The sequence below is a fragment of the Pocillopora damicornis genome, chromosome 7, assembly GCF_964200805.1.
Source record: "Pocillopora damicornis chromosome 7, jaPocDami1.2, whole genome shotgun sequence".
In the NCBI taxonomy this organism is placed as follows: Eukaryota; Metazoa; Cnidaria; class Anthozoa; order Scleractinia; family Pocilloporidae; genus Pocillopora; species Pocillopora damicornis.
The window spans coordinates 5,095-126,990 of record NC_142676.1 but is presented as its reverse complement, the minus strand read 5'-3'; the positions used below and the strand labels follow the sequence as shown (position 1 = coordinate 126,990).

The 121,896-nt window shown below is 37.5% G+C and overlaps 9 protein-coding genes, 3 long non-coding RNA genes and 1 pseudogene across 23 annotated transcripts in view; 5 read left to right on the top strand and 8 right to left on the bottom strand.

Moving 5' to 3' along the window:
- The first annotated feature begins 4,695 nt into the window (after positions 1-4,695).
- LOC113672361 (phosphofurin acidic cluster sorting protein 2) lies at positions 4,696-19,891 on the top strand. Its single transcript, XM_027188641.2, has 25 exons — positions 4,696-4,918; positions 7,011-7,098; positions 7,245-7,334; positions 8,775-8,900; positions 9,437-9,528; positions 10,021-10,070; positions 10,281-10,363; positions 10,616-10,684; positions 11,891-11,953; positions 12,048-12,220; positions 12,313-12,364; positions 12,668-12,745; positions 13,310-13,495; positions 13,605-13,709; positions 14,197-14,303; positions 14,678-14,832; positions 15,091-15,198; positions 15,565-15,667; positions 15,866-15,908; positions 16,596-16,629; positions 16,703-16,841; positions 17,307-17,406; positions 17,489-17,597; positions 18,096-18,224; positions 18,598-19,891. The coding sequence occupies exons 1-25, from the start codon at positions 4,797-4,799 to the stop codon at positions 18,714-18,716; spliced, it is 2,523 nt and encodes an 840-aa protein (XP_027044442.2). The 5' UTR covers positions 4,696-4,796; the 3' UTR covers positions 18,717-19,891.
- Positions 19,579-22,216, bottom strand: LOC113672362 (uncharacterized). The gene has a single exon (XM_027188642.2). The coding sequence runs from the start codon at positions 21,904-21,906 to the stop codon at positions 21,112-21,114; it is 795 nt and encodes a 264-aa protein (XP_027044443.2). The 5' UTR covers positions 21,907-22,216; the 3' UTR covers positions 19,579-21,111.
- A 697-nt stretch (positions 22,217-22,913) lies between these two features.
- Positions 22,914-27,294, bottom strand: LOC113672367 (synaptotagmin-16). 2 transcript variants are annotated; one of them, XM_027188648.2, is made up of 2 exons: positions 26,981-27,294; positions 22,914-23,957 (listed from the first exon to the last, which is right to left on the bottom strand). In XM_027188648.2, the coding sequence occupies exons 1-2, from the start codon at positions 26,985-26,987 to the stop codon at positions 23,206-23,208; spliced, it is 759 nt and encodes a 252-aa protein (XP_027044449.1). In that variant the 5' UTR covers positions 26,988-27,294; the 3' UTR covers positions 22,914-23,205. The 2 variants fall into 2 exon arrangements, with proteins under 2 accessions (XP_027044449.1, XP_089067773.1); XM_089211647.1 differs by lacking the exon at positions 26,981-27,294 and adding an exon at positions 24,770-24,989.
- Positions 27,295-28,330: 1,036 nt separating this feature from the next.
- LOC113672359 (uncharacterized) lies at positions 28,331-34,630 on the bottom strand. 5 transcript variants are annotated; one of them, XM_089211652.1, is made up of 6 exons: positions 34,199-34,630; positions 33,977-34,090; positions 33,741-33,839; positions 33,298-33,339; positions 32,910-33,030; positions 28,331-28,562 (listed from the first exon to the last, which is right to left on the bottom strand). In XM_089211652.1, exons 1-6 carry the CDS (start codon positions 34,265-34,267, stop codon positions 28,429-28,431), a joined length of 579 nt encoding a protein of 192 aa, XP_089067778.1. In that variant the 5' UTR covers positions 34,268-34,630; the 3' UTR covers positions 28,331-28,428. The 5 variants fall into 5 exon arrangements, with proteins under 5 accessions (XP_089067778.1, XP_089067774.1, XP_089067775.1 ...); XM_089211648.1 differs by lacking the exon at positions 28,331-28,562 and having other exon boundaries at positions 32,807-33,133; XM_089211649.1 differs by lacking the exon at positions 28,331-28,562 and having other exon boundaries at positions 32,807-33,133; positions 33,977-34,087.
- LOC113672366 (uncharacterized) lies at positions 28,596-32,361 on the top strand. Its single transcript, XM_027188647.2, has 4 exons — positions 28,596-28,809; positions 29,369-29,694; positions 30,732-31,077; positions 31,463-32,361. The coding sequence occupies exons 1-4, from the start codon at positions 28,711-28,713 to the stop codon at positions 31,661-31,663; spliced, it is 972 nt and encodes a 323-aa protein (XP_027044448.2). The 5' UTR covers positions 28,596-28,710; the 3' UTR covers positions 31,664-32,361.
- Positions 34,631-37,747: 3,117 nt separating the features above from the next.
- LOC113672355 (AT-rich interactive domain-containing protein 4B) lies at positions 37,748-52,498 on the bottom strand. 3 transcript variants are annotated; one of them, XR_016188223.1, is made up of 22 exons: positions 52,321-52,498; positions 51,098-51,214; positions 50,906-50,971; positions 50,690-50,780; positions 50,501-50,580; positions 50,334-50,390; positions 48,674-48,717; positions 47,899-47,986; positions 47,764-47,817; positions 47,440-47,522; positions 46,560-46,654; positions 46,183-46,383; positions 45,205-45,299; positions 44,808-44,908; positions 43,697-44,162; positions 43,143-43,213; positions 41,852-42,225; positions 40,677-40,736; positions 39,478-40,311; positions 39,240-39,383; positions 38,127-38,346; positions 37,748-37,887 (listed from the first exon to the last, which is right to left on the bottom strand). XR_016188223.1 is itself a non-coding variant. In XM_027188633.2 (21 exons), the coding sequence occupies exons 1-21, from the start codon at positions 52,321-52,323 to the stop codon at positions 38,240-38,242; spliced, it is 3,231 nt and encodes a 1,076-aa protein (XP_027044434.2). In that variant the 5' UTR covers positions 52,324-52,498; the 3' UTR covers positions 38,028-38,239. The 3 variants fall into 3 exon arrangements, 2 of the variants coding, with proteins under 2 accessions (XP_027044434.2, XP_027044436.2); XM_027188633.2 differs by lacking the exon at positions 37,748-37,887 and having other exon boundaries at positions 38,028-38,346; XM_027188635.2 differs by lacking the exon at positions 37,748-37,887 and having other exon boundaries at positions 38,101-38,343.
- A 726-nt stretch (positions 52,499-53,224) lies between these two features.
- LOC113672363 (RNA-binding protein 34-like) lies at positions 53,225-69,781 on the bottom strand. The gene is made up of 12 exons (XM_027188643.2): positions 69,464-69,781; positions 68,885-68,966; positions 63,674-63,713; positions 63,233-63,362; positions 62,368-62,427; positions 58,419-58,462; positions 57,615-57,698; positions 57,370-57,430; positions 57,044-57,086; positions 55,626-55,744; positions 55,368-55,464; positions 53,225-55,036 (listed from the first exon to the last, which is right to left on the bottom strand). The coding sequence occupies exons 1-12, from the start codon at positions 69,632-69,634 to the stop codon at positions 54,768-54,770; spliced, it is 1,200 nt and encodes a 399-aa protein (XP_027044444.2). The 5' UTR covers positions 69,635-69,781; the 3' UTR covers positions 53,225-54,767.
- Positions 58,968-62,279, bottom strand: LOC113672364 (leucine-rich repeat-containing protein 27). The gene has a single exon (XM_027188645.2). The coding sequence runs from the start codon at positions 60,902-60,904 to the stop codon at positions 60,101-60,103; it is 804 nt and encodes a 267-aa protein (XP_027044446.2). The 5' UTR covers positions 60,905-62,279; the 3' UTR covers positions 58,968-60,100.
- Positions 63,815-66,071, bottom strand: LOC149041916 (uncharacterized). Its single transcript, XM_089211191.1, has 2 exons — positions 64,803-66,071; positions 63,815-63,832 (listed from the first exon to the last, which is right to left on the bottom strand). Exons 1-2 carry the CDS (start codon positions 65,883-65,885, stop codon positions 63,815-63,817), a joined length of 1,101 nt encoding a protein of 366 aa, XP_089067317.1. The 5' UTR covers positions 65,886-66,071.
- Positions 69,782-70,972: 1,191 nt separating the features above from the next.
- LOC149041915 (uncharacterized) lies at positions 70,973-73,644 on the bottom strand (annotated as a pseudogene).
- Positions 73,645-85,094: 11,450 nt separating this feature from the next.
- On the top strand, positions 85,095-88,275 carry LOC149041914 (uncharacterized). The gene is made up of 4 exons (XR_016188088.1): positions 85,095-85,624; positions 86,014-86,923; positions 87,145-87,231; positions 87,410-88,275. It is a non-coding gene; the product is annotated as an uncharacterized LOC149041914 (long non-coding RNA).
- Positions 88,276-104,703: 16,428 nt separating this feature from the next.
- On the top strand, positions 104,704-107,269 carry LOC149041913 (uncharacterized). The gene is made up of 2 exons (XR_016188144.1): positions 104,704-105,749; positions 105,914-107,269. It is a non-coding gene; the product is annotated as an uncharacterized LOC149041913 (long non-coding RNA).
- An 8,134-nt stretch (positions 107,270-115,403) lies between these two features.
- Positions 115,404-121,896, top strand: part of LOC149041912 (uncharacterized) — an 8,442-nt gene continuing 1,949 nt past the window's right edge. Inside the window, exons 1-8 of one of the 5 annotated variants that reach the window (XR_016188142.1) lie at positions 115,404-116,239; positions 116,859-116,920; positions 117,100-118,439; positions 118,796-119,109; positions 119,260-119,364; positions 119,592-119,916; positions 120,395-121,253; positions 121,834-121,896. The exon at positions 121,834-121,896 is cut by the window's right edge and continues 1,949 nt beyond it. This is a non-coding gene — a long non-coding RNA (uncharacterized LOC149041912). Of the gene's footprint in view, positions 116,240-116,858; positions 116,921-117,099; positions 118,440-118,478; positions 119,365-119,591; positions 119,917-120,394; positions 121,254-121,833 lie in introns of those variants that run through there. The other 4 variants (XR_016188140.1, XR_016188143.1, XR_016188139.1 and 1 more) reach the window with 4 other exon arrangements.

Genomic DNA, 121,896 nt, shown 5'->3' with positions numbered 1-121,896 from the left:
CTCAATTTGCTCTCTTTGTTTGAAATGAAATGGAAGGTTGTTGATGTTTAAAGATAATACTGACGCAGCATTGCCTCCGACTGTTCGTTTCATTTAACTCTTTAGCAGCAGGTAAACCTACACGAATTCTAAAATATTAAGTCTTCACTAAAATATTATTAGAATGGACTGGACTTTCTTTGTCTTCATCCTGCGCTACTCATCAAGGCTACTTAACTACAATGTTAGCCTAGAGTAACAACAATTGTCTATTTCGTCGGAAACATTATTCACTTTAAAAAATTGCAATCTTTTTGCATATTTTTTTTAATACGATACTCTCTGCAACAATCTGCAAAAAATTGAATAAATGATTGAACTCAGAGTATACATCCTAAAATCGAGACTAAAACTAGTGATGAAACTCTCAACGGTGCTGAAAGCTCTACTCCAAATCTGCTTTAATTTTTTTGTTCACAGGAAAATATGTCTCGTCCTTTTATAATCTCTCAAAACTTTCCAAGTCATCTCAACTCTTAAGATGCACAGTCGAAAGCATGGGCTAATAGCGCAGCTGAAAGGAAATTTAAAAAAATTTCATCCGACAACACGAATCTGTTGTTTTTATTTTTCGATTCTGTCTCCTGTAGCTGTAACATAACTCTTGCCAGACTGGATTTGTAGGTCAAGTTCATTTTTACTAAACACATCATGTAATCCATTGATCAATAAACGTTCACCAAAACTTCCTAAAATGTGTGCTGTTGCTCCAAGTGAGCGAAATCTCGGTAATCCGGGCGTGAAATTTCACTTAAATGAAAGCTCCAACGTGGTTCCAATGGAGATGAAATTTGACAGGTCTTTTATAGAATAGATCTGCACAGCAGCTAGGCTGAAAGGTCAGCTTGTTAACATGTGCTGAATGAATAGGAAGATTCAGTGATGATGTTTAGCTGATGAGTGTCTAATAATTATTCACGTATGGTTAAAAACTCTGTTTCTTATGCGTTTTGAAAAGGTCGCTTGGCGAACTATATTCAGGAGTTTAAAAAAACGACGGAAACTTCAGATGAGTACGACGATCGGGACAAATTCTGCCTTCAGTTGATAGGGAAATATTATCGTTACAGGGTTGATAATTCAGCCCGATTATTTTTCATGTGGATGGCTGCGAGCAAGCTATCAGTTGCGGTGCGGCAGGGGCGGCAAAGCCCCATGAATTGCGTGGGCGAACCAAATTCGATTTGCAATATGCGTAAATTCACAGTTGTACTGGCCTCGCTTACGGCTGTGGAAAACTGGTACATTCCTCTCTCAAGATCTCAGTAACTTGGTCAGGCAATCTTTATACATTGGCATAGAGCTTCTACCGAACAAAATAGCAATCGATAACCGAACCAGGCTCATATGTCTGCCTCACATGAGGACTAAACACACCATTTACATCCACACATAATATTGTTACCTGATAATTTAATAGAGCAGATATGCAAACTTTATTTTTTTCTACACATATAAATACACTTAACGAGTATCTTGAATGAAATACATTGTATCGTTCGTGTTTAGCAAGATTATAACCTCAAATCCGAATAAGAACATATCTTTGTTAATACCTACTGTTGTAAATGATTGACAGAGTCCTCTAAAGAGTTGTTGCGCTTGTTTGTCTCTCCTTTTCGTATTTCTATAGTTTGTTCGTACAGACCCCATTTTTGGCTGAAGCGCGTGGGTAACTGATCTCGCCTGTGGCAGATTATGTTAGCTCGTAATGAGGCGGTTTATGCAGGAAACCACACAAAGTCTACGAAGTTGATGATAGACGTAAAATGGGAGCAAAAGGCGTTGAGGTCTTCATTTCCCATCGGATGTCAAGAGATCTGGAATCAATATTCACAAATCCTAAATTTCTAAAGGCCCTTAAGACATGTTTACATAAGTTTTAAGAAAATGCTCATATGGCCACTATTCCAGAAGTTGCTAATTTATTTATTTGTGTCAAATTTTGATAGCATTCGACTCCTGATGTCTTAGTTGTTCTGGAACATTTCCGGTCATGCAAATCACGCTATCCATACCTTAAGTCTTGCTGTCTTAAGCTTGAATTTGTTTTTGTTCATGAAGGGTAGTGAACTCAGTTTATCCCCCTATGGCTCAAATTCTCAAATGTCCACGAGGATATGATTTGTCTAGCTACGGAAAGTCTTTTCGCTTCATTTAAACATAATGATCCGATATTTTCAGAAATCAGAACAAAGGGTTCCACGCATCTTTTTTATTTTCTTTCAAGAAGTTTACTTTTGTGCAGTGAGTGGATTGGGCATGGCGCACACTCGAAATATCAATATTGGCCTTGCTGTGAAAACTATACAGTAGCGGTTACGTTACATTTCACAGTATCTCACACGTTGACCATATCATATTGTATCCTCATTGTACACCTGACCTAACACGACTTATTCCTTCCATAGTTATTAATAAAATCTTATCTGACGTGGTTAAAAATGTGAAATTCAGTTCCAGTTACATCATCTTAAGGTTAGTGTCAAAAAAATCTGGTCAAAGTTGTCAAAATTTTGTTCCTCGCTCTTTAGTTAGAGATATCATCTAAGTGTAATTTGCCGAAAGATGTAATACAAAAAATAAAAAGGCACGACATATGGCTGAAAATGAAAAATGTAATAAACCGGCAGTCTCCAGCAAAGTGCTTCTCAAACGTTTTACGAGGATATTTGTCCGGCGGGATCTCGTTTTGCCTATTTCATTTACATCGTGTATGGCGTTGCACGAAAAAAGTGAACTTGTGTCACATTTCTCAAAACTTTGAGAAATAAGAGTCTTCATAAAACGGTCTTAAAGAGGAGTCCCTTTGTTGTAAATCTGAGAGAAAGCCCGGGTCAAAAAAATAGGAGGCAAAAGATTTTTAGTTAAGCCAACAGTCTGACCTCGGTCATTGCTTTTCCCGATGAATTTTTTGGAAATCATTTAACCCATTCGTTTTCCCTGGTGAAGTCGCAAGACGACGGGTGAGAAGGAGACTAGTTGTCTGTAACTACGCTGGAATGTGAATACCGCTACCTAATTGGTTTCTTTACGTCATGTGAATAAAGGGGTAAGTTTCTAAAGAAACTGTGGTGCTGCGTCAGGTAATTTAGTGTTAACAACTGAGTTGAAAACGTAAATTAGCCACCGTAAAGGGTGAAAGAGCTTACGTTTCGAGCGCTAGCCCTTCGTCAGAGCGATTGGAGGAGTTGTGGGTTTATATGCAGAAAGTGGAGCTACGCCATTGGTGGGAATATGGTGACAAGAAAAGAGGAATAAATTAGTTGAATGAAAAGCGCTCGTTGATTCCGCGGGGATTAATGGTGCCGATTTGGAAGATAAGTTTTTTTTCTATTGTTTTACGGCTTTCCGAACTGCCTAGATGTAAGGAAAGGCCGCAAACTGCCATATGCTGTTTAGAATGAATAGGAAGTTTAAGTGTCTAGCGACTGGTTTGGATGCGTCCTTGTCATTTCTTTCCAAGTCGCGAAGGTGTTCTCGGAATCGGTCACCTAGTCGTCTTCCTGTTTCGCCGATGTATAACTTATTGCAATAAGTGCAAGTTATGCAGTAAATAACACTGGCGGAGATACACGTAAAGTGATCAGTGATCTTAACGGATCTCTTGGGTCCCGATATTTTCTTTACGTTATGAATGAAAGAACAAGTTTTGAATCTTGAGTGAGCGCATTGGAAAGTTCCAGATTGGTCATTGGTTTGAAATGAACTCCTGACTAAAGAGTTGCCTATTTTTTTGTCACGTTTGAATGAAATAAGTGGGGGTTGCGAAAAGATAGTGCTAGTCTATGAATCGTTTTGGAGTAATTTAAAATTTTTAAGAATGATAGATTTAACTGCGTGGTTGTGAGGGTGAAATGTAAGAGTAAATGGAATGCGGTCAGTGTTATCCTTCTCAGCCGATTGTAGTGCTGACTGTCGATCAATTTGTTGGGCACGGCGGTGGCCCGCGTGAACGACAGAGCCAGAATAGCCACGTTTATCGAAAAACTGGCATATTGCCTCTGTTTTGCATACAAAAGTTAGATGGTGCGACATCTTGGTAGTCGGTCAAAGCAAATCGCATAAGTAAAGTAACTAGTAACTCTAAACCACACTATGTACAGCGTTACGTCGATCCATGTCCTAAGTTTCGAATCCCAATTCAATTTGAAAACGAGAAACGAATACTAAAATTCGGACCTGTGTTTAAAGAGAAAAGGGAAAAAGAGAAAGCATGGAGTGAATTCGAATTCTGTCTTCCTACTGATGAGGAAAAATGAAGATTTAAGGACGTTTTTTATGGAAAAAAAGGACTTGCGTGGAAATGGACTTTTGAATCAATTTTCAACGAGCATAAAACAACAAAAGTGAAATGTGAATTTCGTTATGGCACAATATTTGGATATTTGGAAAAAGGTTCGGCACAAAGATAAGGGCACTCTTTACCGGGGGTTATGTACCGTAACTTCAACTTTTACCGACTCACATCTCAATTGAAGAATGTCCTGCCTCTGCTACTGAATAAGACATCCTGAGGAAAACAAATGCGTTTCATTCTGGTTTTTTCGGGAGAGAGGGGGTTTATCGTATATTTGGAATATTTTTCGCTAAATTTTGATAGAAATCGAGTATTTCCAATTTACTCAACTTTGCTTGAGTGAATGTTCAGGTTCAGCGTAGGTTGGTATCTCAAGCTGCTTGACATTCCTAACTTTACCGGAAGTTCATATTCAATGCGCAAGCGTACTGCACCAAAACAATGAGATCGACTCAATATGGCGGAGACAGGGGGAACTCGTCGAGATGTTTCGACCGGTTCCACTCCCCAAAGACCTGTTCCCATGAAATTATTTGCCACTTGGGAAGTCGAGAGAACGTCGCCAAACTGTGTACCGCGGTGAGTGCTTTTGAAAACTATTTTTTTTTGTATCGGCACTTTTGCAATCACTTGAAGGTAAGCTTACATTTTTCCCGAAGACCATGTCCCGTTGACTCAGGCTTGAGTCTTATGCAGTGAGAGTCTATTGCTGAAGATCTGTTTATGTAGCAAGCTAAAAACAGTTGTATTAAAGCTTATGTAGGCAGGTCTCCTTGCCCAGGTCTAAGTAAGTAACGTGTATTTAAAGAAATGACTGCCCTCAATCTTGATCTTTTATTTGTTGGATTGAAATCACGAATGTCTAACTTTACTCCATTTTGTCATCACCAAACACGTGCTGTATGCTGTTGCGATAAACCGTTACGATTTTGTAGATTTATGGTGGAGTTTTTTGTAGCAGTTCGTTCAAATTTTTCTCAAGGAAGTAGCAATTTAACCGAGGTGTGATATGCACCCAGGAAACTTGCCCTTAACAAAAATCTGTTGATTTGTAAATTTATCTACTTTGGAATTTGTCTCTGCCAAATTCGGTTTTCAAAATGTTTTGAATATCTGAAATGAAATTATCAATTTTTTGTCGACATGTGTTCTTCTAAATTTTATTTGGATCATACGAACAAAGATCACGGACGGGGACTATTCAGAGAATATTAGTCTCAGCGATTTTTTTTTTCTTTTCCACCTTAACGTTAGAATAACACCAGAGTTTTAGTTTTACGGTTTACGCATTATTTATGTTCTTGAAGGAACAAACGAAATCTCTGCTGTGGCTGAAAACTGCACTGAGAGTAAGTTGTGGTTCAAGTACTTCAAAGCAAATTATTCAATTATCTGGGGTTGATACTGATTTAGCAATTGACACATTTTCTCTACAAAATTTTTAGCTCACGCCTTTGTGTCAAAAAGCAAGCTAATGTAAACTGCTGTCTCTTTCTCTTAGATATTCATTCATTCATCATGTTGAACATTGTATACACAAATATTTATATACTGCATATTAAAAAATCATGAATTTTAAGTTTGGTTCTTTCCGTGCTATAAAGGCAATTTTTGCTCAGGTTGACTTAAAAATATGTACTCCTCTTTAGAATCCTTACTGGCTTCATCAATAAATATAACTCTGTTGATTTTAAAAAATTTCAACCATCAGCTAAAAAAAGGAAGAAAGAATATAAGAAACCTAAAATCTGCAGGTATGCAAATTCCTCCCAAGCTAATAAATTATTGTTTTGTTGATGAGAGACATCTGGCAAGTGTTCTAGGAATCAAAACAGATTTTATTCTCTCTTAATCTTATTTTGTGGTTAGGCCTAATTCTTTGGTATTAAATATATTTATTAAAAAAGACGTTGTTGGATTCCATTTATTTATTTCTTGTGAAGTTTTAAATGTGACCAAATATATGGGAATGAGCTACCAAAATGTAACATTAAGATATTTAGCATTGTTTTGTAAGCTTCTAGTTTAAAAGGCTTTTGTGGGTCTTTGTGGGTGAGTTTCATAAAATTCTAGGTTATGAAAAGTAACTGGCAGATATTCCCTGTAAACTGTCATTTTTGTAGCAATGAGGTGTGATGTTAAAAGGCCTCTGTTTCTTGACAATTCTTCTCTTGCTTCTTCATTTCCCATTAGCCTTATGTTTTGGTAATGAAAGGTAAACTTCTGTTAGGGAAAGAGTACTTTTTTCCTTTTGAAATATAAAGCATCACACAGGGTCCCATTTTATCTTTGGGTATATTACCTTGGTTAACCACTGACTAGTGTCAAGAGAGTATGGTTTATCACTCCGTTTTTACCTTTATCTGAACTTTCATAATTATATAGTCATGCATTGTTATACAGAGAAGCAGAAAATAGAGTCAATTCAGCAATCCAACCTTTTAATTAAGTTCAGTGTGACTAATGCAAAGCTTATACCTAATGTGGATAAAAGTGGATTGATAGTCACTGTCAAAGTCTTAAGACACTTTGTTACCACTACTCACAGAATCAGAATCAATAAAAGCAAGTATAACAATTTTCCAGGATTCAATGATTGTACTCTCCACCATGAAAATGTTTCTTTGGAAGTTGTCAAATGAGAAAGTTGATGAGTTGAGTTATGTTTCAGGCTGTGTACGATGACGCTAACTCGACTGGAGTTGTTGAAACCCTTAGAACCAAGTTTGACTGAAGTAATCATCTCAGTCTCAATGCAGGTAAATAAACCATTAAATAATTAATGCTATAAAGTGTAATATTTGAATAGGGTATGTAAGCAACACACTAAACAGAATTTGCAGTAATTCAACACACAGTTATTATTATTAATCTTTGATAGATACACTTGTTGTTTTTTTTTTAGAGCTCCCGCAGAACACTTAGGTCAAATGAGATAGTTCTTCCATCCTCTGGTTTGATTGACACTGATTTGGATCTATCCTTTTCTCTGCAGGTCGGTTAATGAAGATAATTATAGATTTAAAAATATGGTAACTAGGGCAGGAAACTTGGGCTGTCTGAATATTTGGGATAGGCAACTTTTCCATTCAGAAAAAGAAAATGATGGGCCGTCTGTGTATTTGGGACAGGCAACTTTTCCATTCAGACAACAAAAATGATGATCTCACCTGTATGCTCAGACTTGCAGGAAATAGGCATAAACAATATATTATATAGTTTTGCTTCCCATATGGAGAAATCCTAAAAAGGCTAATTCCAAAATGGAAATTGCATAATTAGTTTACTCTGTAATTTCAGATGTAGCTTTTGTATTTAGATTGAAACATATGTTAAAGAAAGAAAGAAAGGAGTGATGAGAGAACTGAGTTAATAAGCCTATACTTATTCACTTTACATCTGAGGTAATTTTCTGCCTCAGATATCCAGGTCATATCTTGTATATTTATCACTGACAGCATTTCAATTTCTTCCTTAATTTTATTCTTTTCATAACTCCTTATGTTTCCAATAGACATTTATTTTTCTTTTCTTTTCTATTTTTTACTGTAGTATTTTGTCCACCCATGACCACTTAGATCAATTTCATTTTGAATTTATATTTTCTTGTCATATGATTAGTCAGTTTTTGAGTGACATGGATAGCAATTTTTGTTAGAAACCTTATTTCTGAAACAAAAACTAGGAGAAACAATTGTTATAAATTGAATCATGAATTAGTTACTCTGAGCTTCTTGATGAATTAGTGCTCAAAGCTGGAAAAATCTTTGGACACTTTTCTTTCACTGGGATATTTAAAGGAATTTATAGAAAAGTTAAATATTGGTGAAAAATAATTGAGTGACTTACATGTACCTGTGGTACTAAAAACAAGGAAGAAGCATGCTTTTTTTTCTTTTTGATGCTTAGTCTATAGGTATGATTTAGGGCAATTTCTCAGTATTGCACAGCACATTTGTACTGCAAAAAAAAACTACATAATCAGACAAAGAAGTGCTCGTGCATTCTGATACACAGTCTTGTTTCAATCAATATACCAGGTAAAGAGGTGTGTTGGTCTTTAGCTCTTGAACCAGCTCGGCAGCTTATATTTTTTATTGCATCATGGATAATTTGGTTTGCAAATTATCCCCTTTGAATTGGACAATTAAAAGAAAAAAAAATCATTAATGAAAGGGAAAAAAAATACCTGAAAGCAGACATGAAGCCTATTGCTAGAGTATGCAAATTATGACTTTTTAACCCTTTAACTTCCAAGATCTGATTGTTAATTCTCCCCTCTAGCTGCTACACATTTCTTTGTAAATTAGTTGCGAGAATTTAGTGTTGATCAAGATACATTTGAGTACTCTCATTACCTGTTTGCTGGATATTGTTTTACAACTTCATAGCAGTTTCACTTTGCAGACTGTGATTATTTTATTCTTTGTTTCAGTATCCACACTTTTTGAAGAGAGCTGGTAACAATCTTCAAGTCATGCTTCAACGACGAAAGAAGTACAAGAATCGCACAATTCTTGGATTTAAAACACTAGCTGTAGGCCTTGTTAACATGGGACAGGTTGGTATTCATTTCTAAGTATTTAAATCTGTTGTGGCTACATGGTATGGTTGTTGAGAAACAAGGTTCATTGTAGATAGAAATAAGAAAGATGGTAGGTTTTTTTAGCTTGGGAAAGAAATAGAGAAAGATGTGTTTTTCTTCTTGTCAGGAGTGTGGGACAAAGAAAAAATTCTGAGTCCCCTCAAGGAATTGAACCTCAGACCTTCAGATTCTGCGCTCTGATGCTCTACCACTGAGCCATAGAGACTCCATTCCTTATTTCTATCTACAAATATTATGCTATCAACATTGCTGATCCTAGCAATATGCAGGATGGGTGTCATATCAACTTTGTGATAGACCTCACTCACTGTGGAGTCTCTGTGGCTCAGTGGTAGAGCATTGGAGTGTGGAATCCAAAGGTCTGAGGTTCCATTCTTCACGGGACTCAGAATTTTTTCTTTGTCCCATGCTCGTGACAAGACAAAAAAAGGTTCACTGTGTCGTAACAATTCTTGTTGGGCTTATGATAATATTAATTGATGTCTCACTAGGTTCTCCAGCACTCAGTGGACAATCAACTCAAGTTGTACACGAAAGGAAGTCTTGTTCCAGTGGCCCTGATTACTGTCAATTCCCTTACCAGGTAATGCATCATGTAGTTCAACATTGTTCCTGTCCATTGTGATGCAGTTTTCCGATGGAATATTAAAAGTTAGCAACATAAAATTTAACATAATTTTCACACTTTTGGTATTGTGGAAACTGGAATTAGTATGGGGCTCAAATATGATACTGTTATTTACATACCTCAGCCGATTTATATGCACCAAAATAAAGATTAATAATATTTGATTTAAGTGATGTAATGATTATATCACAAAGTCATACCAATCACAGCCAGTTACTCACATTCAACTATAGTCACTGGTATGTTTAGACAGGAGATGTCTCAACAGCTCATATTTGAAAAAATTAGGTGTTTTGCATTCGGGAGAACAGTCTAAGTTTTTTTTTTTAATTTTACAATTTTTTGTTTCTATTTCAAGTTAATTTTTCAAACAATAATTTTTGTTTTTGTTTTAGTTTTTCTAATAGGAAAAATCTGATGTATTAATTTTTCTGTATTAATTTTCAGTCAACCAGTTGAAACAGATGGAGACAGACTTACTGGATCATTAGTCAGAGGTAGTTAAAGTACATCATTTTCAATATTATCTGGTGTAACCTTGGCCACAATTACCATTATTTAACACCAGGGTTTGTTTTCATGATTATGTGCAAGACTTAAAGAGTTTCTTGAATTTAAATTTAAAAAATTCCCCAGTTCTATTGGACGAAATGCTTTTACCTGTACACACCATTAATTACATGTTCCTCTTCTTTTTCACATTTCAGGTGATGGTGACGACAATTCTAGTGATGATGATGATGACTTCTCACTGTCTGACCAGGAAGGAAGTGACAGTGGTGGGGATGCTGTAAGTTTATGACTCTGAATTCTCAATGTCTTGCAATGATTTTCATTACCACCAAAGATCACCAGCTGTAAATAGCAATTAACAAAGAGAAAACTGATTTCAATCCTAGTTCTTTGGTTCATTTGTAATCTTGGGTTGTGGGTTTTATTGGTCACATTTTAAATGACTGTATTTAGGCAGTGGATATCATTTGTAACAAGTCACAAAGTTCCAACACTTAAATTAGTCTGTTCTAAAATTTGCATTTTAAAGGATATTCTAGATGTGGAACAGAGACAAGGTGGGAAAATAAGACATGGAAAAATCACTATTCCTGCGAAGGTTTGGAAAATTCAGCTGACCAGATTTTGTAATAAAAACTATATGGTATTGTTAAATAAAAAAGAGGGCTTTAAATGTAGTCATTGAACATAATTATCTATCAGCTTCATTGAATAGCCTGCTTTGGTTCATTCCACTGAACTGTTGGTCATTATCTGCCTGAATTCTTTATGGTTTGCCTGAGTGCTGGTTTCCAGTCCGTTAATGGTTGCAGCAACTCACAGTGAAAAGGCCAAACAATGTTGGGTTGATATTCACTCAGCTTGATTTCTGACACAGCTCCAATATTCACCAACAGTTTGTTAAGTATCTTATTGATTTCCATAAATATTAATGGTGCTAAGATTTGAGAAAGTTATTTGTTTGTTCATTCTTTCTCTTCAGATAGGAAATAGTCAAATTTCTCAATTATTTGTCATATTGTAAAAGTTTTATGGGCTTTTTGAAGAAATTTCAGCAATAGTGATTGACTTTTTTTGGCAATAGTGATTGTTTTATGGGTGATCTTGGCAAAGATCCACACCAACATAGATATTTGGTTGCAATTAGAGAAATCAGGGGTAAAACCTTGATTTCAAATAATGGGTGAGAAATGGCGACTGTGAAGTACCCAAAGAACAAAGGATTAAAGTATAGGCATGTAATTTATTGTTACCCAGAAATTTCTCTTAAGAACTGCCCATAATTTTCTGGATTTTGATTTTTCATAGTAAAGTCAAGTGAATGTTGATTTCCCCAACACATTGCACCCAGGTTTTCTTGTAATTATCATCACTAAGGGAAAACTTTGTTGCTTTACATATGGTCAAGCATCATGGCAGGCTAAAACACAAAATTCATTCATTCATTCCCAAAGAGGTACCTTCTTTCCCAGACAAATGGAGGGCCAAATTATGACCAAATTTACATCAAATATCACTTAAAATACACACAAACTTGTGTTGATCTTACATGAAACTCAGCACTGCTCACTTTACATGTTGCCACATTAACAGGTTTTGTGAAGTAAGTGGGTTAGTGAGCAGAAATGATGAATTAAACAAATTTCCTACAGGGTCTGTTCCTTAGTCTGACCCCATGCCCTTCTCATGCCTTGTTAATGCTGACTGGTATAAGCAATCTTATGCAATGCTTGCCACATGTTTTAGATTGCCAGGCTTTTAGTGATGTTGTATGTAATTCTATTAATAAATTGTTTTCATACAGCACCAAAAGAATTTTAAACAAAAGTTTATCGCACTCTTAAAGAAGTTTAAAGTTCCAGAGGAAGTAAGTACTACCAAAAATTGTTCTGTGGACATTCATGCATTTTACATGAATGTATGAAAAAGTAAAGTCACAAGTTAATTCATTTCACCTTTAGGAGTTAGAAAGTGAAATGGGAACATACCCAGATATTGACATCAGTCCTCCAGAAAATGAAACCGCTGATGATTTCCTTTTTCCTGATGATCTGGAGGACTTGGACAGTGATGCAGAAAATGACTTTCTTGAAGACACCATTAGCATTGTGTCAACACCTAAACCATCACTGAGGTATTTCTAGAATGTTTGGAACAGTTAGGATTTCCTTCAATTTGTAAGGCTGAGCATTCCTTTTGACCAACAGTCATAATTAACTTTTTTAGACCTTACTTTGATCCCAGAAGTTCTACTGAAAATGTACCAAGTCATTCTTTGGTAAGTTTTGTTACTATCAAGGAGGGCTTTGTTACTGCTACTTGCAAGATACATCATTTTTTACTGTATACACCAGGCTAATTACCCTTATAGTTGATGAAGGCAGAACATAGCTGTAATTTCAGAGAGATGAATACTTTGGCTCTGAGAAGTAATATGTTGGGGGACGCATATTTTAACTTATTCCTTTTTGTCCAAGTGGTAAATTACTTTGTTAGTAAACCTTCCTAAAGCATAACTTGCCAATGAATGCAAAACAGCTTGGTAATATTCAAGTGTGTGAATGAGTTTTCTGTATTTTAGGTTGGTCAAGGAAACAGTTACTGTCCACAATTCGCTATTCAAGTGGAAGGAGAAGACCTGCCGCCAGATCATGAAATGGTGAGCATATGATGGTGTAGTGTGGTGAGAGTGGGTGAGACAGGGGGGAGTGAGTGAGACAGAGGGGAGCGAGTGAGACAGGGGGAGTGAGTGAGACCGGGGGTAGTGAGTGAGACAGGGGGAGTGAGTGAGACAGGCGGAGTGAGTGAGATGGGAGAGTGAGTGAAGAAGGGGGTAGTGAGTGTCCCAGGGGGAGGTGAGTGAGACAGGGGGTAGTGAGTGAGACAGGGGAGTGAGTGAAACAGAGGGAGTGAGTGAAACAGGGGGGAGGGACAGAGACAGGGAGAGTGAATGAGGCAGGAGGAGTGACCTAGACAGTGGGAGGTACAGAGACAGGGTGGAGTGAGTAAAACATGGCAGTGAGTGTGACAAGGGGGAACAAGTGAGATGGAGGAGTGAGTGAGTGAGACTGGGGAGCACAAAAAATAGAAGGGAAACTGAGATCAAAACTTGGAAGGATTGGATTAGATGTCTGTTTCTCCTTTCTTTGTGCTCTCTGAATAATCACATGCAGGAGGTTTGCTCAGTTTGATCTCAGACCATGAGTGGTCCTCTTGTTTCAAGGATGTGAGCCCACACTCTGATGGAGATAACTTATCAGACATCACAAACTCATCTGACCTTTTATCGGGGCCTGGAGGTGTTAATGACACACCCTCAGTTCGTCGCAGTGTGTCATTCAAGGAAAGAAGGAAAACGGAAGAGCCAGACACCTTAACGAAGAGGAGAAATAGTGATGTTGACCTGCAGGTGGGTCCAAATGTGTCTTATTGTTGTTGAAATTGATGTAATTTATGGGTGAAGGATTTTTATTCAACTCTACAAAGAAATGTTAAGTTGAGAGTATTTATTTTGTCAGCTACCCAGAGGCACCTTGAATGAACAACTTAGCAGTGTGCTGTCTGGGGATAGTGACATTCCTGAATGCATTCTGTTGATTAGTACTTCTGAGTGGCAGGGCCAGGTAATTGTCAAACATTTATTGCTGATGTTTTATTTGAAATATGTGGTGGGATTATTGCTAGGCATCTCTATCTCACTTCAAATTCAGATCTTTTTTTTTTTTTTAAGAAAAAAACTGACTAAACTTATTGGACTGGTTATGAACACAAGGTCTAACCCAAACCATGGTTTTTATGCCAATAGAGGACTTCATGAATTCTCTATGAGAGGGTTGATTTAATTAAATAAATGGAATTCCACTGCTAGTTTTTGAACTCCTTCACACTGTTCACAAAAATAAATGTTCTGATAAAAGTAAAGTTGAAAATGACCTAGAACATGGTTTTGTTCAACAATGGCTTGACTTTGTTTAAAAAACCAGCTCATTATGTTCAAACTCACAAATTTTAAATAGGTTTAAAAATCTCTCACATGATTGCTGAAATTATGTTAGTATTTTGTAGTGTGTTAAAAAGTTGACAGCACATGTTTGTTTTTATTTTGTGCAGCTTTTGGCATTGAAGCTCTGTGACAAAGCTGTGAAGATGATTTGTACAAGATCCAGTTCTGATGTGCAGGCTGTATTTCTAGCCATTGTCAATAGATACCAGAAATTGTAAGAAAAGTTTATTTCCATATGCCATGTTTTTCTATCTCTCTTGTGACTACAGACAACTTTTGTTTCTGCATTTGTATTAATGAATGAATCAGTTAGTTTGTAAAGAAACTGACCTGCTTTGTCAGCCGGTAACGGGAGTTCACCCCTTACTTTGAATGGAGGAAAGCTAACTTTTTATAAAATAGTAGCTTTTCCTTATAGAAATGAGGAAAGGCTTATGTAAGCTAGCTTAATCCACCACAGTAAATATAAATTACACAAATTCACTGAGATATTCCAATGAGTTAGAGTCTCAGACGTTGTAAATTTTCTGACTTGACTGACATGTCTTGTCTTTCATACTCTCTTCTCAATCCTGTTTCTTTTGCTAGTATAAATACTCATTCAGCTTCCCCGCCTCAGTTGGGTGTGGCCATCGCGGGCACAGAGTCGTATATTAGTGCTGTTCTTCAGCCGTATGTGGAATACTTTTCTTCCAAGCCACCAGACTGGCAGACTTTTCTTCGATTTCTCCTTATTCCTCTTGGTAAGTTTTCTTCAAACCAAAAGTGGTCTGTAGCTGAAAAAAAAAAAAAAAAGAAAAAAAGTGAATTGAGAAGACAATGACTATTGAGTGCAATTTGTAGTAAGACTTTCTAACCTGTGAAATTTCTTCCATATCATGTCGCTTGGAATTGTCATGGGAAGGAATACACCTTGGCTATAAGTATTAGCCAGACGTTGTTGTTCCTTGACAATGTTTTGGTTCTCAAGGTTTACTGTTGTTGGTCTGCATTGTTTTCAGACAGTCAACCTCTGGCCAGGCACATTGGAGGACTAGATGCAAGGTACAACTCACTTTTTATGGATAACTTTTGGAGAGAAGCTTTTGAGCATTCAGACACTGCTATTGGTAAGTCGGGAGGTCTTTTTTAGCTTTTGTTTACTCTAAGCGAGGTAGTTTATATGAAAACGAAAAGATAATTTAACTACTTATCCAATGCTATTTCTTGTGGTGATACTTTCACATTCCTCTTTTGAGTGAATCGTATTAGCAGATCAAGGATATATCCAATTGTAGAATCCAGACGACACTACTGGTGGTTGGTGAGTGCTCTCACCAAGGCACCACCGAAGTGTAAAAAAATATATCCTATTGTAACGTGGTTACTTTACTTCTCTAGTATAATGTTGTTGTGTTGATATACCATACTGTACTATTGTGTCATTGTAGTCTTATTATCGTCTCTGATTACCTTTCGGAATTTTGTTCTGTTAGATTTCGAGGAGGTGAGCAGGCGAGTTAAAACTCTGATGTCATCAGCGACAATCACGCACAACTTACCGATTGCTGAGGCTCTTGTGAATACAAAACTAAAAGGGTGAGCGATAACTGGTGTACTTTCATTGCCTTATTTCTCCCCTGGTTGCGGCGATATTTTAGCTCGGTGATACCGACAGATAGGGCTGTCTGTACTCAGCTTTTAAAGCACGCCCCAACGGAATATATCCAAGTCTGTTTGGAATGCTTGATTACGAAAAGCTCGTATTGTCATGCTGTATTCCTGTTCATCTTCTAGATCAGAGGAAGGATCTTCCCAAGTGTTTTTGCCTTTTGTTTGTGTAAGTAATCAATTCGATGTAAAGCGTAGGACGATTGAGTGAAAAGTAATAAAACATTAACCAAAAATTTTATTCTTTTAGGTTGTTTTTGGGTACAATCGTATCATGAGATATAAAAATGTTTAAAGGGTCAGCATTCTTGACTATGACTATGAGTGTGGTTTTAAAATAAAAAAAAAATAGGTTATAATTACTTAACCACTATGATCGCCAAACTCTTCTTGTTTGATTTTGTTTTTGTGTTATCCTTGAAGACGCATCAGGGTTCAATGAAATGTCTCAATAAAATTGAATATGCAGCCACTCGGCAATTAATAAAAGCTGAAGTTACGCCTTTTCCACCCTTGTTTTTGTTCTGCTGCAATAATTGAATATCGCAGAAAATAATCTCAAAAAAACTTTCGTTCGTATCGAAACACAATAGCTTGTTATCGTAAAACTCAGGGAGTAGATAATCTACAGAGCAAATTCCTGGGTATGGAATAACAAGAAATCTCAAAATGTTTCAATCATTCCATAATTGGATCCAGGTTGCTTTGGCCACTGTCAACGGGCCATTCCCCAACTGGGGGTTCGCCCTTAGTGCCTGCCGCCAAACTAGCTGAATTTTCAAGGAAGGGGCTGGTCGTAATTCATAGGGAATGGAACAAGATATACAGTAGTTTGACGTGTACGTTTTCATTGCAGGATGTTAGGATTGGATCAGCCGACATATACCAAGGTAATTCACTGTTTGGAATGAATTCTTCGTTTTTAGCGTTTAACTTCATTCTGACTTAGTTTTATTCAAGTAGACGAAGAACCTGTAGCGACAAGTGGAACACCATCGACCACTGGAGCCAAAAGTACAGGGGCTGTCTCTAGGGGTGACAGTCAAGCTCCTGCTCCAGGATCTTCGCAAACGCCTCCATTTTCAAGCCCTCCTTTGAGTGGGTACGCTAATTACTTTCATCTTCTAATAAAGACCGTCAGATTTTGTATTCGCCCATTATATTGCTTGTTTTCTTGCGCTACTTTTCTTAGTTTATGGTATTAGGCTAGTAATGCTATAACTTTGGACCACTCCATATTAAGTTTTACTTCTGCCTTTAAACTTGAAGCTTTGTTTCCATATAACGATGCGATCGCCAGGAAGAGTGGCTGGCGATCTGCTTTCAAACGGAAACCAAGTTTCATCTACAGCGGTAATCGTAATATCGTATTATCTACTCCACAATACTCTTGCATCTGTGATTGCAAACGATCGCAGCTATCGTATGGAAACCAACCCTAATGCTTGGTCGCGTTTTCGGGTATTGTAGCTGTGATATGGATAAAGGGGTTTATTCTCTTTGTTCTCAGGTAAAGGCAGTAATAATAATAATAATTCTTGATGCCTAGTACTTTTGTACCCACCAGGCTCCAGGAGAGCAGTGGTGGGAGCCTATACTCAAGTGAACAGATGGATCTTCAAGTGGACTACTGGCTTGCAGCGGGGAATAAAAAAGATGTCAACAAAGTAAGTTAGGTCACCAATTGCACAGCACCATCTAATTTGTTATTGCTAATGCTTTTGTCTCATTCCCTGTTTTGATTTTTAGTCCTCGCTTAAAACAACTTTCAAAACGCTGGTGGTTACAAGACTTTCAACTCCTGAGGAATCATCTGCGCTTTCAGTAATGGCGGTCACCAAAGAACGCAATAAAAGAGGTCTGAACTTTTGAAATGCGATTATTATTGTTAATGTGAAGGATGTGTGGGTGGAAGTCAGTCCTGTGTCAGCAAGAGAGTTACTTGTCAATACTAGGAGCCATAATCACGATTTTGAGAAAAAGCAACCAGAGAGTTTTCTGAATATTCCAGTGATAACGTTTTGGGTATTCTTAGGCTGTTTGGCGGAGCAAGCCGGTTAGTGTGGCGAGTAAGGTGTTGAAATTTAATAATAATAGTAATAATAATAATAATAATAATAATAATAATAATAATAATAATAATAACAACGAAGAAGGGGTCCTTAAAGGAGTTAACTTTAGCTAATTTAGTTTGTATTTTTTGTGGATGGTTGGTTTTAGTTTACCTCTACAAAATTCGAAATAATCATTAAAGTCTAGGTCATTTAGACCAAACACTGTCTTGTAGCATTCCACTACAGATCGGTATTCTCTTCGATGCTAAAGTGTGAAATGGTGCTATTTTTTGTTGTCACAGGACTCGAGGCAATGATGCGTTCCATGAAAAAATCCAAAGAGAAAGACGCTGATTCCAAGAACCAACCAGTAATGGTGAATGTGTCGAAACTGATCTGCACTACTAAAGGACAGAGCAGTACATTAAATGGTGAGCTCTCTATTTAGTCTTTACTTAGTCTCTGATTTTTTTTCTGTTAATCTATTTTCAGTTGTCATAATTATTCTGTTTGTCTATTTACAATTGTTATTCTGTTTGTCTATTTACAATTGTTATTCTGTTTATCTATTTGCAATTGTTATTCTGTTTGTCTATTTACAATTGTTATTCTGTTTGTCTATTTACAGTTATTCTGTTTGTCTATTTACAGTTATTCTGTTTGTCTATTTACAGTTATTATTCTGTTTGTTTATTTACAGTTGTTATTTTGTTTGTCTATTTACAGTTGTTATTCTGTTTGTCTATTTACAGTTATTATTCTGTTTGTCAATTTACAGTTGTTATTCTGTTCGTCTATTTACAGTTGTTATTGACGGAGTGACGTGGAGTGGGGTCAAGTTTTTTTCATTGTCATCCCAGTGGCCTACTCATATTAAAAACTTTCCCATTGGCCTGTTTGGCCGAACCGAGACCACTTGTTAACTCCATTTTCCAACTCAAACGACCAGAGTTTTCTTGTGCACGTGGATTGTGCATAGATAAAGATTATGAAGGAAACAGAAGATATTGGAAACATCCGCTTATCAAAGTTGAGAATATTCAACAACGTTTGAGCTAGTAAGGGTTTTAAAGAAAGGCTCTTCATGTGGCATATTTTGTTAGCAAGAAGTTTTTTTGACGCTTATATTGTGGCAAAGTTATTTTACGGATAAAAAACACTGGTTAGAGAGAAAAGTAATAATTGAAGGTAGATCATATAAAGCAACCATAGAAAGGAACATTAAGCAGCAATAAGTTCCGAGTAATATTATCTAAAATCTATAAACTTCCAAACATAATCATCTTTATTTTGATGGTAATTGAAATGACATTAAGTAGGAATTTATTTTTAGGTTGTATTTTGAAATGTGCCAAGCGATTTCAAGGATTATAAATTATTATGAAAAAGATTATTGTTAAAAGAGTTGACTAAATGTTTTGGGTCAAATAAGTTTATAAAAAAAAGAAAAGTGATTTCCAGCACTTATTCACCGAAAATTAATTCATTTATTTTAATTTTTTTGAAATATTGAAAAAAAAAAGTATGTTAGGATGTGGTTGATTTTTGTTCAGTAGTGTTATTTAGAACATAACGATTCTTCTACTATCATTGAAGCTTCTGATGAAGTTCATTTGTATAATTTGCTTCGGGATTAAGTCCTTATTTTTAGGATTGACGTTCATTTTTTATTCTGAAATGATAAATTAAAACCCTCCCATTTATGTTCCTCAATTTACAACACACATGTCACCATGTACAGTAACAGTCTCCCAAAGAAATTAGGAATAATGAATTATAACGACGTTGCGGAAAACGTTTATTTTGATGGGATCAAGAACATTTTTTTTTTTATAATAACGAACTAATCAATAATTCAATATTCGCTGAAGTTTCAGCAAACAGTTTTAACACCGCAGATGATGTTAGTAAAAACGATTTGAATTTGCTGTAATTTCATGGAAATTAACTATCTTAACTAACCTGACCTAGCTTAGTATTTTTTCTTGTATTGCTTGTTACGATTTATAGACGTTTGTTCAACCAAGTGTTGAAGGAGTTCTTTAAAGCCTGCTTATAAACTTGATTATTCTGTTTGCGGAATCTATGATGCAGAAAAGTGTTGTTGGTCTTTATTTTTGAGGGCTGGGGTTATCTTTGTCTTCCAACTCAAATGTTGCCAAGGTATCGCAATAAAAAAAAAGAATGGACCGATATTTCTTACAAACCGAGAGATGTCTACCCCACAACAGTTAACAACAATATCACAGTAACTTAAGGAAACAGAGTATGTGGAAACCAACATTCTCCGTCAAAATATTTGAGACAATCTCGCCTTGTCTCGTGAAACAATGAGTTTCCTTTGTTCTATTATCAACGAGAATCACTTCGTGAATTTTACCGGGGCCACTTTTGCCTTGGTAACCCATGTTTAGACTAGCATGCATAAGGGTTGTTTACATCACAAAGTTTGTCGCGCGATATGAAAGTCTATTTTATCACAAATATTCTTTTGAGAAAAAAATTGTCATTCCGGAAGACTTGTTCCAATAGCACACGGTGCCCGCGTTTTTAAAAACTTTAGACGTAGTATAATCAATATCACTTTGTTTTTTCCGTATTTACGGGCAATTTTGGTGGATTTTCAAAGTTTTTGAAAGCGATTTAATCGGTTGCCATGGAAACTGTATTGTTTACACTTCATTTTCTGTTATAGAAGACTGGTGACTAGTTTTCGGAATACAGGAGACACTTTAAGGATACATACACAACCTTGTGTTGGTAAATTTCGTAGTGTTAAACGAAACAAAAGGAGATTTGTTAATATTCAATATACGAAGAAGGAAAGCGCAGCGACAAAATCGTTCTAGATCGAGAAAAAGCAAGCAAAAGTAGCTGAGAATCAGAGTGTGACGAAGGCCACGCGGAAACCGCCGAACACCAAAATACTGAGAAACGCTTGCCAGCTTCTGTTCGCAGACTCAAGGAATAGTATAGTAGAAAGCGGAGCCCTGGAAACGAGACATTGAAAAAACGAAAGGAACAGAGAGCATTTTATAACCGGTTCCAGCCTTTGGCTGGCCCCGGTAACTATCAATATTTTTTTTCGAAACTACAACTAATGGAAACAAAATGTGGAAAAGGCTTTCTATACCCGTTTACAATTCTGTCAATAACGTGAAATTTTCTCTCAGGAGTCAAGAGAGTCGTTGAACTTTCCAGAAAGATACAAAAATTGGATCAATCGTAAGAATTCCATCATCCTTCATCATTTTGTTACCCATTTCCATTTCACAGAATCAAGGCTTAACTTTCGGCCTTGATGCCGGGCCAAGCATTTCAGGACCTCGCCGTCTTCTTTTTGTGATTTTTCTTTCGTCCCTTTTGCCATTCAGCCGCCGTCATTTGTCCTTTGTTCTTATTTTTCTGCTTTGACTTTCGAGCATCACGTTGTTTATCTCGCTTTTTGTCACTTGCTTCTTTTTCATTACTAGCGGGAAAACTTTCCTCAGAAGATTTGCTGTTAATGGTTTCTCCACGATCTGAGGTTGTTGCCTCGTTGCTAAAATTACGTCTTCTCGAATATTCTCGTTCGTGCAAGTCTCCGCTGGGTCCTAGGTCCGACGCGTTGCGTGGATTTCTTTTACGCTGCTTTTCCTTCTTTGACGATTTAGTGGAAGTATCGCGTGCACTGGGTACTCTTTCATCCTGAAACCGTGAATGATGCCATCGTGCGAAAGATTCATGAGACCTTGGGCGGTTAAATAAAGGCCCTCCAAACGGGAAGTGAACTCCCTCGAGGCCTATGTCGTCGTCAAATATACCTCCAAACATTCTCATTATCATCTCCTCTCTCATCCTCCTTCGCATCATTTCCCGGAAGAATATGAAGTTGAAGAAATCATCACATCCACTGAAATTTTCCTCATCAGTGGACTCTGTTCTCGAACTTGAATTAATTCTCTCGTATCCTTCACTAAGCGCCTGAAATTTCTCTGTGGCTTGTGGATCATCAGGATTCTTGTCCGGATGGCATTCTTTCGCCTTCTTTATGTACGCTTTTCGCACTTCTTCTTCGGTAGCGTCAGTTGGAAGCCCAAGAAGATCGTAGCTCTCTTTTAGATTTGTTGCCATGTTTATATGCCTTGTTTTTAAAGTTGAATCACGACAACAGGAAGAACTGATGGATTCTCGATTTGTTGTTTTTTTTTCCGTTCTGATCGATGAGCTAATTATTTCAGCCAATCAGAACGCTTAACAGGAGCGGATGTGACGTTTCTAGAATTCTCGGAAATGTTATGATTTTCTTAGAACTAGCTGTAATAACCACCTCATGCAAATTTTTTTGAAGGCAAGTTTAAATTTCGGTGAATTAATGAACAGTATAAGGAAATAAGTGGTTCGGTTCTTTGGTTTGTCTCTTGACGTTAATCAAATTTATTTGAGAAAATTTGGTTTTATTAACTCAGTTGATAATAATGTAAACTGGCCATCGTAATAAGTTTCTAAAGCTGACGTTTCGAGTGTTAGTTCACCGACGCAGCGCCACAGTTACTTTATAAACTCGCACCCTTTATTCCTTTACCTTAGAAAAAGCCAAGATCACTGGGGCTGGGAGAAGTGTCCCATTATTCCATCTCCCACGTAACAAAAACTCCATAGTATGCCAAACAATTGGTGCTCAACCCAAAAATGTGAAATTGCAACAACATTCTGACTCTGACTTGAAGAGGAGTCAAAAGACAGAGTTGTTGCAAAATTGATCAAAATTAACTTAGTATAGAGTGTGCAGTAATGCAATTTCCAAAAAAGCAAAACATTTTCATATGCACGAACATTGTTCCTGGACAAAGAGAGACACTTCGTTTTACCCTCGAGAAGGGATTTGAGGATCAAATTAAGGTAGATTTTTTTCCCTAAGAATCGTTTCGAACCGGAACTGATATTTTTAACCCCTTGTCTCTCTGGGCTAATGCCCACACGTGACTTGCTTCAAGTTGAGGACGTGAAAAGCATTCAAATGTAAAAGGTTTTTTAACTAACAAGCCGTAAATCAGTATATCTCCTCCGTAGCTAATGAAGTCCAAATAGTAGCTAGGCATAATCTTGTACCAACAACCAAATACACCACTACATGTAAATTTTCGTACAACAGTATTTGCGCTTTATTGCCAAAGCAAAGCGCAGCATATAGATGTCTGCCAATTGCAAACAGCGACAAAATGTAACCATTGCCCAACATTAATTCAGAATATCTCCGAACATCATGATTTTCACTGAAAATCGACTGTTAGGAGTGTTTTCTTCTCTTGGAATCCCATTATGTGTAATGTTATCAGGCAGAAAACTGTTTAAGAATAAGTTGAACAATTATCGATACTTATACTACTGTTTGTTTTTACCACCAGTCACAAATCAAATAAGTCTAAAAAATTAGGGCGTGTCACTTCCTGAAAGTTTAGGTCGCAGATCTCTCCACGCAACCATTTTCATGTCACGTGACTGAGCCACGTCCGCCAGCTGCAGTATGTGTTCACCAATCGCTTTCTCCTTTCCGAGTTTGTCGTGTCCATAAAGCCTGATTCTTATGGCCATTCTAAATAAGTCTTGCTGTAAAACTCGATCAAATACAAATTTCTCGTCGAATTTTGGATGCCTCGTTGGTCGTGACTTGCTCTTGAAGCGTTGTCGTCTTGATGGGAGCAATAGAAGATGGAAGCGGCAATGTGAACTGCCTCCTCGACTCTTAGAGGGAAGTTCTCGAGCCTCTAAGATCGTGATGGCTACACGCCCCACATTAATTGAGTACTCAACTTGGAAATGAACGCTTCCAAAAACTGGGACCTGGTCGACTTCTTTTAGTCCCGTATCTACTTGGATGTCTCCGTATGCAGAGACAGTCTTTTGCACATCGTCCCCGCCAGCATTCATTTCAAAGGTTGGCAACTTCTCTGGGGAATCCTCCCCGGGAGGGACTCCATCTTTTTCTTCCTCGTGGCCTTCTTCCTCTTCAGAAGTGTCTGCTGGTTCCTCTCCTAGTTCCTCGTATCCAGCGCCCTTGATTTTCTGGGGAGGTTCCATCTTGGAGCAGGGACACATCTCTTTATTCAGGCAATAGTATGTAGCCAAAAGGCCGATTAAAATGATCACGATAAACACCAGGAAAATGACAGCTGGAACATACCCTAGAAGCAAGAAAAATCTTAACGTCACTGTCAACAAGTAAAATTAACCTTTTTTATTTCCTTTTTGTTTTCTAGTTTTTGGTGAACAATCAAGGACTTGGGCAACACGGTAACCAAATCGGTGCTTTATCATATGGGTTATTTATTCAAAGCCCTTACTCGAACAATGAAAAGATCCTCCATTTCCACCAAATAGGTAGATATGGCAACTTGAAAAGAGCAAAGAAATTCGATTAACAAATTATTACGATTTGTCAATCTGCCAATATATCGACTGACAGTTCGTACCGTAATGACGTCATATAAACGATCATGGCTCTTCATGTTAAAAGGTCTCGTAAGGCTACTTTGAAATTGAGAGAAGATGGAGCAAAATGGAGGAAAAATAAAGCTTTTATTTCTAAACAAGAAAAATGCCATTTATTGGCAAAATAGTTTTCTTCTGAAGCCGTGTTAACGCCCGCCCTTTAGTTGTAATTAACGGCAGTTTAAATCGATAAAAACAGTTCTCATTTATGATGACCAACACCAGACTGGTGATATTTGAAGGTGATAATAAATGAATACTTCCCATGGAAAAATCAAAGATTTTACGACACGTAGGCTGGAGATAAGATATTGTTTCCGTGCGGCGGCCACTGACGAGTCTGATATGTCTAAGAGCAGCCTGTTTTTATCAACTGCAACCATCATTATCTTTATCAGATCAATACATTCAGAAGCGTTACATCTTAATAGCAATATCTTGATAAAACAATGACTAACATCATTTACAGCTCCAATCTGCTTTAAATCAAAGCACCCTCGCTTACCGGACGGAATGAAGCCCCACATCATTGGTTCGCCACCCGCCGGTGTTGTGTTAATATCCGTTTCTAACTGCTTGCCTCAAGTGAATCAATGTTCAATATTCATTTGATCATAACATATATTAAAGCTGATGATAAAAGCTCCACGTATTTCTTCTAGATTATCAGCGACTGAAGTGCGTTTCTCCAGTTGCAATCACTTTTCTATAATGTATGGATGCTTAAAATCCCCATTCTGTTTCTGTGGCAACAGGAATTGTCGAATTTCAAAGTTTACTTATTGATACATTTGCTTGCTAAACGTAGCTAGTTTTAATGAAGCCTACAATTGGACCTGTATTAATTGTTTGGTGCCATTTTTCATTTACCATTTTTTTCGGTTACACTGTCTCACGACGTTGACGAATTGCTATTAAAATCGTCTATGAAAGCTAAAGCAAGTGCCAGTCTGATCACTGTGGCCGGTGTGCATTTGTAGCAGGCACTCAGCAATCGGTAAGGATTTAAAAACGAAAGAAGAAGTTTGATCGGCGCTACTTTTTTGCTTAATCTATGTGAAGTGCGAGGTTGTCAGTTGGTCAGGCTCATTGTTTTCAATAAAACAACGGTTTTCAATTACTCGAGTGAAGTCTCGTAAGTTTGAAAAATAATTTATAACTTTTGAGTTCGTCCTGCATGAGATGAATGATCTAATTGAAACATGGAAGCGTAACTTATGGGTTCAGTGTCAGCTGATCGAGATGGTTCTGTTTTGCCCTCATCACTCCGTTTAACTACTGAAGTGTGACTAAATTTCCTATAATATTCAAATCGTACTATTTTAGGGTGAATTGGCATATCACCAACATCACATTCTTCTAACGGGTGCAAAAAACTATACAAAATATCGATATTAGTTTCCAAACACTCGTCAGTAATCTCAGTGAAAGATGTCATATCATTGGTTTGCTTCTGGACTTTGCAGTATTTGCAAAAAGTAACGGTTACAACGGGTCGTTAAACAGTTGGGAAATCGCAGTTTTTATTTAAGCGCGCGCGCTAAAATATACCTAAAAGGCTAATTGCAACCGTGAATACCTTTTTTTTTCATAATCACTCAGCGAGGAACGCTTAGAAACCAGATATGATAAAAACTAGAGGTATATTGATTGATGTCGCTCATAAGTTTTATGAAGTAGTTTAAGTTTATCAAAGAAAGCTTCTCAAAGATTAAGCAGAATGAATTGATCGACGTCTCGCTGTCCGGTTGACTGACTTGCAAAGAATTTACACAACAAAGAACGACAGCAAGATTATTCTAAGCCACTACTTCGATTAAAGTCTCGTATCTTCTTCGCTTTTTAAGTCAGAATAAAGCACTCTTCTCGGGAAATGAAGCAATTTACAAAAAGTGAGATGATTTTGTTATCCAAGAACATTTGATTTCCTCCATTCATTAACTAATCAGTGTACGAATCGTCTCAATTCTTAGACTTCTGTTCAAAAGCATCAGCAATCAAGTCAATCAACTGCATCGAGCCAGTTCTGTTCTATTCTGTTCTAAAAACCTGGACTTTCCTTACTACCGACACCGAACCAAATTTTGCAGATTATCAAGTATAATTCAACATTAAAAGTCTCAACCCATTTTACATCACTTAGATGATTCACATTCAACAGGTTCTGATTTTGTTCACTTTTAAGCGGGCGTAGAATGCACGAAAGGATATTCTCTGATTACAAGTTAAATTAGAACTTTCTAACTGCTTGACTCTCACAAATTTTCACCAACTACGGACTGGATCTACTTCTTTATACAAGTCGGTACTACATCATTATAAATGAATTAGAAATGTACTCAGTTACTTTAACAAACTTTTCTCAAAGCTACAAAGTTCTACTGCCGTTACTGACTCAAACAATATTACGGCGATCCATCCCTACAGTAAAATAGCATTCGATACGAACCATGAAACTGTTATTCCCTGCTCTGAAATAGTATGTCGTTAAAACTCACTCGCTTGCGCGCTGGTTAAGAGAACATAAAACCATACAAAATAGTATGCTACGTTCGTGTTGTTTGTTGTCGATTTAGTTGAATTATTTTTGACCGTGCACACTACGACTCTACGATGACACGAAAAGCGTCATTGGAATAACCCTCTCATACTTAAGAATCCTTCTGTTTGACTTCAGGAAGGAATAAGGGAAAATGACGAAAAAAGTTGAACTTACAATCCATTTTTGGTCAGTCTCCGTCGAAGATGAAGATAGAGCTTTTACGCCCCCACAGGCAAATAATTCCAACACATGCTGGCTAAATGAGGAAATGTCCTGACTTCAGCATACTCTATAAGACGAAGATATCTTTCTGCCTGATTCCCTACAACCAAGACAGGAGCGAATTATGAAAAGAAAAGTTTAACTCCCAGCTTAACAATGACTCTAGGCGACGGATCTTTTAACGTTGGAATGGAATTTCAATCATCAAATGTTTTTACGCGACCAAGATTCTCTTGAATATAAATTTTGCATTAATCAACATATTTTATGTTAGTTGTGTAAACTATTTACATACCAAAGGAGCCGATATCTCTGGGGGCTTGGACATCCCTCATGACCCACTTTGTAATCCGTTCCGATGGGGTGTACTTTTACGAGCTGTTTTGGTAATATGCTTACAGACTTGGTCCTTTTCAAGAGAATTACGAGTGCTTATCGGCGTATTTGTGTCTTCAATGATAGAGAGGTAGCCAGAATATACCTTCAAGCTACATATTACTAGTGAATTTAATAATTTTGAATGATGTATGCCCACTGACACTAGGTCTGGGAACTGGCGCGGACAATGTCAATCAGTTTTGGTCTGAAATAGGTTCAGGGTTTGGAGAACCAGATGGTACACCTAAGCCAAAAATTCTAGAAAGGACTCCCGTCGAACAAAGAGTAAAATTCCGCCTTAAATGCTTCTTGTGAGCTGAAATGTCGTTTTTAGCACATTTTTTGGCTTCCTTGAAACGTCAGGGGTGTGAAAATCAATCAAGCGATATTTTTTTTACTCAGTTAAATAATTAGCCAGCTTTTATATATTAAGTGTCATCGGAAGGTTGGTAACCGGTCAAGTCGCCTGGAAATCATCTCGCCAGGAACCTGAGTCATGTCACCCGAAATTTTAGTTGTTTCGCCTGAAAAAATAAATACGTAAAAGATCAGACTCACAGGCTGTAAATAAGCAATAAGTGGTACCGTTAAGTCCTTCTCTTACGGTTGAATAAATAAACGGTGTTTTTATTGGCTAGTTATTTCCGTTGAACGTTTGAATCAGGTAGCATTCACAATGACATTTCATTATTGACGGAAGGATTGGTAACATAATTGTATACACCAAAAGGGTATTTCGATCTATCGGTACCTTCAGAGGTTTCTTAAACTAAGCCACTTTGATGATTTTTCAATTGATAAAAAAATCGGGCAACTTTACCTTTTATTTCGGGTGATATGACTAACATTCCGGGCCACATGTCTCAGGTTCGGGGCGATATGACTCCGGGCGAGATGACTTTCGGGTGACTAGAAAGGTTACCTGACAGGCTCCTCACATAAGCAAACCATCTCCAACCTGCCTGTCTTCTCTTGTCGCTGTCGAATTTTACCAAAGTATTTAAGCCACTGGTTCCTAGTCGCTAGTCGGGGCTTGAGTTTTTGTTTCGAGCGACATGACTAAAAATTTCGGACGACATGTCACAGGTGCCGAGCGACATGACTTTGGCGACTCGATCGGTTACCAGTGAGAGAGAACCACAGTTCCCAGGCCTACCTAAAATTAACAAGTAGAAAATCACGGTTGGGACTGGGTCTTAAAAAAGCTTCACTATGGCGATGCGAGTCAGCTATATTTTCGCTTCTTCAATGAAAATAGAAAAACTTGTTTTAAGGGCTGCATATGTGTCAGATGCTAGTGTGTGATGTCGCAAAAAGGTTATGGAACGTTTCTAGATAGTCTATACGCGGAAAGAACAGAGCTGACGTCGGTGGGTGAAACAGCTTCAAGTAGAGTGGATGAGGTAGGACATTGTCTTGAAGCAGACCTCTTTATTAAGTAGCAGAGAGACTAGTATTCAAGATCCTTATCTCGAAATGAAGTATTCTTCTTGATGATTAGGGTTTTTTTTTAATCACTAAGGTATGATAATTGTCATAGTACAGCTAGTTAATATTTTCCCTATTGAGACGTCCTTAGTGATCAGCTGACATAATATTCATGTAAGCATGTGACTTTCAGTTCCTCTTTACGACACTATGTAGATGTTAACTAGATTGACATTTGAGGTATTCGAATCACAGAAGAAGCTCTCTCTGTTCTACTCTATTTTATGATAGGTAGATATTCTTTTTCTTGTGAAAAAATCACTCCCAGGTATCATTAATTCAGATAACTTGACTAATGCCTCATTCAGCGTCCATTCACTCCTTCACACCATCTATTGTTGTATTAGTGATGTTTTATGATGATAACTCAGGCCTTGACTGTAATTTAATTTATTTTACAGGCATTTCATGTACTGCTGATTAGACATGACATCTAAGTATTGTAATGATTGAGAATGCTTGATCTCTTGACAGATAAATGCCAGTGTTATGCTGTCTCACGACCCAATTCTTCAGAGACAAGATGCAGCAACACAAAAGAGACTTCCTCTTCTATTTTATGTCTTTTTCCACTGGAAATCATGCACTGGTGTGGCTTGTATCTTAATCTGTCTAAATTTGAGTATCATTGGATTGTTTTTTTTATCACTCCCGTCTTATCCAAGGTCTACTGAGAGTGAGTGGCATGATGTGGCACAATACCTTTTCTCTTGTGGCACATTTGGTTTTACAGGAGGCTGTATCAATTATGTGGCAGTGATTCTATTTTTTAAGAAAGTTCCAGGTATCCTTGGAAGTGGGTAAGATTCAGTTATTTGAAATGCATACAAACATAATAGCACTATGGCAACTTTGAGCCTAAAATTTGACAGTTTTTTCTCTTGTTAGCAACTGTACTAGTTATATATGTTAGAGACTGATACAAACTATGGTCAGTTACTACAGGAAACTAGTTTTTGTTAATTAATTTGTGTTTTTTATTGTTTATCTTTTTATTTTCAACAAAAACGAATTCAAATGAGTGCAGTTGGGGTGATATTTAATGTTACTGTCTGGCTCTGATCTTGCATTTTTTTTCACCTTTTAGGTGATTAGTTGAATTAGTTGATCTCAGTTTAATCTTCTTATTTACAAATTGATTTGTTTGAGGTACTTTGTGTGGACTATTCCTAATTAATACATCATGGTCTGGCCTTGATCAGTCCATAAATGGACCAAAGCTTTGTGGGAACCCTATTTTTCCCAATTTCTGGTAGAGAATTATAATTCATTCAAGTTATAAGTGGCAACAACCTCCAAAATTGGTATCATTTCATATGAGAAGAAACCGTTTTCATCTTTAAATTTGTTGATTCCGGAGGGTGAGTGTCAATTTTCCAAATCCAGCCTCACATTGTGGCATTACCTTGAGTATTCTAAGGTGCCACCATTATGGTGATAAGGGTGAGTGAAAAAAATTTTGGCTGCCAAATTTGTAGCTTAAATTGCCTATTTGGCAACCAGTGTTTGGCAGATGTGTGACAAGCTGCAAACTTTTTATTACTTCTGGTCTTAATTAAAACTATGTGCTCTGTACCTACACATAGTTTCCAGTTTCTCATTTTGCTAAGATTCCCTTTTGCAGTAACAATCAAATTGAATATCTTTGTGAGCAACAAGTCTCATGTTGAATGTGTAACTTAATAAGCAATTTTGTGTACACCTTGAAAATCAATACATCTCATTCAAATCAATCTTTTGTTGTACAAGGCATCATGTTCTGAACATTTGCATAATTTATCTACGACTCCCTTATAGTTCTTCAGGGAATGACAGAAAATCTTTTTCCTCTCATCAGGATTGTTTTTCATCACTATCAAGTTATTTTTGAAAGTGTGAAGAGTTCAGTCATCAACACCTATTTTGAGAGGACATTTCTTGAATTATACAGTGCCCAAAAACTAAATCAACAAATAATTCGTCTAAACATTGAAGGGCAGCTACAGAGAATTTTACAGTCAGAGACAGTTGATCACCTTATTACCGCAGAGCTTCATTCTTTATTGATCTCCTCAGAAGGGCAGCTTTTATCTGGAGCTGGTATAAATCCTTCTTTGCTCTGCCCACTAGTGAAGCCATATGTGGTAGAACTTTTAACTGAAGTAGTTCCACTTATAATGGATAGATGTTCATCCTTTATTCAGGTAGGTGCATTTGTCAATAATGCCTTTTAAATGGCTCTGTGATCCACTGGTATGCAAAAGGCTTGTTGGGGTCACAGTAAAGTAGCTTGAAATTTTTTTTTTTTTTTGCAAGAGAAATCTGCCTCGTCTGATTTTAGTTTTGCACAATTTTTTCTGTTGGGTTTTGCTAACGGTGACAATAAATCTTTCACCTTTCCATGCGCAAACTATTTATTTTCATATATTATTGAAATCAGCTTGAACAATGTATTTCTATGGTTCTTTGATGCCATAGGTTTGTTACCTTAATCCTAATTTTCTATGCCCAAGGGCTTCTCTTGTCTAACAGAATTAAAATCTCCTCATGAAAATTAATGTTTTGACACAATTACTTCCTTGTCATCAGGATGAAGGTTTACAAAGTCTGAGACAAGAGGTCCAGAGGTACACAACAAGAACACAAAATAAAATTTCTTCACGAAAAGTAGGGCTTTTAATAAGAGATATGATGTATGGCCATTTAAATCTCCTTACTGTCTTGGGATGTGCTGCTGGAATATTTCTAGGTGTAATGTCAAAAATAACAGGAGTGGGCCAAGTACTATGAGATTGAAAATACTGCTCAAAACTCTCTCATTAGTGACAAGTGTTGATGCTGTTTTCTGAAGAACTAGCCTTGGCTTTAAACTGTTGAACGTAGAGCAACAGAATTACTCATAGTATCTTTAATTAAGTAAAGATGAGACAGAACTCTTTCATCAAAATCAAAACCAGTAATTTATATTACTTCAATTGTAATTTTTTTTAATATGGAATAATGGCACAAATAATCCTAGAGGAAATCAAGTCTGGCCCTTATCCCAATATGACTACAATATATTAAGTAAAAGAGGACATTTATCTGTTGTTTTTTTGGCAATCACGTACCTGTGATTTGTTTTTGGGATGAAGCAGTTAATTTATATTTCTTGTTTGATTACTTTCTGATTGATTGAACTGGTTATGAAGTTGCTGTTGGAACCTTTTTATTGTGTTTTTTCCAAACAGAATTTAGTTTGAAATAATTTTTTTTTTTAGAAAAAAAGCAAAATGTTAAAGAATGAAAAGTTTTGCGAAAGTGTCAAGTCAATAGGTGAAGATAGATAGGACAGTGGAGAATTTGAGAACTTGTAGCTTTGAGTAACTGGCACAAGAACTGCCTCTTTGATTACTCCTGCTGTCCTTGCCAGTGTGGATTTCTTGTAACTTAGAGTGGATGGGTTAGTCAATTTTTTTAAAATAAATACACAGACAGAACATGTAAAATGGTCTTGACTTAACTGATCTAGTGCATTTTTACATAGAGTTCAATCCACAAAGGAGATAATGAATGGCTCTAATCTCTCAGAAATCACAATTGTTGTGAATGCTTTGTGAAATTGTGCCCTGCCACTTAGGACATTTGCCATTTTACCTCTCTCAAGGAAAAAAAAAAGTGTTATGTACCAAGTGCTTGCACTATATGTCAACCCAATATCTTATGAATGAAGTTTGAGACAAACCTGAGCTACAAGTCAACACAGTGGTGCTGCTTCAATTTTATGTTTTGCCACATAACAACCAACTTGGTGCACAAGTGAATAAAAGGGTAAGTTTCTAAAAAGGCTGTGGTGCTGCATCCGTGGAAGAGTATAACAGGGTAATTTAGGTTTAGTAACGAGTTATAACATAAATTGGCCACCGTAAAAGGGTTTCCAAGCTTACGTTTCAAGTGTAAGCCGTTCGTCAGAGAGAAAGCCCTTATTTCGCTCTGAAGTGTCGTTGACTTCTGTGCATTGTCCTTTAAATATAAAGGTACGTTGAGTACAGTGTACCTTTATGGGCTTGTCTGGCTTTCCTTTTCTCATTAATTCCACTGCATATCCGCCAACATTTCAAATGAAGAATTGTTGTCCTTGTCCCAAGTGCTTGGTCCTGTTTTGCCTCTTTCACCTCCTGTAAAGCAGTTCTCTTTGCTTTTGAAATCTTTGTAAATTGATATCTTTCCAGATAAATCATCAAAACAGGACCCACTTAGTTCTTCACTGGGATTGGTTTCCTCAATTTCAATAAGCGAATGGATTTCAATAAGTGAATGGATATCATCATCATCATCATTATTATTATTGATATTACCATACCTAAGGCATTTGGTGTCATGAATACTTCCCCACGATTTAATTTGTCTAGATAACCGACTAAATTTTGGAATATCCAACCTACCTCTTCTGTTTCATCTTCAACGACTTTCATATGTGGTACTATCTGGTTCAAAAATATATTAGTAAAACATTCGTAGAGTTGAAGGACTGAATGAAAGACTTTTAATTTTGTCTTAAGGAGGCGAGCGTGGCCTAGTGGTTAGGGCGCTGCACTTGTAAGCCGGATGTCCCGGGTTCAAGTCCTCCTCCCTGCCACTGGATGGATTTGTCTTCGGTGGCCCCGAATTCAACTCCTGCACGCTTTGTAAATAGCCAACTAGTCTGCCTCCTACCAGTTGGGGTTTTTAACGAGTTTCTGTTCATTTACGATATTTGTTTCCTTATTTACAGTGTCCCCAATCAGCACAGCAGTGCTAAATATACACTGACACTTAAATAAAGTTATTATTATTATTATTATTATTATTATTATTATTATTATTATTTATTATTATTGTCTTTTACCTGGCCTCTGCCGTCATGTTGTTTCACATCCAGTCTGGAGGTCGCAATATTCCACAATCGTTCAGTCATAACGTCTTTGAATTCGTTCTCATTTCCTACCTGGAAAATGAAGCTGCTGGAAAAAGCTCATACGAAACAAACCAGCTCAGTTTCAAAGCGAGGTTGAATTGATCATGGATCAATTTGAAAAGTTTTCAGTTACAAAGTGCGATACTAAAACATATAGTCTTTTTTACCTTTAAAAGGTTGAAACAGTTAGCTTTGAAATCCTCGTTCTCACTAACATCAACAACCGTTCTAATGGCGTTTGCAATGTTTGGAATTGCTTTATCGACCAACTTGTGTTTCTGCTTTTACAATAAAGAAACAGAACACTCCAATAAATTCGACTATTAGACAGGACAAATATTTCTCAAATGAAATATAGGAGCGGACTTTTCAGGGCTTTTCAGACTCACCGATTCTTTTCGTTGAAAATTTTCTTTTCTTTGCTTTTCTCTGCAGTGATTTGACCTGCAGTCAGCCATGCTGAAGTCTGAAACGTCAAAGAAGAATTATTTCCTTCGCCTCCGATTGTATTTGGCGGGAACTTAAAAGTACGCGCGTCGGCGTGTAGACCTGCTGCGCACGCGCGCAGGTCGTGGCTTCAAGCAATTACTGCCATTTGCACTTCGCGGCGTGGAAAATGAAATTTTCGGGAAATAAATAAAAGGTTTCGTGTAGAGAAGCTCGTTAAATTAACTCGTCTTTTGATGAAAAGTAAGTCTTGTATACGGCCTTGTATCATCATTCTTATGTCCGGTTGAGTGGTGGAAGCAAAATTAGATTCAAATGGTGACAGCTTGTTTCACTTTATTTCTGAATAAAACCCCAACCCTATCCCTGAGCGAAAAAAAGAACAAGGAGGAAAAAAAATGATAATTGAAGAATGCACAGGAGAATGAGTGTAAACTAGGGCTAGGAGGAAGGCAGGCGACTCTAAGGGGGGAATAGAGACCCCTCCTTTTCTTTGCTCTTTTTATTCCCTCTCGTTCCAAGCCGCCGTGTAACTCTCGCGTAGCTTCTCAGCTTGGACAGAAGAACAAGTAAAAGCCTCGCACAGCTTAATTTGATGCTAACAACTGAGTTGAAAACGTAAATTAGCCGCCGTGAAGGGTAAAAAAGCTGACGTTTCGAGCGTTAGCCCTTCGTATCGCTCTGAAGGGCTAACGCTCGAAAAGTCAGTTTTTTTTACCCTTTGTGGTGGCTAATTTACGTTTTCAACTCAGTTGTGAACACTAAATTACTTGCTATACTCTCCCACTGACGCAGCACCACAGTTTCTTTAGAAACTTACCCCTTTATTAATTTGATGCTGTCGCGTGATACCAGTGGCACTAAAATTTAAAATGAGAGACAGTAGCGAGAAGTCTTTAGTTCGCTGTTCTCTGATCGTACCCCTCACATCATCGAGACAATCGTTACTGCGAGAAGAGACCCAAACGATTTCTACATTAACTCCGCCCTCGCATTGCGTTCACCTTACGGTTGCACGTTCTCTTTGAGATGAGTCACTGTAAAGCGATTTCAGCGAGAATCGTGACATGATATTGGTTTTGTCCCTTTACATACCAGCATTCATTTTACTAGCCTAGTCCATCTGCGGTGGAAAATACAAGTGGCAAAAACCGCGCAGAAAGGAAAAACTACGATCTCCTAGCTTGAAAATGGTCTAGGTAATTGATTTCGGTTTACTCGATTTTCATTTCCAAACTTTTAAATTAAACTTTATTTTGTATAAGCATTGAAGAAATTTTATTCAAACGATTCTGAAAAATTTCAGGGTCAAGTGTACGAAGCCTGTAGTTCAAGCTCGTGAGTCGGTTCAAACTAAAAGCTTAGAGGGTTTGATGGAGGGGTGTGTGTGATTCTCCTTGCTGTAGATACCTCCTTTTCACCCAGTCTTGGTAACAGGTCGATAGCGTACACCTTTATATCACCTTTTTTTCGCCTTTCAACAATTCCGTATCTACCTTTCAGTACATATCTGCATACTCAAAGAGACATGATATTTCCCTCCATAGCTAGAGACTTCATACAACTAGAATATGCCCATCACTTCCAAATCAAGGAAGTCTTTATTCACAATCTTGACAGAATAAATTAGAGAAAGGTACTGTTAAAACACATCAGAAAATAAAAAGCTAAAAAGTGTTACAAACACATTTACTACTTTATCCACTGCCTGATACCAACAAACTAAGCAAGCACTTGGTTCTACAAAATGGAAGCATTGAGTGTAAGAATGCGAAAGAGGCATGTTAAAAACCTTTTTAAATACTCGTTCTGGCATTTACTCCCCAAAGTAATTGTAGTTTATCGAGAAACCAATTTTTTAATTTCAATAACTACAAGTTGCTTAGAATCAATACTCATCAGCCGATTTTTCTTAAAATCAAGTATCCTGTTTGGGCGGACAGAAACATGAGGGGACTCGAAGGATCGTAACAAGAAAACAATAAAAAAGGGACCTAAAACTTATGATAAGCACTAAGTGCTAAAAAAAAAAGAAAAGAAGAACAAATGCTTTAGAAGACCTTTAGTATATCCAACGAAAAATATGAAACGGGAAAATCGAAGGTAAGAACTGGTTCTTTGTCCTCCAAAGAGAAGAAAAAAAAAAAGACGTAACTTAAATGGTTAAATCTTATTCATCTGCTTGATAACTGACAAATAAAAACATGTATTAAATCAGTTAAAAACCGACATAATGAGAGTTGTTAACAATAAAATAACCAAAAATAAACAAAATATACAATTTTTACATACAGAAACATTAATTCAATAAACTTAATTTCCCAAACAACTTGAAAAAGTTTAAATACTATTTCTTTGCTTCATACACTTTTTTTGTGCGTGAAGAAGCCCGTGGTAATTCGAAATGTAAAATAACACACTAAAGGCCTTCATAAATACATCTCCATAATATATGTACCTAACTGATATTTTTTTGCAAGTTATTATAAGACATAATGATTACTTACACACAATCTAAAAGTAACTATTATGAAGAGTGTTTGATTATTGTCACTCCCTCTTTGAGCAGTCCACAATCTCATGACCACTTCCCACAAGGCACAAGATATCTTTCAACACGCAAAACTAAAGTGACCTTTCCAATTCCAAAAATATCATATTCTTGAGATAAAAACAAGACTCACTCTCCACCTCTCAGAAGTAGGCAGACGGTTTTCAAAAGTTAAGCCGCTGCCCTTAAAAATTACTGCGGCAGAGATATTAAGATGAAAAAAAATATTGCACCTGAATTGAAATTAATATTTAGTAATTAGAAAACCACTTGGTAAGGGCCATCTCAAATAAAGTGTTAAGTAGCAGGATGAACTGATTATCAACGAAAAGAGAACTGGATTTTGTCGACGACTTCGGAGTTAAAATAAACGCACGTTAATTCAAATACAGGAGTGCATTATAATCAAAACTCTTATTTGGAATACTTTAATATCTCTATATGTCTACGACTGCACATGAAGTTTACATCATTCAAAATGTCCACAGGTTGAGGGCACCAGAGACATTGAAGTATTGTACAAATAAAAAGGTGAGTTTAGCAGGTTGTCATCATCATCATTACATGTGCATGTAAAACAATTATAATGATCAACCGTTATCAACTTATCTTGTTTGATAGTTAAGAATATTTATTGAAAATCCATATTAAATAAGAGGATCAATATCAGTATCTGGGCAACTGCCCACCTACCCCTCCCATAATCCAACATTAACCCAAACTTGTTATCAATTAATTGTTGTTGAGTTGGGGGAGGGGTAGGGGGGCAGTTGCCTAAATACTGATATTGATCCTAATAAGATTGCTTGATTTCAAGTCTCATAATTCCTATTGATGTAAATATATCAGGTTTACTTCCCCAGTTGGAGGGGGAAAGGGATGAAGGTGGTTGTATCACAATGCTCTATCTGGGGTGTTATAATTTGGATGTCTCCACTTACTCATTGGTTCTAAAAAAAGAAAGTTATTCATCAGAGAGAAAACCATGGATGCACTGGTAACAACAATGTCAAAATGATACCAACTTCCACCATGCTCTTAGAGGCTCTACTCACTAATAAGCAACATCTTTGATTTTGTAAAATTTAAAAAACGATCTCTGGCTAAAACTTTTAAAATACGAGCTTTCGGCTGTTTGCGCTACAGCCTTCAACGGGTAAAATGAATTTTATTTTTCATCATTTTACCCGTTGAAGGCTGTAACGCAAACAGCCGAAAGCTCGTATTTTAAAAGTTTTAGCCAGAGATCGTTTTTTAAATTTTACAAGATGTTTTATCCTAGCTGCGGCCCCTCTATCTTTTCACATCTTTGATTTTGTTGGTACAGACACTTCTAAAACGAATTACAAGTTAATGCACTTCGTTGAAATTCTATCACAGAAGAGAGGATGACAAGTAATCAAGGAAAAATACCAACAATGAAATTCCCTCGTTATCTACATTCTACAGGAGGTATGGCTGGAGATGGGACTGCATGTGATGCTGATGACGATGGCATTGACTTATTTACATCCTGAGCCTGTTCAACTCCCACTGCTTCTGAAATACAAACACATATTATAAGGCAAAAAATTGGTCCTGAACCTGAATGCCTGGAATCAACACCAACTGTGGCAAACAGTGAAAAGTGTCAGCACCTTCCATCATGAAGAGGGCCTGGTCAGGATTAAGGGGTTCACAGTTACTATCAAAGATGCAGCTTTTCCCCTGATCAAAGTGCAATTCCCTGATTGGGAAGGAAATTGTTTTCCTTGAATAAGTCCTAATCAGTGGCAACCATGTCACCTCTACTGTCTGTTTACACTCCTACTGCCTCTGCATCACCATTCAGAACCCAAGTAAAATAGGAGCTATGGGGTTGAACATAGGTGCCTGGGAGTAGGAAAGAAGGCCCAGAAACTACAAATCTATTTCTTTTCTCCAGCTCTGCAGCTCCTACCCACACACTTGCTTTAGACAGACATAAGCCTTTTTTTGTAGGTATGACATCATAACTACTACACAACAGATGTTGTTGGTGTAGATTCCAATATAGCCTGCTGAAATTGGCTGCATTTTTTGCCTATGTTTTACAGAGGTTAGATGCTGGCAATGATGCAAAAGAACTGGTCACAAATAAAGAGGATGAGTGGGACTCACTCATGCTACACAAGTCTAATATGAGTTCTTACCTCAGTTATTTTTCAGAGTAACTCGATTTGGCCCCCCACCCCACCCTCGACTTTCATGGTTCCAATCATCCACCCACACTGGGTTCACTTCATCTTTCAGGGATTCAGCAGTTGTTTAAATTCAGCTGACTTGTGGCTGTATATCTAACATCAACAGCAACTTAAAATGGATGATGTTTCATGCAGAACAAAGTCTAAACAGTGCAAAGTAATTTCCATACCATGTGGATAGTAAAAAGTGAATGATGATATCGACTATACCTCTTTTCTTTTTTAGCCTTTTCCGTTTTCTGTCAATGTTAGCAACCTCAGCTTTAAGAGAACTATAAATTTTCCTCATTTCGTTAATTTTGTCTTGAAGGAGTCTAATACGTTCTCCACCATCTTCCTTTGCTTTAATTTGCTCTGAAAAATTAAGGAAAGAATAACTTTAAGACAGAGAGAAAACACCCAAAGTAAAGCACAATGGTGACTGACTTATCTTCTGTTCAAGTCTTACCTAAATCCATGTCAAAACATATTCTAGGGCGTCTGGGAGATGAAAATGAACCTTGTGAGTGGCTATATCCTGGGCTCCCAGGAGCATCACTTCCTGTGCTGTCATTACCAGATGCATGACGATTTTTCTTCCTTTCCTTCCTTTTTTTATGTTTCCTGTGATGTTGTTCAGAATTTTTCTTTTCAGATTTAATTTCTTTTTCCTTACTGTTAAGTTCATGAGCCTTTTCATTTGTATCTCTGTGTAGAGAATGATCAACTGGCCCATCAAATGTCCTAACATCATCAAAGTGACTGGACTCCGAAGAGGCAGATTCATTGGTGCACTCTTGCTTTATGTCCTCTGAGGAAGACTCCGAAACTGTTTCCATTGTAGTCGCAGTACCCTGTGTTTGAGGAGGAACATTTGGCATCTTTGCTAAAGTGTCAACCCTCAAGGTGTCTTCCACCTCTTTGCTTTGTGAGTTTTTCTCATTTTCTAGTTTTATCTTCTTAGCTTCAGTCACTGTTTCTGTTTCGTCTTTGGAGTCTTTGTTCACTCTTTCAAGAGATGAAACACCTTTTATTAAACCATTTATAGTTCTTTTATTTTTGTCTTTCCTTCTCCCATTAGAATTACTGGAGATGTGCTCAGATTCTTGTTCTGCATTAGACTGCATTTCACTTGGCACTCCATTTTCGAAACAAACAGTGTCCATTTTTGGATCAACCATAGATTCATTATTGGTAACAGCAGTATCCTTTTCCTCCAGAGATCTGTTTTCTGTTTCTTCGGGTATTGTTTCAGGGATTGGCTGAACTTGATTGGATACATCTGCAGTTTTGCTCTGTTGTTCTGTTTAAATAAAGCAAATGTATAAGTCAAATAGTTTACCTGGAATGCCTGATAAGCAAGACAATTATTAAGAAAACCACGAGAAAAATTACTCTCAAGGTTAGTTTATTTCTACAGTAAGTGCAATTCTGAAGTTTATCCGCAAGGGAGTGTCTTGGCATTTATCATCTGTTGATATGATTTTGGGCACCTAGCATTTCCTCTTGAGAAAAATGTGTCACTTTGTGATGTTCCTATTTCCAAAGAACTTTTTGAATTTAAAAAAAAGTTTCAAGTATGGACAAGAGGATAATAAAAGATTGAAATTAAGATTTGAAAAGACTGGTTTTAATCCCATTAGCAGTATGATACAACATGGTGGTTACCAGTTGAAGAGGGTTCTGGTGTGCTTGACTTTTGCCTTCTTCTTGACAATGGACTTTTCACTAGAGCAAAGAAGTATAGCATAATTAATTGACACTATTGCACTATTTTCTCCAACTTTCTGAACAAATCTAGGCTTTGAAACAAAACTTTCCACTGGCAGTTCACTCATGACAGAAAATTGTTAAGGGATGTAGCTATAACTTTACTTAGTCAGAAATGTATGCCTTAGAGTAGGAGTAAATGGTGTTCTTAAAGAAAAGACTGAGATTCAAAAGATTAGACAAGGATTTTCAGCTGAGAAAGTCACAGGTCATCATCCAACCTGAGTTAAACCTCTAACTTTTCATGTACTGAAATGCAACCCACCTAATTTTTTCTGTAAAGAGGACAACAAGATAAACATTTGAATCCACTAAGCTCCACATTTCTTATTTGGGTTGGCACGAGAATTTTAGAAGTTCAAGAACTGTCCATAAAAAGTTGGAGAGTGGAGCTATTTCAATACAAAGGTAAAGCTGCTTGTGCCAAGTGCAACTCATAAGTTAGTATAATTTAGTTTTTGGTCCACAATCCTTAACTTTCACTTAGGTTAAGTTTGACTTATTAAGCTGGAAGTCAGTGAATTTAATTATTGGGTCAACCTGACTAGGTCTGTAAGATAAGTACATGAAAAGTTTGAACTAAGCATAGATGACTGGTTATGTAAGCTTTCTTCACTTGAGCTTTGTAAATACTTAATTTAATGAATGTCACTAAACTACTAACTACAATATCAGTAAACTGGGTTGAGATTATGGAGTTAATGCTCACTAACCCATAAAGGTTATCTATAATGGCAAAGTCACACAAGTAAGGAAGTATATTTAGTTTTCTTCCACTTGAAAACTTTCACTCAGCTGTTCCTTGTAAAGAGGCAACAAGTTTTTTCTTTTAGTTGTGCAAACAACCATCTTAAGACTTAAAACATTGCTTGCACACTATTCCTCCTATGACATTTAGTTTTTAGCCTTATCTTTTTGTAATCAACTGTTTCAATTTTTTCCAGGGGGAAGGGGGGGGGGGAAAAGAGGAGATCGGTTTTGAGACCCTTCTGAAAAATGAAGCTTAACATTTACCACAGATTACTTATGTACAAAAACTCTTTTCGTTGCTCTATCAACAGTAGAAGCCAAACCTTCATCTAGTCCATTTGATATCTCTGACAATGAATTCCTTTCTGACCGTGTACGGCTTGTTCCCCTACTGGTTTTAGGAGACTTTCCAAGTGACGGCGAAAGTGATCCAGACCTTGTGGAGGGTGAACAAGGTCTCTTCAGTGTACTCTTGGTACCATTAGATGCTGCTGAGTACTTGGCTGGTGTTTCCTTGGCTGATGCAGCTCCTGGTTTTGATGACCTTCTACCAACAGGTTTAGCAGTGGGTCTTGTCATTGGCTTTGGGGTGGATTTTCCAGTAGATTCTTGCCCCTTGCTTGAACTGCCACTCCTATTCCTGGTCTGTCTTGTGCCCCATCCCACTATCTTCTCAGGCTTAATCCATTCATCATACCTACAATGGAAACATAAAAGAGTCTCTCATATAAGCCCAGTGGCTTCCTGGGTCTCCTCACCTACTAGCTATAACTGTTGTAAATAAATTTTTGTATTGAGTAAATAAGGCAAATAAAAGATGATGATGATAAATTCACCCTTGGTAGGGTTTTGCTATTTCACTCCTCTTCTTCACTTTTTTTATTTGATTATGAGTGGCACAATTTTTTCTTTCTAATTACAATGATAATAATGATTGCTAATTAATGGCAAAGATTTTCAGAAAAACACTATATGTTGATAAATCCAAACTTTACAGCTCTGATTTTGTTTCTGTTGAAAAAAAGATTAGTTTTGGTTCCAAAAAGACAACATCTGAGTGGTCTCTTATTTTATTGTGAGGTTTAATACAATTTTACATGAATCCATTGCCAGAGTATATGCAGAATGGATCTTCAGATTTAATCACCTGTGCATGAGCCAATCAAAGATTTCATAGTTATCAGAATATTTTGTACACTTTAATTTCTTCTCTACACATAAAAAAAATCAAAACGTGTTTCCATTTCATGGTATTCATTTGTTTTGATGTTGTTTATTATCTGATTTTGAGGCAATGGTTACCTTCCTGGTAATTCTTGCCAGGAAACATTTAATAATTTCATTAAAACTTGTGATATACTTTCCTATGATTCAAAGGCACTGATAAGCTCTCTTTTAACTGAAACAAAGTGACATGCTTATGAGACATCTTGGATATTCTTAAGAATTATAAAATACTTTTCAATTCTCCCTGTGTGGAAGTTTTTTTGGTGACCACAACTAATGACCCAAAGATTCAATGTTTGAAGAGTTTAGAATAAAAAACTCAACTGCTACAGCTACCAGTCACTCCAGTAATCAGTTCAAATCTTCCTAAAATTAAAGTTTACAAACCTAGTATTCCAACCAGCATAATGAATGCAGTAAATTGCACCTTCTTCAGCTTTGGGGTCAATGTGGATGATCTTTAAAGTAAAATGTAGAATATGTAAATGTCTCCATGCTGTATTCAATGTCCTAACAACTCTAATTAAAAAACGGCTTGATCAAAGAAATCAGCTCGAACTTTTAGCCAAAATTTCATTACCAAACCACTTTCTGCATAACCATCTAGAGGAGATTTTTTGGTTTTCATCTTACATCAATACAGTTTGAAAGTAATGCACAATTCTCTAACCAAGAGCAGTGGCAGTTCTCCACTAAGCTAAATTGTTGCATGCATGAAAATTGGGACTGATTATTGTGCCTTAAAGTAAATTTACATCCAGTCTCTCAAATCAAAAGTTAAAAATACAATGCATATAAAATAAATTATGTGCAACTGTCCTTTGTATTACCTAAGCAAATTAAAGCAAAACAAAAGAATTGATAATTCTGTGTGAAACTTTGTTGAATATGGAAAATACACTACAAAAACAATAAAAAAGCCAAGGGTTATAAGATCATACCTTAGCATCATAGTGTCTGTGATTTCTTCCTCTCCCATACTTAACTTGCACTTTATCTCCAACTTCTAAGGATACCTCATCCAAAGGTATATCAGATTTGCTGTCAGACTGTGGTTCACTAACATCAGATGATGACTCAGGACTGTTTACAACATCAACTGAAACATCTTCCTCTGGGCTTTTGGCTTGTGAGTCACTTACCAAACCATTGTCATGCTCTCTACTCTGCTGTCGCTTCATTTCTCTAATCCTGGTGCTTTGTTTACATTCCACCTTCTTTAAGTCTCCTTCATCATCATCCATTTCTGGCAAAGGCTCTAGACATTCCAAATGTTTTTCATCGCTGCTCTCTGGGGAACTTGCTGGACTTTCAGTTTTGGAATCTTTACTGCTCCTATCACCAACACTATCTTTCTGAAATGACTTTAGCATTTCTTTTTCATACTGCTCAAAGGGATAAAGGTATCTAAAAAAGAAATGAGAAGATGAGATCTCAGAAAACTCTCAACTTTCTTATTAATTATATAGGTTACTGTCAATAAAATCTGGTTGAGATTTTTAAAATTTATTTTTTCCCCTCTCTAGTCAGAGAAAGCAGTTGAGTTCACTTTGTTGACGATAATTTACAAAATCTCTGGAATAATGAGAGATATGGTGGAAAGAATTTTTTAAGGGAACTTTTACTAAAGAGTGACAGGTGTCAAAGCTGGAAAGGCCTCAAGCAGAGTGTTTACATTTTCCGTGGGCTTTCAACTGTGATCTTCATTTGCATATTTTGTTTACATTGTGTCTAGCTGCAATACATTGAGAAATAATAATCCTCATCAAATGGCCAAAACAAGAATGGTGGCAAGAGAGCCTGCATGGAGGAAATAGAAGTGAAGGTTTTCTTTTTCCCTAGCTTGCTTTGTCCACTTTTCCTTCTAATTTTTGCGGATGAACTTTTGGACTTTTTTGAACTATTGTCAATTTGTTTTCCCCATTTTGCAAAATAACCTTAAACAGCAGAGCTAATCAGTGCAAGAGGGAAATAAACATTAAAATAAATTCTTCAATAACATAGTTTGACAAAACAAAGGAAATTGATAGAGTGAGAACAAGATAACCTTACTTCTTATATGACATTTTAATGTGGTGTGATGCACTTGGTGGAACAACTGGGATGTCCATTTGCCGATAAATTGTCCTCCAAAGGTTGTGCTCATTGGAAACCTGTAATGGCAGAATATAATTACTTAAACAAAAAGAATACTACTGTATCAGTACATTAAATGCTCACCCCATATAGGCATTGCTCATCTTGTTTGAGACATTTGGGCTCTTTTAAATTACTAGAAAAATTTCAGAAGTTACTTCTGATGTGTGGTACATGACTTGGAGGTCAAGTAGAATTAAGAATCAAGTATATAAAAACATCAATAACCAGAGAAAAGGGTAACACCAACAGTTCTTACATGTAACTTCATTTGCAAAACAATAGAAAATAAGAAAATTTTGCAACCACCAACCTTCTCCATGCCTCCATGTTCTTGAACTATCTTATAAAGTTTGTAGAGGTCCAAATCTTGATTTCCCAACACTGGGGGTCTAGTTATAGGTGTTCCTGTTGGTAATGTGATAACAAAGTTTGAACGGTAAATAGTCTACTTCATTTGTTATTAAAGGCAATTGTTAGAGTAAAACATAAGAATAATTTATGGCTTTTAACATGTTATGATTCACATGTTTCACTGTTTTAAATTTTTCAAAACAAGTTAATATTATGATAACAAATACAAAACAAAAGGAAAAAACATTCGTTCTTCCAATAATTTTTGACCAAAATGTTTGTGGAGAAAGGGAGATTCTAAGAATGCACTTTTTCACTTTTCAAAAAGAAGGAAAGAAAAATGCATTTATCCGACAAAGCATCACCAAGTAGCAGTCTTTTCTTTTTATTCAAATCAATGGAATTAGGCAAGGGGTAAGGAGGTGTAGTCAAAGAGATTGCCACACAACCCCAAATGCTTTTGTTCCCTAAGAAAAGCAACCCACAACTACAACTATATAACATATGTGTCAGAAACAAAACTAGACACAAAAATATGCCAATCAGCTGTATATTTTTTTCCCAAGATTAGTTGTTCTCAGCATGGCACTCAAGAACTGTTAAAATTGCATCTAAATTCTCTGATAGGTGAATTCACCCTTCCTCCAGAAAAAGGAAAGAAGCTGTGAGGAGACTAACTGGATTTCCAGGAGTGCAATCACCCTGGATGACTATTTGTGCATCTACAAAAATTGCTGGTGAATGTAATTAATATCTTAAGGTATGATAGCCACGACTCTATGGGGAAAAATAATCCTATTCGATTTGTGGTAGTGTGATCTATGAATTGGCTATGATTTCAGAGCTAATGATCCCTTAACTTTCCACAGTTTGAAGTCTATCACAACATAATTGAACATGGAATGAAAAAGCAAAGGTGTAAATGAAGTGAACCAACCCTTTTCTTCCATGAATGCAAATAGCCTTTGTCTGAATGTTTTCCTCTCTTCATCATCCTCCACACCGCTTTCATCCTCTGAAGATTGCACCCTTTTTGTTTCCTCCTCGCTGTCTCCATGAACTATTACATCACAAGAATTCTCCTCCCAGATTGCTGGAATTCTTCCAGTGTCCAAATATGTCAGTGCTCTTTCCACAGCTGAAGGAGAAAATTATTGCCACAACAAATCAAAAAACAGCTGTTACCTCCAACTGAAAAACACCCTTATGTCTAGCACACAAAAAAGGTAATGAGGTAACTTTAGATGTCAAATGATTTGTCTAAAAAAAAAACAATTATATCTCATAAATTGGGAATTTGGATTGTGTACATACCTGCTTTCAGTTTTCTGTTTTCACCTCTCACAACACCATGAATTGGATCTTGATCCTTTGAAAATTCTCTGGCATCTTTGACATTTATGACATGACTGGAGAGTTGGCAACAAATATGTTAAGTGTAAGCCATTAAGTTTAGTTCTCCATGTCTACAACTTTACAGAATCAGTTAAAAAAAAACTGATCAACTGCTGTGCTAACAAGTGACCTCAACAAGTTTTTTTTTTCCTATGAGTGTTGATTAAAATGTCCTCTGCGTGTGCTACCATTCCAATGTTTGCATTTCAATTACTTTGAGATGAAACGTTCTTTAAGCAAAACCTTAACCAAGACAATGAGGGGGACCCAAGGGATCTATGGAGGACCAATCCATTGGCTTCTGCTGAACTTGTTGTGTCACTTTTTTTTTCTTAATTTCCCTCCCACCTTTCTCACTCAGTGGGTCTGTCAGTCATGTGTTAAGAGGAGCCTGTGGCGGCTGTGGAATGGTTGCTTCTGCTTCCTTCCAACTAATTGTGTCAATTAATTTTGGTGATAGAGTGTTTAATGACTCCTACTTTCTAGCAGCACAGAGCTTAACTTTTTTTGCAGGTAACTGCTCCTTGTGTTTTGACATCAAACAAAATACCATACACAGTAAAAGTGTATTTGAGGGACACAATTAATAAAACAGACTTGGTAATTTAAAGTCCCCTCCCTGAGCAGCTAAAACCCATCCCCTTTCTAAAATGATAAACCACATATTTAGATACCATCTGCATCCTGATTGGATGGTCTAAGTTTCCTTTCAAGAAAGTTATTAATTACCAGCACAGCTACTGTTACATTTATTAAATTCAGAGTAATTAGTACATTTTAACCATGGTAAGGAACTTACTACTTTCCATCTTTGAAAGAGCGTACAAGACATTTATCTTTTGACTTTATCAAATCCACCTCATTCTTGCTTGGATTAACACCCTAAACAAAAAGAATAATTTCTGCTGATCAAAATGTTCTACACCCATGACAGCTTTTGAGAGACAATACCTCACTCCCTTTAGCAAACAATCACTTGAAACCGAGGATGATAACACTTTGTCTACTCAAACTTAACATATGGTTTAAAAATATGAAAGACTTAGGTGTATCTCTCTCCCTAATTGTCAAATAAATTGAATTTTGTGCATTTATTTCCTAAAGAAACCTTACATAAACTTACCAAAGCTGGAAACCACATGCTTCTTCGCTTTGACCCACTTTGCACAACTACCAGCTAATGTAAAAGAAAAAAAGCATATAAAGTTCTGTTGCCAATTATTATTACCAACTAAGGTTCCATAAGTAGCTTGCTTACCTTGCCAACAATACTGTCATCAAATAAACATTTCTTCTTTGCAGAAGCAAGTGGCTGTTCTTCTCGTTCAGTTTCAGAGTCATCCATGCTAATAAAAGCAGACAAAATTTTGTTAACCAAATAACTCACCCCAGTGTTAATTGGATGCTAAGTTATTCTGCCAAGCAATTTCCAAAAGGCCATGAACCTCTATATGGTTAACAGCCTAACCATTCATAAGACAATTAGGTTCCTTTTTAATTTGGATGCAAGAAAACATGTCCTTTTCTTTATTTTCACAGGAAAGAACATGTCCAAAGTCTAAGTTAGGGGGAAAGGGCTTCAGGAAATCCTCAAATGTCCTTTTTTGCATATGTATTCTGTAACTCAAACATGCAAATCAATTAAACTGCTGTTGATGATGAAACATCCATGTGCCTCCAATACACAGTAGAGTATTTTGAGACAAACCAAATTGAGGCCATGACTATACTGCAACCCTCACACTAAGTAGAAATCTATGAACAGTTGTAACTGTGTCACATTTCTCAACTATACTGTGGGACCCAGTGATGTACAACCAATCCAAACATTTTGAGAAAAAAGATTCTGATCCTCTCTTTCCTTGATCAAAGGAGGCTTGTGTGGAAATTGTAACCCTACATAAATTTGTGGGCAAACATGGGGCAAGACAGCTTTCATAGGTAGTGTCACGATCCATGAATGTCATCTCACAACTGTAACCATGCATCCCAATTCCGATTTAGCACCTGTTATTTCTGAATAGCCTGATTACCTTGCTGCTTGACTTAGTCTTCTTTTTTTTCTTTTCTTTCCATCCTGAAATGCAGAGGCATATTTATCACTGAATGGGAATCTGCAATATTCATCTTTTTGCACAGTATCTCTGTGCCAACAGGTCTAGAGAAAACTTACATTCATCAAAAATTAGGAGGCCCTACTAAGTTTATACAAATTAATTTGACACTGCATAAGGATCTAAATTGGTAAACCTGGCATTACAGTTAACAAATTGGGGGGGGGGGGAAAGAGGGGGGAAGAGGAGGGGGGAAGAGAAAGGGGAAGAGAAAGGGGAAGAGCAGAGAAGTCACATTCAAGATATACCCAATAAAAGAAAAAAAAAAGGGTGTTCTTGAGAGCTGCTGCAGTAGCTATGGTAACGTTAACCCCTAACCACTAAAAAAATGAGAATAACTTGTTTATAAATAGCTGGCATTTAATATACCAATTTCAAGGACACAAACAAAAAGCAATGAAGCTACAATCCATTGAAGAATTATCATTTTAAAACAAGAGAACTATTTAATCGGCCATGGTCACTTCATATAACTGAAATCAAACAAAAAAGACCTCAAAACTTCACTAATGAAGGCTATGACAATCAAAATTATGCCATAGGTGCACTGATAGAGAAAACATCTAGCCTCCATAATGTAATCAAACCCACTTCTAAAACATGTTGATTCACTGGTGGGTTGGGTAGTAATATATAACAAACACAATAATTTTTTTAGCCATGCAACAAGAATTGTGCATGCCATGTGATACAAAAGAGGTTGAACCAAAAGATTATCTATTACATACATTAAAACTCAACCAAGACAACTTACAAGAAAATAAAAAGATAACACATGAGAGAAGTTTCATTGATTAAATCAAAATACATGACACTCTTCACTCTAATCTTCAACAAAGAGCAAATCAGGTCCAGCTGAAATCATACTCTAAACTTTCATTAGAACTCTTTTTAAGAGGACTGTATATAAGTTAATATTAGCAAAGGAAGGAAATAATTCCAAGAAAGTATCTTAGTTCATGTTTTAAATGCATTATATCTCAAGAAGGAACAAGAAAATATTTCTGCACCCTTCAGAGAAACCAACTTTTATCATAGGCAAACAAAGGTAATTCATCCCCCCCCCCCCAAACTAGACGGTTTGGAGGGGGGGATGCATTTTCAATCAATGCATTTTGTTCAATTAAAAGGCAAAATAACTTTTGCAGAGTTCATCAAAACTTGCAAAGTTCATTTTCCGCCTAATTCTGCAGCACAACAAATGACATTTTTTCCAAACTCCACTTCTATGCATCTGAGAGTAGCAATATGACTTAAAGACAGTGAGTAATATTTTTTCAGGTCCTTTAAAAGTGCTCAAACTGCACAATTCCAATCACAACTAAATTAAAAGATTCCACATAAATCTCTATTCAGTACAATTTCAGTAAGAGGAACCTTTCCAAGAATCAGCAAAAATGTGATCACTGGCCACCTTTTAGAGTGCACTAGTACATCTTCTACACCTGACAGAACCTTGTACAGGATATGTAATAAGTAAATAGATGTACCCATCTTCACACCAAAAACAGTCCAAGCTCAATTATTTTCTAAACTTTTTAAGCATACACCTTCAAAGTTTACTTGTACAATCACTTACCTGTACTACTGGGGTACCAAAATTCTCTGGATCCGTAAGGGGAAGATGATCAAGAGTCTGTAAGGAAGAATGAAGATACAACATGTGTACACACATCTCGGTGATAAGTGATGCAATACTGAGAAACACTCACCAAAGAATACAGAGATCCATCGTTCAACACCTACCTCGCTTTCGTTAAAATGTCGTTCTCCTTTCAAACACAGAGAAGTCCTTCTCAACGTTCTTTCATCACCATCATCAAAAACTTAAAAGAAATAAACATGTCCGTAATTAAAGCCTTGTTTTGTTTCAAAAACACGGTAAAACTTGCCTCTCTTCTGCATCAACTTAGACAAGGAAAAACGCTTCCTTACCAACAGTATATATGCTGGCATCGGTGAGTTTGGTTATCATCCCTTCCATGTACTGTCCATCGGGATTTTTGGCCTCTACAACTGCTCCTACCTTGAGAGGGAAGCACAGTTACAGTTAAGATGTGTGAGAACACCACTTTCAGGAAAAAACATAACCTTAACGCATCATCATGATGAAAATAAGAATGTTGAATAAACATACGATGGAGAACTTACCTTCAAAGGACCTTTCACGCAATCATCATTAATCGTGAAGGAAGTGTTTGTTTTGGCAAAGGTAATCTGCAGAGGAAAAGAGCAATGATCTATAGTCACAACAAGTGTAAGAAGCACTACCTTCCTCGACTGTAAGGCAAGAATCCAAACGAGTTCCCAGTGTACAGGAAAAGTATCACAATTTTCACAAACCTTGCATTTGACAAGCTTCTTCACGACCTTCACGTTGGCTTCACAAAAGGCTCCTCGATACTTGGCACTGACATCAGTGCCTACGGTTAAGAATGGAGGTTCCTCTGAAGACTGTGCCTGTCGAAAGGTAAAGAACGAAAAGAAACGAGGTTTGGAGCACTAAATGACGTGAGCAAAGATTTGCTTTAAATTATATATGATCTTATTCCAAATTCACTGAGTTTAAATGTTGACTTGACATAAAACCAGCGGTTAGCAAATGTACTGCCTTAATCAATGGCAAAGACTGCTAAATGAAGCAAACTTATGAAGAGTGGAAATGCAACTGAACATCATCTCATGGTAGGAGTATGGCGTTATTTTTGTCAAGTCAACACACGAGAACGTCTTCAAACGAGTTAAAGTTATTCGTACTTTCCACCGTAGAAAACAAGAAACATTACTAAGAAAATGTCCACTACTGAAATTACAAGAGTCTGTTGAGTTTAAATAGCTCTAAAATCGTGTCCAATGAGTACGTGGTTGCAGTAAAGCATGCTAAAAATCTTCGAATGAAGATTCGTAAACAATACGACCTGACCAAGTCTACAAAATTGACAGAACATGCTTAACACCACGAAATCGTACGCCGTTCTTTACTCTTCCGTATTACCAACTAGAATTCAAATCACAAAAGGTAGGATTCAACTAAAGTTAAAGATAAACTTATTCGTTCGTTGAACTGCCACGACAAACATTAGCAGTTAAGGATCAGAAGGAAGGCAAACGTGCTATTCGCCTTCAACTCGTCTAGCACCATCGAAAAGGTTGAGAAGTTTATCTATATTTTCGAAAAGACATACAGTTCAAAACCGTCTCTGAAGATTCCATAGTATCGTAAACAAGTGCAAAGCATGAGCAATTGGACAGAGAGGTTCAAGCTTCTTTGAAAAGAATCTTCCTTACTGTATGTATAAATGAAATTCCATGCCTCAAGCAAGTGTATCACTAAAGCACATGAAGATCGTAAACCATAATTTAGTAAGAATAGAAAATTTCACAGCTTAGCTAGAGTCAGATCAGTGATACCTTTAGAAGACAAGAGACCCGTAAAATAAGTAAAAGCTTAGAAACCAAGGTTAAATTGAAGCAAAGAAAATTTAAGTTTATAATCTAATAAATGAAGGGCTTACAAAAAATTCTACCACTCAAACGGAACTACAACACAAGCTCGATAAACTTACCATAGCAAATCTTGATGTACGGTCCTAAGACCCCAGTAAGCTGGGCTTAGCAATCCGAATCCACGATCACCCAAAAAATCAAAAAGAAAACTTCAAACTGAAGGAAAACTTGCGATGGCCGACAACACAAGGACGCTCGACTTACCCTCCTCACCAGGGGCCATGGGGGGTCCTTAGCGTTGATTGGTCCGTTCATTCAGAGCCTCCTCCACTGGGCCTTCAGTGAATAATTAGCCCCTACCATATACGGAAAATCGAAGCTTGAGTTGACATATTTCATTGTGCAATTCCACTTCCTGTACCACAATAACATCCGCTTGCTTCAAATTCGCGGGAAACTTGATTTCTGACGTTTCCTCCTCTCTGAGAAGACTAAGCTGATTCGATGACGCAACTTCCTTGAAAAATTTTTGCTGTTGCTCCTCTTTCTAACACTTGTTTATCTAGTTAAAATTTACTATAATAATCTATTTTTCGGTTTACATAAATTTTCTGCTATGGTAGATATATGCCCCGGAAATTTCAATTACAGTAATGGCTTCTTAGAGCGGAGATTTTGTATTAAGGTAAGGCCAACTCTTCAAAACCAAAGAGATTTCCTACTGTAAGTACATGTCATTATCTCTATTATAAATTGATAATTAAGTCAATAACGACTGTGAATATATGAAAATCATACATGTGAACTGTGAAAAAAGATGTGAATAGGAAAGGGATCTTTGCAGTAATGAACACTTCCTGAGCAGTTGTAAAAATGAGGACTCAAAAACTTCAGGCCTGTATGGGATTTGAACCCATGACCTCTTCACTACTGCTCAGATAGTCTTCATTACTGTGAAGATCGCTTTCATACTCATGTCTTTATCTGCAGTTCACATTTATGATGTTCATATATTCACAGTCATTTATTCATCACTTCACTGGTTCATTTGGAACCAACATTATGACCAGCTCCCAGTTGGCTTGTTAGCTAAGTTGGTAGAGCACTGCATAGGTATTGCAGAGGTCATGGGTTCAAATCAGTTCAAGCCTAACTTTTTTCAGGGTTTATTTTCATTACTGCTCAGGTAGTGTTTATTAATGCTAAGATGACTTTCATATTTAAGTCAATAATGTCCACAGTCTGTTCTAGGCATTACAAGTGATCCTGACGATTCTAAGAAAGAATAAAAAACATTCAGAAATCTCAGTTTTGGTGAAACATGGCACCCAGAATATTTGTAGCTTAAGCGCCAAACAATGCAATACAAACATTAAAATTTAACAGAGATAGGCTGAAGGAAATCTAACCCTGGCTGTACAGATGTATACTAGCTCTTCTTACTACACCAGCCCTGATATTTCACCTCCTATATTTCTTGTATTCTATTTGTTCTGATGGAGGGCTAAAGCTCAAAACGTCAGCCTTGAAACACGTTATGGCGGCCAATTTACATTATCAACTCAGTTGATAAAACCAAAATTATCTTGTTATACTCCCCCAGTGCATAGCACTACAGTTTCTTTAGAAACTTATTCCCTTCTCTTCACTTCCTATTTTCCCAGATACATGAGAGCCAGAAAAAAAAACCACAGTAAACAGAATGTTTTTGTTGCATACACTATTGTTCTGTAAGTTTGCTATAAGTTAGCCCTATTAATCAGCAAATTGAAATTTGAAAATATTGGTTTGGGCTTGTGAGGGTAGCATAGCTGCTTCAGAAATAGGCTACTGCTCACTTTAAGTGAATAAAAATTTACATTCTTAAGTAACAACATTAATAGAATACAAATTATGAGTACTTAAGTTAGACATGAAACAATAAAACTTGAGAAAAACAAGAAAAATAGTTGCACAATTTATAGCGCCATATTTATTAAGTATGCCCCTTTCTAGCAGCTGGTATGTCAACTGATGTCTGCCACTGAGATGATGTCTGAGAAATGAATATTTAGCTGCTAGGTGAAGCAGGTTTTTTTATAACCCTCCTATTAATCTTTGTATCATGCATTGACAGCAAATTTTGTTGACTTTTTTGTGCTTTCTGTAGCAGTACTTGGGACGAGCTTTTCATCATCACTACCACTGGATTCTACACAATAAGTTTGTTTTTCTTAAGCAATAAAGAAATAAGAGTGCAACACTTGAGCAGGCTTTTTTCTGCTGGCTTTGTTTTTTTCTTATGAAAATAATCAGTACTAGACAAATATTGATGCAAATGGGTGTTATTGCATGATAACTTTTCCAGTGATTTTGATAGAATTGCACGGAAATTAATAGGTAGGTTGTAATGAATACTATTTTATTCTGATAATTTTTATTATTAGGAATGTACGATTTTAATAATTCCTATGGATGTATGTTCAACCACTATCTTTTAGTTTTTTTTTCTTTTTGTGTGTAACTGAATGTAAAATTTCCCCTTCTAGAACATTAGACAAAAAAAATAAACATTACTCCAAGAGTCTTACAATGTTGCATATTTCTTTTTTCTTATGTTATTTGACCTTGGAACCCTTTCAGTTCCTTTTTCATTCCATGATGATTTCAACTTCTTATTTCCGTTTTTTTGGACTCTTGAACTTCTTATGCTTTGTTTCTTGTTGTTTGCATAACTTTTAGCAGGACCTCTGTTGCATTTTTTTCCTCTACAATCATATCTTGTGGATTTCTTGGAGGTGATTCCACTGAATGCATAAGCCACAGGTTTACCTTTTTTAACACTTTTTAACTGACCTGAAGAAGAGAGGAAATTAATTAACCCAGCTGCTGTTACTTTTCACAACTTTTTACTTTTTATTACTTTTCATCTATTTTTTAGGGTATTCATTTCAATTTCTACCAGCCTTTTATAAATTTATTTGCCTTTTGAATTTAACCTCCAACCAGCTCTATACTTGGATATGTAAACCCAGCCTTTTCTTTGTTACAAAGAGGAAATTGTGTGAGACTGAGACTCAAAAACAATTTTTCTAAGCCTTAAGGATGTGAGGATTCTGTAAGATGCAGGAATTAGTCCTAGAGGGCACACACATCCTCTGCCTTGATATAAATATCATGACTTTACCTAAATGGGGATTTTCTGTGGATGGGAAGATGCGTAACTGTCGACCTTGGAATTCTATTTTATGCCTTCCCAAAGCAAACATCACTCCATCTCTTTCCTGTAAAGAAAAGAAAAGAAAAAAACATTCTGAGTGAAAGTGTACAGGGGACTTTGACTTAAATACCTTAACACAAAATGCTCGTTCATTTTGTGATTATGCTGGCTTTGTTTGTTGTGTATCCTAGACAGGTACAGTGAGACTGATCTTGGTTTACTTACCGTAAAGAGGATGAATCCAAAGCCCTTCCCTGCACCAGTTTTGCTGTCCCTAACAATTCGAACACCCTCAATTTCACCAAATTCACTGAAGGCTTGCCTCAGTGGTTCCTCCTCAGTATCTACAAATGAAATTTACAAAATGCCTCAAAGCATACAAGACTATAGGTCAAGGCTCATGATGTGGCAGATAATTAACCCTTTAACTCCCAAGAAGTCATGAGTAATTCTCCTGACTGTCTACTCTACAAGTCTTCTGATGTTACATCTGAGAATTTGGTATTGGATCAACTAATAATCCCCTAATTGATACTTTTCTTGGTCCTCACCACTTATCTCCTTGATTTGGTATCAATATTGTGAAGAGGAATTCTGTCTTGGTCACCCATGGGAGTTAAAGGGTTTACAGTCTGATATCACTATGATAATAGTTCATCATAGTTAGTAATTTAAATGTAATTGTAAACAGTGTTCTGAAACAATTATGGTAATATTAATAATACTTGTGATGATAATCATAATGATGATCATTAAAATAACTATAATAATAATAATAATAACAATAAAATTGAAAAAATAGAAACATGACTCTGGCAAGGTAACTATAGGCTAGTTTTTTGAAAAGCAGTCAGTGCTAAATCCAAGGTAAGTTGGCTTTGATTTGTTATGGGTGACGTAAATTGCTAAGCAACAATCAGCAACAAAATCTTTGAACTCCCACCTGTTCTTCCCCTGAATAATGTGGCACTTGATTTTCTAAGAATGTACAACACTGGATTGGGGGGGGGGGGTGTAACTTGCATTGCAGTTAATTTTTTAAATGTGTATTGGATTGGGATCTTATCTCAGTGTCAGGAAAATGAAAAAGATGGGAAAAGGAAAGGACAGTGAGAAAATTTACCTTGTAAAATTGTATAGAAAACAAAAACAGAACCAAATCAAAACATGACATAAACCTAGGTGAAGCCATGGATCAACTACAGCTCAGACTTGTTTTTAATTTTATTTATTCTTCCTAGTGGCTTAAGGCCTCAACAAAAACTTTTATACCATTTTAAAATGCTACTACATATCAACATGAAACACTAAACCCTGGGATTATTTCTCATATTTTAAACAAAATGGCCCTCTGGTGTCACTGTTAGGAGGAAGAAAATAAAAAAGTGTTGAAAAAGGGAGATCACACCGAATAAATGTACACTGTATGGAGTCTAAACATTTTGAAATTAGAAAGCCTTCCCTGTTCTAGAAACAAACTGCATTTATTGCCCAGGCAGAGATTAAATAAATTAATATCTCTCTAATTAATAGATTAAACCTAAATACTATGTAGTATCTGTGATAAGTTACAACTTAAATGTCACACAAGTATTTGATATTGAGCCTTGACCAAAAAAGATAACTTGACTTTGATGACTCACCAAAAGGTAAATTTCCGACAAATATTGATCTGGTGTGATCATGCTGACACCAAAAAGAAAAAGAGAATGTATATAAAGTTAAAAAATTGGCATAGGGTTACCATTCTATCTACTGGTGTTTTCTTTAGGTGATCATTCTTTCCAAGGTTACATTTGATTTAACATTCCATTTTATGACTACAACTTATGTCTTCCTTCAAAAACTTAGCCCTCCTAGTGGGTAGGAGCATGCTATAGTATGGTATACAATTATCAGTGATTATAATGAATATAATTATATCTATTGGACAAATACAAAGTGGTAATAAGCAATAGTTCTACCATACCTCAATATCTTTTCCAGTTATATCAACTCTGATGTGAAAACCACCAACTTCCAAACCATTACTGTTGGCAAAAAGAAGACAGAATTTGGTACATCAAGTTTTGTTAGACAACTTCATCATTCCTTACTTAACAGGTGATACTATCTGCTCAATTTCATTAAAACATGTACGAGATATTATTAATTAAAAAATTGAAGAATTATACAACAGATGGAGAAAGTTAAGTTAAAAACTTCAATCAACACCTGCTTAAAGATTTGACTGCACTCTTCCTCTCTTTGAATACAACATAGGCATTGATATTGTGTCGATCTGAATGAAACTCTCTTCTGTAAAAGAAAAAAGAACGCTTCATTAGGTAGTGCACAATTGATGCTGCAAAACATATGTAATAACAACCTTTAGTTGCTATACTTCAAAACAACACAACAGGGTAAGGCAAATGTTTCTATTATATTTCTCCTCCAGAGGAGACAATCAGAAGACTAACAACTGTTTTGCATTTGTATTGAGTCATATAAATTTGATATACATGGCAACATTTTCAAATATTTACCTCTTACTAACCAAGTTTGAGGTCCAAACTGTAAGTTATGGACCAAGTTTTTCCAGCTTGGATTTATAGCTTGAGTTAAAAGCATGTGAGCCATAAATCCAAGGTGAAAATATAAGGAAATAACTGAAAAACTGTGTCTAACTACCTTATGAAGTCAAGCCTAAAGTGCAGAAACATACCAAAGATTGGATCATTAAATGCATGCACTCTGCAGAACTCAGTTTGCATATTTGCCTTGTACTGTTACTGAGGTTATTGAGGACAGATTTCCAATTTTGTACTTTAATCAATATTTACTGACAGTGTAATCAATTTGCTGCAAGCATTTTAAGGCCAATACAAGTCATGATGATTCACCTTTTAATAATGGGCCATTTTTCTCCTTGAGATTTTTTTAAATACTGCCACACAAAATTAAAGGAACAGATGAAACAATATACCACCTAAAATGACTAATTTGAAACAGGTGCTAAACACATGTTTGTAACATTACTTTTTCATAGCCACTTTTCTTGATAGACCTGGTTTGGCAAGTGACTGCAAAAAAGAAGCACAATTAATAAGGTACAGAATGTACATGAAGCTTTAATTCATAATTGTACTTATGACAAACAAAGTTGCTCTCCAATAAGAAATTCGAGCACATTGCAAAAGGATATACATGTTTGATCATAGAATTTCTGTTAACATCTCTTTCTTAGGAGAGACTGAAATGCTTCTTAGAAACAAGGTTTCTAGAGGTTTGCACGTGTGAATCAGCTCTAAAGCATTAGTTTGCGTATATCTCTCTCAGTTGCCTTGGTCACTTTCTTTGTCTTGTTTGATGTAGGATTCCCTTCAATGTCATTGCAAACTATCTTCCTCAAGTCCTTCCCAACACAAAATTAGTCCAAAAACATGCACATGGATGAGATATTAGGAACTGTTGTCTTGAGAACATGCATCAAAGACATTCAATACTGGATGATTTGTTATGAACCTTTATTCATCAAAAACTATTGAATTTTTCATCTTTGGCAATTAACATGAGTATGAGAAAAGAGTGCTTGGTTTGATTTGCATCAAAAGTAAAATTATTTAATCAGAAGCAAATTAGAGTACTTTTCATAACAATTTGTACTGTGATATGACAGGTGTGAACAAAAAAACAGTAAACTGCAAAGAGAGAGGGTTCAGAATGCTATGATATGACTCATTACAGGGCTTCATTTCTTGGCCATCATACCTATTACACCCACAAATTTCATGCTTACTTAATGAGTTACTATTAACATCTAAATGAAGAAAATATTTAATAACCAATTTAAAATTGTAGACAAAAATCAAAGTATGACATTTGCAATCACAACTTCCCTTGTGCTCAGAGCAAACACACTTTAGGACATTGAGCATTTCAAGCTGCAAGTTTCAAGCTCTGGACAATCTCCCAGAAGCCATCAGGACTGACAAATAACTCAAGAATTAAAATGAAAATATTTTACTTGATGTTGTTTAGTAGTCTTTCACAGTCATGCACAAAATTAGACAATAACCACATAAATGAGTCATTGTTTTTCATTGTTGTCTTTGTCACAATTTTTCAGTGAGGGATCAATCCCCATCTCTCCTTTTTTGAAAAAGGCTCCTGTCTTCCATGGTTTAAAGATGTAGGACTGCAAAGCCTAATAGCCTAGTAATATGACTGGCTAATTTACTGCCCAAGTACCATTTACAGAGGAAATCTCAACTTGGCCATAGAGAGGTAAGGTAAATAAGGTTGTTTAACATTTTTTACATTAATCAGGCTGCAGTGTCTAATGCTTAAGACCACCATTTGTGTTAAGCAGCTGATGAGCCAGTGCTGATCATCTCCAGCAAGGTGACCTACAGCCACTTCCAGTCACTTGACAAGTGACATGAGCAGCCATACTACACTATTTTTTTTTTATTTTTTGATTCATGTGATTTTCTAGATCAGTTGATTTACATTCAGTAATATAATAAAAAACACAACTTTAGTCTACCCTTTTTTGACTTCACAGCTAGTGACAGTTTTGACTGCACTTGCCAAAACCCAAACCAGTTCCTACTTTTATAAATTTTTGTCACAAAGGGTTTTGAACATTGCACCATGCATGTTGACACACATTACATGGTAAGTCTGTCTTCCATAAGGTCAATAACCATATAAATGAGTCACTGTTTTTCATTGTTGTCTTTGTCACAATTTTTCAGTGAGGGATCAATCCCCATCTCTTCTTTTTTGAAAAAGACTCCTGTCTTCCATGGTTTAAAGATGTAGGATTTTGGAATGTTGCCAAGCAGTGCCCCATAATAGGCCATGGCTTCCCTTGGGCAAACTACCTTTGATGTACCCTGATTACTATTATCAAGAATGCTACCATCTGCCATCTGTAAGATATCTATGCCATCCCTGCAGTTATTTTTCTTTTCCACATTTACTGTATGTGAGCTATCTGATCCACTCTCTGTCCTGTGGTATTTTGATTCAGTTGCATCATATTTAAAGTTTTCTGGATTCACCCCAAGCTTAATCAATAGATAGTGCTTAATGGCATGAACTCCCCTTTCAACCACACTATGTGGAGGCTCTTTGAGAGGGTTATTTGATAAATTTAGCCCTGTTAGTGTCCTAATGACTCCTAACTCCAATGGGAGAAATTTGAGCTGATTTCTCCCTAACAACAATGTCTTTATATTCCTGTGCTCTCCAATGTTCTGTGGAATTTCATGAAGTTTGTTGTCTCTCAGATCAAGCCACACCAGATTTTGAAGACTGGGAAAAAACTCATCTGGTAAGAACGAAATGTTATTACCTTGTAGATAAAAATATTTCAGATGAGAAAGATTGAGTTCACCTAATCCTCTCGGAATTTTTTGAATGCCATTTATGTTCAAATCCAATGAATCAAGACCTTTCTTTGCAACAGTTTCTAATGCTTTCAAAATTCCCTTGTTCTGTTCATGAGGATCTTCCATGTTTCTGACAATACTGCCCACAAACTTGTGTATTAGCTTATCAGTTTTTGTCCAGCAATTACTGAAAAACTGCCAGGTTGTCAAAACATTACTCACTCAAAACCTGAAATATACTCTTAGCTCATTAATTATTAACAACTGTCTAGGATGAATATTTTATTCTTCTGAATTAAGGGTTACACTTAATAAGGCAACAAACTGTGAAAATAAATTGTTTCTTCCTGAATATGTCAATACAGTCAAAAGTATTGTTGGACCATATAAGCAAAGACAAGTAAACATGCCAGTGGAGGAGAAGATTTCCTTATCAGCTATTCCACAATATTATTTGCCTATTGAAACAAATACTCTGCAATTTGATGGAACAAACAATGGCAATAAATAAAATGTTTAAATCCTGGTTTGTAAGGGTTTTTCAGACAAAAAACGACAACAACAACAAATTTAAGCAGCAGAAAATAAATCAAATGAAAAATGGTGACCAATTGCTGTGTTCAATTGCAGAAAATACTAGTGCAACAGAAAACTGGAAAGGAGACAAGGCTCATTAATTATTCAACCCATCAATTAAATTCCATTATCTTATTGGTGTTGGAAACCTGTTCAATAATTTTTGGCATTTATTCTTTTAATTTGTGGAATAAAATTTCAAGGATGACCAGCTTCACATATATCAGCATGTCAGGGATGCAAACAAATGAAATTAAACCAGTTCCACTCAATGATTATGTCTGACTCCATTGGTCCAGCCCAACTCTTGTGCACTACAGTAGTGAAACTCTAACCCAACTGTCAGAGCCAATTAAAACCCTTCAACTCCCAGAAGTGATTGATGTGTAACTTCTCCCTGTAATATCCATACATTACCCCACAAATAGGTAACAAGAATACTCAAACTCATCAGGTAGAAGTTGTTATCTTGATCAAACACCAAATTCTTATAATTAATTAATAAGGAAATGTGTAGCAGCTAGAAGGTAGAATTAACAATCAGATCTTGGGAGTTAAAGGGTTAAAAAAATACCTACCTCCTAAGTTTGATCACTTAGTGATTCAAATAAATTTAAAATAAACTATAGCTTAAAAACCTCAAAGTGCCCCAAGTCCTACAGCTTGCTTTTAGTCACGAATGTCGTGATTAGTGAGAATTGGTGAAGTTCTTAAGTCATGGTGGTTATCTTGTTTTCTTAAACATAACATCTATTGAAGTTCTCCACAAAATTTTGTGTTAATTTTAGAGAACAGTCCTGCCGCTGGAAAAACAGAGTCAAGTGACTGCTGTCATAGTCATTTTGACTTGGTTTGATCAACTAGGGCATAAAATGGGAATCAAAAATATTCAAAATATATTGTCAGAAATATGGAAGATATGTTCTTGTACATCTTCTGTTCTCTACACTCTCTGTTCTATACATTGTGTTAAAGAATATTTATTTATTCCACAAATACTAGAAAGCACCTACCGCTGAGCGAAATCGAACACTCTCCACTTCACCATAAATGGCAAACATCTGTTTCAGTTTCTTAAAAAAAAAATTTAAAAGTGAACATCTCTTGTGGTTGCCAAAGCCATAGCCCTTACTTTTCTCTAGCAAATGTAAAATATCCCTGACTAACTGAGTTTACAAATTTTGACAACAGTTCACAGCAGTTCTTTCCAACTTTTTATCTATGCTTGCAACAAGTCACATACAGTGTATGGGAATTGATACTTCCTTGATCTAGGAAGTGATTTTCCTGGAAACCAAACATCAGCTTGCTCAGTGTCAATAAACCATATTCTATCAATTTAATAAGTTTCACACTGTTGGTAGCCAAACCTTTCACAAGGTTCTCAATAAGTTATCAAGTAGAAGGCCTATTACATGGAGTAATTGGCCAACAATTTTAGACCTTCTTCCCCATGGCTACATGTAAGGGAATGCTCTCCCACAAGATGGAGGCTCTCAAATGCTTTTTAATTAATTCTTTTGGAGGTGGATGCAAAGCAGTATGGCAGTCAGTTGGCTTGGTAAACATGCGCCAGGTAGAGGTTAGAAAAATGCTCAACTGGTGGGAAAAGGTAACAGCACATGTCTTGGTGGAATGCAAAAATGGCTTTAAAGAAAGTTGTCGGTCCATAAATTTTATGTCGCAGTGATTTGTATTAATTTTTATCAAAGTTAAGTGTTCTCAACTAACACACTTTATCTTAGAAAAAGGAGGCAGCTCAGAATCAAGGTACCCAGATTTTTAGGAGATAGTCAGCACTTAATGAAAATCCTGTTAGGTGACAATTTCTGGATTTTTAATAAAAGGCTGTACTTCTGATTATATATTGGTACTGACCTTTCTTGATAATGTCACAGGAAGGTTTCCCACAAAGACAGTCCTGGCTACTCTTTCTGGATTTTCTACTGCCTCACAGGATTTCTTGCATTTTTTACTAGGATTCTTAATCACCATATCTTCATCATCACTAAAAGAACACAATCCAGATGGTAATTGGTATTGAAATCACAGGTAAGGTAAAGAAAAAAACAACAAAAACAAACAAAACAAAATATTTTAATTCCAGCCATTTTAGCTAAGTCTGTTGTTTCCACACAGTTTGCTCTTTTTGTCACCTTAAGCTCTGTGCAACACATGCTACTTTTGACAAAAAGTTCAATCATTTAGTTGTGGCTTTACTTCAGAATTCACACCATTTCAGATATTATTATTTATGATTGTGTATTCTAGGTGAAGAAATCATTTCTGAATAGGTTTTGGGTTGAAAATTACTCTTACCTTAATACTTCCTTTCTTTTTCTTGAATGGCTGGTAAAATCTAGTATGTGTAAAACAAATTCCAAATCAAAACAAAATATCTGATTATAAAAGGTTCATAAAAGTCACATCTCAATAAACCTAATTAAATAAGCCCTAGACCTAAACCCTAACCATGAACTAATAAAGAAAAGAGCTAAATAGGAATTAACAAGCAGATAAAATTGTACCCATGTAAAACTTCTACTGAAAGGATCTTTCCACATCCTTGAAACTAACTGATGTTTTTTTAGATATCTCAAACCATTCCAATTATAGCATTGGTTTTAAAGTGCCTCTAACCCCCAGGAATTCTTTTCAACAATATAAATCTCTAGTTCGTGTAGTGTGATCGTCCGGGTGTGTGTAGTTCTGAAAAGAACTGTTGTTGGTGACTGACGTTTCGACTATCTGTGCGATAGTCATCTTCAGAGTCAAGTGAGGAGTAGTTGTCAGTCGATGATGTTATAAAGTCTGGTCTGTTGAACGTGATTGGTCTGTTTAGCCGTGATGTGATTGGCTGGAAGACTCGTGTAGAGTTTGTTAACAGTCATTGGTCGGTTTCGATCCGTCTGTTGTTTGTCGGTCTGTTTGTCGGTTTGTTCACGTCGTTAATGAGTCGTTTGTAAGGTGCTGGTAATTGTTGACATCTGTTGAGAGGCGTCTGTTCTAAGTTAGTGAACCAGCTTTCCAGAGTCAGTCGTTGAAAATAGTTTGTACTGTAGGTTAAGCATTTAGCAGAGTCCCAGTCGATTCTGTGATTAGTTTGTCGGTGATGTTCAGAAATGTGATTGTTTGCATCGCCATTTCTAGTTGCTCGTTTGTGTTCAGTTAGTCGCGTGTTAAGGTTTCTACCAGTCTCACCAATGTAGGAGGCCTGGCAGTCGGAGCATTCGATCTTATAGATCGCTCCCTGTCTGTTGTTGGGTTCGTCTTTGTCTTTAACGTTGGTCAGTAAATGTCGTAAAGTAGTAATAGGCCTGTGAGCTACGCGAATGTTGTAAGGTTGTAGGATCCGCGCGATAGCCTCAGAAGTGCCTTTGATGTAGGGTATAGCAGCTGTAGTCGTGATAGATGTGGAGTCCCTGTTAGTTTCTGTAGTGTCGGTAACTCTGTGAGTGTTTCGTCTAATGAAATCAGTGTTGTAGTTGTTTTTGTCAAAAACGCGGTCAAGGTACTTGTTTTCGTCAGATAAACTGTCCGGTGTGTTGCAAACAAGTTGCGCTCGTCTTGTCAATGTCTTGATAGTCGTAGCTTTGTGGGAAGTCGGGTTGTAGGATGATTCGTCAAGAAGTCTGTCGGTATGTGTCGGTTTTCTGTATATTGTTGTTCGTAGTTCGTTGTTGTTTCGGCTTACCAAACAGTCGAGAAAAGGAAGCTTGCCGTCTTCTTCGATCTCCCTGGTAAACTGAATGTCGGTGTTTTGTTCGTTAAGGTGATTGTGAAAAGCGTCAATTTCGTCTTTGTGTACGGCGGTAAATGTGTCATCAACGTAGCGTAACCAAAGCGGTATGGTTTGTCGGCAAGTTGCAAGGGCGCGTTCCTCGATGTTTTGCATCACAATTTCTGCGACAACAACGGAGACCGGTGACCCCATAGCTGTTCCGTGCAACTGCTTGTAGTGTTTCCCGTTGTACTGAAAGTAAGTCGATGTAAGGCAGAGGTTAAGTAGGTCCATAATGTCTTCTGTCGGTAATGGTAGTGCATCAGTAGACTGTTGGATGGCGGTTTCAGTACACTGTAGAGCCAATTGAAGTGGAATACTGGTGAACAGTGATTTCACATCAAAAGACACAAGTTTGTAGTCGTCAGGTATCTGTACGTCTTTGATAGCGTCAATAAAGTTCTCAGTTGATTGTAGTTTACGTCTCGATTTGTCAGTCAGTGGTTGCAGTATCGTCGTAAGGTATTTCGACAGTTGGTACGTCGGGGACCCACAGAATGAGACTATAGGTCGCATAGGTATCCCAGGTTTGTGTAGTTTCGGTAGTCCGTAAAGTTTAGGTGGTTGTGGTACAGAGCACCTCAGCCGGTAGTAGCGTTGAGTGTCAAAGGCTTTAGTCTTTTTGAGCGTAAGTAGTTTGTTGTTGAGTTTGCGTCGTAGTGCTGGCGTCGGGTCACGTTTAAGTAATTCGTAAGTTTGTTTGTCGTTAACAAGTGCGTCCATTTTGTCATAGTAGTCAGTCTTGTCCATAACAACAGTAACACGTCCTTTGTCGGCTGGTAGTATAACAATGTTCTTGTCGTTTTTCAGTCGTTTCAGTGCTTGTTGTTCGTCTTTGGTTAAGTTGCTATCAGTTATAGAGGCTGATTGTATCGTGGAAGCAATTCTACTTCTGATGTTGTCCTTGGCAGGTTCTGATAAGTCTCGTTGACGAGAAAGAGAGCCGCCTCAACACTAGATACAATAGACTCGGTCGGTATACGTTTAGGCGTCACTGAGTGTTTCAGTCCGTAAGATAGTACCTGAGTCAAACCATTTACTTTAATATAAATCTCCTTGTTTTACTGATACCAAATTAAAAAAGAATTGCTGTGACATCTATTTCACTGATTTTATTTTAATGAATTTCAAAGATCCCAAAATTGGCCTCCTTCATGTTCTCGACCAAAAAATAGGGTTAATGGGATTGGTTGGCTCATGACATCATCCCGGGAACCAATTCCACATAATTTAGTGAAAAAAACAGTTGCACCAAAACCAAGGAAATGTATTTGGAGGACAACTACCTTGAAGTGAACAAACCCAGTAAGAAAATAGGTTGATTTCTTTTAAGATTTGTTGATGGGCCAGCATGACACCTGCCATTTCCAAGAAATTTTAAATCTTTTGCCTTTGTTGATTAGTTCTAACCAGGATATCTTTTAATGACCTTCCTTTTCAACATCATACTGGGTTGGCTTTTAAATACTACTCTTGAGTGTAAATGGTTTTGAATAAGATTCCAATTCTCCATCACTGTGTTCTTGAAGTTAGGCAGAGCCAAAAGATATTGTGTTCCAAAGGGCAATATTTTCTTTAGAGTGCTATTTTCTTTGTTTTTGAGTGACCTTTCCCTCCCCGTAATATTAGCCTCAGAGATATATCTGTCCAAAATTTCATCTCGATATCCTTTAATCTTCAAGTGTATTTTGAAAATCTGTTTGTTTCTATTATATATGAGAAATTTTTTCTTCCTACTCAAAGAATGTTATTGAGTTAGTGCATATCAGAAATTGCAATTATGTCATTTTCCACAACACAAGACCATTGTGAATTTATGGTATCAACCAAAGCAGGTAATATTTCAAATAAAATAATTTCACTAAAATAATTTCTGTGAAGATGATTATCACCATATTACACTTAAGTTTACTGGCAGAAATTTCAAAAGTTAGTTTTTTCCATTTTGCGAACTTCACTCTAAATTCATAAAATTTCAGATTTCACTGTATAATATCATGAATAAAGAGACAACAGTCTTAAGAATGTACAAAAGTTTAACTTCCATCAAGTTGTTGATCCAACACCACTGTACATCATTTTCCTTTCACCTAAATTATTTGCATCACCTCTGCTTACCTGAGAGTTTCCACTGATTCCTTCTCAAATTAAAAAAGCAAATGTAAAAAATTATCAAACCTTGCTAGCTTTCACAAGCAAGCTTAAACTGTACACAGTGAACAAACAGAAGCATCACAAAATCCAAACTATGAAGTTGTGTTGGTTATGCAGTCATTCTTTGGTTGTAAATTTATGTTACAGCAAAATCCTTGAAATAAACATCCTTTTCAATTCAATACTGCTAATTCTTTAAAGCAAAGAAATTGTAATTTTTTTTTAACCTGTATATTTGGGAAATTTAACACTCCTTTCCTTTTATTGCACAATAAAAATTAAACTTAGACAGGACCTTTCATTTAAAATGCATATTATTAAGTTATTCATTGTCTTAGTAAGATAATAATTTTCCAAAACCAATTAAACAGAGGAAAATTATTGATTTCATCTCCTATAAGCCGAGCAATTTTTTCAGTATTTGACATTTGTTTGGCTTATAGCTGAGGGTTTGGGATTCAAAAAAAGTACAAATTTGATGTTAATGCAAAATGACCGTAAATTCTGTGACTGCAGCGCTCTCTAGGTGACATGCCTTATAACTGTCATGACAACAACATATTTCCGACCACCAATCAGATTCTTTGCTTCCCATGCATTGAAAGACAATCTCACTCAACTCAGCAAAAACTCATCTCATTTCACATTACAAATGAAATGTTTGGTCTCTCTGCTGTGAAAACCACTCCGTTGCTTGCTTGTCTAGTTTGAGACACTTGGGAGCAAAACGGCCCATTTTTGCACATCTGGCAGACATCTTAAGTTTGCCAGAAAGAATAGTCGCCTGGTCTCTTCTCCAGTGTCACACCATGAACTTGCTAAGTCCATAATCTCAAGCAATTTCCATGCTGTTTTCTACAGCCTCAGCTTCCACGATAACTTTTATCTTGAAAGCCATAGTATATGAAGAGCGGCGTGCTTTTGGCATGATGAGAAAAATAACAGTGACAAAGGAGATCCTCGATTGAAACATTTGTCAGGTTACAGTAACTGAGTGTATTGTTGTGTTTCTGCAGTCGTGTAGTAGTATTTACATCTTCACTGATTTGCTTTTTTTTCTTTCGTGTTTATTCTCATTCATTAGCTTTTGTGTTCGTTGAGCCATTTCCCAATTTTTTCCATGGGGTTCGCTCACTCAAATGACCGGTTATAATCAAGAATTTCACTCTCGGCTTATAGCCAATGGTTTTGCTTTTTCTTTTGGACAACACAAGTCTGTTGGAAGGTCTCTAACTTTTAGGGTCTCGGCTTATAGCCGAGGTCGACTTATAGGTGAAGAAATACGGTAGAACCACAAACATACTATTTCTTCCCACTCATAGTTTGAGCATGATTTCAAACATAGCTTCATTTGTTGCTGGCTCTTGTGATTTTTGTAAGAGATTAAGCCATGATAACTCACAGGCTAGGAAAGTGCACTTACCCACCAGGAGATGCTTGCTTTATACCACTATGTCCCAAAACTTTGTCGTTCTCATTGTCACAATATGTATTATCATCCCTCATAATTTGTATCATGGGTGAGAGAATAGCTTAGGACCTGCTTTACAGAATCCTATATAGCCACTCTTGAACCTGAACATAACTCATAATACCTTGATGTAGATCTCCAATTTCTTCACAATCTGTAAAGTTTCTCTCAAAATTCTGAGCATCCCTTGAAGGTGTTCTACATGTCTGAATGAAGAACATGAAACAAAATTTTATAAATGATTATCAAATTCTTGTTAAAGCCTAACAGCCTAGTAATATGACTGGCTAATTTACTGCCTAAGTACTTCACATACAATGTAATATCCTCAAATTTCTCTTCCCCCTCTTACCATAAAGTATCTGTACAATTGTGCATCTTTGAGCTATTTATTTGATAAGCTGAAGCATATATTTGAAGGACATACACATAGATGATTTCACCATTGACAAAATATTTCTTTTTTTATCCAAACAATAAGTAGATTCCATGATGTCGTGGTTCTGTGCAGTAACAGATCCTAGAAGACATCATCAGTGACACTCTCAGCTTTTTCTGCCGCTTTTTCGCTCTCAACACAATTTGACATCATCTGTGATCTATTACTGATCAGAAGCATGACAACATGAATTCATCTATGATCCCCTCCTGAACAGACGTATAGCAGCAAGGACTCTATTTGTTAGTTAGTAGCATTTCTTACCTTTGGACCAATTGCCTCAAATTCAGGTTGAATTACTTTAGCTGAACTGAACAAGGAATTGAGTTTGTCACCTGCTCTTGTTTTACTTTCAGTTCTTGAATGTAATGCTTTGGATATTTCGCCAACTTTGTAACCAACTAACGCACTACAATTAGCCGACGTGACCGCCATTATCACTACTCAACTCATACCCAGTCCCTTGCTGGTCTCTCAAGGCCGAGGTCTACCCAAAAAAAGGTTTCACTGAAGGGTGACCCTAAAAGCCGGAACGGTGGAATGGCGGAATGGCGGAATGGCGGAATGGCGGAAAATGACCCCAAATCCTAAAATAAGGAACGGCGGAAAATGACCCCAAATCCTAAAACACGGAACGGCGGAAAATGACCCCAAATCCTAAAACACGGAACGGCGGAAAATGACCTCAGATCCTAAACCATGGAACGGCGGAAAATGACCTCAGATCCTAAAACATGGAACGGTGGAAAATGACCCCAAATCCAAAAACACGGAACGGATGTCAGGGCATGTTGCACAAATTTTGTACAAAGACACCAAGCGCTTGGCTCATTTATCCCCACGACGATAACGCGCGTGACTAAAATTAAGTGCTCGAACCCTAAGCGAAACCCCCGCTTACTCGAACAAGATATTGACCCCATTTTATCCAGTCATTTGCTAGCAGCAAAAAAAAAGACGGCATGGCGGAAAATTACCCCAAAGCCTAAAAGATTGAATTATAGGCAAGGCCAAAGGATCAAGAGAGCCAAATAAAAATCAAGTGTACCCACACTAATTTCCCCTTAGGAGGATAACTTCCTTGGATATTAAGTCAATACCGGAAAAAGATATCTTTGCTCGTAATAATGTTTAATATCATGCTGTGGATGTCCATTAACTAATTTATCAACCTCTCTTTTTTGAGTAAAATTGACATGAGGCCTGTCAGGGTTTGACTTTGTCCACATGCAGTGATGCAATCACTAGCGTTGACTTACTTCTTGTTAACGCAATCTTAACTAAAACTTCGACATTATCAGTGAAAATATATCGAGCTTTAATCAACGAGGAATACCATTATCTAATATTAACGGGACCTGTCAATGTCAGTCATCTTAACACAGGTTTCACCAACTTACCCTAATAATAATAATGAGTGAATTTTAGACAAAATATGCTACACGGTTGCTTAATTTAAAAGTGAGAATAATGTTGATTTAAAAAAACTGGAAATAATTTCAGCAATAACTAACATTAACGGGACCTGTCTACGAATCATGTTCACACAGGTTTCGTCTTATAACATAAACAATGGTCGACTCAAGCGAAAACTTTTGCTACAATTGCTTACATAAAAACACAAACTCCGATATTTGAAATACTATTACTTTTCTATCATTATAAACCAAACTGAGCCGAGCGGGCTTGAAAAGCACTGCCTTTCCTCGAATAAGCACCCGAGCGCTCATCTAAATTTTTGGCTAAAAGAAGGGGCTCTTATAAGGAGAGAACTTAATCGAGGGGGGCACTTAATAGGAGATTATTAACCTGCACTGATTGTGCTGTAGTTGAGTCTGAAGGCGTTTGGGGTGAGCGCTTATTCGAGAAATACGGCAATTATGGCCTCGTAGTCGCTATTGCGCAGACTGTTCATAGACCGAACTCGCTTCGTAAATGCCGAAGATGAATATCATCCATCACCTCCTTGTCAGCATCCGTTACTTCCACCGACGGATACTACTTTTTGCCGTGGGCGTTGCGAATGCAGGACAATTTTGGGTGATAATGCACTGGTTCCGGCTTGATGGACATCTTCAGCTCACCAGCACCATTAGAGATTAGCCGGAGTTCCAGTCGTGCGAGAACAAAGTCCCAAGGTGGTGGAGGAACAACTTCCGTTTCGCCTTTCTGGGGTTTGGGACGGATGTTTTGCCGACACCCATAACATCTGTAAACTCTCGAGTTCTTGAGCCATTTAACTTTGAAGGTATTGGTGTTAAGTGTTGGTTTCGGAGGGGTAGGAACTCTTTCTATGTGTTTGCTAGTTGAACACTCGGACTGGGGATTACGTTTTCTTTTCCGTTCGGCTTCTCCAGGTTTCCCACCGACTGACTTTGGCATGTTCTTGTAAGCGCGTTTGGTCAGATTCTTGTTCTTAGCCTTTGCATTATTGATCGAGCCTTCTTCCAGTTTTAAAAATGCCTCCATTGAAATTTCATGAACTCTCCTATTAATCTACTCCTTTTGGGCGTGCGACTTCCCGATGTAGGTGGAGAAGGGAACATGAAGCTTGGAACTGTATCGTTGCCTTATCTTGAAAGGACCCTCATCCACAGCCCTTTCGCAATTCCTTTCCTCCTCTTCAGAAATAGATTTTAGCAAGTCAACTACTTCAGTCCAGGCGAGTTTTCTTTCCCCGTACATCTGCCTTTTTCGTGCTTTTATCTGCTGATGTTTGGACTCTGCTGCGTTGTTGTAAAAAAAGGCTTCCCCTAGGGCAGCACGTTTTCTAACGGGGGAAATCATCTTCTTCTTCATGTCTTCCGCAACGTGTGCGACAAAGTACTTGTGGAATACTGCTTTGCTTGAATCGGAGAGTGCTGTACCCCTTGATGTTTTTTCTCTTGAATTCCACACGTTTTCCAAACTCTCAAGTTTAGCATCAAAGTCCATGCATCCTTCGGAATCGATGAGCCCTTTTTCATGGTTGGCATCAGACCCAAATATGTCACGTAGAAAAGCTGTAAGGTACTCTGATGAGATTCCTAAAGAGCGAAGCTTCCTTTTACAGTCCTCTACCACGTGACGTTTGCAAGCAAGCCATGTTGCAACAGGAAGACAAGGACTCATTCCCTTCTCAACGGCATCTTCTCGGTCTGACCCTATAAATCGTATGTTTCTAGTGCCGTTTTCAAGTCCTGTAAGTGTGGCTCCAAAGTAGCTGAAGGTGTCGCTATCCTTTCTCGTGTGTATTAGTGTTGGCCCAAGTAAAAGAGGGGGGTTTTCAGTTCTCCTGTCGTCCAGCAGCAGATGCCTATAGGTTGTAGGTGTCACATAGAAGTCGCCAATGTTGAAAGTTATGTCGATGGAGAGCACTGAAAAATTTTCAGTTGTATTGGCACAAAACCGCTTAACATCCTGAACTTGCCTATCAGAAGCCAAAACGCATGCCGGACTAGGTACAACTTGCAGGCGTCGAATATAAACTTTTCCCGTTTCCTCCTCTTCTTTTGATTTGAGGGTTAGGTCGTATAACTCGTCTTGACTTCGAACTTCCCTTCCCTTATATTTTGCGTTCTCCACTTGCTTTCTATTTCTGGGAACATCTGAGACACTGCAAACCTTGAGTAGGCCCCAGCCTCTTCAAACACTTCGTCATATACTTTGAACGGAAGAGCAGAACCTTTCACCTTTCCCTTGATGCTCTCCAAAACTCCAGGTTTGTTGCGAGTAAAAGCTTTCTCAGACTTAGAATTGCCGTGTGGTTTGGTCGTGATCGCATGTGGTTTTCCGCTGAAACTGTACTGTAAAAGTACGAATCGCTCGGGCGTAAAGCTGTGCCCACTATATCTGAGTATTTCATAAGCTCTTCTGCGGAAATCAGGATGTTGTACGTGCGTCCAGTACGTTCTCCTGAGAAGAACTGTGGAGCGTTTGCAATCTTCTGGTTTTGTTTTGGATATCCAGCGGATTTCCGGATTCTTGTCCTCGTAATACGCAACAACATGAGTTCCATCGTTTTTGTAGACTCCAAGGCCATCTGCTTTCCAGTCGTCTGGGTTTCGAAAATACGGCGATTTTTTATCAATGATGAAAATTTTGTTTTCTTGACACTTTACGGGTGGTTTCGAAGCGACTTTATCTTCAAGAGGATCTAGTAATAGCCGTGCAATGTCGCTGTTTGACAATTCCTTCATCTCTGAGGCATAAACCGGTATGTGTTTATCTCCAAGATAAAAAGACGCAGTTTCACTGTGATCCTGGGATTCAGAACCGTTCATAAATGTTTCAGAGTCGTCATCGTCACACTCAACCCTAAAAATAATTATAAAAAATATTAGCATTTTTCGGTTGGAAAAGAAGCACACAGGGGCGTTTGCTATGGGTGAAAGATCCCCTAGCCAACCAATCCAATACAGTGGGGATCATTTTCCGCCGTTCCGTGTTTTAGGATTTGGGGTCATTTTCCGCCGTTCCGTGCTTTAGGATTTGGGGTCATTTTCCGCCATTCCGCCATTCCACCGTTCCGGCTTTTAGGCTCGCCCTCAAGTCTTCCGTTGTAGTTATGTCCTCATGGGAATATATAATATATAGATTTAGCCAAGCCTAAAAGCGGAGCTCTTATTAGTTTATTTTTCAGCCCTACGTTACACTGAATAATAACTGTAGGCGCCAATGCGCCTAAATTTTTCACTTTGGCGACGAAATCCTGAAAGTTAGTCGCCAAATTGGCGACTAGAACGTTTCATCATAAACTTACCGAGAGATATAGTGAATTAAAAAGATTTGCAAAGATAAATCCGCGGCAAACTTCCTCGTTTGGTTTGTTTCCAAAACGTAGCACATGCATCTCGATCGACAACTAGACGCCATCTTGGATTTAGATGAGCCTGAAGGTTGTATATCATCCATCCTAGTGTCCACTTTGTAGCACATTAAAAATCTTTTCCCTAACTTAATTTTGGAGGGTCCATCTAGAACGCTGACAGCGTAAAGAAAGATTTTGTTTGTCTTTGAAAATGGCGACCAACTTTTTTTGAATTGGCTACCACTTTGAAGAATTTAGGAGCCAAGTGGCTATCAGAAAAAAAAGTTAATTTCACGGCCTGCAATAACCAATAGAATGCAGTCTTATCTCTTCTAATCAAAGTGCATTGCGATCGTGTCGTTCTGCGTGTCACTTACCAACAAAAGTGTAAGAAGATCGTCAAGATTTCTTCGCTCAAAGTTTGAGAATTTCAAAAGGGGTAAACTCTATGAATGTATCCCACTTACTTGCCGTAGCCATCTTTACTCCGATTTTCCATTTGATCACTGTGCGAATTTGTCATAAACGGGGTAAACTATGACAAATCCACCCACAAGTGTAATATATCCTACAATGACTTAGAAACAGCACTGAAAAGAAGAACACAAAACAACAACAACAAATACATTGTATATATTGACAATCCATAGTTTAGGAACCCATGCGTTATATCCTTACCAGCGACATCCAACCTTCAACATGAAAGTCCATTCGTCTGCGATTACGAGAGAACTGATTTTCTTTAAATGCAAGAGACTCTGAGAAGGTCCCAGGACGAAAGAGACCGACGAAGCGTCGTTGCTGATTAGTCACCCTGGTGTCTCAGTCGGTGGTTTTTGTTAAGGTAATTGAAAGATGGAATAGAAAGCGAGCATACCTCAGGGGATGGTGTATATTCGTGAACGGCTACCGCACTAGCTTTCATGTGATGTATGTGTTCATAAGTTTCACGAGAGGAATTTGGTTTTCAAGGATCATTGTCTTTCAGATCAGCTTAAAGCGCTCTGTGGGATAAAAACAGAGCGCTCTGTGACAGTATAAAATATGCGGCCGGCTGGCTGTAACAGCTAAAATCAGCGGAACCGCAATAAAATCATAGTCTACTAATTCAACCTTTGTAATGGAGGGCTCAGTGGGTTACAGCTTAAAACTTGCCATATTCCGAATAAACGACTGGGGCCTAGTAGAAACCGCAAAACCGTAGAATAAATCATCCAAAACCGAAAAAAAAATCGATCAAAACCGAAAACTGCATACAAAACTGTTAAAACCGATACATTTTCACATCCCAGCTGTTATTATTATGGGATTTATGAATGCCATGGACTTGGCATTCGTATATTCTAGTATCTGCTTAAATTGATGGCTACTCCTTAGAGGACCTCGAGCGTGGTCTCTGCGGACTCAGCAGCTGGTAATGGAGCTTAGTTAAATTAAGTAAGTTTGCACAAAAGTCCTCAATAGGATTGCAATTTTGCACCCGCAAAAAGCCATAGCTCTGGAAAGTTTCATCGAAAATCCCTAATCAAGCATTATCATTTGCGAACTAAGACCTGAAAGTTTGGAGATTCTATTGGAATGTTGAATCAGTCAGTCACGTGTGGCCTGTAACTTGGTCATCAACTTCGAGGTGGCGTTGACAAAGAAACTCTGGCAACGCTCCGTGCTTAGCCATACCCTACGTGTAGCCGCATCCTCTCCTCACCCCACCTTGGAGGAGGAGGAGGGCCCGGCTACACGTAGGTTACCCAGGGATCTCTGTGATATTTCAATTGGTTTGTCACGCATTCCTCTCGATAACATTTGCGTTTAACAGCTATTCGAGATCAGTGGAGGCGCGTAATTGCCAAAAACCCAAATAGGTCAAATAGAATAAACCGAAAACCGCATCGGATATCAAATCCGAAAACCCGTTAGTATTTTTCGCGAAAACCGAAAACCAAATGCTAAACAACGGAAATCCGCAAACCGCAATGAACACCAAAGTCGAAAAACCGATCTAAAAATTAGCCAAAACCGGAAAACTGAAAATCCCGATGCCCCCCTCAATGATAACTATGACTTCACATTCGATCTCACCTCTGGCAGATCAGGATAAAGCGTCAAAAATATATAATTTTATGTTGACGAACCATAATCTATGATCTTCAGCTATTAAAGAAAATAAAACAATTGTGATACGACGTCACATTGTGCTTTTCTCTTAGCTTGTGGGTAAAATGCTGTCATTGGAGTCGCAAGTCGAGCAAAGATGACGGTAAATAAAGCAAGACTGCAAATAAAGCGTGAACATCAACGCATGGTTTGTTCGAAAATCGCTCTGCTATTTACGCGGCAAGTTGTTCTTCCACATTTAAGTTATAACAACGATGCGATCACACGGCGTTCACGAAGAAACGATAGAACTTCAAGGGAAGTAATGCGCGTGAGAGAGGCCAATGATCTGGTTCGCAATAACCAAGCGGATGGCAACTTTTCCTGAAATCAGCGGGTTATTCATCCGTTGTTACCGTTGAAAATACTGGTCAAATTTTCCACTTATGCCGACCCCCTTGAATGAGCACTTTTACTTGAAGGCAGATCTACAACGGAATAAAGGGGTAAGTTTCTAAAGAAATTGTGGTGCTGCGTCGGTGGGAGAGTATAGCAGGTAATTTAGTGTTAACAACTGGGTTGAAAACGTAAATTAGCCACCATAAAGAGTAAAAAAGCTGACGTTTCGAGCGTTAGTCCTTCGTCAGAGCGATTGACGAAGGGTAACGCTCGAAACGTCAGCTTTTTTACTCTTTACGGTGGCTAATTTACGTTTTCAACCCAGTTGAAACGGAGTCTCTTAACCAGTCCCAAGTCGTGCGTTGCTCGATAGATCACAGGATATGATTAACCACTGTATCACATTACGTCAGAGGACATACCTACAAATAAGGGGTAGATAACGGTACAAGTGTTCACCTGAACTCGGCTGAGTTGTGTTACCCAGGCCTCTTCTCATCATGAAGGGAGGAAGAGAGAGGACCTTGGGAACAACTAAATTTAGCTCTTACTTCGAAAGATACAACTGACGTCGTCGCATGCGGCCGAGTACGAATAAATTTCTTTCTTGACAGTGGTTTCATTGGGACACTTAGCGGCAGCACAAAGGAACTTTTGAATCCTTCCACAATCAGCAGGGTTTCAATTTCGTATTTTTACTGGTCATAAAATTAAAAAGGCATAATCCCGTATCACGCAGTAACCCCTTCCCCACCTCCGCCCCTTCTAAAATTTCCCTCTCTCTCAACTTTTGGCTTCGTACTTCAGTTGTTACTAATGCTGTCACAGTCGGATACTCAAAACCCTAGAATTCTCGAAACCCTGTGAGAGGTCGAGCCGGCGAGAGGTCTGCAAAGGATTTGGCAGCATTATCGGTACATGATCATTTGCAAACCTCCCGCAGGCAAGACCTCAAACTTATTTGCGGAAGAAGAAACACTCTTAATGACAAGCTTATAAACAGGGCCTTGGGCTTAACGTCCTTATTTCTTATGAAGCTTGAGAACGTTCCTATGATGTCCTCACATTCACAAGCTTGTAGTTGCATTAAATCAATGAGGACGTGACGAGGAAAAGTATTTTTTGCTGTGATGTGATGTGTCAAGTTGTTTTCCACATGCTGTGCGACTTTATCTGATGTCACGACCAAGAAGCGCAACTCTTACGAAGTTTGGCTGAACAAAAGCAATTAAAATAACTAAAATTACTTCGGTGATATTTTAGCTCCGTCAAAAAGTTTCCCATGACAGCTACCCTGAAGCGACAGAATGGGAGACTTGCAATCCTGACCGAAGTGCGCATAGAAACTTGAATTTTGAAAACAAATTTTAAATTTGGAAATAAAACTTGAATTATTTGATACTACAAGCATAATTCATCCATCCTTCACCTGAATTTTGAGTGGAAAATGTTGGTGAAAAAGTGTCATAAAAAAGCATGAAAAGTGTTTTGGTGATAAGATGTATGGCGCTAATTGTACCACTGGGTGCTTTCATAAATCAACTCCACCCCAACCCTCAACTATATTATTACAAAAAAAAAGCCGCAACAGTGCAATGACAAAACAGAGTTGAAGAGAGAGAGAGAGAGAGAGAGAGAGAGAGAGAGAGAGAGAGGGGGGGGGGGATGAGAAGGTTATGTACAGTATTACTCTTTTAAAAAAGGATCTGGACAACCGTTAGATAACTGCGATCGAGAGAAGGTGAATCGAGGATGGCAACGGCATCAAGAACGTAACGAAAAAAATAGCTTTAACGAGAAGTTTAATAGCTGTGCACGTGTATGTCAAAACTTTGTGGCTGTCACCTGCCATGAAGCAACTCAAAATCGCTAGGGTTTGAAAATTCTGAGAATGGAAACACCGAGGGAAAATTATTGCGTTCAACGCAGGGAAAACGCCATTTCCGAGTTCTCGCGGTTCTGTGATCTGGTGCCGAAATTACGGCGTGAAAAAAAAGCCAAGTGGGTATCATCGGTATAAAGAATAAGTGACGTGGTGGTGAAAATGGGCGAAAATTGATCGAAGCTTAACGTGGGAGGATAAAAAATTATTTGTGGGAGAGAGGAATTCAATCGAGTGAAGGCGGAAAAGGAAAGAAAAAAGCAAAACTGTTCGTTTTATGCAAGAAAGCTGCAGCAATGAAGCAGATCAAACTTGCCTCTTATGTCTCTTCTACCAAAGACCGCAGAAAACTTTTGGAGGAGAAATTACAAACAAGTGAGCAAATTTTCAGGACCTAAAATTTTGAATGCTTGGAACCGGCACTTCTCTAACATTTCAGAGCTCTCATTCGGCGTCCGCATGCAGCCGTGCCTCAGCTGCTTTGATGTCATCATCTAACCGTGGTTTTATTTCTTGCTGATTCGTAAGAAGAGCTTACTGTAATTTGCGAAACGAAATCAAAATATGTAATTTGCAAAATAAACTCGAAATCTGTAATTTGCGAAACAGAAATGTGTCATTTGCGAAACGGAAATCTGTAATTGTTTCAAGAGCTCGAGTGCAAGGCTGATCTCGTTTTTATATGAATTTTATACCCAAGAATTTTATGCCCAGTTTTAATCAATCTTTGTGACATTGCTTCTCTGGCAAAAAGGAAAACATACAAAAAAATTGTTATTCGTAGTTATAGTTTCTGTAGCAAAGGTACTCCCTTTTATTTAAAATCTAGCGAAAATGGAATACTTGACCTCCTCCTTTGGTTCCCTTGTTTACGAGCAGGAAATATATATCAAACGTATTTGAAGAGGAAATCTTCCACAGTTGAGCTTCCAAATACTATAAACCTATTGTATTGAAAATCAATAAATTGCTAGATCCCTAAATCGCTACACGAATCTTCTCCGAGTCATTTCGTAGAAATCTGCGGTTGGAATCTACGCGAAGGGGCTCCCATCTCATTAATGTGTCTTACGCTATTATCAACGTATAACAATCTTTCTTTAAGCCTCTACTAACCTTATGATAGAGTTCTTTAAGCAACAAAACGAACTGAACAAGCAAGACGATCCTGTAGACAATTTGTATTGGAAGCGGAGGAACAAGCTAGGGCAAGATGTGATTACCGGATGTGTACCTAACATTTTGTTTATATGATCGATGATTGATACTTGCGTAAAACGGCATAAAAACTACACAACTTGGCTGGAGTCCTAAGTTGCATTAAAGTATTGGGACGTTAAGGGGGCAGATAGCTTGAACAACTGAACAAGCTGAGAGAAGAGTACCAGAATCTTGGATCTCAATAGCGTCTTGTTTAATGTACCACTGCCAGTTGTTACAACGTCTCTTAACTTCACCAACAATTCCAACTTCCACTATTATTGCCAAAAAGCCTTGGCACTCATAGCCGCATGTAATAAACGATCTAAAGCACTAAGAAAACACTCAAAGATGTGAACCTCGCGCTATTAGAAAGTCTAAAAGTTTCATGCAAATAAAGCTCTTAAAATAGCGTGTATATTTGGTAAACACTTAACCACCGGATAGCGATTTATCCGATAAATAGCACCACCTAGCCTTTGAACAACTGAGGCCTGTCGGATCGTTTTAAAATAATTTCAGCCGTGACTAAACAGGAAAATATTAAAGCGCTTGAAAAAGAAAAAAAACTATGGCTTATTTCACATCATATTTTGCTACTTTGATGGAGGGATCATTTTAACGCGAACGACTACGACAAATATTGAAGTTTTGTTACTTCCCTTTCGGTTTCTGCATTTTGAGCAAAACTTTTGTACTAATTGGGAGACCCTTCTGTTTTTCGTCTTGGAAGAAAAATGGAAGAACCCAGATGTTAATTTGCCGTTTGCGTTACATAATAAAATGTGCCTCTAATGGATGGTGCTAATTAGAAAAATCGTGTGCGCTAAAAACCCGTGCAGTTAGACGAGTCATTCAAGGAAGAGCTCAATAACCCACGACAAACGACTACGACAAAAATTGAAGTTTTGTTACTTCCCTTTCAGTTTCTGCATTTTGTGCAAAACTTTTGTACTCTTTGTGTGACTGCCAACAAAGTCAGGTTTCAACATGCGAACACTTTAAGATTTATTTACATTACGGTTGATCATGGTTGCTAAAAAGAACAAATAGTTACAAGTTACTACAAAGTAGAAGGAATAGGAAAACGCAAAACAACAGAGGAACTGCAATCGGACAAGGAAAGACACTTACAAACGTTGTGTCACTTGCGAGCATGGAGGACGGAAAAACTAAACGATGATAGCGGCGAAGGAATCGATGTTAACCTAATGCACTCTGATACTCCAATGTTCAATTTTTTTCTGAGAGACTTTTACGAATGAAATTAAACAAAGCAGAATTATGCGAAAAAATCTAACAGAATACAAATCGCCGTGAGTAAAAAGAATACGAAAACAATAAGAAAAATGTGCGTGCAAAAACACAAAAATGTAATTAGCAACGTAAAAGGAAAGAAATCACTAAGTGGGAATACCGCAGTAACTCTTGCGAGGCCCTTCTGTATTTTGTCTTGGAAGAAAAACGAGGGAACGCAGATGTTAATTTGCCGTTTGCGTTTACCACAACAAAATGTGCCTCAAATGAATAGTGCTAATTAGAAAAATCGTGCGCGCTAAAAACCCGTGCAGTTAGACGAGCCATTCAAGGAAGAGCTCAACAACCCACGTGCACGCATAAGGTTTAAAAGGCGCACTTTTGAAATTATCACAAGCTTAGAGAAATTCTACGTCAGTGATCAATTCTTGTCACAATTTTTGCCCTTACACAGTGTTTTTTCCCTTGGAAGCCCTCTTTCGTTTCTCGTTTTGTCAAACTTAACATCACGTATCATTTCTGGCAACGAACGGAAGCAGGTAAGTGTTTATCGACGCTTATAGAAACAAGTAAAACTGTGTAAACTAATTCTAAAAGCAGCTGAGCCATTTAAAAATTCAAGAAGGGCTCCAGGACGAAGCTTCGTTTTATTAAATCCTTTAATTCTTTCCAGTCGCTCGTATTTCCGCCCAGAAGCTGTCAATAACTTAGCAGTAGAAATTCTATTGCGTATTTTTTTTTTGCAAAATTGGCTTCTTTTAAATTCTTCTTTGAAACTGTTGTCGCGCCGAGGGTAAAATTTCCGCACAGTCCCATCCTACATTATGCATTCAGTTCTTGAACAGAGAAAACAATTACAAAAACAATACATTTCCATTGGGAAAACAGATTTGTTTTACAATGGCACGGGGCTGTGCGGAAACTTTACCGCGCGGAGTACCATTTCTAATCTTTCGTCTTCTTTGCTGAAATTCCACGTTAACAATTAAGAGAAAGTGTGGTTCGTGCTCTTAAATTCTAATTAGTTACAAGTTTGAAGCGAAACTCAGTGTTTTGAGTAATGCATATTAATTTTGATAGTGAGTATATCTAAAGCTCGTTCATAGAGGCACCAGTTTTAAACATTGTGCGTAATATAGAGATGACGAGTGAATTAAGGAAATATTTCGATCGACTTTCTAGGCAGATTCCGAGAATTTCCTTCGTCTCGACCCTTGAATTCCAATATCAGATCGTCAATTCTCCCCTTTAGCTGCCAAATATGTCCTTCCAAGTAGTTACAAGAATTTGATATCATATGAAGATAACAACATCTAAGAGATAAATTTGAATATTCTCACCTTCTGTTTACTGGATAACGTATAAATAATATAGGGAGAAGTTACATTTTAATCACTTCTTAGACTTCAAGAGTAGACCGCTCGTTATGAAAAGTGAAAAATTAAGTTCACACTTCTGTTTTTTTTTTCTTTTTAATCGAAACATCTGAATGGTAAAAATGTCAGTGGTACGGTTTTTAATCAAAGGTTTGTAAATTTCTGATATTTTAGACTAAAGTATTATAATAAGCCATAAGATTTAACTTGCCTGTTTGTTTGCTTCTTTTCTAAGCTTTAAATGAAGCGATAACCTGCAAATGTTTAAATTTCATTTTACTCTTCAAAAGATTTTCCAAATTTCGCAAGGGAAAATTAAGGTGCGCCTCGATGTTTACTCACCATGACTCCAGATGAAACTGATATTTGACAATATGAAGGGGGCTTCGTTCTCACACAAAAGTAATTTCTTTTGATAATCTTGAAAACCGAGGGATTACTGACATTTAATTTCTCGTTATATTATCACCCCTTAATCACAAATTAAGGTCACACACATAAGAAGAAATGAAATAATCACCAACAAACGAAGCTCATGATAGTTAAACACGTTCTTCTTAAGAAATGTATAGAGAAGAGAATTGAAAATAAAAACGCCGATGTAAAGATGTGAAGGGAACAGTTTTTCCAATCTTGTTTCTCCCGAAGGTTACTCTGAAAAAAGGACTTAAATTTATCGCATGTTGACCAACCAAGTTTTGCAATGTTTCAGTAAAAAGTGTCTAACAGAAAATTCCTATTCAGGTCTTCTGACATGTGTAATGGTTGCGAACTCAGAATATGATTATTTTGCAATGTTTTCCCCTTCAAAAGGGGCCACGATGTTTTTACGTATCATTTATTTCACCTGAATATCCACAATATCTTTCTCATTTAGACTTGTACGACACACTCCAGTCCAAACACCGCTCAGTCCATTCTAGTGCAGCTAATCCAGATCACTTAACCTAAGTCCCTCTCACTTCATTTCAGAAGAGTCCAGTTCATTGTGCATTTAGTCCAAAAATCAGCGTCCAGCTCCATGCAGTCCATTACGACCCGCTCCAGTCCTCGCTATTCCTTTCCATATGGTCCAGTCCATCATCACAAGACAAGTGCTGACTCTTGCTACCGGTATAACTCGCTTATGGATGGGAAAGCGTGGTGAAAAAAAGGGCCGACGCTTTATTGGGTTTTTTCTTCTCTTCTCCTCTGCTGTATACGCGGAGGCTGGGAACAGAACAGTGAGAAGACGCTGATGTCCAGCTGGTTAGTAAGATTCTTTATGAGTTGGAATGAAAAAAGGGTTAATAGATAGTGCACTGGTCAAACCATAAAATCCAAATTCTGCTAAAAGTCGTCTCACTTCTCATTCGGCTCAAAGTAGTTAAAGCTTAGTTTGCGGGTCCCCTTGAGGTTGGGCGAGGTCCTCCCTCCAAATCTTCTTCTCTAGGTTTTTTCTTTCAATCGAATACTGTTCGGCATATTTTCGGTTTGGATCGTTTCTTCTTCGTCGCTTCTTTAGGTTATCACAATATCGGCTTCGTTTATACTTCGGCTCTTCATCAACAGGTCTTTCGGTGTTCATCAGTTGCTCATCGACTTTAGCGCATGTCTTCCCCCACTGTTACTTCGACTGCGACCGATTACATTTTCAGTTTAACTTGATTGAGGGGATCTTAAACACTGTGATCGAGTAAGACTGTTTAAGTCGAAAAAAGTTTGCCTCGAAGGTTCAACTAGATTTTAACGTTATGATTGGAAATCAGATTTAAGCAATTCAGCTATGACAGCAAATTAGAATTGAGAATTAGCCTTTGAGAGAAGATTATGCATGCATTGATAAAAATTAAGATCGGGTTTCTTTGGGAGTTCGCCTTCACCTTCGGTTCGAATTTCACTTCGGCTTCTCGTTCGGCCTTTCAAAACTTGTTCGGATTTTCAGTTCGGAATACAAAGGCAATGGGAAACTACTGAGAATTGTTAGCAAGTTGATATAAAAATGAAAGCATCGTCTGGGACACTATGGGTGTTCAAATTATCAAGGTGTCGGTATTACTGACACGGAACATTCGGAGTTTTGTGGACGCCCAATTCTTCGTCTAAGGTGCGCGTCCCCTCCTGCTGGGTTCTGTGAAGTAATTTCGAAAAATCTTAGTTAATTTATTGATGTTATGTGGTATTATAAATTAAATGCTTGACCCGATTGTCTCTGTGTTCTTTTCTTAATTTTTGGGATACACAAATTTATGAGATTTATTTTCCGCGGCGCCCAGTGTAAATTTCTGTCTCGAGAATTCAATTAAGATTCGAGCGTCGTGTCTTTTCTTTATTAAGAAACTATTTTCTGATCTCACTAACGCAATTTCAACTGCAGGAGCTTTATACTGACCTATTTTCGGAGGCTTGAATTGCCAATTTCGGGGCATTTGCTCGAATCGTGAACTGGATTGTTACAATGACTTTCCAATTCGCCAATGAAAAAGCCCCAGAAGCAAAGTCACCTTGGTGTTAACTGTGCGTTCGCCCATTTTCGAAGGGATTGATTGGTTGTCTTACATTTAGCGATAGTCATCCATTGACGAGTGCAAAGGATTTCAAAACTTAACTTTGTCCATTTTCGGGGACTCGCCAAAACTTTTCAACATTTTTACTTTGAATTTCCCATACCTGCGGATGAACATATGCCCGTTTTCAGGGGCTGTGCATCACTGAGACGGTAAGTGAAGAATTATTATAATTTTGACATATTGATCTGTCTAAGATGAGTTTCTTCTCTTAATAATGTGATAAGAGTAAACATGATAATTTGAAATAAACAAAAACAATTGATCACTAAAAGATAAATTAATAACTAATGACATTGATTAATTCTTAAAGAACTAAAGAAATGATGAGTTAAATAGGAAGATCAATAATATATAAATAAACTGATATATAAAGAAGTTTATTTAAATTGATAAATAAATAAATACAATTTTATTGTATGGTCTATGTATCGACAATCTTTTTGCAGAATATTAAAATACAGTACCACGTTGTCTTAAAAGTTTGCAAGTATTTTTTCTCACAAGACTCAGTTTTCCTAAGACACCAGCTGACCTTTGGAAAGACACCAGCAATCACAAGGTCGCTAGTTATTCATGGCTGAATTTGCAACACTGGGATATCAGTAAAGTAGGACTGGAATGGATAATAAAAACAACAAGCTGAGCAACAGCTGCGAGGAGAATCTAAAACTAGGACATTTAAATTTCTGGGTAATGGATTAAAGGCTAGTCGAAGCGGATTGTCTTCCTCTTGCAAAACTACTACATCGTATAGTGTAGTATTGAAGTTAAGGCTGGAATATCAGTAGAGGAGGACTGGAGTGCTTCACGAAGAGATGGCCGTAACAACAAGCTGAGCTACAACCGCGAGGAGAATCCAAAGCTAGGACATAACTACAGGTATGTTAAATTTCTGAGTAATGGATATATAGTATACTTTAGTTTAGTCCAGTGTAGGAGCTAACGTCGTCTCGAGTTTGCCAGAATTAATATGAAAGAAGAGCGAGCCTTTCCTTCAATTTAAGAGCTTGAGACATTTTAAATTTCTGCAGCTCAAGATAAGTCCATTTTTAGCGTCTAGTCTAGTGTAGGAGTTAAGGTTGTCTCGACTTTGCCAGAGTTGATATAAAAGAAGAGCGGGCCTTTTTTTCCATTTTAGAGCTTGAGATATTTTAACTTTCTGCAACTCAAGATTAGCTCATTGCAGGGCTTTGCATCACTTAGAAGGTAAGTAAATAATCATAACAATGTGATACTAACCTGTGTAAGATGGGTTCATTCACTAATAGGAAAACCCTGATGCGTTGAGATGCAGCTGAAGGAAAAATTTATGGTCCATCAGCACCACAGGTCATCTGAAAGAGGTAAGGCCGGCATGTTTCGATTACAACAAGTTTTGTCAGATTTTTTCTTTTCTTCATGATCTCGTGGCTCAGTTCGGATCAGAGCAGGACTGGAGTGCGTCATAAAAAGAGAGCCATAACAACAAGCTGAGCTACAACAGCGAGGAGAATCCAACGCTAGGACATAGCCACAGCTACGTTAAATTTCTGAGTAATAGATTATTGGCTATTCGAAGCGGATTATCTTCCTCTTACAAAAGTACTACATAGTACAGTATAGTATCGTACTGAATTTAAAGATGGGATATCGGTAGAGAAGGACCGGAGTGCTTCGCGAAAAAATGGCCATAACAACATGCTGAGCTACAACGGCGTGGAGAATCCAAAGCTAGGACATAACTACAGGTATGTTAGATTTCTGAGTAATGGAAGTATAGTATAGTTGGGTCTAGTCAAGTAGAGGAGCTAACGTCGTCTCGAGTTTGCCAGAATTAATATAAAGGAAAGGGCAGGCCTTTTTTACGATTTAAGAGAGTGGGACATTTTAAATTTCCGCAGCTCAAGAGAAGCCCATTTTTAGCGGCTTTGCGTCACTGAGAAGGTAAGTAAAGAATTATAACAATGTGTTACTAACTTGTGTAAGATGGGTTCGTTGGCTTCGTAGGAAAACCCTGATCCGTGGCATAGAGCAGTTGGAGGAAAAAGTTATGGTCGATCAGCACTACAGGTCATCTGAAAGAGGTAAGCCCGGCATGTTTTGCTTACAACAAGTTGTTCGATTTTTTTCTTTTCAGCATGACCTCGTGGCTCACTTCGGATCACGTCATAAACAAGAAGCACATCGAGCACTTCATAGGTAATATTTTAGCGCATTAGATTATATCTACATGTATTTCGCGCTATATAAGTAATAAATAATTATTATTATTATCATTTGTAAGAATTATTCTTTCTTCTAGACTATCTGAAATTTTCTGTTTACAGAACTTTTTAGTTGGTTTCCTGATTAATTGGTTTAATGACAACGTTTCACAATGTGACGTGTTTAATATTTCAACACCTTTTTTCTCTTAACAGTTTTCTGTTTTCAGTGGAGAAAAACTAGTCTTTTCAAACAAGGCCCAATCAGCAGTCCATCAGAAAGGTGACAGATGACGATTAACTGTAAGTATTAACTTATGGGACAAATTAAGGACAACTAACACGATACCCATTGTTATATATTTCGTATGCTTAAAACACATATTGTCTTAAATTTAGGAAACGTGGAATGCAGTTCGGTGCAAATCAGTCTAGCGAGGTGCAGTGACTGTTGTGTATGATACTTTCCAATTCAATCCAGGGTAGTGCAGTGTAGTGCAGTCTGCTGAAGTCAAGCTCAGACTAAGACAGTTCAGTCCAGTGAGGTGCAGTACCGTCCAGTTCAGTCTTCTGAAGTAATGTCCAGCTCAGTCCAGTCCGGTCCACTCCTCTGACGTGCGGTCCAGTCCATTCAATGGGATATGTGCCCGTCCAGTCCAATCCTGTTCGTTCCCGTCCAATTCCATTCATTCCCTCCCAGCTAAGTATATTTCAATCCAGCGTAGCCCAGGTCCATATAAGTCAATAGCAGTTGACTCGAGTCCAGTCAAGTGCAGTGCAGAGTAGTACAATCCTTAACAGCTCAGCCAGTCCCGTCCCGTCCAGTCCAGAACAACTAATTGCCGCCGAGTCTAGGACAACGCAGTCCTGCTCAGTCAAGCTAGGAACAACCAAGTGCATTGCAGCCCGTCCAGTCAAGTGAAGTGCTGTTCCGAAAAGCCCACATTTAAGCCCATACAAGTGTATTTCAGTCCAGTGTTGTCTTCAGTTGTCACACCAACACAATCAAGAGCATCTACTTACGGCATTGTCGTAGACAGGTCTTTTTTAATGATACCTTAATAAAAGTATACCTAATAACTGAAAAGTAAACAAGAATAATTGATAATCAATAAAAGATAAAATAAAGAAAAAATATACATCTCATTCACTGAAAACAATAAATAATTGATGAAGAACTAAAGAAATGATGAATTAATAGGGAGATAAATAAATATGTAAATAAATTGATATATTAATAAGTTCACAAATAGTTACGTTGTTAAATAAATACAATTTTATCGTATGGTCAATGTATTAACAATATTTTTGCAGAATATTAAAATCTACCACCACGTTGTCTTAAAAGTTTGCAAGTATATTTTCTCACAAGACTCAGTTTTCCGAAGACACTAGCTGACCTTTGGAAAGATACATGCAATCACAGGGTCACTAGTGATTCATGGTTGAATTTGAAACACTGGGATATCAGTAGAGCAGGACTGGAATGGATAATCATAACAACAAGCTGAGCAACACCTGCGAGGAGAATCCGAAGCTAGACATAACCACAGGTACGTTAAAAGTATCAGTAATGGATTAAAAGTTAGTCGAAGCGGATCGTCTTCCTCTTAAAAAAAGTGCTACATAGTATAGTATACTATAGTATTGAAGTTAAAGGACGGATATTAGTAGAGGAGCACTGGAGTGCTTCATAAGAAAATGGCCATAACAACAAGTTGTGCTACAACAGCGAGGAGAATCCAAACCTAGGACATAACCACAACAACGTTAAATTTCTGAGTAATTGATTAAAGGCTAGTTGAAGCGGATTGCCTTCCTCTTAGAAAAGTACATCATAGTATAGAATTGAATTTAAGCTGCGATATCAGTAAAAAAGGACTGGAGTTCTTCATGAAAAGATAGCCATAACAACAAGCTACAATACCGAGGAGAATCCAAGGCTAGGAAATAACCACAGGTATGTTAAATGTCTCAGGAAAGGAAGCATAGTATAGTCTACTCTAGTCTAGTGTAATCTAGGAGTTACGGTTGTCTCGAGTTTGCCAGAATTAGTATAAGAGAAGAGCGGGTTTTTTTTTTCGATTTATAAGCTTCAGACATTTTAACTTTCTGCAGCTCAAGATAAGCTTATTTTACGCGGCTTTCCATCACTGAGAAGGTAAGTAAAGAATTAAAACAATGTGATGCTAACCTGTGTAACATGGGTTCGTTGGCTGATAGGAAAACCCTGATGCGTTGCATAAAACAGTTGTAAAAAAAAGTTATGGTCGACCAGCACTACAGGTCATCTGAAAGAGGTAAGGCCGGCAGGTTTTGATTGCAACAAGTTTTGTCAGATTTTTTCTTTTAAGCATCACCTCGTGGCTCACTTCGGATCAGAGCAGGACTGGAGTGCTTCATAAAAAGATAGCGACAACCACAAGCTAATATAAAACAGCGTAAAGAATCCAAAGCTTGGACATAATCACAGGTACGTTAAATTTCTGAGTAATGGATAACGGGCTAGTCGAAACAGAAAAAGTACTACATAGTGTCATATAGTAACAAATTGAATTTAAAGCTGGGATATCAGCAAAACAGGACTGGAGTTCTTCAGGAAAAGATACCCATAACAACAAGCTGAGCTACAACAGCGAGGAGAATCCAAGGCTAGGAAATAACCACAGGTATGTTAAATGTCTCAGGAAAAGAAGTCTAGTCTAGTCTAGTGTAGGAGTTAAGGTGGTCTCGAGTTTGCCAGAATTTGTATAAAAGAAGAGCGGGCCTTTTTTTCGATTTAAGACCTTGAGATATTTTAACTTACTCCAGTTCAAGATAAGCTCATTTTTAGTGGCTTCCCATCGCTTAGAATGTAAGTAAAAAAATTATAATACTGTGACACTAACCTGTGTAACATGGGTTCATTGGCTGATAGGAAAACCGTGATGCGTTGCATAGAGCAGTTGGAGGAAAAAGTTATGGTCGATCAGCACTACAGGTCATCTGAAAGAGGTAAGGCCGGCATTTTTTGATTGCAACAGGTTGTTAGATTTTTTTCTTCTCAGCATGACCTCGTGGCTCACTTCAAATCTCGTTAAAACCAAATAGCACATCGAGCGCTTCATAGATAATATGTAATCATTGGTAAGAGTTATTCTTTCTTCTAGACTATCTGAAATTCTCTTTTTACAGAACTTTTTAGGTGGTTCCCTGATTAATTGTTTTAATGACAACGTTTCACAATGTGACGTGTTTGATATTTAACCACCTTTTTTTTTCTCTGAACAGTTTTCTGTTTTCAGTGAAGAAAAACTAGTCTTTTCAAACAAGGCCTAATCAGCAGCCCATCAGAAAGGTGACAGATGACGACTAACTGTAAGTATTCAGTTATGGGACAAATTAAGGACAACTAACACGATACCCATTGTTACATATTTCGTATGCTCAAAACACGAATTGTCTTAAATAATTGAAACTGAAACTAGCTTCATAATATAATATTTATTTCGTTGATGTTTTCTCAAAACATCAGTATATTATCAGTCTTTATTAGCAGTCTTTTTGCATGTAAGTCAAGTGTAGATTAATGTAATGCCATCTACTCCATTGCAGTTTCGGTAATCCGGAACAATCCTTTTAACTTACTTTTAGTGCTGTGCTAAGCTATCCTGTGTGGTCTAGAGGGGTCCAGTGGAGTACATTCATGTACAGTGCAGTACAGTCTTTATCAGTTTCATTTGGAAACGTAGAATGCAGTTCAGTGCAGATCAGTATAGCGAGGTGCAGTGACTGTCCTGTATGGTACTTTCCAGTTCAATCCAGGGTAGTGCAATGTAGTGCAGTCTGGTGAAGTCAAGCTCAGAGTAAGACAGTCCAGTCTAGTGAAGTGCATGCCGTCCATTTCAGTCTTCTGAAGTGCTGTCCGGCTCAGTCCAGTCCAGTCCGGTCCACTCCACTGACGCGCGGTCCAGTCCATTCGGTGGAGTCTGCACCCATCCAATTCCAATTCATTCCCTTCCAGCCAAGTACATTTCAATCCAGCGTAGGCCAGGTCCATATAAGTCAATAGCAGTCAAGTGTAGTCCAGTCGAGTGCAGTGCAGTGCAGAGCCGTGCAATCCGTAAGAGCTCAGCCCAGTCCCGTCCCGTCCAGTCGTGAACAACTAAATGCCACCGAGTCCAGGACACCACAGTCCTGCTCAATCGAGTTAGGAACAACCACGTGCATTGCGGCCCGTCCAGTCAAGTCAAGTGCTATTCCGAAAAGCCCACATTTAAGCCCATGCAAGTGTATTTCAGTCCAGTGTTGTCTTCAGTTGTCAGACCAACACAAGGAAGAGCGTCTACTTACATTGTCGTAGAAAGGTCCTTTTCAATGATACCTTGGGCCACTTAGGCCGGTCACTTGGACTTTAATTTTAACAAAAGTGTACCTAATAGCTTAAAAACAAACAAAAATAATTGATAATCAATAAAAGATAAAACAAGGAAATAAATATATCTCAATAACTGATAACATTGATTAATTCTTGAAGAACTAAAGAAATGATGAATTGATAGGGAGATCAATAAATATGTAAATAAATTGATATATAAATAGGTTGAGAAATAGTTACGTTGTTAAATAAATACAATTTTATCGCATGGTCTATGTATTAACAATATTTTTGCAGATTATTAAAATACGGTACCAAGTGGTCTTGAAGGTTTGCAAGTATCTTTTCTCACAAGACTAAGTTTTACCAAGACGCCAGCTGACCTTTAGAAAGACACAAGCAATCACAGGGTCGCTAGTGGTTTATGGCTCAATTTGCAACACTGGAATATCAGTAGAGCAGACCTGGAATGGATAATCATAACAACAAACTGAGAACCAGCTGCAAGGAAAATTCAAGGCTAGGACATAAGCAGAGGTACGTTAAATTTCTGAGAAGTGGATTAAAAGCTACTCGAAGCGGATTGTCTTCCTCTTACAAAAAGAACTACATATTGTAGTATAGTACTAAAGTTAAAGCACGGATATCAGTAGAGGAGGACTAGATTGCTTCATTAGAAGATAGTCATAACAACAAGCTGAGCTACAACAGCGAGGAGAATCCAAAGCTAGGACATAACCACAGGTACGTTTAATGTCTGAATAATAATTTAAAGGCTAGTTGAAGCGGATTTCTTCCTCTTACAAAAGTGCTACATAGTATAGTATAGTAAAATATTGAATTTAAAGCTGGGATGTCAGTAGAACAGTACTAGAGTGCTTCATGAAAAGATAGCTATAACAAAAAGCTGAGCTACAACGGCGATGACAATTCAAATCTAGGACATAACCACAGGTATGTTAAATGTCTCAGTAAAGGAAGTATACTATAGTCTAGTCTAGTCTTTTAGTAAAGGTTGTCTTAAGTTTGCCAGAATTAATATAAAAGAGGAGCGTGCCTTTTTTTCCATTTTAGAGCTTGAGACATTTTAACTTTCTGCAAATCACGAGAAGCTCATTTCAGCGACTTTGCATCACTTAGAAGGTAAGTAAATAATCATAACAATTTGATACTAACCTGAGTAAGATGGGTTCGTTCGCTAATGGGAAAACCCTGATGCGTGGCCTAAAGCACTTGTAGTAAAAAGGTATGGTCGATCATCACTACAGGTCATCTGAAAGAGGTAAGGCCGGCATGTTTTGATTGTAACAAGTTCTGTCAGGTTTTTCTTTTTCTTCAGAATGACTTCGTGGAAGTATACTATAGTCTACTTTAGTCTAGTGAAGGAGTTAAGGTTGTCTCGAGTTTGCCAGAATTTAAATAGAAGAAGAGCGCGCCTTTTTTTCTATCTTAGAGCTTGAGACATTTTAACTTTCTGCAACTCACGATAAGTTCATTTCAGCAGCTTTGCATCACTGAGAAGGTGATCATAACAATTTGGTACTAACCTGTGCAAGATGGGTTCGTTCACTGATAGGAAACCGCGATGCGTTGCCTAAAGCAGTTCTAAGAAAATTTATGGTCGATCAGCACTACATGTCATCTGAAAGAGGTGAGGCCGGCATGTTTCCATTGCAACAAGTTTTGTTAGATCTTTTTTTTTTCATCATGACCTTATGGGCTCAGTTCGGATCAGAGCAGGACTGGAGTGCTTCATAAAAAGAGAGCCATAACAAAAAGCTGAGCTACAACAGAGAGGAGAATCCAAAGCTTGGACATAACCTTAGGTATGTTAAATGTCTCAGTAAAGGAAGTATACTATAGTCTAGTCTAGTCTAAGAGTTAAGATTGTCTAATACCTTTAACAGGTATGTTAAATGTCTCAGTAAAGGAAGTATACTCTAGCCTAGTCTAGTCTAAGAGTTAAGGTTGTCTCAAGTTTGCCAGAATTAATATAGAAGACCGTGTCTTTTTTTCCATTTTATAGCTTGAGGCATTTTAACTTTCAGCAACTCACGATAAGCTCATTTCGGCGACTTTGCATCACTGAGAAGGTAAGTAAATAGTCATAACAATTTGACACTAACCTGTGTAATATGAGTTCGTTCACTGATAGGAAAACCCTGATGCGTTAAGAAGCAACTGGAGGAAAAAGATATGGTCCATCAGCACTACAGGTCATCTGAAAAAGGTATGGCCGGCATGTTTCCATTGCAACAAGTTTTGTTAGATTTTTTTTTCTTCAGCATGATCTCGTGGCTCAGTTCGGATCAGAGCAGTACTGGAGTGCTTCATAAAAAGAGAGCCATAACAAGAAGCTGAGCGACAACAAAGAGAAGAATTCAAAGCTTGGACATAACCACAGGTGTGTTAAATGTCTCGGTAAATGAAATATATAGTCTATTCTAGTCTAGTCTAAGAGTTAAGGTTGTCTCGAGTTTGCTAGAATTAATAAAAAAGAAGAGCGCGCTTTTTTTTCCATTCTGGAGCTCGAGACATTTTAACTTTCTGCAACTCACGATAAGCTCATTCCAGCGACTTTGCATCACTGAGAAGGTAAGTAAATAATCATAACAATTTGATACTAACTTGTGTAAGATGGGTTCGCTCACTGATAGGAAAACCCTGATGCGTTGCCTAAAGCAGTTCTAAGAAAAAAATTATGGTCCATCAACACTACAGGTCATCTGAAAGAGGTAAGGCCAGCATGTTTTGATGGTAAAAAGTTTTTTTTAGATTTTTTTTTTTCATCATGATCTCGTGGCTCAGTTCGGATCAGAGCAGGACTGGAGTGCTTCATAAGAAGAGAGTCACAACAACAAGCTGAGCTACAACAGAGAGGAGAATCCAAAACTAGGACATAACCACAGGTATCTTAAATGTCTCAGTAAAGGAATTATACTATAGTCTAGTCTAAGAGTCATTATTGTCTCGAGTTTGCCAGAATTGACATAAAAGAAGAACGTACTTTTTTTTTCTATTTTAGAGCTTGAGACATTTAACTATCTGCAACTCACGATAAACTCATTTCAGCGACTTTGCATCACTGAGAAGGTAAGTAAATAATCATAACAATTTGATACTAACCTGTGTAATATGAGTTCGTTTACTGATAGGAAAACTCTGATACGTTGCCTAAAGCAGTTGGAAGAAAAAATAATGGTCGTTCAGCACTACAGGTCATTTGAAAGAGGTAAGATAGATAGATAGTTAGATAGATAGTTTATTTAAATATACCTAGCAGCCTTGCGGCTGAATTGCGTATATTACAATAATGTAATTAAAAAAATATATTATATAACGTATATAAGAATATTCAAAATTCTTATATACGTTATATAATATATATTTTTAATTACATTATTGTAATATACGCAATTCAGGTAAGGCCGGCATGTTTTGATTGCAACAGGTTGTTGGATTTTTTCTTTTCAGCATGACTTCGTGGCTCACTTCAAATCACGTCAAAACCAAATAGCACATCGAGGGCTTCATAGGTAATATGTAATCATTTGTAAGAATTATTCTTTCTTCTAGACAATCTAAAATTTTCTGTTTACAGAACTTTTTAGGTAGTTTCCTGATTAATAAGTTTAATGACAACGTTTCACAATGTGACGTGTTTCATATTTCAACCTCTTTTTTTCTCTGAACAGTTTTCTGTTTTAAGTGGAGAAAAACTAGTGTTTTCAAACAAGGCCTAATCAGCAGCCCATGACGATTGAGGCCGCATCAGCAGCCCATGACGATTGAGGCCTAATCACAGATGACGATTAACTGTAAGTATTCAATTATAGGACAAAATAAGGAAAACTAACACGATACCCATTGTTACATATTTCGTATGCTCAAAACACGAATTGTCTTGAATAATTGAAACTGAAACTAGCAGATGAAGAGGATTGCCTTCCTCTTAGAAAAGTAGAATATAGTATAGTATAGTAGAGAATTAAATTCTAAGCTGCGATATCAGTAAAACAGGACTGGAGTTCTTCATGAAAAGATAGCCATAACAACAAGCTGAGCTACAATACCGAGGAGAATCCAAGGCTAGGGCATAACTACAGGTATGTTAATGTCTCAGGAAAGGAAGCATAGCATAGTATAGTCTAGTCTAGTCTAGTATAGTGTAATCTAGGAGTTACGGTTGTCTCGAGTTTGCCAGGATTAATATAGGAGAAGAGCGGGTTTTTTTTTTTTTCGATTTAAGAGCTTCAGACATTTTAACTTTCTGCGGCTCAAGGTAAGCTCATTTTAGGCGACTTTCATCACTGAGAAGGTAAGTAAAGAATTATAACAATGTGATACTAACCTGTGTGACATATGTTCGTTAACTGATAGAAAAACCCTGATGCGTTGCATAAAGAAGTTGTAGGAAAAAGTTATGGTCGATCAGCCCTACAGGTCATCTGAAAGAAGCAAGGCCGGCAGGTTTTGATTGCAACAAGTTTTGTCAGATTTTTTCTTTTAAACATCACCTCGTGGCTCACTTTGGATCGGAGCAGAACTGGAGTGCTTCATAAAAAGATAGCGACAACCACAAGCTAAGGTAAAACAGCGTGGAGAATCCAAAGCTAGGACATAGCCACAGGTACGTTAAATTTCTGAGTAATGGATAACGGGCTAGTCGAAACAGAAAAAGTACTACATAGTGTATTACCGGTAACGAATTGAATTTATAGCTGGGCTATCAGTAAAACAGGACTGGAGTTCTTCAGGAAAAGATAGCCATAACAACAAGCTGAGGTACAACAGCGAGGAGAATCCAAGGCTAAGAAATAACCACAGGTATGTTAAGTGTCTCAGGAAAGGAAGTACAGTCTAGTCTAGTCAGGTGTAGGAGTTTAGGTTGTCACAAGTTTGCCAGAAGAGCGCGCCTTTTTTCGATTTAAGACCTTGAGGCATTTTAACTTTCTCCAGCTCAAGATAAGCTCATTTTTAGCGGCTGTCCATCAATGAGAAGGTAGGTAAAGAATTATAATACTGTGATACTAACCTGTGTAACGTGGGATCATTGGCTGATAAAAAAACCCTGATGCGTTGCATAGAGCAGTTAGAGGAAAAAGTTATGGTCGATCAGCACTGCAGGTCATCTGAAAGAGGTAAGGCCGGCATGTTTCCATTGCAGCAAGTTTTGTCAGATTTTTTCTTTTGAGCATGACCTCGTGCCTAGGTTCGGATCAGAGCAGGACGGGAGTGCTTCATAAAAAGAGAGCCATAACAACAAGCTGAGCTACAACAGTGAGGAGAATCCAAAGCTAGGACATAACCACAGGTATGTTAAATTTCTAAGTAGTGGATTAAAGGTTAGTCGGAGCGGATTGTCTTCCTCTTAGAAAAATGCTACATAGTACAATATAGTATTGAATTTAAAACTGGAATATCGGTAGAGCAGGACTAGACTGCTTCGCGAAAAAATGCCCAAAACAACAAGCTGAGCTACAACAGCGTGGAGAATCCAAAGCTAGGAATACAGGTATGTTAGATGTTAGTTTAGTCTAGTAGAGAAGGGAACGTCGGTGGGTTCGTTGGCTTATAAGAAAACTCTGATACGTTGCATAGAGGAGTTAGAGGATAAAGTTACGGTTGATCAGCACTACAGGTTATCTGAAAGAGGTAAGGCCGACATGTTTTGATTGCAACAAGTTGTCATATTTTTTTTTTTCAGCATGACCTCGTGGCTCCCTTTGGATCACATCATAAACAAGTAGCACATCGAGCGCTGCATAGGTAATATGTAATCATTTGTAAGAATTATTCTTTTTTTTACACTATCTGAAATTTCTGTTTACAGAGCTTTTTAGGTGCTTTCCTTATTAATTGCTTTAGTGACAACGTTTCACTACTCACTATGTGACGTGTTTAATATTTCAACACCTTTTTTTCTCTGAACAGTTTTCCGTTTTCAGTGGAGAAAATAGTGTTCTAAAACAAGGCCTAATCAGCAGCCCCTCAGAAAGGTCACAGATGACGATTTACTGTAAGTATTCAGTTATGGGACAATTCAAGGACAACTAACACGATATCCACTGTTACATATTTCGTATGCTCAAAAACACGAATTGTCTTGAATGATTGAAACTGAAACTAGCTTCATAATATAATATTTATTTAGCTGATCTTTTCTCAAAACATCGGTATATCATCCGTCTTTATTCGTAGTCTTTTGCATAAAAGTCAAGTGCAGATTAATGTATTGCCATCAACTCCATTGCAGTTTATGCAATCCAGAACAATTCTTTTAACTTACTTCCAGCGCTGTGCAAAGCTATCCTGTGTGCTCTAGTCCAATGAAGTACATTCACGTGCAGCGCAGTACAGTCTGTCAGTTTCATTGAAAAACGTGCAATGCAGATCAGTCTAGCGAGGTGCAGTGAACTGACTGTCCTGTATGGTACTTTCCAGTTCAATCCAGGGTAATGCAGTGTAGTGCAGTCTGGTGAAGTCAAGCTCAAGCAAAGACAGTCCAGTTAGGTACAGTGCCGTCCAGTTCAGTCTTCTGAAATGCTGTCCGGCTCAGTCCAGTGCGGTCCAGTCCACTCCGCTAACGTGTACTCCAGTCCAGTTTAATCCGGTCCAGTCCATTAAGTGGAGTCTGGTCCCGTCCCGTACCGTCCATTCCAGTCCCGTCCCGTTGAAATCTATTGGTTCCCGTCCAATTCCATTCACTCCCTTCCACCTAAGTACATTTCAATCTAGGATAGCCCAGGTCCATATAAGTCAACAGCAGTCGAGTCTAGTCCAGTCAAGTGCAGTGCAGAGCAGTGCAATCCGTAACACCTCAGCCCATTTCCGTTTCGTCCAGTTGAGAACAACTAACTGCCGTTGAGTCTAGCACAACGTAGTCCTGCTCAGTCAAGTTAGGAACAGCCAAGTGCATTGCGGCCCGTCCAGTCAAGTCAAGTGCTATTCGGAAAAGCCCACATTTAAGCCCATACAAGTGTATTTCAGTCCTGTGTTGTCTTCAGTTGTGACACCAACACAATCAAGAGCGTCTACTTACGGCATTGTCGTAGACAGGTCTTTTTTAATGATACCTTAATAAAAACTATACCTGATAACTTAAAAATAAACAAGAAAAACTGATAATCAATAAAACATAAAATAAAGAAATAAAATATATGTCTCAATCACTGAAAACATTGATTAATTACTTTATTAACTGAATACAATTTTATCATATGGTCAATGTGTTTAAAATGTTTTTGCAGAATATTAAAATATAGCACCACGCTGTCTTGACGGTTTGCAAGTATTTTTTCTCGCAAGACTGAGTTTTACCAAGACGTTCTTAGTGATGGTCGTTAGTGATTTATGGCTGAATTTGAAACACTGAGATATCAGTAGAGCAGGACTGGAATGGATAATCATAACAACAAGCTAAGCAACAGCTGCAAGAAGAATCCAAAGCTAGGACATGAGCACAGGTACGTTACATTACTTAGTAGTGGATTGAAGGCTAGTCAAAGCGGATTGTCTTCCTCTTAGAAAAGTACTACATAGTATACTATAGTAAGGTATTGAATCCAAGGCTGGGAGATTAGTAAAACAGGAGTGGAGTGCTTCGTGAAAATATAGCCATAATAACAAGCTGAGATACAACAGGAAGGAGAATCAAAGACTAGGACTTAACCACAGGTATGTTAAATGTCTCAGTAAAGGAAGTATAGTATAGTATAGTCTAGTGTAGGAGACAAGGTTGTCTCGAGTTTACCTGAATTAATATAAAAGAACAGCGGGCCCTTTCTTCGGTTTAAGAGCTTTAGACATTTTAACTTTCTGTGGCTCAAGAAGAGCTCATTTTCAGCGGCTTAGCATCACTGAGAAGGTTAGTAAAGAATTATAACAATGTGATACTAACCTGATTAACATGGGTTCGTTGATTGATAGGAAAACCCTGATGCGTTGCATTGAGCAGTTGGAGGAAAAAATCTTGGTCGATCTGCACTACAGGTCATCTGAAAGAGGTATGGCCGGCAGGTTTTGATTGCAACAAGTTTTATTATATTTTTTCTTTTCAGTATGACTGCGTGGCTCAGTTTGGATCAGAGCAGGACTGGAGTACTTCATTAAAAGATAGCCACAACCACAAGGTAAGCTACAACCGCGAGAAGAATCCAAAGCTAGGACATTACTCAGAAATTAAATGCACCTGTGCAAAGCTATCCTGTGTGCTCTAGTCCAATGAAGTACATTCACGTGCAGCGCAGTACAGTCTGTCAGTTTCATTGAAAAACGTGCAATGCAGATCAGTCTAGCGAGGTGCAGTGAACTGACTGTCCTGTATGGTACTTTCCAGTTCAATCCAGGGTAACAGGTGCATTTAATTTCTGAGTAATGAATTAGAGGCTAGTCGAAGCAGAAAAGTACTACATAGTATAGTACAGTAAACAATTGAATGTAAATCTAGGATATCAGTAAAACAGGATTGGAGTGCTTCATGAAAAGATAGCCATAACAAAAAGGTGAGCTACGACAGCGAGGAGAATCCAAGGCTAGAACAATAACCATAGGTATGTTAAATGTCTCAGTAAAGGAAGTATAGTCTAGTCTAGTCTAGTCTAGTTTAAGAGTTAAGGTTGTCTTGAGTTTGCCAGATATAATATAAAAGAAGAGGGCGCCTTTTTCTCGAATTCTTCACTGAAAAGGTAGGTGAAGAATTATAATACTGCGATACTAATCTTTGTAAGATGGGTTCGTTGGCTGATAGGAAAACCCTGATGCGTTGCATAGAGCAGTTGAAAGAAAAAGTCGTGATCGATCAGCACTACCGGTCATCTGAAAGAGGTAAGGCCGGCATGTTTTGATCGCAACAAATTTTTTAAATCTTTTCTTTTCTCCATGACCTCGTGGCTCAGTTCGGATCAGAGAAGGACTGAATAAAAAGATAGCCATTACAACACAGTGAGCTACAACAGCGAGATTAAAAGCTAGGACATAATAACAGGTACGTGTAATTTCTGAGTAATGGATTAAAAACTACTCGAAGCGGATTGTCTTTCTCTTAGAAAAGTACTACACAGTTTAATATAGTATTAAATATAAAGCTGGATTATCGATAGAACAGAGCTGGAGCGCTTCACGAAAAGATGGCCGTAACAAGAAGCTAAGCTACAACAGCGAGGAGAATCTAAAGCTAGGACATAACTACAGGTATGTTAAATTTCTGAGTAATGGATGTATAGTATACTTTAGTGTAGTGTAGTGTAGGAGCTAGCGTCGTCTCCAGTTTGCCAGAATTAATATAAAAGAAGAGGGGGCCTTTTCTTCAATTTTAGAGCTTGAGACATTTTAACTTTCTGCAGCTAAAGATAAGCCCATTTTCAGCGTCTTTGCATCACTGAGAAGGTAAGTAAAGAACTATAACAATGCGATACTAACCTGTGTAAGATGGGTTCGTTCACTGCTAGGAAAACCCTGATGCGTTGCATAGAGCAGTTGGAGGAAAAAGTTATGGTCGATCAGCACCACAGGTCATCTGAAAGAGGTAACGCCGGCATGTTTTGATTACAACAAGTTTTGTTATATTTTTTCTTTTTAGTAGGACCTCGTGGCTCACTTCGGATCACGTCATAAACAAGAAGCACATCGAGCGCTTCATATGTAATCATTTGTAAGAACTATTCTCTCTTCTAGACTATCTGAAATTTTGTTTGCAGAACTGTTTAGGTGGCTTCCGGATTAATTGAAGTTTAAGCTAAGATATGAGTAGAGCAGGACTGAGAGAGTGCTTCGTAATAAGATAGCCATAACAACAAGCCTACCTACAACAACGAGGAAAGTCCAAAGTTAGGACATAACCTCAGGTACGTTAAGTTTTTGAGTAATGGATTAAAGGCTAGTCGAAGCGGGTTGTGTTCCTCTTACAAAATTACTATATAGTAAAGTATAATATTAAATTTAACGCAGAGATATCAGTAGAGCAGGACTGGAGTGCTTCATGAAAAGATAGCCATAAAAACAAGCGGAGCTACAACAGCAAGGAGAATCCAAGGCTAGGGCATAACTACAGGTATGTTAAATGTCTCAGTAAAGGAAGTATAGTCTAGTGTAAGAGTTAAGGTTGTTTCGAGTTTGGCAGCATTAATATAAAAAAAGAGCGCGCCTTTTTTTCGATTTAGGAGCTGCAGACACTTTCACTTTCTGCAGCTCAAGATAAGCTCATTTCAGCGGCTTAGCACCACTGAGAAGGTATGTAAATAATCATAATAATGTGATACTAACTTGTGCAAGATGAGTTCGTTCACTGATAGGAAAACCCTGCTGCGTTGCAGAGAGCAGTTGGAGGAAAAAGTTATGGTCCATCAGCACTACAGGTCATCTGAAAGAGGTAAGGTCGGCATGTTTCGATTAGAACAAGTTTTTCTTTTCAGCATGATCTCGTGGCTCAGCTCGGATCAGAGCAGGACTGGAGTGCTTCATATAAAGATAGCCATAACAACAAGCTGAGCTACAACAGTGAAGAGAATCCAACGCTAGGACATAGCCACAGCCACGTTAAATTTCTGAGTAATAGATTATTGGCTATTCGAAGCGGATTATCTTCCTTTTACAAAAGTACTACATAGTACAGTATAGTATCGTACTAAATTTAAAGCTGGAATATCGGTAGAGAAGGACTGGAATGCTTCACGAAAAAATGACCACAGCAACAAGCTGAGCTACAACAGCGTAGAGAAACCAAAGCTAGGACATAACTACAGGTATGTTAGATTTCTGAGTAATGGAAGTATAGTATAGTTGAGTCTAGTCTACTGGAGGAGCTAACGTCGTCTCGAGTTTGCCAGAATTAATATAAAAGAGCAAGGAGCCTTTTTTACGATTTAAGAGCTTGAGACATTTTACTTTCTGCAGCTAGAGAAGCCCATTTTTAGCGGCTTTGCATCACTGAGAAGGTAATTTAAAAATTATAACAATGTGATACTAACCTGTGTAAGATGGGTTTGTTGGCTGATAGGAAAACCCTGATCCGTTGCATAGAGCAGTTGGAGGAGAAAGTCGTGGTCGATCAGCACTACAGGTCATCTGAAAGCGGTAAGGCTGGCATGTTTTGATTGCAACAAGTTGTCAGTTTTTCTCTTTTCAGCATGACCTCGTGGCTCACTTCGGATCACGTCATAAACAAGAAGCACATCGAGGGCTTCATAGGTAATATGTAATCATTTGTAAGAATTATCCTTTTTTCTAGACTATTTGAAATTTTCTGTTTTCGGTGCAGATCAGTCTAGCGAGGTGCATTGAACTGACTGTCCTGTATGGTACGTTCCAGTCCAATCCAGGGTAGTGCAGTGTAGTGCAGTCTGGTGAAGTCAAGCTCAGACCAGTCCAGTCCACTCCACTGACGTGCGGTACAGTTCATTCAGTGGATTCTGCGCTCGTCTGGTCCAATACTATTCGTTCCCATCCAATTCCATTCACTCCCTTCCAGCTAAGTACATTTCAATCCAGCTTAGCCCAGGTCCATATAAGTCAATAGCAGTCGAGTCCAGTCCAGTGAAATGAAGTGCAGAGCAATGCAATCCGTAACAGCTCAGCCCAGTCCCATCCCGTCCACTCCAGAACAACTACTTGCCGCCGAGTCTAGGACAACGCAGTCCTACTCAGTCAAGCTAGGAACAACCAAGTGCATTGCGACCCTTCCAGTCAAGTAAAGTGCTATTCGGAAAAGCCCACATTTAAGCCCATTTAGGTGTATATCAGTCCAATGTTGTCTTAAGTTGTAACACCAACACAAGGAAGAGCGTCTACTTACATTGTCGTAGAAAGGTCTTCTTTAATGATACCTTGGGCCACTTGGGCTTTACTTTTAATAAACGTGTACCTAATAACTTAAAAACAAACAGAAATAACTCGTAATCAATAAAATATAAAATAAAGAAATAAACATATCTCAATAACTGATAACATTGATTAATTCTTGAAGAACTAAAGAAATGATGAATTAATAGGGAGATTAATAAATATATAAATAAACTGATATATAAATAGGTTGAGAAATATTTACGTTGCTAAATAAATAAAATTTTATCGTATAGTCAATGTATTAACAATCTTTTTGCAGAATATTAAAATACAGTGCCACGTTATCTTGGAGGTTTGCAAGTATCTTTTCTCACAAGACTAAGTTTTACCAAGACATCAGCTGACCTTTAGAAAGACAAAGGCAACCACAGGATCACTAGTGATTCATGGCTGAATTTGCAACACTGGGATATCAGTAGAGTAGGACTGGAATGGATAATCATAACAACAAGCTGAGAACCAGCTGCGAGGAAAATCCAAGGCTAGGGCATAACCAGAGGTACGTTAAATTTCTGAGTAATGAATTAAAGGCTACTCGAAGCGGATTGTCTTCCTCTTACAAAAAGTACTGCATATTGTAGTATAGTATTGAGATTAAAGCACGGATATCAGTAGAGTAGGACTAGATTGCTTCGTTAGAAGATAGTCATCACAACAAGCTGAGCTACAACAGCGAGGAGAATCCAAAGCTAGGACATAACCACAGGTACGTTTAATTTCTGAGTAATAATTTAAAGGCTAGCCGAAGCGGATTGTCTAACTCTTAAAAAAGTGCTACATAGTATAGTATAGTAAAATATTGAATTTAAAGCTGGGATGTCAGTAGAACAGGACTGGAGTGCTTCATGAAAAGATAGCCATAACAACAAGCTGAGCTACAACAGAGAGGAGAATCCAAAGCTAGGACATAACCACAGGTATGTTAAATGTCTCAGTAAAGGAAGTATAGTCTAGTCTAGCGTAAGAGTTAAGGTTGTCTCGAGTCTGCCGGAATTAATAAAATAGAGGAGCGCGCCTTTTTTTTTCCATTTTAGAGCTTGTGACATTTTAACTTTCTGCAACTCACGAGAAGCTCATTTCAGCGACTTTGCATCAGTGAGAAGATAAGTAAATAATCATAACAATTTGATACTAACCTGCGTAGGATGGGTTCGTTGGCTGATAGGAAAACCTTGATGCGTTGCCTGAAGCAGTTGTAGGAAAAAGTTATGGTCGATCAGCACTACAGGTCAACTGAAAGAGGTAAGGCCGGCATGTTTTGATTGCAACAAGTTGTGTTAGATTTTTTTCCTTTTTTCAGCATGACCTCCTGGCTCAGTTCGGATCAGAGCAGGACTGGTGTGCTTTATAAAAAGAGAGCCATAACAACAAGCTGAGCTACAACAGAGAGGAGAATTCAAAGCTAGGACATAACCACAGGTATGTAAAATGTCTCTGTGAAGGAAGTATAGTATAGTATAGTATAGTATAGTATAGTATAGTCTAGTCTAGTGTTGGAGTTAAGGTTGTCTTTTGTTTGCCAGAATTCAGATAAAAGAGCGAGCCTTTTTTCCATTTTAGAGCTTGAGACGTTTAACTTTCTGCAACTCACGAGAAGCTTATGTCAGCGACTATGCATCATTGTGAAGGTAAGTAAATAATCATAGCAATTTGATACTAACCTGTGTAAGATGGGTTCGTTTACTGATAGGAAACCCCTGATGCGTTGCCTAAAGCACTTGTAGGAAAAAGTTATGGACGATCAGCACTACAGGTAAATTGAAAGAGGTAAGGCCCGCATGTTTTGATTACAAGAAGTTTTGTTAGATTTTCAGCATGATTTCGTGGCTCAGTTCGGATTAGAGTAGGACTGGAGTGCTTCATGAAAAGAGAGCCATTACAACAGGCTGAGTTACAACAGAAAGGAGAATCCAAAGCTAGGACATAACCACGGGTATGTTAAACGTCTTAGTAAAGGAAGTTTAGTCTGGTTTAGTCTGGTGTAGAAGTAAAGGTTGTCTCGAGTCTGCCAGAATTCATATAAAAGAAGAGCGGGCCCTTTTTCAGTTTAAGAGCTTCAGACATTTTAACTTTCTGCAGCTCAATACAACCTCATTTTCAGCGGCTTAGCATCACTGAGAAGGTAAGTAAAGAATTATAACAATGTGATACTAACCTTTTTAAGATGGGTTTCGTTGGCTGATGGCAAAACCATGATGCGTTGCATAAAGCAGTTGTAGGAGAAAGTTATGGCCGTTCAGAACTACAGGTCATCTGAAAGAGGTAAGGCCGGCATGTTTTAATTGCAACAAGTTGTTAGATTTTTTCTTTTCAGCATGACCTCGTGGCTCACTTCGGATCACGTCAAAACCAAGTAGCACATCGAGCGCTTCATAGGTAATATGTAATCATTTGTAAGAATTATCCTTTTTCCTAGACTATCTGAAATTTTCTGTTTACAGAACTTTTTAGGTAGTTTCTTGATTAATCAGTTTCATGACAACGTCTCGCAATGTGACGTGTTTAATATTTCAACATCTTTTTTTTCTCGTAACAGTTTTCTGTTTTCAGTGGAGAAAAACTAGTGTTTTCAAACGAGGCCCAATCAACAGCCCATCAGAAAGGTCACAGATGACAATTTACTGTAAGTATTCATATCATTGTAACTAAACACGTTTGTTGTTTAGAGTGCTTAATAAAGACTTATTATTAATTATGGGACAAACTGAAAAAAACTGACACGATACCCATTGTTACATATTTTCAGTCCAGTCCCGTCCAGTCTAATTCAAATTCATTCCCTTTCAGCTAAGTACATTTCAATCCAGCATAGCCCAGATTCATATAAGTCAAAAGCAGTCGAGTCTACTCCAGTCAAGTACAATCTGTAACCGCTAAGCCCAGTCCCGTCCTGTCCCGTCCCGTCCCGTTCAGTCCAGACCAACTAACTGCCGTTGAGTCTAGCACAACGCAATCCTGCTCAGTCAAGCTAGGAACAACCAAGTGCATTGCGGCCCGTCCAGTCAAGTGAAGTGCTATTCCGAAAAGTCCACATTGAAGCCCATACAAGTGTATTTCAGTACAGTCCTGTCTTCAGTTGACACACCAACACAATCAAGAGCGTCTACTTACGGCATTGTCGTAGACAGGTCGTTTTTAATGATACCTTAATAAAAGTATACCTAATAACTGAAAGTAAACAAGAATAATTGATAATCAATAAAAGATAAATCAAAGAAATTAAATATCTCAATCACTGAAACATTGATTAATTCTTTAAGAACTTGAGAAACGATAAATTAATAAGGAGATAAATAAATATGTAAATAAATTGATATATTAATAAGTTCACAAATAGTTACGTTGTTAAATAAGTACAATTTTATCGTATTGTCAATGTATTAAAAATATTTTTGCAGAATATTGAAATATAGCGCCACGTTGTCTTAAAAGTTTGCAAGTATTTTTTCTCACAAGACTCAGTTTTACTAAGACACCAGCTGACCTTTGGAAAGACACAAGCAATCGCAGGGTCACCAGTGATTCATAGTTGAATTTGCAATACTGGGATATCAGTAGAGCAGGACTGGAATGGATAATCATAACAACAAGCTGAGCAACACCTGCTAGGAGAATCCGAAGCTAGGACATAGCCACAGGTACGTTAAATGTTAGAGTAATGGGTTAAAAGCTGGTCGAAGCTGATTGCCTTCCTCTTACAAAAAGTGCTACATAGTATAGTATACTATAGTATTGAAGTTAAAGGACGGACATTGGTAGAGGAGGACTGGAGTGCTTCATAAGAAGATAGCCATAACAACAAGTTGAGCTACAACAACGAGGAGAATCCAAACCTTGGACATAACCACAGGTACATTAAATTTTTGAGTAATGGATTAAAGGCTAGTTGAAGCGGATTGTCTTCGTCTTAGAAAAGTACAACATAGTATAATATAGTAAAGAATTGAATTTAAAGCTGCGATATCAGTAAAACAGGACTGGGTTTCTTCATGAAAAGATAGCCATAACAACAAGCTGAGCTACAATACCGAGGAGAATCCAAGGCTAGGACATAACCACAGGTATGTTAAATGTCTCAGGAAAGGAAGAATCGTCTAGTCTAGTCTAGTGTAGTCTAGGGGTTACGGTTGTCCCGAGTTTGCCACAATTTATATAAAAGAAGAGCGAGCCTTTTTTTCGATTTAAGACCTGGAGACATTTAAGCTTTCTCAGCTCAAGAGAAACTCATTTTTAGCGGCTTTCTATTACTGAGAAGGTAGGGAAAGAATTATAATACTGTGATACTAACCTGTGTAACATGGGTTCGTTGGCTGATAGCAAAACCCTGATGCGTTGCATAGCGCAGTTGGAGGAAAAAGTTATGGTCGATCAGCACTGCAGGTCATCTGAAAGAGGTAAGCCGGCATATTTCCATTGCAACAAGTTTTGTCAGATTTTTCTTTTCAGCGTGACCTTGTGGCTCAGTTCGGATCAAAGCAGGACTGGAGTGCTTCATAAAACGAGAGCCATAACAACAAGCTGGGCTACAACGGCGAGGAGAATCCAAAGCTAGGAAAAAATCTTCAGGTATGGTAGATGTTAGTTTAGTCTAGTAGAGGAGGTAACGTCGGTGGGTTTGTTGGCTTATAAGAAAACCCTGATGCGTTGCATAGAGGAGTTGGAGGAAAAAGTTATGGTCAATCAGCACTACAGGTCATCTGAAAGAGGTAAGGCCGGCATGTCTTGATTGCAACAAGTTTTTTTTTTCAGCATGACCTCGTGGCTCCCTTTGGATCACATCATAAACAAGTAGGACATCGAGCGCTTCATAGGTAATATGTAATCATTTGTAAGAATTATTCTTTCTCTTAGACTATCTGAAATCTTTTGTTTACAGAACTTTTTAGGTGCTTTCCTGATTAATTGGTTTAATGACAACGTTCACTACTCACTATGTGACGTGTTTAATATTTCAACACCTTTTTGTCTTTTAACAGTTTTCTGTTTTAAGGGGAGAAAAACTAGTGTTTTCAAACAAGACCTAATCAGAAGCCCGTCAGAAAGGTCACAGATGACGATTAACTGTAAGTATTCAGTTATGGGACAATTCAAGGACAACTAAAACGACATCCATTTCGTATGCTCAAAAACATGAATTGTCTTGAATAACTGAAACTAAAACTAGCGTGATAATATAATTTTTATTTAGTTGATCGTTTCTCAAAACATCAGTATATCATCCGTCTTTATTAGTAGTCTATTGCATAAAAGTCAACGGTAGATTAATGTATTGCCATCAGCTTCATTGCAGTTTAGGCAATCCAGAACAATCCTTTTAACTTACTTCCAGCGCTGTGCAAAGCTATCCTGTGTGGTCTAGTCCAATGGAGTACATTCACGTGCAGTGCAGTACAGTCTTTATCAGTTTCATTTGGAAACGTGTATTTCAATTCCATTAATTTCCTTCCACCTAAGTACATTTCAATCTAGGATAGCCCAGGTCCATATAAGTCAACAGCAGTCGAGTCTAGTCCAGTGAAGTGCAGTGCAGAGCAGTGCAACCCGTAACACCTCGGCTCATTTCTGTTTCATCCAGTCGAGAACAACTAACTTCCGTTGAGTTCAGCACGATGCAGTCCTGCTCAGTCAAGTTAGGAACAACCAAGGGAATTGCAGCCCGTCCAGTCAAGTGAAGTGCTATTCGGAAAAGCCCACATTTAAGCCCATACAAGTGTATTTCAGTCCAGTATTGTCTTCAGTTGTCACACCAACACAATTAAGACCGTCTACTTACGACATTGTCGTAAACAGGTCTTTCTAATGATATCTTAATAAAAGTATACCAGCTAACTAAAAAATAAACAAGAATAACTGACAGTCAATGAAAGATAAAATAAAGAAATAAAATATATATCTCAATAACTCATGACGTTGATGAATTCTTGAAGAACTAAAGAAATGATGAATTAATAGGGAGATTAATAAATATGTAAATAAATTGATATATAAATAAGTTAAGAAATACTTATGTTATTAACTGAGTACAATTTTATCGTATGGTCAATTTATTAAAAATGTTTTTGCAGAATGTTAAAATATAGCACCATGCTGTCTTAACGGTTTGCAAGTATTTTTTCTTACAAGACTTAGTTTTACCAAGACACTAGCTGACCTTTGGAAAGACACAAGCACTCACAAGGTCGCTAGTGATTTATGGCTGAATTCGCAACACTGAGATATTAGTAGAGCAGGACTGGAATGGATAATCATAACAACAAGCTAAGCAACAGCTGCAAGAAGAATCCAAGGCTAGGACATAAGCACAGGTACATTACATTTTCTTAGTAATGGATTAAAAGCTAGTCGAAGCGGATTGTCTTCCTCTTAGAAAAGTACTACATAGTATACTATAGTAAGGTATTGAATGTAACGCTGGGAGATTAGTAAAACAGGACTGGGGTGCTTAAAAAATAATAAATAATAAAAAAATAAAAGTGCTTCGTGAAAAGATAGACATAACAACAAGCTGAGCTGTAACAGCGAGGAGAATCAAAGACTAGGACATAACCAGAGGTATGTTAAATGGCTCAGGAAAGGAAATATAGTATAGTCTAGTGTAGGAGTTAAGGTTGTCTCGAATTTGCCTGAATTAATATAAAAGAACAGCAGGCCTTTTTTTCGATTTAAGATCTTGAGACATTCTAACTTTCTGCAGCTCAAGATAAGCTTGTTTTCAGCGGCTTTCCATCACTAAGAAGGTAAGTAAAGAACTAAAACAATGTGATACTAACTTGTGTAAGATGGGTGCGTTGGCTGATAGGAAAACCCTGAGGCGTTGAATAGAGCAGTTGGTAAAAAAGTTATGGTTGCTCAGCACTACAGGTCATCTAAAAGAGCTAAGGCCGGCATGTTTTGATTACAACAAGTTTTGTTAGATTTTTCTTATTAGTAGGACCTGGTGGCTCAACTGGGATCAGAGCAGGACTGGAGTCCTTCATAAGAAAATAGCCATGACCACAAGCTGAGATACAACAGCGAGGAGAATCCAAACCAAGAACATAACCACAGGTACCTTAAATTTCTGAGTAATGGATTAAAGGCTAGTCGAAGCAGATTGTTTTCCTGTTAGAAAAGTACTACATAATATAGTATAGAATTGAATTTAAAGCTGGTGTATCAGTAAAACAGGACTGGAGTGCATCAGGAAGAGATTGCAATAACAACAAGCTGAGCTACAACAGCGAGGACAATCCAAGGCTAGGACATAGCCACAGGTACGTTAAATTTTTAAGTAATGGAATAGAGGCCAGTTGAAGCAGATTGTCTTCCTCTTACAAATGTACTATATAGTTTAATATAGTATTGAATTTCAAGCTGGGGTATCAATTGAACAGGACGGGAGTGCTTCATGAAAAGATAGCCTTAACAACAAGCTGAGCTACAACAGAGACGAGAATCCAAAGCTAAGACATAACCACAGGTACGTTAAATGTCTAGTGATTCACGACTGAAGTATAGTATAGTTTAGTTTAGTGTAGGAGTTAAGGTTGTCTCGAAGAAGAGCGCGCTTTTTTTTCGATTTAAAAGCTTGAGACTTTTTTAACTTTCTGCAGCTCAAGATAAGCTCACTTTCAGCGACTTAGCATCACTGAGAAGGTAAGTGAAGAATTATAACAATGTGATACTAACCGGTGTAAGATGGGTTCGTTCACTGATAGGAAAACCCTGATGTGTTGCATAGAGCAGTTGGACGAAAAAGTCGTGGTCGACCAGCACTACAGGTCATCTGAAAGAGGTAAGGCCGGTATGTTTTGATTACAACAAATGTTTTTTTCTTTTCTTCATGACCTTGTGGTTCAGTTCGGATCAGAGAAGGACTGCATTGCTGTATAAAAAGATAGCCATTACAACATGGTGAGCTAAAACAGCGAAAAGAAACTAAAAGCTAGGACATAATAACAGGTGCATTCATTTTCTGAGTAATAGATTAAAGGCTACTCGAAGCGGACTTTCTTTCTCCCAGAAAAGTACTTCGTAGTACAGTATAGTATAGTATTGAATTTAAAGCTGGATTATCGATAGAACAGGACTGGAGTGCTTCACGAAAAGATTGCCTAAACTGGATTTGTTCAATAACTTCCCAATCTGCCAATAAAAAAAGCCCTGGAATAAAAGTCATCTAGGTGTTAACTGCATGTTAGCCCATTTTTGGGAGTGTTTGGTCATTTTCTTAAATTTAGCCACAGCCATCCACTTTCAATTGCGAACTGTTCGCGCGACTTAAAGGTTTGAGATTGCAAAACTTCACTGTGTCCATTTTCGGGGACTGAACGAAAATTTTCACCTTTTTTCCCTTAAACTTCGTATATCTGCGGCTCAACATAAACCCATTTTCTCACCGAGATGGTAATTAAAGAACTATAATTTTGGGATACTAATCTGCTTTAAAGATGGGTTTGTTCGCTGATATGAAAACCCTGACTCGTCAAATCGAGCAGTTCGAGGAAAAAAAAATATGAACGATCATCTTCATACTCTCTAGTAGAGAGCCTTTTCTAAATACAGCTTACTAAAAATATACCTAAAGTACAACTTCAATAATAAAAACAATTGATCTATCAGAAATAAAATAAAGAAAGAAAATAAATCTTAATAACTAATAAAAGTGACTATTTCTTAATTAAACACGCAAGAAGATAAAGGAATGATGAATAAATAGGAAGATGAATAAATATGTAAATAAATTGATAGTAAATGAAACAATTAATAGATATAATATCATAGTATAATTTATGTAGTTATGATTTTTGCTGAATATTAAAATGAAATGTGACGTTGTCATAAGTGTTTAAGAGATATTTTTTTCTCCCAAGACCAAGTTTTCCCAGGACATAAGCTGACCTTTAAAAAGACACGAGCAACCACAAGGTCGCCAGTGATTTGTGGCTGAATTTGTGAAACTGGGATGTGCTTCATGAGAAGATGATCATAACAACAAGCTAAGCCACAACTGCGAGAAGAATTGAAAGCTCGGACAACCATTAGTACTAAAACATTTCTGAGTAATGAAAGTAAAAGCTAGGCAAAGCAGGTTGTCTTCCTCTAACAAAAACGTCTATGAATTGGTGATAGAGCATAGCTAGTAAATCAGTCTTAAATCCGAAAGAGAATAAGTGTTCTCATCACTTCCAAACTCGAGAATAGGATATCTTGTGATGGTTTTTTATTTCAAAATAAGTGAAATTATTACACATGTGCCTAAGTACTATGTAGTAGGGACATAGCAGAGTATAGTATAGCATAGTTTAGTAATGTCCATTATCGTATAGTATAGTACAGTATAGTATAGGAGATAATATGGTCTCAATTTTGATAGAAAGAATTGAAAAGGGATTTGGGAAGTTGAAACATTTTTAAATTATTGCAGCTCAAGATGAGTCCATTTTCGGGAGCTGTGCATCACTGAGTAGGTATGTAAAGAAATATTATGACACTAACCTGAGTAAGATGGGTTGCTTTGCTGATAGGAAAACCCTGATGCGTTGAATCGAGACGTTGGAGAAAAACTTAGAGTGTGATATCCATAAGCTCCACAGATCAATCTAATAAGAGGTAAGGCCAGCATGTTTTGATTGCAACAAAACTTCACAGTAGGGTATACTGCAGTATAGCATAGTTTGGTATTGCACTCTATAATAAAGTATAGGAGTTATTGTGGTCTCAAGTTTGATAGAAAGAATAGAAAACGGATTTGGGAGGTAAAAACATTTTAAAATTAGTGCTGCTCAAGATACGCCCGTTTTCGGAAGCTGTGCAGCACTGAGTAGGTATGTAACGAAATATTATAATGTTATATTACTACCCTGAGTAAGATGGTTTGCTTTGCTGATAGGAAAACCCTGATGCGTTGCTCCGAGCAGTTGGAGAAAAAGGTAATACCCATAAGCTCTACAGATCATATTGTGGATTTCAACAAGTTTTGTTCGATTTCCATGTTGTTTTGTTTTGTTTTTTTCAGCAGGACCTCGTAACTCGCTCCAGATTACATCATAACGAAAAGGGCATCAGACACTTCAAAGGTAATATCGAAACATTTGTAAGAATTATTCTTGACTCTGGACTATCTGAAATTTTCTGTTTACAGAATTTGTGAGGTGGCTTCGCGACTCATTACTTTGATATCAATGTTCAATCATTTACAAGTAACATGTTTAATATTTCAATCCTTTTTTGTTTTCTGAAAGTTTTCTGTTTTCAGAGGAGAAAACTATCAATGGGTAGTACTTTCAAACAAAACCCTGTTATCCAATCAGCTGCCCATTGGACTGGCCACCATGACGAATAAGAGTAAGTATTATGTCAGGGGACAATTCAATGCAGCTTACATGATGTCCATTGTTGCATTTCATATGCTGGAAACGCAAATTGTCTTAAATATGTGCGACTAGCATTAACTTAAAAAAAATGATTTAGTTGATCTTTTCTTAATCCTTAGTATATTATCAGTCTTTACCAACAGTCTTTTGCATTCAAGTCAAGTGTAGTACCATTAACTCCACTGCAATTTAGACAATCCAGAATAGTTCTTCTAAGTTAAGTCCAATGCGATTCAAACTATCCTGTATGGTTATTTCCAGTTCAATCCAAGGCAGTGCAGTGTAATGCACTCTGGTGTAGTCAAGCACAGTCCATAACAATCCAGTGCAGTGCTGTCTGGTCTAGTCCAGTCTTGTCCCGCTCACTGCAGTCCACTCAAGTAAAGTCCCATCCATGCAAGTAAATTGTAGTGTATTTCCATCTGGAACAGCCCAACTCCATGAAAGCTAACTGCAACAATCCAGTCCAGTGAGGTGCAGCGCTGTCCAGTCCAGTCCAGACAGTCCCGCCTACTGAAGTACAGTGCGGTGTATTTCGATTTAAAGCGCAATGTCGAGCACTATGCAGTCCTGCTGAGTAAACTGAAGTACAACCTAGGGAAGTGCAGTGCCGTCCATTAGAGTAAACTGCCTTTCAGAAAAGGCGACATTCAAGTCTAATTTAGTTAAATCCAGTCCAGTCACATCACCCCAATGAAATATCTACAAATACTGTGGGGGAGAGGTTTTTCTAAATGATAGCTTTATAAAGGTATACCTAATAACTAAAAATACACCAAATAATTGGTGAATACAAACATGAAATAAAGAAATTAAATAAATCTTGATAACTAATAACAGTGATCATTTCTCAACTTAATTCCTAAGAAGATTAAGAAATGATAAATAAGAAGGAAGATGAAAAAATACGTAAATAAATTGATAGATAAGTAAAAAATTATTAATTATGATATTATTGTATTATTTACTTATTAATAATTTTTAGTGCAGCGTATTAAAAGCAATCTCAACGTTTAAAAAGTTTTCCAGGTATTTTTTCTCCTAAGACCCAGTTTTATCGAGCCATCAGCTGATCTTTGGAAGGGCACAAGCAACCACAGGGTCGCCAGTGATTCGTGGCTGAATTTTTAACACTGGGATATCAGAAGAGCAGTATTGGAGTGCTTGACGAGAAGATGATCATTACAACAAGCTAAGCTACAGCTGCGAGAAAAACCCAAAGGTAGGATATAACCACAAGTACAATAAAATTTCTGAGTAATGGAGGTAAAAGCTAGTCAAAGCAGATTTTCGTCCTCTTAAAAAAAAGTACTCCTCAAGGGGTGATTGAGCATAGCCCTTGCATTAGACTTAAATTGAAAAGAGAAGGTGGTCTTATCGCTTCCAAACTCGAGAATATGATATCTTATAATAGTTTTTATGGCAGTATAAGTAAAAATTATTACACATTCATCGTAGTACCATACAGTAGGATATAGTACAGTACAATATAGTATGGCATAGTTTTGGCACTGTTTACTATAGTGTAGTATAGTATAGGAGTTTATGTGGTCTCAAGTATAATAGCAAGAATAAAAAAAGGGATTTGGGATGTTAAAACATTTTAAAATTAGTGCAGCTCAAGATAAGTCCATTTCGGGAGCAGTGCATCCCTGAGTATGTATGCAAAGAAATATTATAATGTTATGATTCTAACCTGAGTTAAATGGGTTGGTTCGCTGATAGGAAAACCCTTGTGCGTTGCACCGAACAGTTCGAGAAAGACTGAATATCTATTAGCTCTACAGATCATCTAAAAAGAGGTAAGGCCGGTATGTTTTCATTGCGATAAGTTTTGTCAGATTTTTTTTCTTTCGTTTTTTTTTTTAGCAGAACCTCGTAACTCACTCCAGATCTCAACACAACGAAGTAGGGCATCAAAGGTAACATAGAAACATTTGTAAGAATTGTTCTTGGTTCTGGACTATCGGAAAATTTCTGTTTACAGAATTTGTGAGGCGGCTCCGCGACTCATTACTTTTAATTGTAATTTCAATCCTTTTTTTAATTTTAAAAGTTTCTTGTTTTCAGAGGAGGAAAACTATCAATGGGTGGTGCTTTTAATCAAGGCCCAGTTGTCCGATCAGCAGCATATGGGACTGGTCACATGACGAATAAGTGTAATTATTAAGTCGGGTGACAATTCAAGGACAACTCACATTATTACTATCATTGCATTTCATATACCGAAAACACAAATTGTCTTAAATATGTGTGATTAGCATTAGCTTACAAAAATATGATTTAGTTTATCTTTTCTTAGCCCTTAGTATATTATCAGTCTTTATTAGCAGTCTTTTGCGTTCAAATCAAATGTAGTACCATTAACTCCATTGCAATCTAGGCAATCCAGAATAGTCTTTCCAAGTTAAGTCCAATGCAATGCAAACTATCCTGTATGGTGATTTCCAGTCAATCCAAGACAGTGCGGTGTAATGCAGTTTGGTGAAGTCAAGCAATCTATAGCAATCCAGTGCACTGAAGTGCAGTACTGTCTGGTCCAGTCCAGTCTAGTCTCGTTTACTCCAGTAGTTTTACCGAGACATCACCTGATCTTTCAAAGGACACAACCAGCCAAAGGGTACCCAGTGATTCGTGGTTGAATTTCTTACACTGGGATATCAGTAGAGCAGTATTGGAGTGATTCATTAAAAGATGATCACAACTACAAGCTAAGCGACAGCTACAAGAAGAATCTAAAGCTAGGATACAAGCACAGGTACAATGAAATTTCTGAGTAATGAACGTAAAAGCTAGTCAAAGCAGCTCGTCTTCCTCTAAAAAAAAGCACCCCTGAAGGGGTGATAGAGCATAGCCCTTACATTAGTCTTAAGTTGAAAAGAGTACAAGTTTTCTTATTGCTTCAAAACTCGGGAATGTCATCGTATAACAGTTTTTATGGCAAAATAAGTGAAATTATTACAAGTGACTCTAAGTACTATGCAGTAAGGTATAGTATAGTATAATGTAGTATAGCATAGTTTGGTACTGTATACTATAGTATAGTATAGAATAGGAGTCAATACTCTCTCAACTCTAATACAAAGAATAGAAAACGGATTTGGCAGGTTTAAACATTTTAAAATTAGTGCAGCTCAAGATAAGCCCAATTTTGGGAAGTGTTCATCACTGAGTAGGTATGTAAAGAAATGTTATAATGTTATGATACTAACCCGAGTAAGATAGTTTGGTTCGCTAATAGGAACACCCTGATGCGTTGAACCAAGCAGTTAGAGAAAAACTTGATATCTATAAGGTCTACAGATTATGTAAATAGAGGTAAGGCTGGCATGTTTTCATTGCAACAAGTTCTATCAGATTTCCATTTTTTTTTTCAGGAAGACCTCGTAACTCACCCCAGATAATATCGTAACGAAGTAGTTTATCAGACACCTCAAAGGTAACATAGAAACATTTGTGAGAATTATTCTTGGTTCTGGACTACCTTAAATTTTCTGTTTATAGAATTTGTGAGGCGGCTTCTCGACTCATTGCTTGGATGCCAATGTTTAATAATTTACAAGGTGACATGTTTAATATTTAACCCCTTTTTGTGTTCTGAAACTTTTCTCTCTCCAGAGGAGAAAGATAATCAATGGGTAGTGCTTTTAAACATGGCCTAGTTATCCAATCAACAGCCCATGGGACTGGTCACAGATAACGATTAAGTGTAAGTATTAAGTCAAGGGACAATTCAAGAACAACTTGCATGATTTCCATTGTTACATTACATATGCTCGAAACACAAATTGTCTTTAATATCTGCGACTAGCATTACCTTCAAAAGAAAACGTCTTAAAAGATTTTTTCTAAATCCTTAGAATATTATCAGTCTGTATTAGCAGTCTTTTGCATTCAAGTCAAGTGTAGTACCATTAACTCCATTGCAATCAAGGCAATCCAGAAAATTATTTCCAAGTCCAGTCCAGTGCTATGCAAACTATGCTGTAAGTAGATTTCCAGTTCATCCAAGACAGTGCAGTGTAATGCAATCTGGTGAAGTCAAGCATAGTCTATAGCAGTTCAGTGCAGCAAAGTGCAGTGCTCTCTGGTCCAGTACAGTCTTGTCCCGCTCACTCCAGTCCAGTCCCATCCACGCAAGTATATTGCAATGTATTTCCATCCGGAACACCCCAAGTCCATAAAAGAGAACTGCAACAATCCAGTTCCGTGAAGTGCTGTCCTGTCCAGTCCAGTCCAGTCCCACCCAATGAAGTACAGTACAGTGTACTTCAATCTGGAGCGCAATGTCGAGCGCAATGCACTCCGGCTGAGTCAAGTGAAGTACAACCTAAAGCAGTGCGGTGCTGTCCATTAGAGTAAAGTGCCATTCAGAAAACGCCACATTCAGGTCCCAGTCAGCCCAGTCTGGTCCAGTCACAGCAGTCTAATGAAGTGTCTACAAATGCTGTCGTGGAGAGCTTTTTCTAAATGATAGCTTCATAAGACTATACCTAATAACTTAAAATACACCAAAACAAATTGATAAATAAAAAATTGAAATAAAGTGATGAAATAATCTTAATTACTAATAACAGTGATTATTTCTCAACTAAATTCCTAAGAAGGTAAAGAAATGAAGAATAAGTAGGAAGATAAAATAATATGTAAATAAGTTGATAAACCAATAAAAAATAATAAATCTAACATTATTATATGTATTTGTGAATTTTTAATGCAGAATATTAAAACGAAATGGAACGTTTTAAAAGTTTTCCTGGTATTTTTTCTCCCAAGCCCAGAAATCGGCTGACCTTTGGAAGGACATAAGCAATCAAAGGGTCTCCAGTGATTTGTAGCTGAATCTGTAACGCTGGGATATCAGTAGAGCAATAGTGAAGTGCTTCATCAGAAAATGATCTTAAGAACAATCTAAGCTACAGCTGCGAGAAGAATCCAAAGCTAGGACATAGCCACAGGTACGATAAAATTTCTGAGTAATGGAAAAGCTAGTCAAAGCAGATTTTATTCCTCTGAAAAAAGCACTTATGAACGGGTGATAGAGCATAGCCCTTACATAAGTGTTCACTTGAAAAGAGAACAAGTGCTCTTATCACCTTCAAATTCGCTAATGTGACATCTTATAATAGTTTTCATGGCAAAAAAGTGATATTATTACACGTGCATCAGAGTATTGTACAGTAGGGTGTGATATAGTATAGTATGGCATAGATTGGTCCTGTACACTATAGTATAGTAGTTAATGTTGTCTCAAGTTAGACAGAAAGAATAAAAAAGGGATTTGGGAGCTTAAAACATTTTAAAATTCTTGCAGCCCAAGATAAGGCGGTTTTCGGGAGGTGTGCATCAGTGAGTAGGTACGTAAAGAAATATTGTAGTATTATGATACTTACCTGAGTAAAATAAATTGGTTCGCTAATAGAAAAACCCTGATGCGTTGTACGGAGCAACTGGAGAAAAACTTAATATCCATAAGCGCTACAGATCATCTAAAAAGAGGTAGGGCCGGCGTGTTTTGATTGCAACCAGTTTTGTTAGATTTCCCTTTTTTTTTTTTTTTTTCCAAAAGGACCTCGTAACTCACTCCCGATCACTTCGTGAAGAGGTAGGACACCATACACCTAAAAGGTAAGGTAGAAACATTTGTAAGAATTATTCTCGGTTCTGGACTATCTGAAATTTTCTCTTTACAGAATTTGTGAGTTGGCCTCCCAACTCATTGCTTTGGTGTCAATTTTTAATAATTTCCAAGGTGACATGTTTCTTGTATTCTGAAAGTTTTCTGTTATCAGAGGAGAAAAACCATCAGTTGGAAATGCTTTCAAACAAGGCCCAGTTATCCAATCAGCAACCCATGGGGCTGGTAACACATGACGATTAAGTGTAAGTATTAAGTCGGGGGAAAATTCAAGGACAACTTACATGATTTCCATTGTTGCATTTCATATGCTCGAGACACAAATTGTCTTAAGTATATGCGACTAGCACTAGCTTAAAAAAAAACTATGGTTAAGTCGGTCTTTTCTAAATCCTTAGTATATTATCAGTCTTTATTAGCAGTCTTTTGCATTCAAGTCAAGTGTAGCACCATTAACTCCATTGCATTCTAGGCATCCCAGAACAGCCCTTCAAAGCCAAGTCTAACGCTATGCAATCTATCCTGTATGGTGATTTCTGGTTCAATCCAAGACAGTGCAGTGTAATGCTGTCTGGTGAAGTCAAGCAAAGTCTACAGCAATCCAGTGCAGTGAAGTGTATCGCTGTCTGGCCAGTGCATTCCTGTCCCGCTCACTCCAGTCCAGTCCCATCTACTCAAGTCAAGTCTCATCCATGCAAGTACATTGCAGTGTATCTCCATCCGGAACTACCCAAGTCAATATAAGCCAACTGCAACAATGCAGTGTAGTGCTGTCCAGTCCAGTCCCGCTATCTGAGGTACATTGCAGTGTATTTTAATCTGGTGCACAATGTCGACTGCAATGCATTCCAGCTGAGACTAGAGAAGCACAACCAAGGGCAGTGCGGTATTCATAAAAAGGCCCCAGTCAAGTCAGATTCAGTGAAGTTCAGTGCAGTCCAGTCCAAGCAGCTTTGCTTTACTGACATCATTTATCTTGGTAGACATTGTTAGCAGACTTCTCAAGGAAGAAGTGTATTACATTCTTCAAGTTCAAAGCGTCAATTGTGTAGACTTTGATCGCTAGATTTTGATCCACTTTATTTGTTCCCTTTTTCAAATAGAAGGGGTTTCGCAATAATAGTAATTTTTATAATAATTATTATTACTATTGATAACAGCCAAAATGGCAATCTTAACTACAGCTGTTGGACCAAAACTTCAGAGTTTGCATGTTATTGAAAGGGGCAGTATACAAGGTATATTAATCCCTTTTCAATTTTCTCTCTCCAACAGGTTCACTCAATGAGAAGACATATATCATAAATACCGTAAAATGAAAATCTGATGAGCAGTCCATCTATAGCTCCAGAAGGAATGAAAGAAATATTTCATACCATCCTGTCTTCTCCAGGCCCTGTCCTAAGTTTCTCAAGATAAGTGAAAAAGAGTCTTCAGGTGCCACGGCATTGACAACATGACCAGCAAAGATCTGATGATAACAACAGTTGATAAAATCTCACAGCATCAATGTGATCATGTGTAAACTTTCATACCACCATCAAATAATTCAAAAGTAAAGCAGCAACTTGAAACTTTTACATGTTACGTAATTCCAAGCCAGTGGCAGTTCGCTTATTCTGATCTAGACAAGTCTATTATAGGTTTAAACATCTTGTGTGTTATCTCTAATTCATGATTCAATCTACCATCGAATGACCAAAACCAAACAAAAATCTGTTAGACAAAATAAAATGTCAAAGTGCATCAAGTAGATATATCTCCTGTGGCGATAGTTTAAATCAAACCATTTGTAGGCCACTGCTTAAACCTAGTGGTGAATAAATTCCTACTCCCTAAATATACTGCCTTCCTTAAAAAAAAATTACCAAAATCTGAAAACCTCAGTTGAACTGAAAACATCATAGCATGGGACTAAAAGATTTTCCAATTAAAATTTCAGTAACAAATATTTCTAAAGAATTAAATCTATAAACTAAAACCATGTATATTCAATTCTGCAGTAAATTCTTAGCCAAATTTTCTCAAATACATATTTCTAGATTTACTTCTGTAAGGAGCAGCTGCCAGAAGATCGAAATGCCGCCGTGGTGTTTTCATCAAGACTCGAAAAAACTGGCATGTCGCTGCCCAAGTACGTTAGTGCTTATAAGATGGCTGATGGTGAAATTTAAGTTGATGTGTTTATCACTTTTGCAACTAGACAATACATAGAAACTACAACCTTAAACTAAATAATTAAAAAAAAAACCAACGAGTTGAAAAAGAGGAGCTTTTCAAACTTGCCCTTTATTAGGCAAACTACAAATATGCGGTACCATTCTGAATACAAGCTGGCAACCAGATATTCCTTGTTCACTTAATAGATTTGTTTAATTTAAAATTAGTAAAGTAATTCATACCTTTTTTCAATTGCATCAAACATAATCAAAGCCTGTATTAAGCAAACGAAGTTAAGAAACCATTCAAACTAAAAGGAGAAATTGACATGCCCTAATATAACCTTACACTCTTATTTAACTACAAATACGTTTAAAGGAGAGCGAAACTAAATAATTATGATAATAAAAACACGCCAGCACCAGTTATTATGAACATAGTTGTTAATTCAATCTTTAGTGCAATTCGACTCGATATTAGCAATTACAGTTTACTTTTGTATTGAAACCTTGAATGAACCCAACTTAATATCGCTACCTTTTATCTACATACAGTGTCAAACGTGAAGAGGACTACAAAATCAGGAAAGAGACAGAAGAATACACATCCTAAGAAGC

Bases quoted from the DNA above. Each gene is read 5' to 3' on its own strand.
- LOC113672361 (XM_027188641.2), top strand. From the start codon at position 4,797: ATGGCGGAGACAGGGGGAACTCGTCGAGATGTTTCGACCGGTTCCACT. The intron at 10,071-10,280 runs GTAGTTAAAGTA...TTCACATTTCAG, and splicing joins TACTGGATCATTAGTCAGAG to GTGATGGTGACGACAATTCT. The intron at 12,365-12,667 runs GTAAGTTTTGTT...TCTGTATTTTAG, and splicing joins ATGTACCAAGTCATTCTTTG to GTTGGTCAAGGAAACAGTTA.
- LOC113672364 (XM_027188645.2), bottom strand. From the start codon at position 60,904: ATGGAAGATCCTCATGAACAGAACAAGGGAATTTTGAAAGCATTAGAA.
- LOC113672362 (XM_027188642.2), bottom strand. From the start codon at position 21,906: ATGGCAACAAATCTAAAAGAGAGCTACGATCTTCTTGGGCTTCCAACT.
- LOC113672366 (XM_027188647.2), top strand. From the start codon at position 28,711: ATGTCGCAAAAAGGTTATGGAACGTTTCTAGATAGTCTATACGCGGAA. The intron at 29,695-30,731 runs GTAAGATTCAGT...TCCTCTCATCAG, and splicing joins CCAGGTATCCTTGGAAGTGG to GATTGTTTTTCATCACTATC. The intron at 31,078-31,462 runs GTAGGTGCATTT...CCTTGTCATCAG, and splicing joins GATGTTCATCCTTTATTCAG to GATGAAGGTTTACAAAGTCT.
- LOC149041916 (XM_089211191.1), bottom strand. From the start codon at position 65,885: ATGGACAAGACTGACTACTATGACAAAATGGACGCACTTGTTAACGAC.
- LOC113672355 (XM_027188633.2), bottom strand. The intron at 46,384-46,559 runs GTATGTACACAA...TTTCTCCTTCAG, and splicing joins AAACAGAAAACTGAAAGCAG to CTGTGGAAAGAGCACTGACA. The intron at 40,312-40,676 runs GTAACCACCATG...TTATTTAAACAG, and splicing joins ACCAGAACCCTCTTCAACTG to AACAACAGAGCAAAACTGCA.
- LOC113672367 (XM_089211647.1), bottom strand. From the start codon at position 24,794: ATGATGTGGGGCTTCATTCCGTCCG. The intron at 23,958-24,769 runs GTAAGCGAGGGT...TCTTGCTTCTAG, and splicing joins GTGGGGCTTCATTCCGTCCG to GGTATGTTCCAGCTGTCATT.
- LOC113672359 (XM_089211652.1), bottom strand. From the start codon at position 34,267: ATGGCTGACTGCAGGTCAAATCACTGCAGAGAAAAGCAAAGAAAAGAA. The intron at 33,840-33,976 runs GTAAAAAAGACT...TTCATTTTCCAG, and splicing joins ACTGTTTCAACCTTTTAAAG to GTAGGAAATGAGAACGAATT. The intron at 33,031-33,297 runs GTAGGTTGGATA...ACTGCTTTACAG, and splicing joins TTGAAGATGAAACAGAAGAG to GAGGTGAAAGAGGCAAAACA.
- LOC113672363 (XM_027188643.2), bottom strand. From the start codon at position 69,634: ATGGCGGTCACGTCGGCTAATTGTAGTGCGTTAGTTGGTTACAAAGTT. The intron at 63,714-68,884 runs GTATTATGAGTT...TACACATACTAG, and splicing joins AATTGGAGATCTACATCAAG to ATTTTACCAGCCATTCAAGA. The intron at 62,428-63,232 runs GTCAGTACCAAT...TTTTTTTTTAAG, and splicing joins CTGTGACATTATCAAGAAAG to AAACTGAAACAGATGTTTGC.